Here is a 144,179-nt window from a genome sequence, read left to right as displayed (position 1 = left end):
GTGGCTCTGTCTTGCCTTGGTTTCTAGCAGAAGTTCTCCAGCTTGGATGCACATTAGAATCTCCTGGGGCACTTGTAAAAAACACCAAGGCCTGGGTCCCTTCCTCAGTGCAAGGAAAACCTCTAGGGTTGGGGCGGGGCCATTGACTCAGAGTGAAGATCCAGGACCACTAGGTTGGTGTCCACGGAGAGTAGGTATGTACACCGCTAGACGGCGCAAGAGATCACTCGGCCCCGAGGAGTCCTCGGTCAAGACAACTGTAAAGGCACCCAGCCCTCTGGCGGCTTCCCATTTACCCAGGGCCAGCACCGAGAGCATAAAGGGCGTTCTAACCTACATAATAGAACACATCGCTATTCTGTACTTTTGGTAATTAGGTAAACTACGCCAAGAGGGGCTCAGAAACCTGCCCAAAATGAGCTGGAGCATCAGCAGGGGTTCCAAATGGCAGGCGTCTTCTCCCCTCTGTCCCACAAAGAACAGTCAGTCCCTTGGGCTGGGAGCTGGGCCCGGAGCCCCGGGCAACCCGCCCGGCGGTGCTCGCTACGGCCCCGGGCTGCGTTCATCAAGCGCAACTCCAGGCGCGCGCCGCAACCGCTCAGTGCAACCAGGGACTCTCCCGCCGAACCCGCCTTCACTTGCATCTTTCTCATCGCCCTTCAGGGGCTGCTAGTTTGCTAATGCTGCCAGGAAGCTCTCCTCCCAGTTTTCTAGCTGCCGTTCTAGCGAGCAGAGAGAGAGCCTCGGTGGTAATAAGCCTTGCACAGAACACAGCACTAATTCTAATGCACAGGCAGCTCCAAACACTTACCATTTATGTAAAGCCACAAAGCCAGCGTGAGAACACCTAATTACCGCGTGAATTAGTAAAAAAACAGATGCGAGGTTTACAGAAATGTCTGCCAGTGTCTAGTAAATGGTCACAATTGATAGAGATACTCCAAAGGCCTGCTAGGGGCAGAGGCTGGCTGAGGCATAGCCCCAACCCAAAAAGTGCTGTCAACAGTTGCTGGCATCCCCAGAGTGCGCCCCCAGTTCTCTTAGGTGAAAGAGCTGGGAAATCGTCTATGAGCAGCCACTTAACAGTCTTGTACTCATGAACCGCAATTATCAACAACAAGCGCCACCCACAGACTGTGGGAATGTGTTCATGGTTAATCAATTCGATTGATCACTGTTTATTAAGTAAAAACCTGTTTTCTAAACAGTTCCTCCCTAAATGGCGTTTTTGCAGGCTGCTAGAAAACAGGAAACTAATTGGGACTCCTAATTTAAATCCAAGCATGCACATTACTAAAAGCATTAGCAGCAGGGCTGTGGGCATGATGAACCCTCAGTCCCCCAGAGTGGCCGCGCTAAAGCTCACATACTCCCGTTATAAAGACCTCCCAATCCCTGCTTTCATTTCTCCGATCAAGAGGCCACGGTGACCAGGTCAGATGAGGACATCAGGAAGGAAGCCCACTGATAATATAGATTATGAGAATATTTGAGTCGCATCGGTGCTGTTAAATTGATCGGCTCCATTCAGCACCTTGTGAACCGAGATGGGAAATCGATGGCTGGACCGGCTAGGTGCCAAGATAAGTGACCATAGCGTATTTTTGTTATCTCCTTACAGAGAGTAATGATTTCAACCACCTTGAATGCTCTAAATCTAAGCAAAATACAACAGAAAATCCAACACAGAGAAGGTCAGGGTGATTATGCGATTGTGCTGTAATCCAGAGAGGGAGGGGTCTGGCTGGTCTAGGGCTAAAATCTTCCTAAATGTGGCCACCCCCTCATGTGAGGAATTGGACCCAGGAGCAGCACAGGAGCTTCACTTTATCCACACCAGCTCTCCATCTGCTGCGAGTGCTGGAGGCTAAGCAGAACGGCAAGGAGACTGCCCTCCACCCCAGCTGAGGCTGCCAGTGTCAAGGCACTTCTAGCATGCGAGCTGAGCCCGCCCTCCCAAGAAGAGAGCTTTGCATTTCCTGTGTATCACCTGCCTCTGCTGCAAAATTCCCATCCATGCCTCAGGAAGATATTGCAGAGAGTGACAAGCTTCCACTATGCCCGTTATTTTTCGTTGTTTGATATTCAGGTCTTTTATGCCTGCCCAGCTCAGGAATTCCACTCTCCCTAAATGAGGAGACCATGAAGACCCCTCATAACTCCCATCCATCACAGAAAAAAAACACCAAAGATTAGGAGCCAGTAAAGAAATAAAGCACAAATTTTTGCATGCAATTATATATGAAATTACTGCATAGACAGATATCCAAACCCTCAGGAATCCAAATCAGAAATAACGTTAATTACTCCGAAAGGGTAGCTAACCAAAGGAAATTGAAGTCTTCTAGGGATGCTGCACAAGGATTTTAATTTTCGATTGATAAGCCATTTGTGAGTTCCGATCCCCAATATATGCAAATAACCCTATTTCCATACACTGGATGCAGAGTCAGTTTTATACGTAGCTCCAAAAACAGGAAAAAGAAACTCTGAAAATATTTGTCAATTGTTTCTGCGCAACATGCTGTGCCTGTGGTCTTTGCACGCCCACATGCAGGGTTGTGTTAAATCTGTCTCTACCTCAGTCTCGTAAAGAAATAAAGACCAAGTTATCACCATTTGATACCCGAGTGGCAGATGCTCTTTTCCATCTGGATAATTAACATCAAAAATCTGGAATGTAGGGAGATGTGTGTTCTTGGTTACAGTGCCTGGAATGCCCCTGCTTAGCTGAGAAATATTAGGGCTCAGTAGAAACATATAAGTCACAACATCCACAATTCTGCAGGAAAGAGAGAAACTTTTAATAGGAGTGGGACTGCATCAAAGCAACCCGTAATTAGGTACAAATTTGGCTCATGGTTCAGCAATTTATACAGATTAGCTATGCTGACCTTCTGGAGCCCCAGGGTGCTATTTCGCATTTGCGGTTGCAGAGTGACCTCTAGTGTTAAAAGAGAAGGGATTTTTTTTGTTTTGTTTTGCTTTTTTTTTTTTAGAATAGCATCCAACGTTAACATCTTTTATCTATCCTTACTAATGGAAGCACGGGCTGTAACACACCTTTGGGGAAAAGTCCCTGGGAACGCTCCGTAAGGTAATAAGATACAGATGTGACCTTTTTGTTGTATTAAAATCACCATTAGAGAATGTTCTAAACCTTCTGTCATGGAAATTTCCAAAGGGTTTACACAGTTCAGAGAATATCTATGTTGGGTTTTTTTTTTCTCTCTTTTTGTTATATATTGGGGTTATGTGAAATTTTATTTTTAAAAACGTATGTACCTTATGATGCTCTCTGGCCTATAGACAATTAAATAACTTATTATTCTCTCTTAAGGAGAATGGGCACAACATTGACCCCAAACAGAGCCTGAAGTTTTTGTCTTAATTCCTTGAAAATAAAAGTGATGGGAATCACAGCAGAAACTCTTTGGGGCCAGGCCCGAGTTCACAGTGACAGTTCATTCTTGGCACTGTTGGCCCTAGTTGGGACTTGGAGTGGAGTGAGCAGGAGACAGTGTTTGCTGGGCACCAGTTGAGCTGGCCAGAGCCGGTTACAAAATGCACAGGGCCCAGTGCAAAATGAAAATGTTGGGCCCATTTTCCAAAAGCAGGAAAGAAGGTGCCAGGAAAGTTACTAAAATATAAGGACTTTTCCTTTCTTCTGCTGTCTCTCTGTTGACTTGCAGTGGTATTATTTGCTATTTCATATGTGCTAAATTTGGAAAAATTAAACATAAATTGATAGCATAAATCTTACCATTCCAGTGCAATGCCACCTTACAATACTAATGGAAGCATTTAGCTCACATGCAGAATCACAGAAATTATAGAATTCGTATTTTGTAGCTTATACATAAATAGATTTGGGAGGTTTTTTAACCAGTACAGATGATTGCATTTAGAGGCACACGATGACACAATCGCCCTGCCCTTTCAACCAATCCCTTACTGGAAATGCTGCACAAAAACTAGCTTTGCTGTTTTTATTTCATTTCTAGATATGCATACATTCTACCAGCACCCTCTGCCTTTGACTTACTGAGGATTAACAAAGACCTGAAAGCCAGGCACTGTGGCTCATACCTATAATCCTAGCACTTTGGGAAGCCAAGGTAGGTGGATCACTCGAGCCCAGGAGTTGGAGACCAGCATGGGCAATATGGTGAAATCCCATCTTTACAAAATTTATCTGGGTGTGCTGGCACGCACCTGTAGTCCCAGCTACTTGGGAAGCTGAGGTGGCAGGATTGCTTGAGCCCAGGAAGCAGAGGTTGCGGTGAGCCAAGATCGTGCCACCACACTCCAGCCTTGGTGACAGACCAAGACCCTATCTCAAAAAGAAAAAAAAAAAAAGAAAAGAGAAGGGCTAGTTCCCTTTCCTCCTATGTCATAACTACTGGCATAAGTGGTTGACTAACACAAAGAAACAACAGGAATGAGAAAGAATATGATAGGCTTCCTTGGCTACTGATGTCTCTTAGAACATCATTTCCTTCTTTCCATTTTTGAGTCAAGTTCTAGTTTGAATGGAAAGCATGGCCCATCAGGCCCGTACTTAATCAGAGCTATAGCACTTGTACGCACTTTGAGTAATCTCGTTCTCACTTCGAGTCTTTCTGAACTCCCACTATCATGGGAGCACCAGAATTCTGTGCTCTGAGGCAAGGAATGGCAACACACACACCACGCATATCGCCTCTGCTCAGGGGCACGCTGTATTGTCCCATTGGACTTCATCACAAGTGTAAAGATAAAATCATGGAGTATTTAAAGATGGCAATGGCAGAGCATTCAACCATGCACAGGGCTCTTCTGTGTATGGGTCCCTGTGTGATTGCAGAGGTCAAATGCCCGTGAAGTCAGCAGGGGCTGGAGAAGCTGGCCTCCTGGCAGCCATCCCTTCAGAGGAAACTGATGCACCTGGGTGCAGTAGAAGCAGAGAGTGGGACATCCCTGCAGATGGAGGAGCTGGGGGAAGCTTCATGGTGGACATCCTGTCTAGGAGGAATAAGAATGTTACCGAGACTGTTTTTCCTAGGGCAGCCTCACACATAAAAATAAAAATCAGTCTTCAAAGTTTTTCACAGTGGATCCTCCAATACCTGTGAAGCAGAGGAAATGTAATCAACTGCATTTACACTTGAGGAATTAGAGACTTGGAGAGACGGGGCAATGAGTGGCATAATAGCACCCAGCCCTGGGTGAGTGGGGCTCTGGAATCTCGGACCTCAACACTGCTCCCTTGCTGCACTTGGCTGCTCTGGCTTCCTTGCTTTTCTCACAGGAGGCATGCTCCTGCCACAGCCTTGTTCCAGTGCTACCTTTTCAGTGAGACACACCCTCATCAAACCAATCACAACTGCAATTCCCTCACCCACCCGCACCTCCCCCCAATACACACACACACACACTTCTATGCCTCCTTTTTTGTATTTCTGGAATAACACTTGTCACCTCCTAACCTACCATATGATTTGCTTTTTACATGCATTGTGTATTGTTTGCCTCCTCCAGCTAGAATGTAGCATAAGGGAAGAGCCATTTGTCTACTAAGTTCACTCCTGGATCCGAAGTGCCTAGAACAGAGAGTCCAGCACTGAGCAGGTCCTCATTAGGAGTGTGTTGCATGAATGAGTGAATTAATGAAATGCACGTAGCACATTTCATATAAGTCCGTGCCATCTTATAGCTCTCCATCCTAGCCCCTGATACTCTTTCTTGGTCTGTCAGAATGTTCCCAACTAGAATGGAAAAGGCAGGAGTTTGGTCCTAGGGATGGCAGCCTTTCCTTCTGGAGAATTGGCTTCACCATATTCCTATTAGCAGTGGATATGGTAGCAGTGATGGTTAATTTTATGTGTCAACTTGACTGGGCTAAGAGATGCCCAGATAGTCAATAAAACCTTATTTCAGGGTGTGCCTGTGTGGGTGTTTCTGGAAGAGACTGGCATTTGAACCAGTAGACTGAGTAAAGATGATCACCTTCCCCAGGGTGGAAAGGCATCATCCAGTCCTTTGAGGACTCAAACAGAAGAAAAAGACAGAGAAAAAGGCAAATTTCCTCTCTCTCCTTGAGCCAGACCTTCCATCTTTTCATGACTTTGGACATTGGCTCTCAGACTTTCAGACTTGGACTCGGGCTTACCCCATCGGTCCCCTAGTTCTCAGGCGTCTGAGTTTGGACTGGAACCACACCACCAGCTTTCCTGGGCCTCCAGCTTACAGACAGCAGACCGTGGGACTCTCCAGCCTCCATAATCATGTAATCAGTCAATCCCTCATAGTAAATATCTTCCTATATTTCTATATCTATAGGTATAGATACAGATATATTCTATTGGTGTTTCCTGGAGAACCCTAGTACAGTAACATTCACTCTACCTGAGCCTTTCTCTGTTATACAAAAGCTATACATAATGAGAAATCGGTCTTGAAAATCAGAAAGAGCTGGAGTAAAACCTGCTACTCCCTGACAACTATGTACCTCTCTGAGATCCCCTTTTTTCTCAATTACAAAATAGGACTGCTCTATCCCAAAAGGAAGGCATGCAGATTAACTGAGACCCTGCATTCCATTTATTTTGCTACACCCACGTGGCTACACTGGCTTCCAACCTAGTTAGGGGCTCTGTTTTAAGTTAGAAGGGACAACATGCCTCACGCCATGCCAGTCTGGACCTAGCACCATCAGGTTCGCTACTGCAGCAGGAGTCATAAGCCCATGGCCCAAAGAATGCGCTATGTTGGGCTGAGACAGCGTTGTTTTGTTTTTAAATTAATCAACGGCATTTTGTAAGTGACAGGTTTTGCACAAACACGCCACTCTGCAGAATCTCCTGGAAAATCAGCCCCTCTGGTAACAGCAGCCTAGATTCCCACCCACAGGGCTCCAACCAGAGCTGTGGGGAGGCACGTCCCTCAGACAGGGTATGCCCATTTGGCTTCCCTTCTCCTCCTGTGCCCACTGAATCTGTGGGCAGCTCCTGTGGATGTTCACATCTGCCACCCCGGCTGGGTACCTCTCCAGGACAGCATTTATCGCCCCAGACTGAATCCCCCTGTCCCTCACTCAGGTGCCCCCTGTCTGCTGGCAAGCCTTCAGAGCACCCCCAACCCCTGCACCCAACTCCACCCCATCCCACAGTCGTCACTAAATCCCAGAGAGAACACTGTGGTCTACCACAGGGAGTAGAGCCACCCTATGGTCTGAAATGGCATCACAGTGGATTCCAATTGAAGGGAAGGGACAAAGAGCACAAAAACACTGGATGCCTCTGGGGTCGCTGAGGAGCTTGGGAGGGAGGGAGAAAGAAAAGGCCAGAGAGTGCTGAGGCTCCAACACCCCCAGCTTCTCTTCTCCACTTGGACCAGGCCCTGCTCATTTTCACTTGCAAGGTGTCCTATTTCCATACACTGGATACAGTCCTGATGGCCTTGCTCCCACCAAGGAGCCCTTTAGTTCTGAAGTCACAAGGCTCTGGTGGGTATGAGATCCTGTCCCCTTGTCCAGATTCCTCTCCTTCCTCTACTTTCACTTTGCTGGCTCCAAGAGGGCCCTGAGTCCTGCTTATTCCCTGGTCCCCACCCCTTTGCTGATGGCCCTTCCCTAGTACCCGGAATCTCTGCACAGGCCCGCCCTCCCTGATGGATTCCCTTGCAGCCACATTACTCCGGGCCTCTCTGCACAGGGAGGAGTGTCCTGGAGGATCCAGCAGTCCAAGAAGCCTGCTCACCTCCCCGCGCCCCGCTCTGCTGTCCCTTCCCAAGGCGCACTCTCTCATATCTCTCAGTAGAGTCTACCCCCTAGAAAACTTTTTAAATGTCTCCAGAATGATGTTTTTCCCCTCTTCCAGCCAACAACTCTGGTTCTTCCAAAAAAAATATGGAAGGTGCAGTTTACTTACACATTTTTTCAGGGAATTCTCCTGCTTCTCCCCAGGTGATCGCAGCTTCAGGTGATTCCCACCTGTGGGCTCTTGACCTCCCTCCTTCCTGTGGCAGACCTCCCATCTAGGCTGCAGATGCATCTAACTCAGACTCAGACTCACACACATACACCCAGCTGTGTGTCTGTGTGTGTGTGTGTGTGTGTGCACATGCACGCACTCGTGTGTGTTTGTGGAAAGGATTTCAGGAGGAGCCTTCTGTTCATAACCAGTTTCTCCCAGCTGTCTCTGCCATGGAACCTCCTCGCTTAAAAACATTCCCACTATGGGGAGTAAGATTTTTCAGGCACACTTTCCCATCCAGCAGGAGATGGGGTCAGGACAAGCTTCCAGCATCCTCTTCCCTGGATGGCTGGAGAGAAATGTGGGCCCACAGATGGGTGGTAACCACACTGGTTTTCCAGGTAACCACACTGGTTTTCCAGAAAGTTCTGATTTTAAGAATTTTAACCTATATTCCACCTATATTCCAGTGCTCTAAGACCCAGCAACCATATGCCCAAGCTACGAGCTCAGGAAATAGGGTCCCCTTCAACTTGAATAAGTCATTTTATCTCCCCAGTTCTCAAAGACTGAAACTGTGTAGACAACACGAAGTAACAAGATGTGTGAGCTATAAAAGTTTAAAATGCTAGCAAATTAGGGAACCTCAACTAGTTCTTTGTTTTATGTTAGGAAAATGGGAAGCAACACCTCTCTATCCTGTGAGTTTAAAATGCTGGTTAAGGCATTGCCACTGGGTCTTGCTAATCACAACAGCTGAAAACCTGCCAAAGAAGATGAAGATGAAGACAAAGAAGAAAAAGGAGGACTGGTTGTGGTGGCTCACACCTGTAATCCCAGCACTTTGGGAGGCCAAGGCGGGTGGATCCCCTGTGGTCAGGAGTTCAAGACCAGCCCAGCCAACATGGTGAAACCCCATCTCTACTAAAAATACAAAAATTAGCTGGGCATGGTGGCACATGCCTGTAGTCCCAGCTACTCGGGAGGCTGAAGCTGGAGAATCGCATGAACCTGGGAGGCGCAGGTTTCAGTGAGCTGAGATCATGCCACTGCACTCCAGTCTGGGTGACAGAGCGAGACCTCATCAGGAAAAAAAGAAGAAGAAGAAGATGAAGGAGAAGGAGAAGGAGGAGAAAAGAGGCAGGAGGAAGAGAAAAGGGGCCAGAGGAGGAAAAACTCATAAAAGAGAAGAAATACAGCCGGGCGCGGTGGCTCACGCCTGTAATTCCAGCACTTTGGGAGGCCGAGGTGTGTGGATCACGAGGTCAGGAGATCAAGACCATCCTGGCTAACACGGTGAAACCCCGTCTCTACTAAAAATACAAAAAATCAGCTGGGCGTGGTGGCAGGTGCCTATAGTCCCAGCTACTCAGGAGGCTGAGGCAGGAGAAGGGCGTGAACCCAGGAGGAGGAGCTTGCAGTGAGCGGAGAGCGTGCTGCTACACTCCAGCCTGGGCGACACAGTGAGACTCTGTCTCAAAAAAAAAAAAAAAAAAAAAAAAAAAAAAAGAGAGAGAGAGAGAGAGAGAGAAGAAATACGCCTCCAGCCAGCTTCAACTAATACCCACATATTGGCATGTGTTCATTCATTCTACACATACAGCAGAAATGTACCAAATTATACTTGTTTTGTCCCATGCATTTTCTCCTCATAGTTAGACTCTGAACATTTCCCTCAAGTACCCAAGTGACCTTTCCCGCATTGTTATTAGTGACGGCTCTGGCTTCCCGTGATTTTCTTAACCAATCCCCTTTAGATGTCCTGTCAGCTGTCTCCTGTTGATTTTCTTCCTCTCCCTCTCCAAAACAGTATTATAACACTACCATGCGCACCCTTGAATATACTTATTTAGTGGTTTGTGATTAATTTCTAAATAATAGATCCCTAGAAATTGAATTGCTAGATTGAAAGTTATTAAAAGTTTTGAAATGCTTCTTTTTTTTTATTGTTGAGGAGGTCATCTTAGTAACACACAAACTTAATATGTGGGTGATAAACACAGAACACAGGTGAACTCTACACGTGGACTGGAACGACCGCAGGGACCCTCTCTCCTTACAGACCCCAAAGTAACCAGCCAAGTGCTCTGGTAATTCGACAGCTTAGAGCCAAACCACCAGTGAGATTGTTTCCTGCACAGAATTGTACCACTAACTTAGCGATTTTAAAACCCAAACTTGGCTGGGGGGGCAGTAACTCATGCCTGTAATCCCAGCACTTTGGGAGGCCAAGGCAGGCAGATCATGAGGTCAGGAGTTCGAAACCAGCCTGACAAACATGGTGAAACCCCATCTCTATTAAAAATATTTTTTTAAAAATAGCTGGGCGTGTTGGCAGGCGCCTGTAGTCCCAGCTACTCGGGAGGCTGAGGCAGGAGAGTTGCCTGAACCAGGGAGGCAGAGGTTGCAGTGAGCTGAGATCACGCCACTGCACTCCAGCCTGGCAACTGAGCAAGACTCCATCTCAAATAAATAAATAAATAAATAAATAAACAAACAAATAAAACCCAAACTGCAGGGCCAAGTGTCTGTCTACCAATGCCATGTGAGGACCTGTGCCCCATGCTGAAATGGCCTCCCCATGCCAGGATGTAGATAGCAAATTTGATTCTGGAAAGGGGTAGAAACATTTACAATGAAGTAAAGAAGAAAAAGTGGCATCCAAGTGTACAGAGAAGTCTTTCGAAAGCCTACTTTTCACCTAGGAAACCCAAAAGAAGCCATTACAGACCCGTCACCTACAAGACTACTGGTGATCATTCTATCCCAAAATCCATTTGAAAGATTGGCAGTCACTTAGCTTCTACTGGAGTCATCAATGCCTGTGGCACTGAGTGGTTGAGGAGCTCACAGAGCCAAAAAAAGTTGACAGATGTGACATAATGAATGACCTCCCTTATCACTCCCAGGTGAGGGATGGCAACAGTACCTTATTGGCAGCGACAGGCTTGAACTCAGGTCACAGGTGAGAAAGCGGATCCAGTTGGAAGAAGAAGCAGACAAGTTATAAGACAAGTTTCACCTGTGCATGGATGGCGTATCAGTCCATTTTCATGCTGCTAATAAAGACATACTCAAGATTGGGTAATTTATGAAGAAAAAGAGGTTTAATGGACTCACAGTTCCACACAGCTGAGGGGGCCTCACAATCACAGTGGAAGGCAAAAGGCACGTCCTACATGGCAGCAGACAAGACAGAATGAGAGCCAAGTGAAAGGGGAGATCCCTTATAGAATCATCAGATCTCACGAGAATTACTACCACGAGAACATACGGGAGAAACTGCCCCCATGATTCAATTACATCCCACCAGGTTCTTCTCACAACATGTGGAAATTATGGGAGCTACAATTCAAGATGCAATTTGGGTGGGGACACAGCCACACCACATCAGATGGAGACCATCAAGTACACCTCAGTTAGTGTGTGTCTGCTCCCTCCTCCTAAAAATAACAGTAATGCTTGCCCTTCCTACCTCCTTTGATGTGTGGTCAGGAATCACTGTGAGAATGAGAAAGTGCAGTCCTTGAAGGTGAGCTCAAGGGGTTAAGCAGGTCACCTTTGGGCTGGGGCAGCCAGGAAGATGCTTCCTGGTGACCTGAAAACATCATGACATGCCCACTAGGTTCCTGCTGCCTAGAGGGGAAATCTGTTTTCAGCTCAGATGTAATCCAACCACAAAGACATTGAAAACAGCCCTCCTGCTGCAAGCAGACAGCCACAGGGTGCTCACCCTACTATTGTTTATAATACCAAACATTCAGAAACAAACTATGCTGTCCAACAGCCCTCAGATATATACAAAATGTCTATATAATGGGATACTAATGTATTTTAAAAATAAGAGAATGGCTTGAAAATATGCTCAAGAAGTCATGTTATGTGGAAAAAGCAGACGGCAGGTTCCTCAGGGTCTCCTGTGATGTGGACCAAAATGTTGATGTTTCTATTTCTGCAGCGAGATCCTCTCTCCTTTCAGCTCATCTGTGTTTTCTAAATTTCAACTGTGCTTGAATGAGTAAAGAAACTTTGGCTTCTTCTATTTGTTTTGCTTTGTGTTTAGCCTCTCTTCACCACAGTGCAGTCAAGAATTCCAGGGGCCAAAATGCTGACCGAGCAGTCGGCATGGGTCAGAGCACAGAGCTGCAGCACTAGGCAGGTTATTAATAAGTAATTAGTGGCTAGTATTTCTCAGAATACTTTGGAAGGGAGTAATGCCTCCTAGTCCACCCCACAAAAAAGACTTCAGATGTGGAACTTTGAGCAAGTTCAGTCACAGACTTAAAAAGAAACAGCCCGGCCCATGAGAGCCTGCTTCAGCCAGAACAGCATGAAAACGGTGGAAAAGAATCTGCAGAACCAGGGTAAGGGGAAAGACAGGGAGCAGCACAAACCCTGCTTCTTTGAAGGGGCTGTCAGCAGTAATCGGGGAGCAAGAAGCCTTCATTAGTACTCAATTGTATAGCACATGTGATCTGTGGTAGGTGAGCACCAAATGCACTGGAGCATTGCAGATGGGGAGAGAGATCTGCCTTATTTGGGCAGACGTGGCTTTCTAACCCAGAGTACATGAAACAGGCAAGAAGGACCCAAGAAGTTTCTCTCTCTGGATATACTACAGTTTACAAAAAACAATTCTTGTTAAATAAAGTGCAGGTTCTACATAAATGCAGTGTTCATCTTACCTATTTTCTGTTTGTGGAAAGGCTTGGATTTAGCCATTGATACTGTGTTCATTGGAATGGCAGTGTGGGAAGTGTAGGGTCAGGGACCAGTCCAGCCTGGGACTTGGACTCTGAACTGCCAGGGGCCACTCTTACAGGGTGCAGTGATATGGCAGCAACTGCTGGCTGCTTTGGAAAGGAAACAACACCTCAACTCGGCAGGCAGCCCACCCAAGGTGTTTCCTTTCAGCTCCCTCCCCACTCTCCCAGAGAAGGTCATTGGCCCTGAAAAGTGATTGCAATAAAATAAAATAAAGTTGGCACAGTGCGGTGGTTCATGCCTGTAATCCCAGCACTTTGGGAGGCTGAGGCAGGAGGATTGCTTGAGGTCAGGAGTTGGAGACCAGCCTGGGCAACATGGTGAAACCCCTTCTCTACAAAAGATTCAAAAATTAGCCAGGTGTGCTAGTGTGCAGCTGTAGTCCCAGCTACTTGGGAGGCTGAGGTGGGAGGATAGCTTGAGCCTGGGAGGTAGAGATTGCAGTGAACCACTGCTCTCCAACCTGGGCAACAGAGAGAAACCCCGTCACAAATTAATTAATTAAAGTCAAATACCATAAACAGAAGAGGAAGGAAGAGGGGGCATCATTCTGATTAAAACAGTCTTCCTGATTCGGTTACTTCCCCAAAACGGGGAGGGGGTTGCTACGGCTTAAACCTCCACAGAATCCCCCAGACCACAGGGGAAACTGATGTTGTTGAAGCCTCTGCTCAAAGATGCTATAACTGCCTTGACTCTCTTTGGAAAGGGAGAGGCATTATTCTGACTGCTTTATGAACAGGACAACCAGAGGTCCTGGTTCCTTCATTCAGTTAAGAAAGCCTGCCTGAATGAGGATACGCGTTGGAGCCCAGGTTTCTAAGACCCTAGCACCTCACTGCCCAAGAGCCACACCCAGATAAACCAAAGCTCCAGAAATAGCACCAGGTTTTCCACCTCATTCAATGAGCTTTTGATTGAGAACAGTATCTTGTTTTATTAAGTGATTTACTTTATGAGTTGCAAATACTAGGCACTTGACCCAAAGCCTCAGAGAGTCTTACAGATCCAAATCACTTTATCATTCTACTCCTTGGGTTTTGTGTGTTACAACCACCTATTAACTGATTCTGTGACCTTTAGCGGGCCACTTAACCTCCTTTTCTGAGTTTTTTTCATCCATAATAGAATCCCTCTCCATCCAATAACACAGAAGCCGTGTGGTATAAAACCCATAGACTGAGTTCATGAACTCACATGAGGAGCCTGAAAAAGAAAATGCAGATTCCATCCCCCAGAATTCCAATTCCGTGGACCTGAGCGAGGCCCGGTGAACTGTACTTTTATAATAAGCATCCCTGAAAATGAAGATGCAGGTGGTCAAACTCACACACACAAAAAAAAAACCTAGAACAAAAAAACCAACACTCGAGGCATTTTTCTCATCCAACACTCTGTCAATCAATCAATTTTTAACTACAGAAAAGAAGATGTGAAAAGAAAATGATAACAATGACCCAACTGCATCTGCATAAACTTGTGCTTTCATAGACATGATGAAAATCTAATTTGACAGTAAGTCATGAGTCTAGCAGGCAGGAGGAGTTCAATGACCACTGTGTAAATAAACGGGTTTTTTTGGTTTTGGTTTTTGTTTTTTTTTGTTTTCTGTTTTCTCAAGACAGGGTCTTGCTCTGTTACCCAGGCTGGAGTGCAATGGCACGATCTTGCCTCACTGCAGCCTCAATCTCCTGAGCTCAAGCAATCCTCCCACCTCAGCTTCCTGAGTACTAGGACTACAGGTGCATGCCATGACACTAGGATACTTTGTGTTTATTTTTTGTAGAGACAGGGTCTCTCTATGTTGTCCAGACTAGTCTCAAACTCCTGGGTTCAAGCAATCCACCAGCCTCAGCCTCCCAAATTGGTGGGATTACAGGCATGAGCCACTGTGCCCAGTCTACTTTTTTTAATACATCTTTTTTTACATTTTCACGTCCCCCTGCTGTCAAATATTAAATTACTTATTATCAGCAAAAGCAAGTTGAAAAAAAAATCACCTGGGTCTGAGCAAATTGGAACAGATTTCATACTCAATTGCTCTCAAAGAGAATCTTGACCCAACTCCAATGACCTAACCCAACGCTGCAATTTTCTAGCTCATTGGTGACAAAACTAACTGAAAGCGTACATCTAAGTACACTGCCAGCAGCAAGACCCAAGCTGAAGTTACATAGATTTTCTATTCCATGAATACTGTCTTTTTTCAGTCATTATCGGTAACATTGAGGTTAGTCACTGGGGAGACCACACAAAACAAGATTTGAAGGCTGGGAATGGGTGGGTCTTGGTGTGGGAGGGAGGGGTCTTTGTGTGCCCACATGTCTCTGGCTTCTGATCTCCTTACTGGAACCCTCAGGGGCCAAGAGGAAGGTTGGGGTGGACGAAGCCCAGCATTCTAGTCTCATCCCTGCATTACTGCTGGGTGGAAAGAGGCAAAGATCAACCAAATGAGAACAGCAAAGGCTATTTGTTCAGAGCTTGCTTCAACAAGGGAGTCAGCCATTGTCACTTGCACGTGGCAGTGACCTAAAGGCAGGCAGAGGAGTGGAAGAGCTTTATTGTTGGGATAAAAGGTAGGGGAAAGGCTTTAGATGTGCCCTGATTGGAGGCTGCTGGTGTCGGGAACAGGGCATCCTATGGGATTGGTTAGGGGTGCATGGTGGGCTGTAATTGGTACTAAGTTGGAAGTAGGGACAAAAATTAGAGAGGCTATCAGTTATTAATCAAGTCTTGGCCATTTGGGGCTGATTGTTATGGAAGCTATTGTTTGACTTCCTGGATTGTTACTAGAGATGGTAATCTGACTTCCCATAAACCTGGCTTACAGCAGGCTGGCTTCCCAGGCTGATTATTGTAGATAAGCGATTGGTTTCCTGGGCAGGTGGCTACAGGTTGTGGGTCAGTGTTTTGTTTTTATAAATGAACCATCAATTGTTCATTTGTATATCCAATCTCTGCTCTATAGAACAAACCAGTCTGTAGCAAAGACCCCTGGATAAAGTCCTGAGGCCTTAGACTGTGCACTGGAAACTGTACCTGTCACCCCAGGCAGGAACTGAGACATGGGGGATGTTAGAGTGGGAGAGAACAGGGGTCTTCTCTCCACTGCCTCCTGTGGCAGATGAGTCTCCTGGTCACTCAGCTGGGGATGGTCATGGGGAACTAGAACACCAATCCACCAACTCCCAGCTCAGTGCTCTCCCCAGATCTCAAGGTGTGCCTATGATTCTGATGAGAGATGCCTTCATTTATTAGGGGTATGTGTGGGTTGTCCTTGAGTTCACAAAAGCACTTTTATTAACCCAGAACTCCAAATTGGCCATGTTCTGAAGGACATCTGGGGAATATTGGGTTACAAACCATGAACCGCTCCAAATCCCCATTTCCTCATCTGGGAAGGTCGGATGATTCCATTTCTAAAGAGCTTTCCAGGCTATCCTACTGTAATTCTATGATCTTAATGTGTCTACTGTGAGTGTGTCAAAGGATAGTCCTCTATTAGGAACAACCAAGAAGTTGCTGATGAGTCTAAAACATTCTACTCAGAATTCTTCAATTCATCCCAGTAGCTGTCCACTCCAAAATGAGACTATAAAAAATAAATGAAATAAAAAGTAAAGGACTTCCCTAAATACCATATAAAACTTTGACTTTGTCTCCTCATATATTGGTTTCCCAAAAGGAGTAAATTTGACTTAGCATCCTGTTCCATCAGATCAGATAGTCAAGGAAAAGGAATGTGTGTATAATCCAAGTTTTAGAGGATATCTCTGATATTTTGTCCAATTCTATTTTCCAATTCCAAGACTGGGCAGCAAGAGGTATTTTTGTTTGTTTGTTTGTTTGTTTGTTAATGTATCTTACTCACAAGTTTATAATTTGCTTTCCAAAAATGTTACTTCATATGTGAACTCCATTCATCATTTTAGGTAAATTATTTGCAGGTCCCAGACCTTTATGTCTTTTTATTCTTTTTTTTTTTTTTTTTTTTTTTTTTTTTTTGACGGAATCTTGTTCTGTCGCCCAGGCTGGAGTGCAGTGGAACAGTCTTGGCTCACTGCAACCTCAACCTCCAGGTTCAAGTGATTCACTTGCTCAGCCTCCTAAGTAGCTGGGATTACAGGTGAGCACCACCAGCCCCAACTAATTTTTGTATTTTTAGTAGCGATGGGGTTTTGCCATGTTGGCCAGGCTGGTCTCAAACTCCTGACCTCAAGTGATCCTCCTGCTTTGGCTTCCCAAAGTGCTGGGATCACAGGTGTGAGCCACCACACCAGGCCTCCTCCTCTTCTTCTTCTTTTTTTTTTTTTTTTTTTTTTTTTTTGAGATGAAGTCTTGCTCTGTCCCCCTGAGTGGAGTGCAGTGGCGCAATCTCGGCTCACTGCAAGCTCCACCTCCCGGGTTCACGCCATTCTCCTGCCTTAGCCTCCCAAGTAGCTGGGACTACAGGCGTCCGTGTCCACACCCAGCTAATTTTTTGTATATTTTTTTTTAGTAGAGACGGGGTTCACCGTGTTAGCCAGGACGGTCTTGATCTCCTGACCTCACGACCATCTTGGCCTCCCAAAGGGCTGGGATTACAGGCGTGAGACTCCACGCCCAACCTGCCTCCTCTTCTTATTCTTTAGGTTCTTATTCCTTTTTCTTTCTAGTTTTTACCGCATTCCCATTTGATCCCTTCATTACCCTATCCTTTTCATTCTTTAATCTTTTCATTCTTTCATCCTTTCCAAAAAACTAATCTTTTCCCAAAGAAGATCTCTAGAATACAGTATACAAACATTAAAATGTAAAATAAGCCCTTAAAAAGAATAGGAAAAATTAAGACAAATGATAAATTTGAAAATATTTTAACATATATAACAAATAAACATTTAATGATTTTTGTATACAAACAGTTCTTACAACTCAGTAAAAACAAACATCTGCAATAAGCATGGAGTTAATTATACACAAAAATGACTACAATCTTCCAATAAATGTATGAAAAAATACCTAATCTCAATAATAATTTTAATTTATTTTATTTAATTCTATAGAATTTAATTTAATTCTAAATTAAAACAAGTTAGAATACAGCAACTATCAGACTGATGAAAATTTAATAAAATGTGATGCCTAGTATTGGTTAATTGTGTTATTCAATTTTCTATATCTTTGTACTCATTTGTCTCCTTAATCTATCAGTTTCCAAAAAGAATGTTAAAATTATTGGTTCATTTATTTTCCTTGTACTTCTGCCACATTGACTTTATATGCTTGAGACTAAATTGTTCCTTTAGATATATAGGTAGGTAGGTAGGTAGGTAGGTAGGTAGGTAGGTAGGTAGATAGATGGACGGATAGATAGATAGATGATAGATAGACTTAATTCAAGGCAAAAATGAAAGAACAAAAAGGAGTAAGACGCTATTCTGGCTTTCTTTGCTTCATATTTGCTTGGCCTTTTTCTCAATGCTCACTAAGCACTGATTGGTAATGATTATGATGATGGTGGTGGTGGTGGTAGTGGTGATGATGATGATGTGACCGCTAATATAGCGATTTAAAACAAAAAGAATTTAAAATCCTAAAAAGCATAAGACAGAAGATGGAAGAAATGTAAAAGTAATTTAAAACATTCTAAGGTATTTGTACTCTTCTGAGAAAGAAGCAATAATTGTTATGTTTAGACTTGTTAAGTAGACATAGTATAAATTGAAGGGTAGAAAAGAAATAGGAAACATAACTTCAAAACAAGTAGATGAGGAAAAAAATTTTAAATACACAGCCTCTGATAGAAAACAAAAATGTTTAAAACAAAGCACAATAAATAGATAATAAAAAAAGTAGAAATAAATCTAAACATATTCACAAAAAATGTAAATGGAGTAAACTCTCCAGTTAAAGATCAATACTTCCAGATAAGATTTTTTTTAATTCAGCTATTTGTAAAAATGAATCTACTAGGTCTACCTATGTAAATGTAAATAAAGTTCATAAACATAACTTTCAGTGAAAAAAACAAATTGAGTAAAGAACAGAGTATCACTCAATCGTGTACAATTTAAAACATATAAAGCAAAACTATAAAAACAAAAAGAGTTGCATATCATTTTTAAGATAGTGGTACTATCTGGGGAATAATGGGGGGAATGTTGATGATGAAGTTGGGGACAGATGTGAATTTTATTTGTACCTGTAAAGTAGTATTTTCCAAAAGAAAATTTTAGAGAAAACATGTAGCAAAATTTTAAAAATGAATTAAATCCAGTTGGGCATCTGTTATGTTTTGTATTTTGGTATATGTTTAAAATATTTCATGACAAAAAACTAATTCAGTAACTAAATGAAACAAATTCATATGTATAATAAATTCCAATTTTGTTGGAATTTTTTCAAATATTTCCATGTTAGGAAAATGTGTAAATATAGATAGTCCTTATATTTTTCTGTATTTTTAAAATTTCCTATCACTATGTTTTTATAAATTTTAAAAATGTTCATTTAAAAATAACGGAACATTTTCTAGACAAAAGAAAAAATAAAAGCAGATTTTCTCGGAGAAAGACTCTTTCCACAGAAAAATAACCATGAGAATCCCAATCAGTTACCCCACCCCGAGAAGACCCTTTACTCTAATGGAGCTTTAAGCTAATACCGTTTCTGGCCAGCAGGTGGCGGTGACGTAATAGTCGTTTTAAACCAAGCATTTCAAATCTAGACATTCCTAAAGTGAAACAGTCTTTATGGCGCATCTGATTTTTGTACCAAAGTTCTGTCTGGCTTATGTGTGTGTTCACCCTACATTTGTTTCTCCCCATTCACTTAGAATCTATTCCAAAGCTTTGGCTTTTCCCACTCCATTTGCAGAAACGATCCCCTAGTGATGCAAGAAAGCTACAAAGCCAGAGGCAAGAAACCCTGGAGCTCTTTTCCCCCATTCCTTTACCCAGTGAAATGTTTCATTGCCACTCTATGTAAACCTGGCCCAAAATAATGCTTTAATTCAACATTTACCAGCTTGTTTGAAAAACAAAATGTGAAACAAAATCCAAAAACTAGCCCTATCTTTCCAGCGCCCTTTGAAAAAAACTAGCTGTCTTCACCATCTAAAAGCTGCCTCTGCACAGCCTGAAGTGCTCCAATAGAGACTCATAAATAATTAAGTTTGTCTAGTGTGTGTTGAACATGGAGACATCTCTTAGCCCACACGTCTTGTGTCTCTTAACTCAGAATTGACATTAGCAAACTAACTGCAAAAAAAAAAAAAACAGTGTTACATCAAGCCAGACACCACCCACAGACCCTCGTGACTCTCTTCTCTGCTCTCTCTGAGGGCTTTCTGGCCCTGGCCATGTGAGTGACTTGCTTCCCAGGAGGTTCTCTGTCCCCTCTCCTAGTGTCCACACAGGGACCTCTTTGACTTCTCGTCTCCCTGGACTATTAGAAGCCACAGAGACCTTTCAGGTGCTGCCTCTCTACACATCAAAACTTGGGAGGCTGAGTCAGGAGAATAGCTTGAACCCAGGAGGCGGAGGTTGCAGTGAGTCAAGATCATGACATTGCACTCCAGCCTGGGCAACAGAGAGAGACTCTGTCTCAAAAAAAAAAAGAAAGAAAGAAAAAAAGGCAACTTATAGGTCCATTTAAGAAGACAAGAATACATGCCTAGATAGAAAACCCCTAAACAAAGGCTAATGCTACTTTTGGAGGCATTTATGAAGAAGGTGTTAGGCTAAAACTCTCACTGATATACTACTCCGACAACTTCAGTGCCCTTTAGAGCCAAGTAGAAGAGAAGGCATTGTCTGTCACATGATATTTGAATCATAAGCCTGTACGAACCATTATCATAAGCCTGTATGAACCAGCAGCTTTCTGTCACCATCCATTAAAGATATGATGAATGAAAATTTTGCAATCAACACTTTTTTGTTGACAGAGCACACTCTTTCTAGTGCTGTTGATTATGAAGATAAAGTTCAAGTTGCTTTTACCACCAATGGACCAAGAAGTCATTGTACCTTAGAGGTTTAGCACAGGCAACAACAGTGACAACAGTTCCATATCCCTTCTCTCACTTCCAAATCTCAATCACCTTCAATCTGTAGGTCTCCAATTTGTAAGGAATCATTTTTTAAATTTTCATTCCTTGTTTATTTTACTTCACAATGGGTTTTCTTTTTTTTGCATTTTTGTCTTTTGCTTTGTTTTGTTTGGTTTTTTGAGGCAGGGTCTCACTCTGTCACCCAGGCTGGAGTGCACTGGTGCTATCATGACTCACAGCAACCTCAACCTCCTGGGCTCAAGCGATCCTCCCGCCTCAGCCCCTCGAGTGGCTGGGGTAACAGACACATGCCACAATGCTGAGCTAATTTTCGTATTTTTTGTAGAGATGAGGTTTCATCATGTTGCCCAGGCTGGTCTCAAACTCTTGGGCTCAAGCAATCCATCCACCTTGGCCTCCAAAAGTGCTGGGATTCTAGGCGTGAGCCACCACGCCCTGCCTGTTTTTAATGTATTACTTCATTGCTCATTTAATTTAGAGTATATGTTTGATGAATTGTAGAAAATCATTTCTAGAGTTACTGTACACACAAGCGTACCCATCAATGAGTTAATTATTTTAAAATGAGGTAACATTTTAAACACTTTGTGTCATGCACACATCTTTAGTGGTTTGTCATGAACCAACCTGTTTGAGTTTTAGGGATTTGGGGGGACATCATTTGGGACTTTAGGATGAGTTAGAAACCTGTTTATTATTTTTCCACAAGTGAGATTAAGTCAGGCACAGAAAGAGAAATACTGTATGATCTCACTCACTTATAAGTGCAATCTAAAGAAGTCAAACTCACAGAAGTGTAGAGTAGAATAGAAGTTACCAGGGGCTGCGGGGTCGGAGTGATTGGGGTGATATTGGTCAAAGGATACAAAATTTCAGCTAGATATGAGGAATAATTTCAAGAAATCTATTGTACAACACAGGGACTATAGTTAGTAATAATATATTACTTCCTTGAAAATTACTAAGAAAGGGCCAGGCACGGTGGCTCACGCCTATAATCCCAGCACTTTGCAAGGCCGAGGCGAGTTGATCACGAGGTCAGGAAATTGGGACCATCCTAGCTAACACAGTGAAACCCCGTCTCTACTAAAAATACAAAAAAATTAGCCAGGCATGTTGGCGGGCACCTGTAGCCCCAGCTACTCGGGAGGTTGAGGCAGGAGAATGGCGTGAACCGGGGAGGCGGAGCTTGCAGTGAGTCAAGAGCGCGCCACTGCACTCCCACCTGGGTGACAGAGCGAGACTCCGTCTCAAAAAAAAAAAAATTACTAAGAAAGGTGATTTAAGTGTTCTTATCAAAAATAAATGATAAGTATGTGAGGTAACGCATATGTTAATTAGCTTGATTTAACCATTTCACAATGTATATGTATTTCAAAACATCACGTTGTACACCATTAATAATATGTACAATTCTATGTCAGTTTTAAAAATAAATAATAGAAAAGTTAATAATAAATACATTAAATTAAATAAAGGGACATGGGCTTCTGCTCTGTGGATATTCACCGTCTTACCTGGTATACAGAACAAATTTGCTTTGGATTATGAAGGATACTTGTATTTTTTTTCCTCTTTTTAGAGTTGAGGAAATGGAAGCACAGAGCATTTCAGTAACTTGCCCTAGAGCAAATGGAAAGGCGAGGAATTGAACTACACTCAGTCACCTCTATAGCCTAGGCTATTACCTGTGCACCACACTTGCTCTTAGGAAACACTTGTCAGGGCGGAAAAAAGTCAGAGATATAGCCCAACCCTTCAGTACTCACCAGGCTAGGAAGAATAGAGATGCATTCAGTTTAAACGTTTCAATAATTGGAAAAACAACCCAAAGTGACAAGCAAATACCTTAGATGGAATTATTTGCTTTACAACAGGCTTTTTTGCATAGAGCTCAGAAGTTTTTTTCCTAAGTAGCATACTGATTGTTAAGTAACACTATAACTTACCCATAATAAGTTAAATAACGCTATAACTTATCCATAATAACTTGATTTGTAGGTATGACTGTCACCTAAATTTCCAAGTTCTCTGTAGTAAGTACTTAAAGGATACAAAATTTCAGCTAAGTAGGAGGAAAAAGCTTAAGAAGTCTAAAGTACTAAGTACTTACTACAAAGAACTTGGAGGCCAGGCATGGCTCATGCCTATAATCCCAGCACTTTGGGAGGCTAAGGCAGGGAGATCATATGAGGTCAGGAATTCAAGACCAGCCTGGCCAGCACAGTGAAAACCCATCTCTACTAAAAATACAAAAATTAACTGGCCATAGCAGCACACGCCTGTAATCCCAGCTACTCAGGAGGCTGAGGTACGAGAATCTCTTGAACATGGAAGGTGGAGGTTACAGTGAGCTGAGATCGCATCACTGCACTCCAGCCTGGGTAACACAGTGAGACTCTGTCTCAAAAAAAAAAGAACTTGGAAATTTAGATGACAGTCATACCTACAAAAAAAGTTAAGACATATCAGGGAGTTATTAAAAAGTTCAAACTTCAGAGTATATTTTGGAGTCAACAAAGATGGATTCTAACTTTACCTTACAAATCTAAAGTACTGTTACAGTAAATTAAAATGAAAACCAGGCTTGAAGATGCCCTGAGCAGGCAAAGCCAGTTAGGCTTCATTAATGACCTTAATCTTGCTTGATTTGCAAACATAAACAAAACTTAGCATGAGCTATTTCTGTAAATGCCCATATTAGAAAACCAGAACTGAAGCTCAAACAATCAGAAGCAGCCAACAAATTTATAATTATATAACTGAGGACTTCTCAGCAGGATAGACCAAATGAGGCAAGTTTTAGCTGTAACCAATCAAATATTTCATTTCTGTTGTTTCCTCGTTCACTCTACAAAAGCCTGTCTCTTCCTTTCTTCAGCATAGGCACTGAACCACTTTTAGTTTGGAGCTGCCTGATTCATGAATCTGAAACTGACCCAGCAGTCCCATGGACATTTTTTAGATCAACATAGAATTTGATCCTTCTGATCTTACAGCTTCAAACTTACATTTGTTTTATCTGAGTTCCTTCCACAGGAAAGGAACCCCAGACCTCTCAAAGAGTATCAAAGAACTGAAACTCACCAGATCATCACATGCAATGAGATGTCAGGCCCCTCATTCTTCATGATTTCTTCCTTGCCCCTCCCTAGTTCCTGTTTTCTTACATATTGTTACATTTCTTCCCTGCTAACCCCTAGTTTTAATCAGTCAGGGAGGTGGACTTGAGACTGATCTCCCATCTCCTGGACAGCAGCACCTGATTAAAGCCTTCTTCCTTGGCAATATTCATTGTCTCGGTGATTGGCTTTCTGTGCAGTGAACAACAGGACCTCGATGAATCCCTGGTGTTTCTATAACAAATCATTGTTTGCTCAAATAAACTCTTTAAATTTTTATTGTGCCTTAGTTTATCTTTTAACAATATTCAGCATTTATAACTAAAGGACCACAGCATACATCAAGAAAAAAAATTAAAACACATCTTATGTGTCTTACTTAGTATATCATTGGAAAACAATCATGATATTTTACATTTTCTACCTGACACTAAAATGTCACTGATGTCTCTTCTCCAGGCCTGATTTATCAGGCACAGCAGGCACCGAGCCCAGGGCCCACAGTTCTTCTAAGGACCTTTGAAAATATTTTAGTTTATTTTAAAAACAAGAAGACAATAAAATCACAAACTTTTAGGTAGTGGAAAAATTTTAATATGTACTATGAATAATTCTATCTTTATACCAATATGTCTTAAAATGCATTTTTTATGGAAAAGAGAAGGGGGAGGTCCAAAAATGCCCAAAGCCCATGGAAGTCGCAATACATTTCTGCTTTTCTCCCCACGTTAGTTTCTCCATGTTCCAGGAATTTTATTATCAGTCTCAGCCTTGTTGTTCTGGGCAGGAAGAAATGAAAGAAGAAGGAAGGAAGCCACGTCTCCTGAACTCTGCCCATGTGCCCAGCACAGTGACTGCTGTTGTGTAGTCAGCATCTCATCGGGGAGGACAGGTGAGTCTCCAAGAAGACACATCCAATCAGCCGAGCTACAATTCAGTCACTGATCTTTAAAAAACTAGCCCCAAAACCTAATGTCAAGCAGTGGAAATGGCTATATTGATGGATATCTTGATTTGGATGTACATCAGGATACACCCAAATGCCAAGTGTAGTGCTCAGGGTCCCCCAACATGACTAGCCTCTGCACAGTCAAACCCTTGAATACAAGGCAGGCAGTGTGCACAGAAGAAACCCAGAGCCTTCTTGGCAATGATTTGAGTTGCATATTCTGTCTCCTCTTTTCATGAAGTCTTACTTTCTGCTTAAAGTAAAACATCCCAAGAAGCTCCCTCACTGCTTTTCCTGCCTCCTGTTACCCACCCTGATTTGAGACTCCACTTTTGCAATGTCACAGTCTGCCGACGAAACACCAAACCCCGGGTCCCCACGTGCATGTCAGCTCCACAAGAAGCTTCATCCTGACATTGACCCTCCCACCCATCGGTGCAACCACCGAGTGTGTCACCAGCAAGATCAATCCCACGCTGCTCAACACCATTAGAAACCAAGACTAATAAATCATTTGCCCGCTCTCAGTCCACAGATGGTAAGTGTGGTTCGATGCAGGTAATTATTTTAAAAAATGACTTTGGGAGCAAAAAATCAAAACATGGGAGTATGTGTCTAATAGAAAAGGCCTGCAAAGAGATTTGGGAGTTCTAATGACTCCAAAGAGCGGGTGAAAGGTCCTAGCGCCTGACAGTAGCTGGGCAGTCTGGTTGACAGAATTGATTCCTTCTCCCCTCAACACCGCCGGGCCTTGTGTCTGCTCGCCTCCAGGTCCCCCATGCCAGGCGTGGGGAGGTGGGGGCCAGAGTATTCCCTCTTGCCTTCATGTGTTTGCAGAAAACAGCCCCCACCAACCCATCAATTACCAAGACTGTCAGTCCCGGAGAAGGTGTTGTGACAGTGATGGGGTCAGGTAAAGCCTTAGGGGCTACAACGAGACACATTAAACCAGTCTTTATGTCGCCACCTCCTGTCCCCTGTTAACACCCCCCTCAAAGTACACATTTTTCTTTTCCCTTTAACTTTCACAAGGATGTTTCTGGTTTCTGCAAAAAGTAGCATAGATGGCATGTCTTTATTATTACAGCTGTCATTCATTAGAATGACCTGTGCTCCCCTAGGCTCTGAGCTCCCTCTCTGTCCCCAAGCATGAATGGACTGGCTGATGCTTCTGTCCTTCCACCATTTCATAAAGAGAACATCTCTTAAGAGACTGCAAGCATCCTCCTGCTAGAGGTGAGAGATAAAAGACCAACCCTCCTCTCAAATTCCCTCAAAACATTTTATTCATTTGCTGCAGAAGGAGAGTTTCTGGATGTCATTCAGAACTGAAAATTTCATATCAGTTACCAAAAAAAAAAAAAAAAAGGTTCTCATAACTTTGCTGGTGGAAAATGGCCTATGCCCAAGCAGAATTCAACCATAGTTCCTTGGGCCCTTGCAATCGAATGTCACCTGCATACACTGTTAACCCAGGTGATTCCACATTCTCCAGAAATGTATAAATATCGCTTGATGCCCCAAACAGCCCATGAGTAGGTTAATTCAGTCCATGAGTGAACTAAGTGTGTAAAAATAATTCAATCCATTGTCTGACAGAACTGATCCATTACTGTTCACTGATTCAACAACTGTTCACCGAGTACCCATTCTGTGTTAGGGAATGTGTGAGCCATTCAGGATACAGAAAAAAAAAGTTCCAGTTCCAACTAACTTCAAGGAAATCACAACCAAAAGTTTCACACCTATGTAGACAGCTTAGGTGATTTTTTTTAATACAGCAAGAAAAAGTGGAATTCATGTAAACAGATGAAAGGATCCCAGAAAAAAAAAAAAATAGCACTAGAAAAAAGTACGTTCTCACCCCGGGTAAAAGAAAAAAACTTCTGTAAGTTCGTGCTGCAGAATTTACCTTGAGCTGTGAAAGATATCAAGTGGTGTACTTTAGAAATCTGCTGAAGCCTACAAATTATATTAAAAGGCATGGAAGCAAAGCTAAGTGCTTTAGCTTCAGAAGAAATGCAGTCAGTGCCCTGGAACCAATTCCCAGGAGAATGCCGTGGTTCTCACAACCCAGCAAGCTAGTCAACAAGTCCAGGCAGGGACGTGAATTCACCTCCCATTCCAGACACTGATAAAATAGCACTTCCTGCTACTCTTAAATATGTTAATCCCCATTTCAAATATCTACGAGGCAAGTCTAGAGAGGGAGATGACAACTATTCTTAGAATGTACTTATTTTTCTTTAAATACAGAAAATATTCAAATCCAGCATATATAGACTTACGATCGCCACAAACTGATCAACAGTTAGTTGATTTGCCAAGCTACCTTTATGTGGCTTTTTGAGTCAACCTCATACATAGTTTGAAGAATTTGCTGTGTTTATAGGTCTAAAACAATTATTTTATAAGCTCCAGTAACAATTCCTCAAAATGCTGAAAACCAAACACACACACACACACAGACACACACACACACACACACACAGACACACACAAGCTCCAGCTCCCTAAGGTCTTTTTGCTTTGCTTCCTGGGGCCCGCATAGGCAAGAGGGCCAGGAGCTTCAACTTAATTAGCACCTTTTTATACCAAAGCCTCTCAAGGTGAGGTGCAAAATATGCAGTAATCACTTAACAGCTCAGTCAGCTGTGCCAAGCTAACACATGATAAGGAACAAAAGGAGAAAGACAGAAAGACTCCTTCATTGCAGATATGCCAAAGGAAAGCTGTGGCACGTGACCAAATAACCTTGAGTGTTCCTCACCTGTGTATTACACAAATGACCCCACAGAAAGAAAAAAATGTTATTAAAAAGCAGCAACAAAAACAAAACAGTTTCAGGCACAAACCAATGAAAACATTCTCATGAAATGGCTCTCTGGGAATTTTCTAACATTTCTTCTTGGTCACCATCTGAACCCACATGGGGGAGTACAGGCCATGAGAATACACTTGAGATTCAGCAAAAATAATTAAGAGGCTGTATAATTGACCATATTGCACATCTCACCTCTGGGGTTGGGGGTCCCCTGGTTCAAGACCCCAAGTGGGATACAAGGTCACACCCAGTGAGGGCCGTTCTCTCACCTCCCTGACCATCCAGGTGGAAATTAAAGATCCCAGGATACTTTTCAAAATAGCACAGGGGATCACCCAGCTGTCTGGACCAGCAGTCCCCAGTCTCAATAAAATCCAACTTAATGTTCCTGGCTGGGAATGAGCCCTTCTCGAACATAGAGAAAGTCTGTACTCATGGACACAATTATGAAACTGTCCTTTGAGCACTGTAATTACTTTATAATTCACAGAGGACTTGAGATACTTGGAGAGTGAAGGATGCTATGAAAAAGTCAATTCGATTGTAATTTATAATTGAATTTATCCACAGAGAAACAAGTGGTCACTAAACGAAAGTATCTTCTAGGGAACAAATTTACAGGTGTAGTTTTTACAACTACCAGTGGCTTAGCTCCAAGAAAATTCAAATTCCAAAGTGATAGCTTTCCACAAAAAACATAACTTCAGAGTTGAGTATTTGTATTAAAAAAAATTCTCACCAAGTAGTATTTTTGTGTAGCTCAATCCCCCACTAGTTTAATATATACTCAAGTTAGGGCAAATAGACCTAATGTGTAAAGAAGGTGACCCTAAACAGTTTCCATCACCTCCTCCTAGTTAATCTTTAAATAACAATAGTTAGACATTGTGTGTTTTGTATACGAATTAAGAAAGGCAAAACCTACAAACTACATTCATCTTATATTAATTGACTACAAAGAAAATACTGAGAGGTAAACTTTAAGAATGTCTTAGAGGGAAACAAATTAATATCAACATTTTATGCAGCAAAACTCATATGAACAGTCATAAATGACATTGCTAAATTTAAACACTGCACCCATAATCCACCTTTCAGCCCATGATCTGAAAGGTATTTGTAATATATGGGCAAGCAGAGTTCCAAGAGAAAAGTGTAAGCAAAGGATAAGGCAATGTGTTATTTTAAAGTATATAAAAATTATCACTATATAAAAAGTTATCCCAAAACTTACCAACTTGAAACAACATTTACTATATCATAGTTTCTCTGAGTCAAGACTTCAGCAGTGGCCTAGCTGGGACCACAATCAAGTGTCAGCAGGGCATGGGGGTCCCATCTCAAGGTTTGACTGAGTATGGATCCACTTCCAAGCTCACACACAGAGTTGTTTGCAGGATTCAGTTCCACACAGGCTGTTGGACTGAGGGCTTCAGTTCCTCCTGGACTGTTGGCCAGAGGCCTCCCTCACTTCCTTCCACATGGGCCTCTCCATAGCAGTTGCCTTCCTCAATGCAAGAAGCAAAAGAAGAAGATGGTGAATAATGGGGAAGGAAGTCAGAGCCTTTCTGTACCCTAATCCCAGAATGATATCCATCACATTTTTAGTATTCTATTTGCCAGAAATGAGTCACTTGGTTCAGTCACTTGGAGGTCAGTGGGGACCATCTCAGACAGAGGCTGCCTGCCCCAAGTAGGTGCCTGTGTAGTCAAGAATTAACTCCACCCAAAGAGCAGCAGTCTAGCCTTTGAATCTCTAAATCCTTGGAATTTCCTGAGTGATAGCAGTGCCTTTGTTATTCATGGTGGACCCCTCTTATGCTGATGAGGTGACTCATTGTGGGCCCCTGGAGAGTTTGTGCTCATAGATGACTAAGGGTGAAAGCTGGCTACCTTGAAAGCCCAGTGAGATTACAGGGTTGGGGCACTGAATCAGGTAATCAGCTGGTCAAGGATTCCATCAATCATGCCTACATAATGAAATCCCAATAAAAACTCTGGACACTGATATTTGGTGACTGCTATGATCTGAATGTCCCCCCAAAATTTATGTGTTGAAATGTAATCACCAATGTGATAGTATTAAGAGGTGGGGCCTTTTGGAGTAGATTCAGGCATAAGGGCAGAGCCCTCGTGGATGGAATTAGGATCCTTATAAAAGGGCTTGAAGGAGTGAGTTTGCTCTCTTCTGGTCTTCTGCCTTCTAAGGTCACTGAGACAGTATCACCTATGAGGAGAGGGCCCTCACCAGACACTGGCACCTTGAGCTCGGACTTCCCAGCCTCCAGAACTGTGAAAAATAAATATGTGTTCTTTATGCATAGTACATAGTCTATGATATTTTATTGGAGCAGCACAAAGTGACTAAGACAGTGACCTTCATAGGCTGACAATGCTGCACATTACCACATTTCAACAACAGGAGGGTAACACATCCCTGAGGACACTGAAGCTTTACATTTGTGACCCTCTGAGTCTCAAATCCTGTCCCATGTGTCTCTTCCTTTGGCTGGCTCTAATTTGTGTCCTTTTGCTATAATAAAACTGTAATTTTAAGTATGGTGCTTTCCTGCATTCGGTGAGTCATTCTGGCAATTTATCAAACCTGAGGGAGTCCATGGGAACCCCTAAATTTGTTGTTACCTTTTCTCATGTGAGGATGGCCCTGGGGACTCCCAAACTTGTCAGTGGTGTCAGAAGTCTTGGGGAGACTTGACAATCTTGGAAGACTGTGCCCTTAACCTTGAGTTTGGCTGACTCCAAGTTAATACCTGAAAGACTTTTGCTGTTCCATTTATTCCAAAAGGAATTAACTATTTGGTTTGTTCATTTGTTTAGATTTTAGTCTTGCTTCTCTTTTTGAAGACAATTTCCTCAAGAGATATCCTAGATAAGCAAGTGGGGATACTATTACCACTTTTTAGAGGACACCAGCCTCATCAAGTGATCATCCCCAGCCTAACAGAGCTCCTTCTAGGGCTATGGTAATCGCTGGGTTGGTGCAGGAGAGCTGGAAAGTGAACATGACAATGGCGTGCCCTTTATGAATCCCACCAAACACAATAGCAGCTAAATTATTGAAATGTTTGTCAATTTATTGCCACAGCAAATATTTTGAGATTTCTAGCTCAATGTATTCTACTGAGCATATTTTAGACAATATGAATTTTAGATCATTCCTTCATTATACTCCCTCTTTTTAATAAATGTTTACTGAGAGCATTCTATCTGCTAGGCACTGATGTAAGTGCTTCCCAGCATGACCTTATTTAATCCACAAAAACTATTCTTGAAGTAGTTGTCTGTTACTGCAGTAACTTTATTTTACAGATGAAGAAAGTAAGGAGCAAAGAGATTAAGGCCACAAGAAAAATAGAATTCTAAAGTCACATTGAAAAGCAAGTGAGCAGATATTCTACCAGTTCTTCTTAGGGTCACTTTTACTTGGAATATAAAATTGACAGGCACTAGACTCTGTTTTTTCATTACCATGGACTAATCACTGTAAATTTAATTGATTTTAAAGGCAACTGAAATTACGTGCAAAAGAAAGGAAAACTATTAATATTTCTTAGAAAAGAGATTGCAAGCTCAACAGCTTCTGGGGCCAGGCAGATAATGTGAGTGAATAAGGGAAGAAGTTGGGGGGTTGCCCAGTGAGCCCAGGAATGCCAGCCCCTCTACAGAATGCAAGAAACACAGGGACCCCATCGCTGCCTGTGGGAGTGGGGTCCAGCATTGCCTAACCACAGGCTTTTCAAAAAAAACCCAGGAATCTGAAGTTCAGGAAAAAAAAAAAAAATTCCTTATTTTTAAATGTGGGCAACAAGCTCTTGTTTTAATTTCTAAGCTAAACAAAACACACCAGTGGTTCAGAAGTTTGACCTAGAAAAAATAACTAAGAGAACAAATGTTATTTTGGCTCATTTGATTCCTGTCAAGAATCAAACCAGATTATCCTGGCTCCTGGTTGGGGCCAAAATGGCTTGACTCTATGGTGTGGACCACTTCACAAACAAGCTCTTCACCTTCTAAACTTTGCAGACACAGAGCTGACCAGCTGGAGACAGCTAAGAAAGGAACCATGACATCATGAGCTCTTGAGGTTGGGAGAAATCATAAAAAGACCTGATCCATTGAAGAAATCCCTTCCACCCACATCTCTAGCAAATAATTATCCAGATTATCCCAGAATCTTCTAGGGGATTAATCTAAGGGATTCTTGAATCTATGGGGATTAATCTGAAGATATCTCATCTCCCTTCTAATGAGCTCCAGTCATTATGAAATTCTTCCTAATACTGGCTTGAAGTGTGCCCTGCACTCATGCATCCTAGTTCTCTTCCCTGGATCCAGCTGACTGTACCAGCCTCTTTGCACCTGACAGCCTTTCCCATATTCATAAACACTCTCTACACCAAGATTTATCTTACCTTACAGCCCTTCCAAGTAGGAACTCCTCAGTACTCTAGTTACCCTCTTCTGAGCTAGCTTCATAATATAAGTCTTCCCTTTAAAACATTGCACCTAGAACTAAACATGCAGAAGGTGAGCTCAAACTGCTTCTCAAAAAAAAAAAAAATCCCACCAAACAAGGCCACGCTACAGTTTGCCAATGAGAGAACCCACAACACACTTTTTGACCAACTTAGATACAAATTAGAAGAATTAGAATGAAATAGTGAAATGTCTACTTTAAAATTCAAATTTGGTAATTTAGGAATTAAATTACATATTTATTCTGAATCACACATTCTAATAGAATAGATCAATTTAGAAGCATAGCTTTTCTGGCTGGATGTGGTGGCTCATGCCTGTTAATCCCAGCACTTTGGGAGGTGAAGGCAGGAGGATCACCTGAGATCAGGAGTTCAAGACCAGCCTGGGCACCACAAAATAAAAACATGGCTTTTCTGTTCTACACACGTCATCAAAAAAAATTATTCACTCTTCATTTGCATCATTACATCATCCCTGCCATCACTGGAGCCACCTTCAGAGTCACATAAATAAAACAGATTTCCAGAACATATCATCTTTAGCTCTAAATTGCTCAAAGTGTAGTATTTTTTAAAAGTTTCAGCCGGGCGCGGTGGCTCACGCCTGTAATCCCAGCACTTTGGGAGGCTGAGGTGGGCGGATCACGAGGTCAGGAGCTCGTGACCATTCTGGTTAACACGGTGAAACCCCGACTCTACTAAAAATACAAAAAAATTAGCCGGGCATGGTGGTGGGCGCCTGTAGTCCCAGCTACTCGGGAGGCTGAGTCAGGAGAAGGGTGTGAACCTGAAAGGCGGAGCTTGCAGTGAGCGGAGATCGAGCCACTGCACTCCAGCCTGGGCGACAGAGCGAGACTCCGTCTCAAAAAAAAAAAAAAAAAAAATTCATTTAAGTAAAACATACATATACAGAAAAAGGCACAAATCATTCGTGTTTGGCTCATTGATTTTGCTCGAAGTGAGCCAACAGAACGACTCTGGCCCTCATTACAAACCAGTGCCCCAGAAGCCCCACCCTTTTCCTCTTCAGAGGGAAACCATTATCCTGACTCCTACCACAGCAGTTTAAAGGTACCTGCTTTTGAATTTTATGTAAGAGTTATTTGTGTCTAGTTTCCTTTAGTCAATATTATGCTCATGAGAGTCATCCATACTGTTTTATATTGTAGTTACACTTGTAGTTCAAGGTTTAAGTTTACATCTGTGTGTGGTGCATTTACTATGTTGTTCCCCCAAGCCACAAGTGTCCATTTGCATAATATTAGGCAGCTGGGCTTTTCAAATTCATCTCATAGGTTTATAGATGTGTGATTTCCACAATATAACCCCCTATTTGTTGGCTTGTTGGCTTTGTCAAGTGATCTCTAAAAATCAATTAAAAACTTGTTTAAATCAACATTTTGCATTTAAAACTGTGAGGTCATACACCCAGGAATAATCACTAAATTGATGTGAAATTTCTTTGCCTCCTTTTTTTTTTAACTAATTCTGTCAAGGGGCCTCTGTAAGCTTCAAAACTGGCATTGATGGAGGTAATATGTCTTCATAATACAATATATTCTTGTTTCCTGTAATATGAGAGACTTATTAGACCTTAAATATAAGGTGGCTTTTTTTCCGATGGATAATTTTTGGAGGAAAAGCGCATCACATATTCAGGCATAAATTGTGGCTCATAGTAACCTCTTATCACTTGGGTTCCAATATTTTCTCTTATTGAGCCTATGATTAGCTAAAATACCCAGATCTTTTGCACATGAGTTCCTATAGAACTATTTATTGCCAGAGTATATTTCTATTTATACTTATACTTTTAACTAAGTATAAATTCCATATTAAGATCATCATATACCTCCATGTACATAATGCTAGGGATTTTTCAAAGCACTTTCAAATGCATTATCACAATAATTCAGTGCAATAGCCCAGGGAATGAATTGTTATGCACATTTTATACATATGAATATAATTATCACTGATGGATTTCAACATGTTTGAAGGGATAATGCTGATGTTTTATAAAAGGCTCCTTCAAATGGAAAAGAACACTATCTAGCAAAATCAAAAGTCATGATATTTGAATATTCCCCGAAAAACACAAAAAGTAAGCTAGCACACAGCAAAATATTATTGTGATAAATAAAAGAAAAGCAAATGCAAACAATAATGAGGACCATTTTAGACTTAGTTAATGAATGAGGCAGAATCCAACAGTGATAAAATTGCAGAGAAATTGTTAAATTCATTATTTGCTGGTAACACCATAAATTTGTATAATTCTTCTGGAAAAGTAAGTTGACAATATGTATATTTTAAAAACCAAAAACCAATCCATACCCATTCGCCAAATATTTCCCTGCATAAAATTTATTCTGGAGGAAATTATTTAGAAGAAAATACGTCATTTGCAGGGAGATGTTCATTGAAGCCTTATTTACAATAATAAGAAAAGCAAACAGTGTAAGTTTATTTCAATTTTTTAAATAAAGCTTTGTTCAAAGGAATGCCATCCAATCTCTCTCTCTCTCTTTCATACACACTCACACATACTATACTTTGCAAATATGGGAGAGAATATTACTGTTTCTGTATTCCTGTTACATCTTGTTCATTCCCAATATTCTCAATATTGTATTTCACACAATACTTTCTCATCTGAATTTTCTTATCTAACCATACAGTTAAATTTACATTGGCCCAGGAACAGCCTTTGTGGTGAGGAAAAGGCTAGCAGGTATAACATGATTTTCAAAACTGCAAAACCAGATGGGAACTTTGACTCTCTGAATGGAGAGGCTGTGCCTGTGTCTATGCACTTACAAATAAATTTTGTGATGAAAATACATTTGCATGAATCTCCAGATAACCTGAACAATTGTTCATCCAACAGTGCCGTCTCTAAACATTTTGGCAGATCACAAGACGCCATCCCCAGCAGGCATCTCTCTTGTAGTGTAAAATGCACAGTGGCTCCCTCAACGTCTCGCTAATAGCTGCAGGAGGAGGGGGAGGGAAGACTTCATCTAGGTCTTTAGCAAGCGTAATTCAAGCCCTTGCCTTCATTAGTCTAAATATCATTTAGACTTTTTAACATGAAATTTGATTTTCTTAATTTAGAGGGGAAAATATTCGTTTAGTTCATGTATTTCCTGAGATATGCGGGAAATGTCAGGAGGTGGAAAACCAGGTATTTAAGGGGGTTTTGCACTTTTTATACAATCTAGTGCCTTAACTTCCCCTCAAGAGAGATAGGAGAAGCAGCTCAGACCATTGAAACAGTGTGCTCAATGTCAATGTTTGCCTTTCCAAATCCACATGTTTCTAGTCACTTCGTGACATCTTTATTGGTCTTGATAGGCAAGGAATAGAACAGGAAACTGCAACCTTGCACCCATCTGACTGGTCTGTGGGCAGACCAGCCTTGGTTTCTGCTTTGTTGAGTTCCACATGGTGGCTAGAGGCCCTCCTGCCATTAACTCTCCTTACATCCGATTCTCTGTAAAATTTGTACCAGCAAGTCTGGGGCAGTTAAATATATGGCTTGGGTAATTAAGCAGGTTACAGATGAATATTATTTGGTCTGCAAACAATTCTGTAAAAGGTTCCAGAAGGTTGTCTCGAGGATTGTAGCTTATTTGTGGGGTTTTGGCAGGAAATGGCTAATTATGACACCTGCACACGTTTCTATACAATTGGAGCCTGGGGATTCTCAACCTTGTGTACACAAGTCAGACTCGCCTTCATGGTGGGGAGCCACACAGCAGAGGACTGAGATCAAGCAAAGCCTTGTTAGTAGCACTATGGAGAAAACAGCTCAGCTCGGGCTAGCAGCTTACCTCTCTGCATTTCCCCAGCAACCAATCCTAGGGATGCTGGCATCGAAATTAGCCCTTTACATGCTCCATATCCACTGCAGGTCTTCTGAAGGTGCACTAGTCCATCATGAAAACATTACTTCGAGAGCAATTTCTCTGTCCCTCTAGGTTAGGAATTCCACTGATGGCATCTGGGAACCCTCTGTAAACCTGCAAGCAGAATTGGCAATGGGTATAAGCATGGAGAGAGATCCATAGCTTTTATCTGTTTCTCAAAGATAACAGATGGTGACTGCCTGATGTCAATGCTGCAATCTCAGAGCAGTGTGGGATCAGTTGAAGGACTTTAGGAAACAGAATGTGCCAAAACCCCAGGCTGCCCAGCTGAAGCCATCTCCTCTTCTTCCTCCTGGGCGTCCAGCTGACCCTAATTTCCAGCAGCTTCTGCTGGTAGGTGAGGCCATGTGGTTGAGTCCTAACCAAAGGAATATGAAAAGGAAGATGGCACCTGTTCTGGCCAAGGCTTTTAATAGGTGACTGCCCCTCCTACAAATCCTTTCACCTTTCACCAGTTCATGTAGAGGATGACAAGGGGGTAGGAGAGAGTAAAACCATAAGTCAAAAGGAGCTTGGATTCCTGAGTCATCATATGGAAGAAAGCTTCCCACCAACCAACAACAGCTGCCTCAGACCGTGGAGCACAAAAATAAACTTCTCTTCTGTTGAAAAATTCATTGTACACATTTATACAGAGTAGGCTAGTCTACTGTAAGACAGGAAGCAGCCTGGTCGTATTTGCATTTTAGAATGGGCTTCACATTTCGAATATAGTTTTTGTGATGAAGAGAAACATCAGGCTTTCACTGTACTGCAACGCTTTTGTATTATCACTTTTCAAAGTGCCCGACACATCCTGCCATTCCCACAGTGCCCAAATCTTAGACAACAAAAAAAGCATTTTATTTATAGATCAGCTGCTGGGTCATCTCCTTCAGACTCATACACAAGGGCACAAAGTCTTCCAATATTATTTCCCTAAGTACGACATCCCATTTTTCCTTGAATATCTCTAGTTCTAGAGTCGTGACAGCTTCCTGAGTGAAATTATTCTACTGCCTGATCGACCTTCATGGTCCAGAATTTTTTTCCCCCACATCAGACTTTGGTTTCCTTTCTTCTGGCTTCACCAAGTAATTGGCCAGACTCAGGTGAATAAAATCACTCCATAGTGAAAACTGGAAACACAGAGGTAAATGACTAAAGTTAGCCTTTATTAAGTACTCCCTAGGTGTGATCTCCTTCAGTCCTCATACTAATCCTCCATTTGACAGGCTCTGAGATTTTAAATAACCCACCCATTATCACAACACAAAGGATGGAACCATGGCAGGCCTAGATCCTCATGGGCTTACAGCCCAGCCCAGCCCAGCCCAGCCCAGCCCCCTCTAATTGACTGTCTAGGACTCAGCTAATAGAAGCATTTCATCACTGATTCGTGCTCAAGTCCCTCAGTCATTTGAGGAAATAAAACCTTGAGTTCGCTGAGTATTTTTACTTTGGTGGAGTGCACTTCCCAGAGCCAAAACAATTATGTTTTAGAAAGTATTCTAATTCCCTTGAAAGAGACCCAGCAGAAATGTTTGTAGACAGGAGGTATACAGAGACAGTGGATTTGAGAAAATCACTTTCTCATTGCTCAAAATGAGCTTCCAGAACTGATTAGAAAACATTCACTCTGAAAAGGAGCTGGGGAATTTGGGAAATGTTATATTGGTGTTGATCAGGTCCCTCTGCTCATGCATTGAAGATCTGAGACTAGGGGCCTGGGTGTCTCCTGACTCTCCTCTTCATTGCCTGCCCTTGCATAAATTAGAGGAAGGGTCCCCAGCCCCTCCATCACATCCTGGTCCTCCTGTAATCTTTGTTCAGTTGTATGCAGAGGGCCTTTGCAGGGGGAGGGGAGGGATCAGACCTTTCTGAGCCAAGGCATAGGCATCCCCAGCCACACTGATCAAGGCAGAGGCATGGGGTCTGCAAGGGCAAGGCAGCCCCGAGCCGGCCGCAGCCACAACATGTCCATGCCAAGCTTATCACCAGGACTGGGTAATGAGGTCAATGTGAAAACAACTGGAAGGCACGTTCCCCAGGAAACACAAGCAAAGTGGAAATGGCCCGACCTTATGTTGCAGAATCCAAACCCATTGAGTCAATTGCTGGGAAACATGACATGACCTTTCAGATGCAGTGAACATCGCTGGGAGAGCAGGCTACCCTGCTCTTTTCCATTTGCTGCCCCCGAGGCAGCAAGTCACTGGAAATAATAGCCCCCATTCCAAATCTGTGCTTCTTTGATGAAACACACATGCACAACATCGAGCTTGACACTGGGGCAGACATGTGCTCATGTATTTGTGTGTGCATACAGACACACACATATATATATATATGTCCTATGTGTATATGCTTTTATTTATCTGTAAGTCCCTTTCAACTTAATGTTTCATGTTCTATAATAGAATATGATATCATTATAGCTTTATATTTTAAATAGAAGTCTTTGGGACCCAGTGCATATTATTGAGTGAGAAAATAACCTTTACAGCCTCATTCTCAACAGCAGACAATGACTCCCTCTTTGAAATCAATTAACAAAGCTACTTGCCCCTCCAACACTGACCCAGCCCTGAAATAGACCCAATAAATCCTGCTTTTCTGCTTTCTACTGTCCTCCTATCTTTTCTACAGCTTATTAGAATCTGAATACAGAGCATGTTCTTCATGATTAGCAATTGCAAGTTAAAGGAAGGGACACTGCTCTTTCTGCAGGAAAACTGTTAAGTCTTGCTCTTGGGATTCAAACTTCAAGCCAGGAAGTTTGGCTTGGAAGCCAGTTTGACGGATAAGCTGGAAAAACAGCTCTATGCTCTCTGATGGGAAAGCTCCTTTGATGAAATGTTAGACATTAGACTGCATGTCACCATAAGCCCCTCTGAAGACTTCACAATCATCCACAGCGCTAAACATTTTAACAGAAGAAAAATTTCTTGCTGAGAAATGGAAAATGCTTACTAAGAGTCTGAAAAATATGATCCTATTTTTTAAAAAAGAAACGGGGTGAAGGCGGGGGTCCTAATGGGTAATTCGTACAATGTTTCATCCTTGTTGCTGAGGACAAGTTGTAGCGTCATGAGTAGGCGGGCTAAACCTGGGTTAATTACATGGATATGGCATATATTGAGTTCCCAAAAGGATAATGTATGCCAAGATTGTTCTCCTCATATTCTGTGCTCTACTTAAACTTAGAATGAAAAATAGGGGAGTTGGGAGGGCTCCCGGGAGCTATGAAATATATTCCCTGTAGATTACAGAATACTTTGAGCAATCATTAGAAAATGTAATCACTACTTTATCATATAAAACTGTTTCTCACTGTTGGAGGCTGATTTTTGTAGGTTTAATATAGCTCTAGGTCATGCTTTATGGATGACTCTGCAGAAATGCTTTGTTGGAAGTTTCCATCAAGGTTAGCTTAGCCATGAGGAGGTCAGGGAGCCTGAGCAGGAGTGTGACCCACCTTCCCACAGAGCTGGAAGATCATAATTCTTGGGATCCCTGAGAAGACTGAACTTTGGAGATGTTCCCAGTCCTACAGGTCCTGCTTTCTGTAGGTAAGCCCCATGAAATTTATCACATCAGCAAGTAATTGAATAGTCATATGGAGTGAAAGTTGCCCTTGAAAATCCCTTAGGTAGCTTGTTAAGCCAAGCAACAATAATCATGATAACACCTAGCACTTAGTAAGAGCTTACTATGACCCACATTATTCTAGTGTTAAGATGTAGGTATGATGACTACTTCCATTTTATAGATGTGGGAAACTGAGGCACAGAATGAGTTAGTGACACTCACCCAAAGTCACAGAGCCACTCAGTGGTGGAGCCAGGATTTGAACACTGGAAGTCTGGCTTCGCAGCCCTTGCTTGTTAGTACATGTGGCTTGGTATACAGTACCCAGTAAGTTACTGTGCTTGCATAAAAATTGCATGTCTGATGAACTATGAAGAGTGAAGACTAATCCTGTATGTCTTCCAGTGATGCATCTTTGTCTTCCCAATGATACCCCTGAAATTGTCATTTTCCTCTTGTAGTTGAAACTGATCCAATTGTCCCATAGAGCTGATGTTTAAAGTTTCTTTGAATAAACATAGAAATCGATGCTTCCAGTCTTAAAACTTGAGAAAGTTACATTTGTCTTATCTGAGTTCCTTTTTCAGACAACCAACCATCAGGCCTCCCAGATAGTACCAAGGAGCTGAAATTCACCAGATCACTGTCAGACCATTCACCAATCATGACTGCCTTACTGCCCACCTGCTTCCTGTTGACCAACTTCTCTTCCTTACCCGTCTCTAATTCCTGTTTTCCCACACATGGTTACATTGCTTCCCTGCTATGTAAACCCCTAACTTTAGTCAGCCTGGGAGATTGATTTGAGAGTTCTCCACTGTGGCACCCAGTCAAAGCCTTCTTCCTTGGCAATACTCACTGTTTCAGTGATTGCCTTTCTGTGTAGCAAGCAACGGGACCTAGACCAAACCCTTAGTGTTTCAGTAACATAGGGATCTCATACAGTTGAACTTGAGTAAGTTAGGTGTTCATCCAATGTGATTCCACTGTGTGTGATGTGATTTTATTCAGTTGGGAATAATAGAAGTGGAGACTGCCTGGCAAGAGCTACATCCCTTTTCAAACTGAGACAGTGCATGAGTAAAACCTAAACCTGGGATCAGAGACATAAAATATTTATGCCTGCCAAGAGCAACCAAAGATACATTTAAGAACTTCTTCTGGGCGGGTGCAGTGGCTCACACCTGTAATCCCAGCACTTTGGGAGGCCAACGTAGGCAGATCATCTGAGGTCAGGAGTTCGAGACCAGCCTAGCCAACATGGTGAGAAAACTCATGTCTACTAAAACTACAAAAATTAGCCAAGTGTGGTGGCACTCACCTGTAATCCCAGCTACTCGGGAGACTGAGACAGGAGAATCACTTGAACCCAGGAGGCAGAGGTTGCAGTGAGCTGAGATTGCACCACTGCATTCCAGCCTGGGCAACAGAGTGAGACTCTGTCTCAAAAAAAAAAAAAAAGAAAAATAACTTCTTCCATCATAGACTTAAATAACTAATTAATTCTACAAAAAGGCTTGTTGGTCAATGGGAAAGATGTGCTATGATTCTGGAACATTTCTGGGAAAGAATGGGGTGGCATCGCCTCTAACAAATTCACCACACAGCAGTGCCATACCCTTTGGCCTTAAAGGCACACAGTCCTGATGTTGTTGGTCCCCATACTTTGTCTGCCAAAGGCCAACTCACCATAATTAAATTAATAGAGACTAACATATAAGCCAATGCCTATGAATTAATGGCCTTGGTTTGACTGGACTATTTCTTGGTCATAGCCAGCAGATTCCCTCCACTTAGGAGAAAATAGTAAATCAAATTACAATCAGAAAGGGGCCTGAAGAACATTAAATCAGAACCATGACATGTACTAGCTCTGAAGACTGCAGCACTGATGAAGTGCTTGAGGGACTTTTCTCCATCATGGAAAATACTTTACCAAAGAATATCACCTTAACCTCCTGCCTCCCAGTCCACAGCCTGACCACCCTGAGAATCGATTTCCTCCGTGCTGTATATATCATCCCCATCCATCACCAGAATGGAAATAACTTGCATACAAAGCTTTGATACCTACTGGGGTTGCGAATATACTTACACTACACTCAGATGTGCAGAGAAAATGTGCTTAACATACTTTCTTCCTGGGTAGCAGAAAAACATACATGTGCCAATTAAGCATTCCTCTGTGTCTTCGGTTTGAATAATCTCCTCTTGGTTTAAATAGCCAGTCTATGCAAAGTTCAGCCCTCAGGCAAGGAGCCTTTTTTGTTGTCTCCCTAGGCAAATGCTCATCCTCTTCCCTAAGATGGTGCCAGAAGGTGTGAGGGGAGCTCACTGTATCTTCCCAGGCATGGGAATGGAAGGAGGAGAGAAGGTTCTTGGATCTATGGTGTCCTCTGGATCTTCCTTGGTCTCTGCTACTGAGTGGCTGGACAGCTTTTCACCATCATATCGTGGTCTCCAGAGTGTGGCTTTTTGTCCTCAACATGAGGAACCTCCCCTCAAGAGTCCATGGTTAGAGGCAATTACCACCAGGCTCAAAGGCCCAGCCACAGGCCTACACCTTCCATCACTGGGGGACAGGGATCTTTGCATCCCACACTCCACCATATTCAAGCCAACCTCACTGATCTAGCCCCCTCCTTTCAAGACTGCTGTACTATCAATATGCATCGTGTTGGAAGGGACAGAGGACAGGCATCTTCTTAGAAGACAAGGCAGGCAAGCATTCAAGTGGTCCCATCTTTCAGGAGACCTCTCCTGTACCTATCCGATGTTTCTAAAGCACTGCTGCCACTCCCCAGGGGTCATTCTCTGACTCATCCCTTCTTCACCACATGCTTCACTAAGCTAGAAGAGCCAGGCTTGGGCTTTCCCACCTCTAGGGCAGTGAAACTCACGCCCCAGCCTTCACAAGTGAAGGAGGGCCTTCCTCACAGTATAGAAAAACTATGCGACCTGAGGCCTCCAAACTTGGTGCTAATTCCACTTAAGAATTTGAAAAAGCCGGGCCGGGCACGGTGACTCAAGCCTGTAATCCCAGCACTTTGGGAGGCCGAGACTGGTGGATCACGAGGTCAGGAGATCGAGACCATCCTGGCTAACACGGTGAAACCGTGTTAAAAACACAAAAAATACAAAAAAACTAGCCAGGCGATGTGGCGGGCGCCTGTAGTCCCAGTTACTCGGGAGGCTGAGGCAGGAGAATGGTGTGAACCCGGGAGGCGGAGCTTGCAGTGAGCTGAGATCCGGCCACTATACTCCAGCCTGGGTGACAGAGCGAGACTTCGTCTCAAAAAAAAAAAAAAAAAGAGAGAGAATTTGAAAAAGCCTTTTTCCTCCAACAATGCCAAGAGCCGCAAATCCAAATCTAATTTGAAGGGCAAGGCTGAGCAGTGACTTATTCGAATAGGGACCCACACGTCACCTGCACACCTGAGAGCCATTGTTCAGCATGTAGGAAGCACAGTATTACAGAATAAGAAATTACAAAATACAGAATAAGAAAACTGTTCCACATTCATGTTTGGTAGTGCCTGCAGCCTGGATCTTTAGAAGTCTAGCATAATTAGACTATAATGCAAGGTGAGACTATTGGTCAGGGGACGGTTTGGAGCCCTTGCCATATGCCAGGTGCTAAATGAGGTTATTTGTATCATTTCATTTAACTCATCAACAACTCTAAAAGGTAGATATTATTATTACCCATTGTATGAATGAGGTGACCAGGAGCTTGCCCAAAATCTTACCTTTTAGAAAGTGGTAGTGCTTTGTGAGCCCGGGTCTGTCTGTGTCTGACCCATGCGCTCTTGCCACCACATGAAGATGCCTTTTCATGGGATCATTCCCTCTTTCCTTGGGGTTCCCAATAACCAAACAACTAATAAAAGAATCAAGGCCGACTTCATTTGAATTTCTGACTGTTTTCCAGCCAATCTAGCAGGGAACCAATTTGAATACAACATGCCCTGGGCAAATGCTTCAGATCGGCCCAGGCAGTCACTGTCTATGCCCTGCACATCTGTCTCTACTGCTGTGCCAATGGGCTGGGGGCACCCTGCAGGGCTGACTTCCATGAGCTGGAAGGAGAAGAACTCGTGGAGTTATTTTTTTGTTATGCTTTCCTCACATGCAGTGCACAGAAGCACGATTTACAGAGGCCTGTAATTAACACATTCATTCTGAAAGAACAAATTCTACACCCTGAGAACATGGAGCTCCCATAACACATCAAGATAATCCAGGGTACACTGGAAAGCTCACCATAAGGAAGAGGAAAATGAATTGGCATTTTCAGTGATCTGAAATGGGGCTGGAGAATTCTGATTGGCCCCAGGCCAGGGAAACCCTCAGGTTGGATCAGGTGCCGTCAGAGGCCTGGTTGCAGAGATGACTGCCCAGGATACCAGGCACGATGCGGGACTCAGGGCAGCAAGGGCCAAAATATCTGCAGCAGCCAAGATGGATCCAGACTGGGCAGAGGAGCCGGGAAGAATACAGGCAGGGGCAGCAGGAGGTGGGCTTCAGAAAACCACCCTAGGATGGCCTGTGACCTGGAAGCTTAGGCAAAAGCAAATGCACTGGAGATGGGGATGGAAACATTATCTCTCCCAGTCAGCCACAGAGGAAGAGAAGCTCTCCATACCCACTCCCCCAGCCCTGTGGCTAGGATCTCTATCCCTGTCCCAGGATCCAGGGCCTGCAGAGGGAGTCTACACTTCCCACATCCAGGACAAAGAAGCCAGAGAACCGGGCCCTGCATCCTTCCAGGACAGCTTTGAGTGACAAGTCTGGGAAAATGCTCCCCATGTCATTCCTAGAACCCTTTAGCCAGCTTGCTTTTACAGAGGACCAGTCTCCACATAAGTGAAGAATAGCAGCAGCTCTGTTTTTGCTTCTTGTGACTGCTATAACGAAGTACCCCAAGCTGGGTGGCTTAAAACAACACATTTATTCTCTTCCAGTTCTGGAAGTCAGTTGTCCAGAAGGAGTCTTGTGGGCCTAAAATCAGCATACAAGCAGGGTCATGTTCCTATTTGGAGGTTCTAGGGGAGAACCTGTGTCCTTGACTTTTCCAGTGTCCAGGGGCCTTCTGGCTCCCTTGGCTTGTGGCCCCTTCCACCCTCTTCAAAGTCAGCTTCCTGACTCCCGTTTATAAAGACCTTTGTGATTACGTTGGACCCACCATATAATCCAAGATAATCTCCCCATCTCAAGATTCTTAACTTAATCACATCTGCAAGGTACCTTTTGCCATGTAAGGTAATTATATTCCCAGGTTCTGGAAATTAGGATGTGGACATCTTTGGGAGGTGTTATTCATCCTACCAGATGCTCTTACAATTTCTTTTCTATTATTTTGTTAATTTTTCTTCAATCTGCAAAGTTCCTTTTACCATGTAAGGTAATTATATTCACAGGTTCTGGGAATTAGGATGTGGACATCCTTGGGAGGCATTATTCATCCTACCAGATGCTCTTACAATTTCTTTTCTACTGTTTTGTTAATTTTTTCTTCAGTACAGCAGGTACAGTCAAGTGCCTAAATCTTCACTGAAGCTCCATCACTGTCCAGGTTTCCCTGTGGGGAGGAGCCTCTGAGACAGAGATTTGCATTCTGGTAGTTGACAGGGGCATGCTCCCAGATTAGCATCCGGCTGACTTCACAAGAGTACAACCCGTGCCACAGTACCAGGTTGTGCACATAGAAGGGCCTTCACTTCGTCTAGAGCTCTGTTGTCAACATTTTGGAATTCTTCATAATGTATGAATGGAGGCCGGCATTTTTATTTTTATTTTGCATTGAGCTCTACAAAGCAGGTAGCCAACCTTACCTATTAGGCAATAAAGCAGCAGCACACGACAGAGAGAAGAGCTGGGCTGCAATGCAGTCATGAAAAAGGTTTGACTGATCCTATAAGAGCTCCAGAACTGGTATGGCCCTGAAGAGGTGCCTTAATTGGCACGGGCTCAGGTCTTTGCCTCCAAAGACCAGTCTCTGCATGCTGGCTACTCTCGGGGAGGAACATAACCAAGGGCAATTTCTAGAGATGGACTCAGTCGAGAGGCCTGTGATGTTAACATTCCCAGCGGCGGAGGCATGAGTGCCTGGGTCCTGCAGGGGTAGACTGAGTAGCATGCACAGCATCCAGTACGAGCTCAATGAATACTAACTCACATCTCCATCTATGTAATCACTACTGAGTCCACAAATAGAATACTTTTGGCTGGGCGCAGTGGCTCACGCCTGTAATCCCAGCACTTTGGGAGGCCAAGGTGGGCAGATCATGAGATCAGGAGTTCCAGACCAGCCTGACCAACATGGTGAGACCCCATCTCTACTAAAAATACAAAAATTAGCTGGGCGTGGTGGCACGCACCTGTAGTCCCAGCTACTCAGGAGACTGAGGCAGGAGAATCACTTGAACCCGGGAGACGAAGGTTGCAGTGAGCTAAGATCGCGCCACTACACTCCAGCCTGGGTGACAGAGCAAGATGCCATCTCAAAAAAAAAAAAAAAAAAAAAAAAAAAAAAAAAAAAAAAAAAAAAAAAAAAACAGAATACTTTCAGCATCCAACAGGCTCCTTGTGCTCCATCCTAGTCCACAACTGTCCTCACAGAGATAAATACTGATACAGTTGCTATCATCATACATCAGCTATGCAGTTCTTGAACCTCACATCAATGGATTCTTTTGGATCTTGCTTGTTTTATTCATTCATCCATGCTCTGGTGTACATCAGTAATTCTTATTGTTTTGTTCTGTAATATTATATTTGTCCATTCTCCTGAGGATAGACCTTTGGAATATCTCCAGTCATGGATGGATATCAGAAAAGCAGCTGTGAACATTCTTGTACCTGTCTGTCAGTCATTTCTCTTGGGTGTAGACGTAGGAATGGGAATTGTTGCACTATAGGGTAAGGATGTGATTAGCTTTACTGGATACAGCCAACCTGTTTTCCAATTCCAAGTCCTACACACTTTTATTTTAAGTAGATTCTGGCTAGATAGAAAGGCAACTTACAAAAAACATAATTGATTAATGTAGAGGGAAAAAGCCACCATCAGTCCACATATATAACCACAATAGATGTGAGTTTAGCTGCAGTTTATAGGCTTATACAAATTTTTTTGGTTGATTAGGACAGCTGGGAAGATGGGATGGTCTACCCTAAATATTCTCTGAATAGAGCATGTATTCATCACTAGAGGTCTCGGACACTCTCCTCTTGATAGATTTCTATTGAAGGCTCAGGAAAATCCCAGGCAAGGGCAAAGGGCTGGACTTTTGTTCAAAATACCCTTAATAAACATGCTTGGATTGAACTGATTCACACAATGAGACCTGTGTTAACAAATCAGGAGGGGCCTGGGGGGACCTCTTTGCTCTCTGTAGACAACAGGATGGCTGAGAACTGGGCCTGCAACTGATAACACTCGTCTCTTCACAAGAGGCGTGGATGTGACCTAAGTTTACTCTTCTGTAAAATTGGAAAAGGAAAAGCCCCTTCACAAGATTTTTGTGAAGATTAAATGAAATATTGTTTATGAAAGGGCTTGCAAATGACAAAGTGCCACATAAGTCACAAGTTTTTATCATTAGCTATTTTCCTGTGCCACTTTTCCTAACAGAAGTTAGGTGCCAGGTGCACAACACAAGGTCCTAAGAAAAGCAGGTGGTCCCTGGACTCCAGGAGATGAAAATACAGTGCAAAAGCCATTCTCCACTCCTTGCAATGGTTTTGTTGAAAAGTTTATTCCAAATAAACTATTTAAAAGTTTTCTTGCCATGAAAATACATTCTTCCCACTGAAACAATCTTATAAATCCCATTTGGGTGCCCAGAGGAGTCACACAATACAACATACCTTTCTCCTAGCTTACAGATTCTCATTTAACATACAATAACAACAGTGTCAATTATGTATTTCTCCATCTCAAAGTTCATATTGTAAGTACAGGGTAAGAGGGGCTGGGCATGGTGGCTCACGCCTGTAATTCCAGGACTCTTGGAGGCCGAGACGGGTGGATCATTTGAGGTCAGGAGATCGAGACCAGCCCGGCCAACATGATGAAACCCTGCCTCTACTAAAAATACAAAAAACAGCTGGGCGTGGTGATGCACACCTGTAATTCCAGCTACTTGGGAGGCTGAGGCAGGAGAATCACTTGAACCCGGGAGGCAGAGGTTGCAGTGAGCCAAGATCACGCCACTGCACTCCAGCCTGGGTGACAGAGAGAGACTCCATTTTTAAAAAGAAAAAAAAAATGGATAAGAAGGAAGGGAACACTGGAGGCAGAAACGGCAGCAGACAGAAAAAAAAAGTGATAATGCAGGGGCTGACAGAACTGACAAAGATGTTCAGGAAAGCAGCCTGGAGATGTTTTGTGTGAGAACATCTGGATAACGCCCGAAGAAATTGCAATGCCCGACAACTCAGGTTCACAATAACTTTGAGTCATGAAGAAAACATGACGTCATGTTCATTTCATGAAGTGGTGGAAAATGTATCACCCATATTGAAATCTTTTCATCCAAAGCACTTTGTAAAATATTTAAAGCAAAAACAAACAAACAGAGATGATGGGTGCAGCACACCAACATGACACAAGTATACATATGTAACAAACCTGCACGTTATGCGCATGTACCCTAGAACTTAAAGTATAATAAAAAAAAAAAAAGAAAGAAAAAAAAAAACTCTGTCCTCAATCATCCCCAAGCGGAGATCTGTAAGAGGTTTAAAGGCAATATATTTACTGAATATAGGGTGACTTGAAAAGTCCACCTCATCACCTAAATACAGCAATACTAAATAAAAACAGTTCTGGGAACACAGCTCAGAGTATGTACGCCTTTAATCACATTTTCTACTATTTCCCAAAGTGATAAGGAAGAAACTGATCAGAAATTCTTCATGTGAGAAAAATACAGACAAAATGAGTCTAATCACATGCAGAGGTTCATTCATTTCCTACATTATTTACTGAGGCATAAATATATTATGCATTTTATGCTGTTATCTTAACTCTTGAAATTTAGAAAGAAAAAAACTTGAAGCTTTTCCATATAAAGGAGACAGAAAAACAGACACAGTAATAACCATAAATTCCAAAGCATGTGGATAAATGGAATGCTGATGCATTGAAATAAAAAGCTACAATAATGTAGTGTTAAAACAAATATACCCTCCTACATAATAGAAAGGGGGTCTCAAGGTTCCATTCATGTGAAAGGATCAGCAAATTTCTGCTCCATAATAATAACTGTTATTATTATTTATTAAGAACCCATCATACAGTGGATGCCTGAGGCACCATCCATAAATGAAAGAGAAAAGTTTTTTTTTTTTTTAAAGTCAGTGCTTGAAGGCCTTGTGAAATAAGAGGATTCTATATCCAATATAGGAAAGATTTGTAATGGAAGCAATGTGCTTTTCCCATGTGTTTCATTTTATGGCTCCAATCAACACCAAGGAAGCTTTTTGTCCTTCTGGCCTTAAGAAAAAGCATCCATCATGAATGCCTATAGGAACACAAGACTATAGGGGAGTTATCATCAACCCACTGGAGCTTTGAATATACATATAAGCTCCACCTTCATTTATAGCAAGCACCTATTCACAATGATAAATATTAAGAATGAATCACATACCAAAAACACAGCTCAATATTGGCTGGGCGTGGTGGCTCACACCTATAATCCACAGTTTGGGAGGCCAAGGCAGGTGGATCACTTGAGGTCAGGAGTTCAAGATCAGCCTGGCCAACATGGTGAAACACCGTGTCTACTTAAAAAATACAAAAAATTAACTGGGCATGGTAGCAGGTACCTGTAATCCCAGCTACTCAGGAGGCTGAGGCAGGAGTGAACCTGGGAGGCGGAGGTTGCAGTGAGCCGAGATCATGCCACTGCACTCCAGCCTAGATGACACAGCGAGATCCTGTCTCAAAAAATAATAATAATAGCCAGGCGCGGTGGCTCACGCCTGTAATCCCAGCACTTTGGGAGGCCGAGGCAGGCGGATCACGAGGTCAGGAGATCAAGACCACGGTGAAACCCTGTCTCTACTAAAAATACAAAAAATTAGCCGGGCGTAGTGGCGGGAGCCTGTAGTCCCAGCTACTTGGGAGGCTGAGGCAGGAGAATGGCATGAACCCGGGAAGCGGAGCCTGCAGTGAGCCGAGATCGCGCCACTGCACTCCAGCCTGGGTGACAGAGTGAGACTCCGTCTCAAAAAAAAAAAAAAAAACAAAACAAATAATAATAATAATAATAATAATAATACAAATAAAGACTCCCAGAACAATGTGTTAATATTTGAACTGGGTCTATATAACTAAAACAGGTAATCAGTTTGGTCAATTCAACTGAGTAACCAATCAAGTTAACAAATATATCAATTCTAGCTTGCTTTTTAGATAAAAAAAGATCTGGCAGTATGCAAGAAAGATGGATGGATGGTGGATGGTGGATGGTGGATGGTGGATGGATGGATGGATGGATGGGTGGTGGCTGGGTGGATGGATAGATGGTTTGATGGATAGTGGATGGATGGATGAATGGATGGATGGATGGATGGAGGGATGGACTGATGGATGGTGAATGGGTGGATGGGTGGATGGGTGGCAGGTGGGTGGATGGATATACGAATTGAGAACAACAGAGAAAGAGAGAGAAGGTGAGAGAGGAATTCTTGCTGATATGGTATGTTTCAAACCCCTCCCTAACTATAGGCTCCAGATTTTAACTATCTTCAGTAGGACTCATTTCAGCTCCAATTCTGGGGAATGTCATCTTTCTGGACTTACTTCTCCCCACGGTCAAAAGCCACTTAGGATGTTTTGTGATTATCTACTTGGCTTGAACTCTCTTAAAGGAAAATGATTTTGTTCAGTTTCGTAAATGTAGAGTGCATGAATTTTACCAACCATCTGGAAGTGAAGAGCAACATAATGTGGAAATAGTGAGATAACATAAAATTTGATTAAATGCGTGTATACTGGATGAGCTCAGACATCTCTTCAAGCAACCCATCTAAAGGATATACTGTAAGCTGGTGATGGATGGGTATTTGAGAAGCCCCAGAGTACTAAACAAAAGATGAGTACATACCTAATGCCAAAGTCCTGCTATGGAAACATGTAGAAGACATGCCATAAAATAATGTGAACATGGCTGGGCACGGTGGCTTACACCTGTAATTCCAACATTTTGGGAGGCCAAGGCAGGCAGATCACGAGGTCAAGAGATAAAGACCATCCTGGCCAATGTGGTGAAACCTCATCTCTACTAAAAATACAAAAATTAGCTGGGCATGGTGGCACATGCCTGTAGTCCCAGCTACTAAGGAGGCTGAGGCAGGACAATCGCTTGAACCCAGGAGACGGAGGTTGCAGTGAGCTGAGATGGTGCCACTGCACTCGAGCCTGGTGACAAAGCGAAATTCCATCTCTAATAATAATAATGTGAACATCACTGATTATTTCCTCTTTGTGTGGTGAACTAATTATCTCACCAAGTATTGTATCATTATTATTCTCATTTCACAAATGAGGAAACTGAGGTAAAGAGATTAGTTAACTTCCCGAAGAATACACAGGCAAATAAGAGCTGGAGCCAGGATTCAAACCTAAGCTGTCATCAGGGTCTACACATCACCTCACTAACAAAGAGGCAGTGCCACTAGAAGCTATGTAGGCAGCCTAGTGGGTAGAACAAGGGACATCAGGGGGTCCTGAGCAGTGCCCGTGGAGCACTGATGAGAAAGACTTCACAGGGGAGAGGTCTCCTGACCAACAACAATCCTGCTTCATGGATCCTGCTGAAACTCCCCTTCACCCTCCCCCACCTCTTGCCCAACCCAATCTACCCTGTGCCCCCACAAATCATTCCAGAATACCTGCATACCAAGTCACTCTCTTGTTCTGGAATCTACAATGGATCTTGGGATCTAAAATGAATATAATTCAGTCTTTATCCTGATGCTGAAGGATGCCTCCTGCATGCTCAGCTTCCTCCCAAACACCCAGCCTCATCTGCCTCTGCCACCCCTGCTGCCCCCAGACTCATTCTTCCCTACCAGAATGCCCTCTTCTCTCCCCCCGAGGCCATTAGACACTCCCAGCCCTTCCAGCTCACCTCTACCCCAACTTCCTTCTTGGTGATGTGCCCCTTTCTGACCTCTCCTGACACTGACTTTGGCATTTGAATTCCTTGGTACGTTCACTGAATACACTATGGCTGGTATTTTAGTCCATCCGGGCTGCTGTAACAAAACACCATAGACTGAATGGCTTATAAACTATGGACATCTATTTCTCACAGTTCTGGAGGCTGGAAAGTCCGAGATCAAGACATCATTAAGGCTGGGTTTTGGTGAAGTCTCTCTCCTTGGGTTGCAGACAGCTGCCTTCTCACTGTGTTCACATGGTGGAAGGAGAGAGAGGGAGATCTCTGGTGTCTCTCTTTATAACAACACTAATCCCATCATGAAGGTTCCACCCTCGTGACCTAACTGCCTCCTAAATGCCCCAACTCCAAATATCATCACTTGGGGGTGATTATTTTAACATCTGAAATGGGGCAGGGGGGCAATGGTACAGAAGCATACGGACCATAGACACTGGAAATCTTCCAATTCAGGGTCTAAAGAGGACACACTTTTTATTATTGCTGAGTAACAAACTACCCCCAAAATTTAGTAACTTAAAACCATGATAATTATTTATTCTGCTCACAAATCTGCAATTTGGCATGGATTTAGCTGGGTTGTCTCTTCTCTGCTCCATGAAGCAAGAGCTGAGGCAGCTTTGGAAAGGATGCACTTTCAGGACAGCTCATTCACATAGGCATTGTGGTAGTGCTGCATACCAGCTGGGAGCTCAGCCAGGGATGTTGGCCAGGGGCCTTATTTCCTCCACACATGAGCCTATCCATGGACTACTTGGGCTTCCTCACGGCATGGCATGCTGACTGGATTCCAAGAGCAAGCACCTCAAAAGGACGAGTTTGTAAGCTGTGTCACCACTTATGTCCCAGCCTCAGAGGTCACACAGCATCTCTCCCACTATCGTCACGAGCCCACCTACATGCAAGGGGAAGGAATATAGACCCCATCTCTTATTGGGAAGAGTGTCAAAGTTACACTGCCAGAAGAGCAAGTTACAGCCATCTTTGGAGAACACAACCAGCCACAGTTAGGCCCAGTGATCACCAAGGACACCCAAGCAATAGACTCAGCTATTGCTTCATGGAGCAACCAGAATGAATTCTTCCCAAACCAGCTGAATTTTCCAAAATTGCAGGTTTGTGAGCAAAATTAATAATTATTGTGGTTTTAAGCTACCAAATGTGGGGGTAGTTTGTTACTCAGCAATAATAACCAGCATGTCCTCCCAGTGCTCATGGATTTGGAGAGAAGAAAGATAGCTAAACTGATATAGCAAGCATGAGATAATATCTAACTATTTTTTGAGCACTTTGTATGCATTGGACATTGTGCTAAGCCCTTTTCATGTATTTTCTCACTTACAACTCACAACAACCACATGAAGTAGGCATTATTATCAGACATGTTTTGTACCCTACAAAACCGAGCTATGGAGCAGCAAATCACTTGCCTAGAGCTTCACAGCTGGTAATCAAGAGCTGGAATACACTGCGAGATAACACTGGGGACTGGCAGTACTTTGCAGGGAAAGCAACACTGATGTTGTACTTTGGAGACAGGTGTGTCCAGGAGGCAGGCGGGGGACTCCATGTGGAGGGAACAGTCTCTGCTAAGGATGGAAGTAAGAATGAGAGGTCAGGCAATGTTCCAGCAATGCAGGCGACTCCTAAGAGCTGGAGCTTCAGGTAGAGTGGGGGCAGGGGCAGGAGGAAAAGTCAGGGAGCTATAGGCATGGCCATCTCATGAAACACATCATACATCATGGAACAGAGAACGCAAAGCTAAGGCACAGACTGAGAAGGAACAGTAACCTGAGCTCTGAAGTTAAGGGAGGAAGAAGTAGATTCCCACAGGATTAACCTGGAGAAGGTTCTTAGAAGGTACAATGAGACTCAGAAAGAATAATCAACTACCCATTTTAGAGAAAAGGGAAAAACATAACCAAGGATCTCTTTCCAGAAGGAATCAGTTTACCACTCATGGGACCACACAAGACCCAGGGAAGGCCCTCCTCATCTCTTGAGAGCCCATGATAGAAAGTGGGGCAAGGACCTAACACCATGCCCTGTCACTCTGGCCCTGGTTCTCTTCATCTTGTGAACAAATTTAATGTGTGCATCTCACAATGCAGGTTAGTGTACAAAAATAGATTCAGGGCTCCCAAAGGCCATCCTATGCCTGTCTCTTGCACTTAGGGAAGACAGACAGAAAGACCCAGAAGGTAGGAATAATAAAACGTCCTGGCATCTGTAGATAATAGGAAGCAGCATTATCCACAGGGAGCTAATTTACAGTGATGAGAGTGGAGGACAGTTGTCAAGCAGGCTTTGTGCACCTTCAGGCTGGCTCAGCTTGGCCCCTGACAAGAGCAGTTGTGATTCCCACACTCCTTCTCCACCCCCACCCCATGGCATTGTGCTCCCTTCTTACCTACTGGGTCTGCATCAAAGTCCATTAGAGGAAGATTAGTTCAATGTTTAAAGCTCTTTGTTGCTAATTAAAAATCCCCTGGATATTTTAAGGTTATCCTCAGAGGGAGGCCTGGAGAATCTCTTGGCACTGAAAAAGAGGGATCCAGCATCCTGGAGTCTTTCTTAGGTGAGAAAGGAAATTTAAATCTCACCTGCTGGATTCTCTACATACAGGTGCACAGCAGATTGGTTTCTTCTTTCCATCCTCATCATTTCACAGAGCCCATTCTCTGGTCTGTTCTCCCACACTTCACTGCAGGGAAACCATGGGCACGGGCTCAGACACACTGGGACTTGGAGTCCCAGCTCTGCTCTGAAGTAGCTCTGATGTGGGCAAGATAGCTGACTTCTCTGAGCCCCAGCACCTCATCTAGGAAATGGAGCAATGACACCCACCTTAGGCAATGGTGTAAGAGTCAGGTTTTTTTTGCTGCATAACCAAGTACCACAAACATAGGAGGTTAAAACGGTGCACTCTTATTATCTCACAGCTTCCCTGTGTCAGGAGTCTGGGCACCGCCTTGTTGGTCCTCTGCACTGGGTCTCTCAAGGCTGCAGCCGTGGTGGTAGATGGGGCTGCGGTCTGATCTGAAGCTCAAGGACCGCTTCTAAGTGCACATGGCTGCTTGCAGAAGTCAGTTCATTGCAGGTGTAGGACTGAGGCCCTCTCTCCCTGCCAAATGGCCCTCTCCATAGGCAGTTCACATCACAGCAGCTTATTTTTTCCAGGGCATGAAGAGAGGCCCTCACTCCAGACTGTATAATACACTCTTACATACGCAGGACCTACAGTCATGTATCCCATCATCTTTGCTGCAGTCTGCTGGTGTATTAGCCTGCTCTCATGCTGCTAATAAAGACATACCCAAGACTGGGTAATTTATAAAGGAAAGAGGTTTCATTGACTCATATTTCCATATGTCCGGGGAGGCCTCACAACCATGGTGGAAGGCAAATGAGGAGCAAAGCCCTTTCTTACATGGTGGCAGACAAGAGACAGCATGTGCAGATCTCATGAGACGTATTCACTATCATGAGAAGACCATGGGAAAGACCCGCCCCTATGATTCAATTACCTCCCATCAGGTCCCTCCCACAACACATGGGAATTATGGAATCTACAATTCAAGATGAGATTTGGGTGGGGACACAGCCAAATCATATCAATTGGTTAGAAGCAAATCTCAGGTCCTGCCCACACTCAAGGGGAGGGGATTACACAAAGGTACAGATACCAGGAGGAAAGAATTATTGGGGCCATCTTAATGCCTTTCTGCCCAGTGCCCAACATGGCACCCGGAACCTACTGTGTAGCCAAGAGTAAGTTTTATTGCTATATATGTGATGGTTAACTTCATGTGTCAACTTGGCCAGGTTCTGGTGCCCAGTCACTTGGTCAAACACTAGTTGCTGTGAAGGTACTTTTTAGATGTGATTAGTATCTACAATCAGTAAATTTTGGGTAAAGCAGAATGCCATCCATGGTGCGGTTTGGTCTCCCCAGATCAACTGAAGGCCTCAAGAGTAAAGACAGATTTCCAGAGGAAGAACAAATTCTCAAGACCGCGACATGGAAAGCATGCCTAAGTTTCCAACCTGCTGCCCTGCAGAATTCAGACTCAAGACTGTTGTAAGATCAGTATTTACCTGAATTTATAGCATGCTACAGATTTTGTACTTGTCAGACCCCAAAATAATGAGTCAATTCCTTAAAAAAATAAAATGTCATTGTTTTCTTCTCACTGCTGTTATTGCTTTATACAAATAAATATATCAATTTATATCATAAATATCAATGACAGAAGGTATTCAGTCATTTCAGAATAGATATGTGTATTAAGTATGTACACATTATATATGAGACACCTGTGTATATACATATAAATTCTATATATGATATATGCACATTATATACATATAAACTTGTAACATTAAGCATCTACTATGTGCCAGGCAGTGTGTTAGGAGCTAGAAGGTGGAATACAGTGATATAATAGATGCGTATTACATAAAGATCACACAAATAAAAGTAAAGTTGCATTTGCGATAAGTGCAATGAAGGAAGGGTTTGATGTGATAGAGAATGCAACCAGGGCACCACCTCAGGGGTCGGATAGGGAGGAGAGAGGGAAATCAGGGAGCATCCTTCTAAATGAAATCAGGAGCATGAGTCATTTCTCTGGTATTAATTACTAGGCAATTGCCAGTTAACTACTAGTCAACTGCCACGTGATCAGGCTTCCTATCAGCCCAAGAAAATAGAAGAACGAATTCCCTGAAAAGCCAAAGGGAAGAAAGAGCCAATGAAGAACTCAGATGAGAGACAGGATCCTAAAGTTGAAGTGGCTCTTTAAGGTCATCTATTCTATCCCTCCAGTGGCTGCTCCCATCCTTTCTACTTCTGGCAAAGTGACCTAAGGCTGTGTTTGAGCCCAATCCAACTTGGACATGTTTCACTCTTGGAAAGCTCTTTCTTAATTGAGCTGAGCTCTGTTTTCCTGTAACATCCATTCCACTCATCTGTCCTGGTGCAAACATTTGGGGCTACACCAAGTCTGTGTCTCCTTTGCAAACAGTCTCTGGCATGTAGTAAAGACTCAAAAAGAAGGTGTTGAATTAATGAGTGAGGGAAGGAAGCACTAAATCAATTCAGAATAAGATCAAAGGAAGGTTCTCTGGATGAAATTCTTTTTAACATACAAATTAAACTAATAAAAGCAATAGGGGAAATTCTCTAAATATTTTTTCATCTAAATTGATTTTGGAGTTTACTTGCCTGAAGGCAAGGAGATAAACCAACCCTTCAAAGTCTTGTAAGCCTCAGAATTCTAGTCCTTTGAATTATAAAACCATTTTCTCAATCACTCACACATTTTTTCAGCACATCTCATAAGGACGATAATGCTAGACCTACACCAAAGGTCAGTAGAATAAATATTCACAGAATAGACTCTGTGAGTGAAGAGATCCAAAGTCAGGAAACCGTTAAATTATTTAACCTGCCCTGTGTCTACTATAAATCAGGTTTCCAAATGAATCATTCCCTCTTTGGTTATTTTGCTTGAATAACAAACATTGCTAAGTAGAAATAATATTTATAAGTGAACTATGATTTCAAATTCATATATATATGTAACTCTTTCCCTCTTTCCACCAACAACTTTGACTAAAAGAGTCATTGCTATAGGTACTGTGAGCTAGCCAGTGGCAAATGTGCCACATTTTCAGCATAATAAAGCGGGGAGAAAACAAGAGATGGGAAGAGATGGACATGGAGTGAGAGAGAGAATTCAAGTGAAAAATTAATTTTTGAAGCACAATTAGAAGTTAACTGATGCCTCTTGAAGGTAATTAGCATCTCATTTGGAGCACTGAGAAAATGGTTAGATGCCAGAGCTCCCTGTCTGAGGTCCAGCCAGGGAAACAGAAACCACACCGGTTACATCTAACAGAGAGAATTTGATATAGGGAATTGGTTAAACAGAAAGTATGCAGAATAAACATGCGGGTTTCTCAGAAGACCAGATGAGGAACCCACAAATGCAAGGTTGTCTAGAGTCATCCAAAAATGATTACTGCCCAATAGTACCATTTGAAGGGTCCTGAGGCCCCCAGGGAAGCCCAGAGACTGAAGGGAGTCAAAAGCAGCTGGATTGCAGGGAGAGATCCCAGATGGGAACTAAAAAGGGTTAGCTCAATCCAGAGGACACCAACCTGAGACAGTTTCAACCTTTCTAGTCTCATTAAACTGCCTTGTCACACTCTTGACATGGTGGTATTGAAGGCAGCAGCCAAGCACTAGGAGCAGATGCAGCAAGGAGAGGTAAGACAAGCCAATCAACCAGCCACATCACCCAGCTGCAGACTGGTGGCAGATATGAAGGAAGATGGGAGAGGAAGAAGGTTGAAGTGACATTATTATTAGACTGAGTAAACTTCTCACTATCTAAGATGCACCAGCTCAAGATTCATCCAGGAACAAAAAATGACAAAATGAACCCAGAAAGGGAGATGAACTGGAAATACTTATAATTCATAAAGCTGCTCTATAAGTTCCCTCTTCTAAATCCAGCTCATTCAATAATTTAGATATTTAATATTACTCATTCAGTTCAATAGATAATGTTATAAAAATAAAAAATAAAAAAGCACAGCGGAAGCTTAGTAACAAGCGCCAACATCAGGGCCTATGATGGAGAGTCATAGGGAATGGTGGGGATAGTGACAAACTGGCAACCAGATATCTGTGTTATCTGTGGAGTTTGGCTGCATCTACATAGAATAGCATCATGCTGTCTGGGGGCCAGATGCTTACGTGGATTATTTTGGGACTACATGGAAGGCCACAGAACACATTCCTACCCTTCTAAAGATGTAACTTTCACCTAGCTCCAAGGTATTGTTACCACACAGGCTTTATGGATCCTGTATTAGTCCATTTTCATACTGCTATGAAGAAAAACCCAAGACTGGGTAATTTATAAAGAAAAAGAGTTTGATGGACTCACAGTTCCACATGGCTGGGGAGGTCTCATATTTATGGCAGAAGGTGAAGGAAGAACAAAGGCATGTCTTACATGGCAGCTGGGTAAAGGGCATGTGCAGGTGAACTGACCTTTATAAAACCATTAGATCTCAGGAGGCTTATTCACTATCCTGAGAACAGCATGGAAAAACCCACTCCCATGATTCAATTATCTCCCACCGGGTCCCTCCCACAACACATGGGTATTATGGGAGCTACAATTCAAGATGAGATTTGAGTGGGGACACAGCCAAACCATATCAGACCCAGTGCTGTGAGGTCTGCTGACTCTTCAAGAAAAACTGAAATTCCAGCTGATTATGTAAACTCTCCTGATCCCCCAACATTGCCAACTAATTCTAAATATCTTTAGGACATTGTGTAAGCCTCTAGTTTATGGGCCAAGCAAAACATATCTGCACAGAAGTGTGGTCCAGGAGTTGTTGATGAGACAACAGACCTAAATCTACCTCATGTTTTGGTCATTGCAGAGGCCAAAGCATCCTGGATTCAGGTTCTGGCTCTGAATTTCTTGATTTCTTTAGCTTCTACTTCCTCTTCCATGAAATGGGAATAGTGAGCCTTATCTTTCATGTTTGCTTTGAAAATTGAATGAGATGATGCCTGTTGTGTGTCTAGCATGGTGCTTGACATAGGATATTAACTCACAGAAGTTATCGCTCAGCTCCTCTTGAAGGGACCAGGGCTCTGAAGCAGAGGCACATGATTAAAACTGAAGAAATGTTATAGCACAGGTGTCTTCATGTAAATGCTGCCTACTCCAAGGGTCCCAGCCTGTAAATCAGAGGGCTCTCTGGGAGCTCAGATTCACCAAGTTCAGATGCAGCAGGAGCCACTTAGGCCCTGTCCTGCCTTGGCCCTCAGCTCCCATGTTCCACCTTCCCAATTTTCCAGCATGTTGAAGAGCTAGAGGCTGGGCAGCAGGACAATTTGTCCCAAGACACACATGGGAGTCTAATATGACTTCACTCTCCCTTGGAGCCAGTCACTTACGTAAGCTTTTTCAGGACCTCACTCCTGCTCTCTCACAGAACTCCCTCTAGTTTTCTGTGCCTGAAAGTTCTTGAGGATAACAGGGACTTTTCACAGGGAGGGGTACATAAGGGAGGTGACAGAGTGAATTTAATTCAACTCCACTGCAAAATGATCTTCTGCCGGTAGAATTACTTTTCTTCCTTTTAAATTTACCCTATTTGAGTTTTTAATTATCAAAAGATGGTAGATGAAGTAAATGTTTGTCTCCCTTCTTCCTATGCCCCACTTGTATTATAGCAAAGGAAAGAACTGTGCAGTCCACAATGTGAGAGAATGGTGGCAAAGACATCAGTGGGCAGGAGAATTTGACATATTTTAGGAAACAGAAGGCAGATGTAGCAGTGGTAACTAATTTGGCAAACTGGAGAAAGCAATAGCACAAAGAGTCTGCAAAGAGGCATCTGAACAGGAAGAGAGTCCAATTGCACTGCCCCCCTCAAAATATCCAGGAAGCTGGAGTCAGAGGAATGCAATTGAAGATAGCAGTTAAAAGTAACACACAGAAATGCCTACTGCCACCCTCTCCCCAGTTCCAATCCCACACAGAAGGCCAGCAGTGGGTGTGCACCCCCATGCAGGAAAATGGAAGGCCTCATCCTGGAGAAACTGAAAGAGAATAGTGCAGGAGTCAGAGACATCCAACACCTGAACTCAAGATGGGGACATGTAATTGAAGGACCAAATATGGAGTGATCTTGACTCTTACCTCCAGTCTCACACCCTAGATACCAAATGCCAGCAGCCAAGAATCCATTCCTCCAGGAGAGAGATTAGAGCATTCACCTGGAGAAGTGGAACAAACCAAAGAAAAGACCACCATATGGCCAAGCGCAGTGGCTCACACTCATGACAGCACTTTGGGAGGCCAAGGAGGGCAGATCACGAGATCAAGAAATCCAGACCATCTTGGTCACCATGGTGAAACCCCATCTCTACTAAAAATACAAAAATTCACCAGGCGTGGTGGCGTGCGCCTGTAATCCCAGCTACTCAGGAGGCTGAGACAGGAGAATCACTTGAACCCGGGACACAGAGGTTGTGGTGAGCCGAGATCGCACCACTGCACTTCAGCCTGGTGACAGAGCAAGACTCCATCTCAAAAAAGGGAAGGAAAAGGGGAAGGAGAAGGCAAAGGGGAAGGGGAAGGGGAAGGGGAAGGGGAAGGGGAAGGGGAAGGGGAAGGGGAAGGAAAGGAAAGGAAAGGAAAGGAAAGGAAAGGAAAGGAAAGGAAAGGAAAGGAAAGGAAAGGAAAGGAAAGGAAAGGAAAGGAAAGGAAAGGAAAGGAAAGGAAAGGAAAGGAAAGGAAAGGAAAAAGACCACCATAGTCTGGCATTTGGAAACCACCCAAATAAAGGTCAGGCCCCCCATGAAATCACCCAACATTAAGGAAGTACCATGAGACATGGGAGCAAGTCATCCAATATGAAAATAGAAAGAAAATAAACAAATGAGAGTGGAAATGAACCCAGAAGAAAGAGATCACACAGTGAACAGGGAACAAATAAAAAAAACTCTACTTTTACTATTCCTCTACACGTGCTTTGTTTCGCAAAACAAACACACAATGCTGTTTTATAGAAGAGTGCTCACAGAAATTTAAAAATCTAATAGTCTAATTGCAAAGATAAAAGAAAAAAACTTGTAGATAATTTGTAGAGTATTGAGAAAATGTCCCAAGAAATAAATAGGACAAAATGACATAAAGTTGAAACGTGTAATAAAAAGAATAAAAAATATCAAAGGTCATTCTATAGAGTCCAAAATCCAACAAATAGAACAGAGAATTAAGGAGAGGAAATTTTAAAAACAATACAAGAAAATTTCCTCACAACTGAAAAATATGGCTCTCCAAAAAGTGCCTACTAAGATGGGAAGACACATGTGCACACACATATACTACATCATCATGAAATTATAGAACTTGAAAACTGAAGAGAATATCCTAAAAGCTTCCAGAGATAAAAAGAATAGTCGAAAGCAATAGATCAGAAACCAGAAATACATCAAGTTTCTCAGTACAAGGTCTTAGAAGACGACAGGGTTTACAAAATTCTGAAGGAAAGTAATTTTCAAGTTAGAAGGGTATACCCATTTGGAATATTCTTCACATGTAAGGAGAGAATGAAGGCCTTTTTAGGCATACAGAGACATGGAGAATTTACTTTCAAAGCATTCTTTCTTAGGATACTGTTAAAGACATGCCTGGCAGAATTGAAGAGTAAATCAAAAAATGAGGTAGATATGATGCAGAAAACAAAATCTAACACAAGAGGCCTAGTCCCCCGGCTTCCACCTGTATCTGTTCTCCACAGAAAAGCCAGAAAGATCCTTTGAAAATATATGTCCATTCTGCAAAATCCTCCTTTCCTGCCTCGTCTCACAAAGAATGCAGACCAACATCCCTCCAGTAGTCTACAATGTCCTGCATGCATGACCTCCTTGCACCTCTGACTCATCTCCTACTGCTTTCTCTTGCACTCGCTCAGCTCCAGCCATGCTGCCTCCTTTTCTATTTGAACCTTCCAAATGTATCCCTACTTTAATGCCTTTGCACTCTTCAATTTTGCTGGACCACAACTCATGGTAATTTCCTAAGAAACAGTCATTGTACTTGAATACTCTGTGTCCATGCACAGAAGGTCTTTGTTTTATCCTTATATTTCAGTGGTAGTTTGACTAGGTGTAAAATTCTAAACTAAAAAGATTTTCCTCAGTTCGTTCTGCCTAGGAGCCTTTTTCCCCAGATATCCCTGTGATTGTTTTCTTCACTGCCTTTAGTCTCTGTTCCAATGCACTTTATCAAGGAGGACTCCACTGATCATCCTACAAAACAGTGACCCCTTCTCTACTTCCATCACTCCTTATCATCTTTACTCTATTTTTCTCCCTAGCTCTCATCACCAATTGATATGTTACTATTTATTCAGTTAGTTTATTTTATGGCACCAGCCTCTGGAATGTGAAAACCATGAAGGCAGGGATTTTTGCTTTGTTTACTGCTGTATCACACCCATAATAATGCCTGGTTTGCAAACAGAAGGGAGAAGAAAAGGGAGGGAGAGGGGAGAGACGGAGGAAGGGATAGAGAGAGGAAGGGAGGGAGGAATTTGAGTAACCAGCAGCATTAGAGAGCAACCATTCATGTTAAAACAGGAAGAGTGATAACTCTGGAATGGGGGGGTCCATGGAAAAAAATGAGAACTCTATAGCATAAGTCATTTAATGGAATATTTAGAAAAAAAATAAGAAGAGATAGTAAATTATTTGAGAAAAAAAAAAGCAGGAAGAAAACATAGGAGAAATTCTAGATGACCTTGGGTATAATTATGACTTTTTAGACACAACATCAAAGACACTATCCATGAAATAATTGATAAGCTGGACTTAATTCAAATTAAAAACTTTCACTCTGTAAAAGGCACTGTCAAGAAAATAAAAAGACAAGCCTCCCAAGACTGGGAGACAATATTTGCAAAGGGCATATTTTATAAAAACTGTTACCCAGAATATATTTTTTAAACTCTTAAAACTCAACGATAAGAAAACTAGCAACTCAATTTTAAAATAGGCAAAAGACTTAAACAGGCACTTCACCAAATAAGACAGCGAGATGGCAAATAAGCATAGGGAACAATTCTCAACATCTTGTGTCATTAAGAAATTGCAAATTAAAACAATGAGATACTACTACGCGCCTATCAGAAAGGCCAAAATCCAAAACACTGATAACACCAAATGCCAAAATCCAAAACACTGATAACACCAAATGCTGGTGAGGATATGGAGCAACAGAAACTATCATCATTCATTGGTGGTGGGAATGCAAAATGGTACAGCTACTTTGGAAAAGAGTTTGGCAGTTTCTTAAAAATTAAACAGACTGGGGGCCAGGCGCAGTGGCTCATGCCTGTAATCCCAGCACTTTGGGAGGCCAAGGCGGGCGGATCACCAGGTCAGGAGATGGAGACCATCCTGGCTAACATGGTGAAACCCTGTCTCTACTAAAGATACAAAAAATTAGCCGGGCGTGATGGCGGGCGCCTGTAGTCCCAGCTACTCGGGAGGCTGAGGCATGAGAATGGCATGAACGCGGGAGGTGGAGCTTGCATTGAGCCGAGATCGCGCAGCTGCACTCTGGCCTGTGCGACAGAGCGAGACAACGTCTCAAAAAAAAAAAAAAAAAAAATTAAATAGACTCTTACCAACAATAGCGCTCCTTGGCATTTACCCAAAATAATTGAAAATTTATGTGGACACAAAAACCTGCACATAAATGTTTATAGCAATATTATTAATAATTGCCAAAACTTGGAAGCAACCGTGAGGTCCTTCACTAGATGTATGGATAAACTGGTACATTCAGACAATGATATGTTATTCAGCTCTTAAAAGAAACAAGCTATCAAGTCATTGAAAGACATAAAGTCAACTTAAATGCATATTGCTAAGTGAAAGAAGACAACATGAAAAGGCTACATACGGTATAATTTCAACTATACGACCATTCTGGAAAAGGCAAAACTACGAAAACAGTAAAAAGACAGTTGGTGCCAGGGATTAGTTGGTGGAAGGGATGAATAGACAAGGTACAGAGGATGTTAGAGGGCCATGAAACAATACTATGTAATACTGCAATAGTATCCAGTATACCCTTGTTCAAACCCATAAAATGAACCTTAATGTAAACGACAGACTCTAGAGTGACAATGATGTGTCAGGGTAGGTTCACTAACTGTAACAAAGGGGTCGCCCTGGTGGGAGATGCTGATAATGAAGGAGGCTGTGCATGAGTGGAGATGGGAGCGTATGGCAAATCTCTGTACCTTCTGCTCGAATTTACTGTGACCCTAAAACTGCTCTAAAAGAGTCTGTTAAAATAAATAGATAAATAAATAAATAAATAGCCAGGCGTGGTGGCTCATGCCTGTAATCCTAGCACTTTGGGAGGCCGAGGTGGGCGGATTGCCTGAGCTAAAGAGTTCAAGACCAGCCAACCCCGTCTCTACTAAAATACAAAAAATTAGTGGGGCATGGTGGTGTGTACCTGTAGTCCCAGCTACTCAGGAGGCTGAGGCAGGAAAACTGCTTGAACTGGGAGGCAGAGGTCACAGTGAGCCAAGATCACGCCACTGAACTCCACCCTGGGTGACAGAGTAAGACTCCACCTCCAAAAAAATAATAATAATAATAATTGCTGTATGAAACTCTTTTAATGACTTCATAGCTCATCTGAAAAATAGAGCACCTTCTATTCAATAACTCTTGAGCCAAAGGAGGAAAACATTGAAACTGAAACTGAAAAAATAACAATACAATTACAGCTAAAGCAGTACCGTCAGAAAAATCATAGCCTTTAATGCTAATGCGAATAAATAACAAAGATTGAAAGTAATGGTTTAAGAATTCAACTCAAAAAACTAGAAAGAAAAAAATAAAAATAACTAAATCACAGGAATGAATTAAAATTAAGAACAGAAATAAATGATTTAGGAAACAGAAAGTGTTAAAAATAAACCTGAGAGCTGTTTTTTTAGAAAAAAAGTAATTTTAAAAAATTATAGCTCGCTAGCCAAGAAAAGAAGAAAAAGTACACATACTGACAAAAAAATTTTGAATGGGAAAATGACAGACACAGAGGAAATTTAAAGAATCACGAGACAAGTTTGGTCAACAGTAGGTAGATAAGCTTGTAATTTGGATAAAATAAATTATTTTCTAGGGAAACATGTTACATAAACTCATTAACATCAAAGGAAAAAATCTAATAAGACAAATTTCTATTTAAAAGATGGGTAAAATTGTCAAAAAGAGACATACACGACAGGGCGCAGTGGCTCATGCCTGTAATCCCAGCACTTTGGGAGGCCGAGGCGGGCAGATCACCTGAGGTCAGGAGTTCGAGATCAGCCTGGCCAACATGGTGAAACCCTGTCTCTACTAAAAATACAAAAAATAGCTGGGCATGGTGGCAGGCACCTGTAATCCCAGCTAATTCGGGAGGCTGAGGCAGGAGAATCCCTCGAACCCAAGAGGCAGAGGTTGCAGTGAGCTGAGATCACGCCATTGCACTCCAGCCTGGGCAACAAGATCAAGACTCCATCTCAAAAAAAAAAAGAGAGCGACATACACATATACACACAACCAGTTTCCCAGGTAAATTCAACCAAAAGTTTAAGAAAATACAAAACTTCTAAGTAAATATGAGCAAGTAGAATCCAGCATTATATAAAAAAATACAATATGACTAAGTTTTCATATCAGTACTGCAAAGATAACATAATAATTGAATATGCATTAAAATATCTATTATTACTGTATTTATAAAAATCATAATCATCTCCTTAAATGCTGCAAATATTTTGATATAATATTCAACATCAATTTTAGAATTTTTTAATTAAAAAATTGGTTTCTTCTTAAATGTGATCTCATGTTGCTGTGGGCTGAATGTTGGTGTCACCCCAAAAAGTCACATGTTGGAACCTAATACCCTAAGTGATAATTTTCAGAGGTGAGGCCCTTGGGAAGTGATTAAGTCATGAGGGTTCCACTCTCATGAATGGGATTAATTCTCTTAAAAAAGAGGCTTCAGAAAATTCTCTTGCTTCTTCTGTCGTGTGAGGACACAGCAACAAGCCAACATCTACAAAGCTCTTCCCAGACATCAAATCTGTTGGTGCCTTGATCTTGGACTTCCCAACCTCCAATACTGTGAGCAATAAATTTATCTTGTTTATAAATTACCCAGTGTAAAGTATTTTGTTATCACAGTACAAATGGACTAACACATACAAAAGTATGCAGTTTACTCTCAAACAACATAGAGATTAAGGGCACAAACCCTCCATGCAGTCGAAAATCCACCCATAACTTTTGACTCCCTGATAATTTAACTACTAATAGCCTACTGTTGACTGGAAGCCTTATAAATAACACAAACAGGGGAGGCATGGTGACTCACGCCGGGTCCCAGCAGTTTGGGAGGCCGAGGCAGGCAGATCACTTGAGGCCAGGAGTTCTAGACTAGCCTGGTCAACATAGTGAAATCCCCATCTCTACTAAAAATACAAAAAATTAGCCAGGCGTGGTGGCACACCCCTGTAATCCCAGCTACTTGGGCGGCTGAAGCACAAGAATCACTTGAACTAGGGAGGTGGAGATTGCGGTGAGCCAAGATCAGGCCACTGTACTCCAGCCTGGACAACAGAGTGAGACTCTGTCTCTAAATACATAAATAAATAATATAAACAGTTGATTAACACATGTTTTCTATGTTATATTGTTAGAGTAGGTAGTTAGGCAGACACGAGAAAGCAAAAAAGGGCTCCCCCAGGAATGTCAGGTGACCATCAGATGACGGTTCGGCAGTTGTAAAACTGCCTTTCTGAAAATGTATAGAAAGGCAGTCTCCCAATAGATGGAAAACACCCAAAGCTGGTGATCCACAGCCTCCTGATAAGATCTCAGGAGTTGGGTGAGCAGGCTCAAGCATGCACAGGAAGAAGCAAAATGGCAGATGTAAGAGCTTCCTTTAGAGGCATTTGACCCACAAAGGAAAATCACCTCCAGAGAGCACGTGCACAAGCTTAGTAAATGTATTACGCATGGGGTCACTCTCCCGAGTGCTGACCAACACTGCGCATGTGGTAGCTGAGCAACAGCCCTCCCCAAGGGAAGGATTAAAGGAGGAGAAAATAAAACCCCAGAACCGTGCCAATGTATAAAATCCCAGGTCAAGGGCTGAACGGGTCACTTGGATAGCTCAAGTTTCCTGCTTGGCCCCCTTCCAAGTGTACTTTGCTTTCTTTTGCTCTGGCTCTAAAACTTTTCAATAAACTCTCACTCTTGCTCTAGAACTTGCCTCAGTCTCTCCCCCACCTTAAACCTACTTCTGCCTCTTGGCTGATTTATTTTCTCTGAGGAGGCAAGGATTGAGTTTGCTGCCAACCCATATGAATTTGCCGCTGGTAACAATATGCATTATATACTGTATTCTTGCAATAAAGTAAGCCAGAGAAAAGAAAAAATGTTATTAAGAAAATCATAAGAAATTGTATTTATGTACTATTAAGTGGAAGACGATCATCGTAAAGGCCTTTATCCTCACCATCTTCATGTTGAGTAGGCTGAGGAGAAGGAGGAAGAGGATAGTTTGATCTCAGGGGTGCAGAGGCAGAAGAGATGGAACAGTTGGAAGGGGAGGTAGGAGAGACAAGCATACTTAGTGTAATTTTTATTGAAAAATATCCACCCATGAAATATTTTTCAACTTTATTGAAAAATATAACTGGCCCATGCTGTTCGAGTGCATGTTGGTCAAGGGTCAACAGATACACAGGTAGATAGACACATCTATGTAGCTATCTAGATATATACATGCACACACATACAAACATATATGCCTCATGGTAAATGCTAGAGGCTTTCCTACTAGTATCAGGAATAAGACAAGGATGTTCCCTGTGCTGGTCATCTCCCTCTTTGTGTCTCTCAGTCCACTGTTTACTTCTCCGTCTGCTCTTGCCCAAGAAGCAAGTTCACCTATGTCATCGACAGGATACTTTATGTCAGACTGCTCATGGGGTTCAACCAATGGAGAGTACTGGCGGATCAGAGGGAGGGAGAGAGTGGGACTAAGTATCATTTTCCTGTTTTCTCACTGTCTTTGCAGGTTGACTGTGATCCTCAACTAAAAACCATTGGTCCTGTCTGACGGCCCCCTTCACACAGCTCTCTCTGGCTCCAAGCTCCAAAGCTTCTCTCTCCCTGTACCCATCAGGCTTAGAGGAAGTAAGGGTTTCCCGCGGTCGCTACACAGAGTTCTGCACCACAATGTCTCCCCACACCTTGCTCGCTTTGGAAACAGCCCATTCATTAAATTTTTCTCAAATCATCCAATTTAGATATCAAATTACTCACTTGTTCCAATATCAGAACTTTGACTTCCTCTCCACTACAATTTAACTATCTGATGCAATTAGATGTAAGGAAGAAATTAAAGTACATAAATGATAAAGAAGAGAGTAAAAGTATCATTATAATCAGGCAATATTATTTCATATCTAAAGAAATTAGAAAAAATCAACTAAAACATTATTATAAACAATATAAAAATTAAGTTGTATGATTACAAAATCAATTTACAAGATTATTAGATTATATACAAATTAGGAAATACAATGGAAGAAAATAACAGAGAAGATTGAATATATGAGAATAAAAATATTAAAAATGTATAAGATTCACCTAAATAAAACCTTACAATGCTACAGAAGGACATACTTGAATAAATTAAAAGGCATACTCCATTTTGTTGAGATAGGAAGACTCAGTTTTTTGTTTTTTTTTTTTTTGAGACAGATTCTCACTCTGTCACCCAGGCTGGAGTGCAATGGTGTGATCTCGGCTCACTGCAACTTCCACCTCCTGGATTCAAGCGATTTTTCTGCCTCAGCCTCCCAAGTCGCTGGGACTACAGGCATGCGCCACCACGCTTGGCTAATTTTTGTATTTTTAGTAAAGACGGGGTTTCACCATATTGTCCGGGCTGGTCTCAAACTCCTGACCTTGTGATCCACCTGCCTCAACCTCCTAAAGTGTTGGGATTACAGGCATGAGTCATCATGCCCAGCCAGGAAGACTCAATATTTAAAGGGTGTCATTTTTTTCCTACATTAATACATAAACTCAGTGTGGTCTCAATGAAACATCAATTAAAAATATAGAACACAATCTGATTCTAAAGTTCATGTGGAAATGCGCAGAAAGGCAGAAAAAATTTTGAAACAAAAAGTTGAGGAGATATTTGTCCTACTAGACATTAAAGTATTTAATAAAACTAAAGTGAAAATATTGTGGTAATGGCACATGAATAATTAGATCAGAGCAACGAGATAGAAAGCACAGATATAGACCAAAATTTTAAAATGGCATTAAATGTCACTAGGGGAAATTCAGTAAATCAGTGGTGTTGGCAACTGAGTAGTTATTTAGAGAAAAAATTGTTAGGTCTCTATCTTAATCCTTAGAACAAATGAAATTAATTCCAAATAGATGAAAAATTTTTAATATAAAAACAAAACCAAAATTATGCCAGAAGAAACATGAAGACTTGTCTTTTTTTAAGTTCTTGAAGTGAGGCAGGCCAGGAGCCACACTGCTATCTCAGTTAGAAATTGCATTCTAGGTATATAGAGACTTCATAACAACAAGATAGGCCATTGATGCAGATGGTTCATGATATCAGAGGTGACAAATGTAAGGTCTCTGAAATTATTCTGATACTTAATTCACAAACCAAGCATAGCTGCTGGAGCTCCAGTCACCCTGTCACCTTTTCTGCTTCCTAGACAACTGGAAACAGAAAAGCAAAACGAGCTTTCACAGAAGGCCCATTTGGTATTCCCTTTTCTTCTCATCCATCAGCCTTAATCTGCAAAGAAGCTAGAACATTAACCAGGGTTCTTAATAAGGAAAGAGAGTAGAATAAATATTGGGTAGATAATTGGAAGCCTCTGCCCAAATTGCAACATTTTTAAATTATTAAAAAATAATAATAATAATAATAATAATAATTTTAGGCTTACAAAAAAAGTACAAAACAAGAGCAGAGAGTTTTTACATGCCCCCATCCCCCTCCTCAGCTTCCATTAATGCTGACATCTTACATAATCATACTACAATTATCAGAACCAGGAAATTTGTGCTGGCATAATACTAAAGACCGTATTCAAATTTCACCAACTTTTCTGCCAATGTCCTTTTTTCCGTTCCAGGATTCTATCCAGGAAACTATGTTGCATTTAGTTATTTCTCCTGCAGCTCCTGTATCTGTAACAATTCCTCAATCTTTCATGACCTTCGCACTTTTGAAAGCATTGACAAGTTATTTTGTCAAATGTTCCTCCATTCGAATTTATCTGATGTCATTTCATAATTAGACTAAGGCTATACAACTGCCAGATTTGATTAGATAAAAAAAATGAAAATGTCTGCATGAAAGAAACACTATAAACAGAGTTAAAAGATAAACCCCAAACTGAATAAAATAATCTGCAAGTCATATTCCAACAAAAAGCCAATTTCCCTCATACATAGTTTCTACAATAAATAGAATGTACAATTCATAGAAAAATTGGCAAAACATGACTAATAAATAGTTCACATAAAAGGAGTTATATTGACTCTTAAATATACAAAAAATATACTAAAACTCATTCATAGTAAAAGAACTACAAAATAAAACTATAATCACATCTCACTGTACTATTTTATCGGATTGGCAAAGAGTAAGTCAAGTCACTTACCAAACAAGAAATCATTTCATGCTTGCAAAACACTTGAGAAACAAATTACGTTGATGAAAATGTGAACTGGTATACTCCCTTTGAAGAACAACTTCACAATATCATTCAAATGTAAAATGCTTGTATTGTCTGACCCAGAAATTCCACATACAGGAAATTTTCTTTTAAATAGACCACACACACGCATATGAAATGACATGTGTATACAGTATGCATTCCAGACCTGATAATAACCTGAATTTCCATCAATAGACCAGTAGTTAAATAAATTTTGGTCCATTTATGCAATAGAATACTATACAGCCATTATAAAGAACAAGGCATGCTTATATGTGTTAATGTAGAATACTATCTACCATGTATTGTTTTTAAGAAAAAACGAAGAATGGATAATGTGTATCATATGCTATTTCAAGGGGAAAAGGAAAATATATACATATGTGTTTGCATGTGCATAAAATTTCTCTAGAAGGATACATAAGAAATGTGGGTTTCTCTGTGGAGGAATCTGCCTGCTGGGAGAGAACAATGGTAAACAAACTTATTTTTCAGTGGAAATGCACAAAATTACCTATGTTATAAAAGAAAAGCAATCGTAGCAAAATATTTGACTGTCCAGGAAACCATGTTCCTAGAGTCGTAATGATATGAATGCTTTTTTATTGATTTAACTAACAATTGTAAGACAGTGTCATCTTACGGGGGAGACAAGGGAGGGGAGGGTCAGGTGAGACAGTGCCAAGGAAATAAATGCTCCCCTGTTACCCCAGGAAGACCTGGGCAATGCCCAAAATAGAAAAATCAGGAAAGTGCAGTGTGAACATATTATTTAGAAGTGTGGGAAAAAAAAGACAACTGAAATATTTAAAAAGTGATTGCCTGTGGGATGATGGCCAAGCCAGTGGTGGATTTGGCGGCTGGGCCTCCGTTTTCATTACAAATCTTTTTTATACACTCAGATTTTTAAAACGTGCAAGTTTTACTTTGATAACATTGCAGTGCACAGATAATTGGTTATAGAAAGTGCACAAAACTGTAAAATTGTAAAGGAAACTATTACTAACTGACATGCACACAAGCCTTCCATTTGTTCTCACCCCTAGGATAACCACATTGTCATCCCGACACCTTTGCATGCATTTCTCTATATCTACACAAATATAAATGCATATGTGAACATGAGTCATTATATGTCACATAGATGTATCTAGCTGTGTACATATGTGTGTATACAATACAAATATATAAGTATATGTAAACACATAAGTATCTTATATATAATATATACATATATGTGTATTGTGGGGATTTTTTTGTTTTTTCTTTCTTGGTTTTTTTTTGGCTGCTGCACAGGCAGAGCAGGGCTATCTCATAGACAGAGTGGCCCAGAGAAGCCTCACACACCTGTAATCCCAGATACTAGGGAAGGTGAGGCAGGAGGATCACTTGAGCCACGAGGCCAGCTCAGGCAACAAAATGAGACAAGAAAGAAAGAGAGAAAGAGAGAGAGAGAAAGTGAAAGAGAGAGGGAGGGAGCGAGGGAGAGAGGGAGGAAGGAAGGGAGAGGAAGAAAGAGACAGAGAGGAGGGAGGGAAGGAAGGAAGAAAGGAAAGGGAGAAAGGGAGAGAGAAAATTCATTAACCTGGCTCTCCTCTCTCAAGTTATCAAGTCCCCTCCGTAGTCAGAGTGTTCTGGCCTCTTACTGGCTGTGTGTAGAGTGTGCACAGGTCGGGTTGTTGGGGTCCTTCCAGCATTTGCTGAGGCCAGTGATGCGATTGAGCCTTACCCCTGTAGCAGCCATGGAGTGCCCTGCTCAGAGCTCCCTTCCTGAGACAATCTTGGGTGAGGAGTGCAATCGGCTGACATTCTTTGGCTGCAGCACCTTTAGGACTTGCTGGAGTGTTTGAGCCAAGGCCATAGTCTCCTCAGCAGCTGCCAGACAGTGATGGAGCCCAGTGCAGTACTAGGCATGACCACCTTTGTCCCTTAGGGACACTGTGGGCAGCCTTTGTCCTGAAGCTCCACTGGGGAAGGCTAACTTCCCAGAGCTGCATGGCAAGCCTTCTTTACACCTTTTCTTGCACAGACAGCAGACCCACCTCATGGTCTGCAACTTTCTCTGCCTAGTCTTATTCCTTCTCCTTTTTATCTTTCACATGCATTTGCCTCCAGAATAGTCTGCGCTTCTGTATCTCACCAGCTGCTTCCCAAAGGACCTAAACTGACTCATTTCTCAGCCAAGGAATGCCAAAGGAGCCTCATTGCTCTTAGGTTTATTCCACTCAACCAGTAAGTCAGCTCCCAACCATGCAGTACACAAATATTCCTGTGCCTCCTCATGGGGACCCTCCAGTTCTCTGGGGTCAGCAATATGGGCAGCCTCCCTTGGAGCAGACAGTGCAGAGGCCTGGAAGTTCTCAAGGGGTACAATTAGAGGAAGCTCTGGGCTGCTGGGAGAGGCAGGGCTTCTGTGCATGAGTCCCTCGTGTTCACCCTGTGTCCTGGAAAATGCTAGCCTCCGCCTCTTCCTTTGAGAGCTTGGGGGAACTTGCTGCCTCACTGGCCTTGGTTGTTGAATTACTCCAAAGAGGAAGAGGGTCTTGGAGATGTGCATGCAAGCTGCCGTATTCCCAGAATACCCTAGTAGTGATACAGGAAGAAAGCAAGGGATGGAGGGGTGTCCAGGTACAGGCCAATGAGGAGGGAGAATGGTAGGGGTCACCCAGCAAAGATGTGACCCACTCTCATCTCAGCATTGCCTCCTGGACAGATCTCTGGTTGCCCTGAATTCATCTAAACAGTACAGCATAGATTTTGGCCTAACAAGATTAATCTCACTGACTAATTACTTTCATTGTGTGGGTGTACACACACTACCAAACTGTCACAAGAAAATCAAAATTACACAGGATTTTCAGACTGGGATCCACTCTCCCAGAAGTTCTGAATCCTTCAAGTCAGTTTCTGTCACTAAGTCTTTTCAGATAATGTAGGAGAAAAAAAGTGACAAGGAATTTAAAAAATCAAAGAAGCAGTAGCCCAACAAAAGCATTATGTTCTTCCTACTCAGTATCGATCATATGTCATTAACTGTTGGATTGTTTTCCACCTTTTCACTTCAAAATTATTCCAGGAAGAAATGAATATTTTTCAGCAGGTGACCAAGATCGTCAAATGTACTTCTGAACTCTTCTAATGAAAGACAATTACTTTATGTTGCCTTAGGCTCTTTCCAGCCAACAGAATGTCAATGTCAAATTCTCCAATTAAAAGGGACATTTTTGAAAAAGACTGATGAAACTTAAAAGAATAAAGTTGGTTTAACAACCATGCCTGCAATCAGAACTTCCTATGGGCTAGCATAACATCTACTGCTGTGTAGTAAAAAAACACACAAAGTCTGGAGGCATGGGTTCAAGTCCCAAATCTGACCCATAAGTTGTACTACCTAGGCAAATCGTCTACCCCACTGGGCCTCAGTTTCCTCATGTTTCAGATGATGGATTTTCAAAACGTTTAGCAGTGAACTTCTTTTCCAACAAATCTTGCCCTATTAAAAGAAGGTAGAGGCCAGGCGCAGTGGCTCACACCTGTAATCCTAGCACTTTGGGAGGCTGAGGCAGAAGAATCACTTGAGGTCAGGAGTTAAGACCAGCCTGGCCACCATGGTGAAACCCTCTCTCTACTAAAAATATGAAAATTAGCCTGGTGTGATGGCGCATGCCCATAGTCCCAACTACTCAGGAGGCTGAGGCAGGAGAATCGCTTAAACCCGGGAGGCAGAGGTTGCAGTGAGTCGAGATCACGCCACTGCACTCCAGCCCGGGTGACAGAGTGAGACTCTCTCTCAAAAAAAAAAAAAAAAAAAAAAAAAAACGAAAAAACAGGATAGAGTCCCTACCTTGTAAAAGCACCTGAGCACCTGTTATGGGCTGAATTACATTCTCTCCAAGAAAGACATGTTGGCATGCTAACTCCCAGTATCTCGAAATGTGACCTTATTTGGAAACCAAGTCTTTATAAGAGTAATCAAGTAAAATGAGGTCATTAGGGTGGGCTCTAATCCAATACGACCAGTATCCTTTTAAAAGGGGGAAATCTGGACACAGAGACGTGCAGTAAGGGAAGACAATGTGAAGAGACACAGAGAGAAGATGGCCAACTACAACCTGAGGCTACCAGAAGCCCAGAGGAAGGTCTGGAACAGATCTCAATCCTACCCACACCCATACACACACACACACACACACACACACACACACACCCTGATCTCCCAGTGCCTTCAGAGGAAATATAGCCCTGCCAACACCTTGATTTCAAACTTCTGGCATCCAGAATTGTGAGATAATACATTTCTGTGGTCCTCAGCTACCCAGTTTGTAGTACTTTGTTATAGAAGTCCTAGAAAGCTAATGTAGCCTGAATGCCCAGTTAAAATCCTCCACTGTCTGTAGAGTCCCACAGAGCACAACCCAAAGCCCCCTGAATTAAATGATGGCCAAGAGCCCCACTGCCTCTTCTAGTCCATGAGAGCTGGTGGTCTTACAGGACCCTGGGGCCCTAAAACTTCTGAGTGCTCATCAAGAGGACATTCCTGCATGTGACATTTGAAGGCGAAGTGTGTGCATGTGTTCCATGCCTTTAAAAATTACTAAATTGGCCAGGCGCAGTGACTCACGTCTATAATCCCAACACTTTGGGAGGCTGAGGCAGGTGGATCACCTGATGTCAGGAGTTTGAGACCAGCCTGGCCAACAGACTGACAAAACCCTGTCTCTACTAAAAATACAAAATTAGTCAGACATGGTGGTGGGTGCCTGTAATCCCAGCTACTCAGGAGACTGAGGTGGGAGAATCTCTTGAACCCAGAAGGTGGAGGTTGCGGTGAGCAGAGATTGCAGGACTGCACTCCAGCCTGGGGGACAGAGTGAGACTTCATCTCAAAAATAAATACATAAAAATAAAATAAATTAAATAAATAAATAAATAAATAAATAAAAATTAATTAAATTAAAATAAATAAAAATTACTAAATTGCATATGGTTTAACTGCTACACTCTTAATGGTAGAATTTTATTGACTGAATGTGTGATGCCCTAATCCTGATTTTTTTTAAAAAAGAACCTACCTCTTTGGGTCTGTTTTAAAAATAGATAGATGACAGAGAGACACATGGAGAGGGATATTAAGATTACATTTGTAATTTCATAGTTACGTGAGCCATGTCTAAAAGTGCTTGAAGATCAGCCAGGTGCAGTAGCTCACAAATGTAATCCCAGCACTTCGGGAGGCCAAGATGGGCGGATCACTTGAAGTCAAGAGTTTGAGACCAGCCTAGCCAAAATGGCAAAACACCGTCTGTACTAAAAATACAAAAATTAGCTGAGTGTGGTAGTGCATGCCTGTAATCCCAACTACTTGGGAGGTTGAGGCAGGAGAATCACTTGACCCTGGGAGATGGAGGTTGCTGTGAGCTGAGATCGTGCCACTGCACTCCAGCCTGGGAGACAGAGTGACACTCCATCTCAAAAAATAAAAGTGCTTGAAGGTACAATCATTTGCCAGAAAGAAATCTACCCATTAGACAGCAGCAGAAACACACAAAAGTCAGTCCTTTGCTTGTCCCATTGTCACCCAGAAGTCAAGACTTCAAGAACAGCCTAGCCAACATGGCAAAATCCCGTCTCTACTAAAAATACAAAAATTAGCTGAGTGGTGGTGCATGCCTGTAATCCCAATTACTTGGGAGGCTGAGGCAGGCGAATCCCTTGAACCAGGGAGACAGAGGTTGCAGTGAGCTGAGATCATGCCACTGCACTCCAGCCTGGGAGACAGAGTGAGACTCCATCTCAAAAATAAAAGTGCTTGAAGGTACAATCCATTGCCAGAAAGAAATCTTACCATTGGACAACAGCAGAAACACACAAAAGTCAGTCCTTTGCTTGTCCCATTGTCACCCAGAGAAGTGTCTATAAGGCCCCTTGTGCTGCTCTCACCCCACCCCTACTCCTCCTGGAAGAACCCCCCTGCTCCCAGTCCACCAGATTGGAGGACTCCTAAGGGCTCCTTTAGCTGCAGAGTCTAGGTTCTTCCAAATGAAACACAAGACAGACCAGCGATCAGTTCTCCTATCAACCTGGGCTGCCTCTTACAGTATAGCTTAGACAGACCAGCATCAGCAGCTTCTTTTTCATGCTTATAAAAAAAACAAAAACAAAAACAAAAACAAAAAAACACTTAGAAGATGCAAGACAGAGAAAAGAAACAAAAAGGGTTGAGGGTGGGACAGAAGTGGAAAAAATCCCATTCTGCCATCTATTTTATCCATGTTCTATCCATATGGATGTACATTCAGATAAATATTCTGTATTTACACTTAGGTCGTACCAAGACAGGACATAAAATCGTAATGGGGGAGAAAAGTTGCTGACTTTAAAACGCAATGAGAGACGGCAAGAAAGAGACTGTTTCCAATGATGATACCTCAAAGTTAGTTAGAGTCCAAGGCATACACAGTGACACTAAATTTGAGCCATTGGATACCATTACAGAGATGTTGTCATTGTTGCCACATACCCTTTCTGGAAGAGGTCAATAGGTTCTCCTGGCCAGGCATGGTGGCTCATGCCTATCATCCCAGCACTTTGGGAGGCTGAGATGAGAGGATTGCTTGAGGCCAGGAGTTCAGGACCAGCTTGGGCAACATACCAAGACCCCCGTTGCTACAAAAAAAAAACTTTTTAATTGTCTGACAGGGTTGCACACACCTGTAGTTCTAGCTAATCGGGAGGCTGAGGCAGGAGGATGGACCAAGCCCAGGAGTTTGAGATTGCGGTGAGCTAGAATCGTGCCACTGCATTAAACAACAGAGTGAGTCTGGCCAATAGAGCAAGACTCTGTCTCTATGAAAAGAAGAGAGGGAGAGAGAGAGAGAGAGAAAGTTTCTCCTATGAAATTATGAAATGGAGCCTTGGGTGCCACGCATCCTTGGCTTGGACAGAAAGAGTCACCAAGGGAGCGAATAGAAAGCACAATTGCTGCCCTATCTCCAAGTCTCTGTGTGTTGCACTCTTTGCATTCATTGTTTCATTTAATCCCACAGCAGAAGCACTATTTATCCTCATTTATGATCAGGAAGGAAACTAAAGCCCATATGGTTTAGCAAATTTCCCACGTTGCATGACCAGAAAGACTCTCCGGTTTCTAGAACCTTGGGTTGTCAACATAGGAGAAGTTGTTCTCACTTTTCCCATAGGAAGCAGGACACCTTCCCAGTAGACACCTTCCCAGTAGCCTTTATATTCCTCAAATCCATGCCTTGGATCCTTTCTCAGACCTACAGCCGCTGTCCTCCAGGTGCCCACTCTCCTCTCTAGAGATGGTTGAGAAGCCACGTGGCATGAGGACCTGAAGGAACCCACTCAGTCACTTCCTTCCTGGGAGATGCTGAGGAATTGTTCTCACCCCTTCCAAGACTTGCTCTCCTCCAATGCAGGGTGGGGGTAAATATTGCTCACCTTTTGGTGTGTTATGTGCATGCAATGGGTTAGCAAACTAAGGGCACAAAAAATGGAGGCTTGTGAACAACAGCAAAGATGATAACAACCTTGCATGATTTTTATTTACTTGGTGGGGATCTTCACCTAAGTAGAAGATCTTCAGTTCCACAGGTCCTACACAGAGGTAGGACCTCTCCCAGAAAGAGGAGGTCTACAAAATTCTCTGTGCTCGTTTTCAGTTCCTCCGGGTATGCACTGAAACCCTGCCTACGAGTAGCATCATCAGTGGAAACAACAGTCCGTCCTATTTAGTCAGTTGCCAAATTCAAAGATGTCAACTGAAAGACTTTTTTAGAGCTTTCTGAACCTAGCTTTGTATTGGCATCCTGTCTAGTATCTTCCCTGTGAAACAAAATAAAAATCCCATTGGCATATATTTTAAAATTCAAATGAGTTAGAATCTTATTTTAACCATTAGGAGAAATTATTTGCAGCTCCTTAGAGATGCCCTGTAGTGTAAAGCTAGAAAAAAAAAAAAAAAAAAAAAAGTCATTCTCAACTGTTCTCCTCTATCTCATCTTTCTCAAGAGAGTGTGTGTATGTGGGTGCATTTGTCAGCCTATGGAGCAGGACGTTGTCAGTGCAGAGAGATAAAAAGACAAAAAAGAAATTAAACTTTTCCACTGGGGAAATGTTTATTGGACACATACTGTTAGCCAAGGATGGGGAATAGTAAACACTGGTGTATGTCTCTGCTGACTCACAGTCTGGCAACAGAAGTGGACCAGAAAGTTTTTAAAGACAAATAGTGTGGCACATACTAAGACCCAGGGAAGCCCTTGGGCCTATTGAAAGCCAAAGGAACCACACTTACACCCAAAAATGGAGATAGGAAGCTGCTTCCTATCTTTTCTCAGCGGTGGTAGAGCTCATAGTTTTGTATTTGGCAAGCTTATTCCTGCTTTGGGTATGAGGTCAGTCTAATTACTTGAGAAGTCATTTCGAACCTTTAATTTTTCCACAGGCTTCATCAGAAAACTAGACCAGAGAGATAATCTTTCTTCTTGCTCATAAAGCATTTCTCACACAGGGCAGTCTCCAACACATCCTCACTGTCATGTGTGTTGGTTCTGGGTAATCCAGATGGTGTGTAACTAACTTGATGTGTGACTATCCCCCGGCTAATTCACAAAAGCTTTGACCAACTGACTAGCAAGTTGAGCCTTCTCTGGTGTTGCTCCAGGTCCATGTGCAGCATGAAATGCAGCCCCAGTGTGCCTGGCTCCAGGGCACACAGCGCTGGGATGTCCTTGGGAGAACAGCTTGACCTTGAACCAGAGACTGGAGTTTGGAGGCTATGCACGAAGATTTCTGTGCTGAAGCACTGGGTTTTTCATCACCTACATCCAGTGAACTCAGCTGTGTGTCCTGGTCAGTAGTTAGCATGCCTCTCAGTGTATCCTGATTGGTGACTGCCTTTCTCAGCAACATATACCCTGGCCCCTAAAGTAAATGTGCACTCTATGACACCTAACTTTTTGTTAAACCACTTCAAATACACCCTTTAATTCAAATAAAAATCTCTTCAGTCTCAAAACAGTCTTGATACTGTAACAACACTAAAATAGAAATTTAATTGTATTTATATAAGAGACATTATGATTTTTCCATATTTTTAAAAAACCTTAAATGTGAACTATAACATACCATGTCAGGCAGGTGTCATTTGGCTTTGTCAGCAAACATCTTCTGATTGTGCTTGCAAATGGGTCTAGTGAAAAGGTATTTATCTGGTCAATAGCTGCATTCCAATATTAGGGGTCATGTTGATTTGCTCCAAAATAAAATTCCACATCTGGAATAGCAGCAACAATCAAAGTCACCACTTGATTAAGCAGTAAAGGGCCCACCTTCATTCCCCAGGATCCAACCACCATCAGCACAGCTCCAACAGGTGAGTTAATGGGATCAAAGTATGTGGTGAGTATCAACCACATCTATCCATATTCGATGGTGGAACTTAACATCCATTCAGAGTCAGGATTGTGGTTAAGCTTTTGGTTTATTATCCTGATAGGGAAGGATGTTCCAGGGACTTCCTATCAGAAAGAACTAAAGAATTCTGCCCATTGCCAAGTATGTACATCATAAATTTTGTATTCTGGAAATGGAGAGATAACCACAGCATGAGTCCACAGACCTACAGGGACCACTATGATTTGAGCTTGGCTTAATTCTCCATTTATTACCTAAGCACTCTAAGCCCTCACTTTGATGGGCAGAACCCAGTGGTGTTTTGGATCCCCAGAAATTAACATCAATTCAGAGTCAGAAAATCCTGAAGGGTCTCAATATTTCCTTTTCCTCTGTGTAACATCACTCTTGTAAGTGATTCCGTGTTCCTTTTTCAGCTTGGAAGAAGATTCACAATCTGCACTTGTGACAGTGCAGCTGCCCTCGAGGGGATTCAATCAAGGGTTTTCCAATCTGAGAACTGGTTACGCCCAGGATTGGGGTGAGAGGCTGTGACTATTCCCTATGGCACCTCTGGCCACCCACACCTGGTGAGGTTTCTGCCACCAAATAGATAAAGCAACACTTATCAGGCTGCCTATCTACTCCATTCTTTTTTTTTTTTTTTTTTTTTTTTTTTTTTTTTTTTTTTTTTTTGAGACGCAGTCTCGCTCTTCCGCCCAGGCTGGAGTGCTGTGGCCGGATCTCAGCTCACTGCAAGCTCCGCCTCCCGGGTTCACGCCATTCTCCTGCCTCAGCCTCCCGAGTAGGTGGGACTACAGGCGCCCGCCACCTCGACCGGCTAATTTTTTTGTATTTTTTAGTAGAGACGGGGTTTCACCGTGTTAGCCAGGATGGTCTCGATCTCCTGACCTCGTGATCCGCCCGTCTCAGCCTCCCAAAGTGCTGGGATTACAGTCTACTCCATTCTTAAGGACACCATGATAGCCAGTCATCCACTGCCAAAGATCCCTGGGGCTGGCAGCAGTCTGCTGGCCCCTCATTCCCACTGAGCATTCTGCATGGCCCACCTATCTTGAGTGTTAAATGCTGCCACTCTATCTCTGCTACCTGGGGATCCCATCATCCCTGCTGCAGTCAGAATCCAAATGAGTAGCAGCATCTTCCATGATGGTACAATGGCCCCCTCACCACTGTGCTTCTCAGATTCTTAACAAAGGGAAGACACTCTGGGTCCTCTTGAGGGGGGTAGCAGGGTTGGGAGGTAAAGGTTTAATGTAAAAAAATCCATTTCAGGCTGGGCGCGGTGGCTCATGCCTGTAATCCCAGCACTTTGGGAGGCCGAGGCAGGCGGATCACGAGGTCAGGAGATCGAAACAATCCTAGCTATCACGGTGAAACCCCGTCTCCACTAAAAATACAAAAAATTAGCCTGGCGTGGTGGTGGGTGCCTGTAGTTCCAGCTACTCAGGAGGCTGAGGCAGGAGAAGCGCGTGAACCCGGGAGGCAGAGCTTGCAGTGAGCTGAGATCATGCCACTACCCTCCAGCCTGGGAGACAGGGAGACTCTGTCTCAAAAAAAAAAATCCATTTCATGCTGGGCGCAGTGGCTCGCGCCTGTAATCCCAACATTTTGGGAGGCCGAGGTGGGCAGATCACCTGAAGTTGGGAGTTCAAGACCAGCCTGACATCAACATGGAGAAACCCCATCTCTACTAAAAACACAAAATTAGCCGGGTGTGATGGTGCATGCCTGTAATCCTAGCTACCCAGGGGGCTAAGGCAGGAGAATAGCTTGAACCCGAAAGGCAGAGGTTGCGGTGAGCCAAGATCGCACCATTGGACAACAAGAGTGAAATTCTGTCTTAAAAAAGAAAATTTCAACATTCCTGTCTCCCTAAACCTTTGGATCCCTTCCCCTACATTATGGCAAGGAAGTTCTGGCATCTCATCCTCGTTAAGGGTGGATCCCCATTGAGTGCAATCTTTGGTCATCCAAACCAAATAAACCATTAAACCTAATTTCAGTCACACATTAAATCCAAGGTCTCTGGTAAGTACAACCACATACAGGGATTTGGTCCTACCCAGTGTAATATCCTGTCTTCTTTGTCTAACACCCTTATAACACATTACTACTCATATCCCTCAAGTTTCTTGTAACATAAATTGGTCAGATCTCACGATTCTTTTGAAACATAAGCCATTTCCTCTGGTATCCTGCTTTGTACTTGTTCTTTAGACCTTGTTGAGCAACGAAAGGTGGCTGGTTCAGTCTTGAAAAGGATGGGCCCACCTTTCAAGGCAACTTCCCTCCATGACATTATTACAATTTCTTCCAGCAATAAAAGCCTGGTCTCCTCAGACACCAATGGCAAGCTGTTTCCACCGGTAAGGAAGGAGGATCAAAGGGACTCAGTCCTCCAAAATTATCAGCTTCATCTGAATGCATCCAAATATCTCTATATCGGTTCTCAGGGTCCCATTCCTTCCCAAAGAATCCTCTAAATTTCATGTAGAGGCTTGCCATAGCTTTAAATTCACTTAGATTGCAATTCTTCATCCTGCACAATTAAGTAGTTTGTCTAGTTTTCAGCAAGGTCGGCCCTGGAGCTATAAAGAAAAAAGAAAGATTTAGAGGGTTCTCTCTGGTTCTTTGGTGGAGACTTGAACTGAGAGTTTAATGGCCTGAGTGTGTCCTTTCCTTTCTCTATGTACTCCAGTGCACTGAGGAAGAGCCACCCGCCCTACAGTCCTGGTGGTCATCATGATCCTTTCACAGTCAAGCACGGCAGCCACCTGCTCCTCAGGCATTTGCTTCAGGAAGCATTTGTTCACACGCCACTGCAGGTGACACACTAATTACTCACGATGCCACTGCCTGCCATGACAAGGAGCTCAGCTCCGTATTCAAATCCAAAGATCGAATCTTGCCCCAAATCCCGTCTTTGAGGACCTGGGTTCACTCCTGGAACCATTTTCTGTATTATAAGTGTTCACTCAAGAGACCAATTATTTTAATAAAAAAATGTAAATAAAGAAGTGTTAACTAAATTATTGAGAATGAAATAGATCATGGTAGACATGGATTTCCCACAGAGGTAATACCTAGAACATCTCCCAAAGGAGATTCCTCAGCAGTTCCTCCAATGCTTGGTAATAAAATGAAAATGACAGCAGCAACAGTAAAAGGGCCCAGTGCCATTTATAACCTTAGGTAATAATAAGTTGTAAGTGTTTTCTATAGAAAGTGGCTACCTGAAGGAAGCAGCTACTACTCCCAGAGCTGCAGGGACAAAGGAAGGAGGGTGGGAATATTAACGTTTAGAAGCTTGAAGAAAGGATCCTGCAAAGATGGAACTGAGACCTTTGAGAAAAGGCTCCACTGGGACTGGGTGCCTTGCTGGCTGGTGCTGAGCCCTCTGAGAAGATACATCAAGGCTGTCTCAAGTAGCATAAGAAGCTGGACTAGGTGTGGTGGCTCATGCCTGTAATCCCAGCACTTTGGGAGGCCAAGGCTGGTGGATCACCTGAGCTCAGGGGTTTGAGACCAGCCTGGCCAACATGGTGAAACTCTATCTCTACTAAAAACACAAAAATAGCTGGGCACGGTGGCAGGCACCTGTAATCCCAGCTACTCAGGAGGCTGAGGCAGGAGAATTGCATGAACCCAGGACATGGAGGTCGCAGTGAGCCGAGATAGTGCCGTTGCACTCCACCCTGGGTGACAAGAGTGAAACTCCATTTCAAAAAATAAAAATAAAAAGCTACAAATTGGACTCACCAGCTACTACTGGAATTGACTGGACCTGCCAGGGTGAAGGAGCGTGGCTGCAGAGACATTGACAAGAGCAGAAAGACAAGGGAAATAACGAATCCCTTCTCCCTCCTCTAGCCTGCCAGCCTCTCTCCAGAGGCCCCTACTGTCAGTGCATTACAGAGCCATGTGGCAAAGGAGAATGTGTTTTCCAGAGTCCCAGCCCCAGCATCAAGAAAGGCACATAAAAATGTGGGTTTAAAGCTCAAAGTCAAGAGGTTAATAACCAGCAGATCCACACAGAGAGAAAGGCACCAAGTCTCAATGTATACAAGTTAGGTACTGCCAGCTCCAGGAAGCTCCTACACACTCTTCCCATGTACAGCCCTCACCCAACTCCATGAAGGCAATCAGGATCCTAACTTTCGAGATGCCACCTCTGTGCCTTTCTTTATACTTTTACCACCTAGGTATGCATCCCTAAGCACTATCGTTTATTTTTACTAGTTTTTAAACCCACAACGTGGCCCAGATGCAGTGGCTCATGCCATCAATTCCAGTGCTCTGGAAGACCAAGGTGGGAAGATCTCTTGAAGCCAGGAGAGACCAGCCTGGGCAGCATAGTGAGACCCATCTCTACAAAATAAAAATTAAAAAATTAAAAAGGGGCCGGGCACGGTGGTTCACGCCTGTAATCCCAGCACTTTGGGAGGCCGAGGCAGGTGGATCACCTGAGGTGAGGAGTCTGAGAGTGGCCTGGCAAACGTGGCAAAACCTGTCTCTACTACAAATACAAAAAAAAATTAGCTGAGCATGGTGGCGCATGCCTGTAGTCCCAGCTACCCAGGAGGCTGAGGCAGGAGAATCACTTGGACCTGGGAGGCAGAGGTTGCAGTGAGCTGAGGTCATGCCACTGCACTCCAGCATGGGCGATAGAGCGAGACTCCATCTCAAAAAAAAAAAAAAAAAATTTAAAAACTCTACTATATATATTCTTTTGTGCCGGGGTTCTTTTATTCAACATATAATATTGTGTAGCTGTAGCTTGTCTATTTTCACTGCTTTATAGTATTCCATGTATGAGTATATCATCATTTATTATCCATCACAGTTGAAGGACATCTTCCAAACAACTGTTGCTTTTAAGGCACAAAAATACCCATTAGCATTGGAAGAGATAACCCAGATAGTTTTTCTTAAACTTTCTGTTTTCAGGGTCCCTTTACATATTTAAAGTTTATTGAGGATCCCAAAGCAATTGTATTATGCTGGTTTTATCTATCAACATTTACTTTATTAGAAATGAAAACTGAAAAATTTTAAAATACTTAATAGAGCCTTTTAAAATAACAATAAAAACCCATTACATGTTATACAAATATTTTATTAAAACAACTATACTTCTCCAAAAGAGAAAATCTTAATGAGAAGAGAGGCATTATTTTACATTTTTCAAATCTCTTTTAACATCTGGCATCATAGAAAACAGCTATACTATTGGGTATGCTTCTGCATCCAATCTGTCACAATATGTTGTTGGATTGAATTAGGCAAAGAAAATCCAGCTTCACACAAATATGTCATTGGAAATGGGAGGATCTTGCAGACCTTCTTAAAGAAATTTCGGGATCCTTGGGTGTCCTTGGGCCATCCTTTATGAACTGCTGACTTAGATGAAGGTCTAGAAAATCAAATGCAATTTCTAAACAACGTTCCATGGAGGAAAGCCAAGTGGGTTTCTACAGTTCTTGTGTTTAAAATGCTGTGATTAATGTGTCTCTTCTCCCTTTGCAAGACTCTTACCTTATCCCCTGCAAAAAGAAAATGAATAGTAAACTCATACAAATCAATTGGTCGGGGGGGTGGGAATAAGGTACACCATCCCCCAACCCCGTTGACCAGTGGAACCCAGTTTAAACTCAACCAAGTGCATTTTGCACAATTGCTACAGGAATCACCAATACCTTTGTAGTAAGAAAATAAAAGTTCTTTTCTAGAGAAGAAGTAAATGGAGGAAGAGGAGAGGTAGAACATTCAGAAGCTTTTCCCACTTTTCTGACTTGACAACGGGAACCCCAGAGACCAAGATGGTGAGTGGGGAGGGAAGAGCTGGATGAGGAAAGAATGATGGAGCAGCCAAGACACCCAGAGCTCTGGTCATGGGCAAGACACACATATGACACATGTCAGAACTTGACTTCTGTTCCAAAAGGAAGAGAAAGGTATTTTTCTGAGTTCGTATTTCTTCATCCATGGGACTGAAATGCAAACCTCAAGAGTCCAGGAGAGAAAAACAACCATGCAGGTAGAACACCTCAAGACCCTTCCACTGAGACCGCGGTTGTGCCTCTCCTTTATGCAGTCCTCTGTGCCTCCATGTTCCTGCTTGAGTGAGTAGAGTAATAATCCTCCATCTCCCAAAGCTGTCCACTAACTCAGATAAAGAAACCATTTGCAAAGTAGAACTGCATCAGAGCACAAAAGGTGGGTCATCACTAATGAACAGGAGCCTGGTTTGACAGCCTGGGCTGTCTGCCAAACTCATTTGTTTCCAGACTTTCCATTTGCCAGCTGAAGTTGTTGAGAATTAATAGGCCCCCAAAATATTTCCTTGGATACATGATGCAAGAGCTGCCAACTCTGGGCACTTCCAATGATGTTAGAAAAAGCAAAGTTAAAATGTAATGAAACAGAAGAGCCAAGGTACCGTAAAGCACACTCCAAATAGAAGCCATTCCAAAAGGAACATTCTGATAATTTGCTGCATTCACCGAGAGGAACACTTATTCTAAATTCATATTCCGATCTCAAGAGTCAGCAAGCTACCGCTGAGAGCAGGAGAAGGGAAGCCTTCTTCTACTACCATAGTTAATAAATAAGCATTCAATTGTATGGGACTGTTCAATTTAAATGATCCGGGTAGGGTATACTAACTTTTCTTGGGAGAGATATTAGAAAGTAAATTTTAACTGAAACAGAGAATAGAAGGTAAAGTAAAATGGAAGGAGAATCCTGGAATCCTCATAAAATGTTAATTTTTTAATAAACGTAAGAAGACTCTTTTTAAAAATAAACTGATTGGCTTCTAGTTTTGGGCTTGGCATGTAAGGAGTTAACAACAAGTGAAAAGCCGAACAAACTGGGAAATCAACAGTTCTTGCTAGATCTTTCGGAGAACTGCAGTCACAGGGCAAACCGATGCACCAAAAATCAGAGATAAACAGGCAGAGGCAGAAAATCACAACTTTCTGAAAGTGAAACCAACAAGCAGAATTCTGGTCTTTTTAACAAGGCCTGCTCTGAAGAGAAACACTTTTACCAGAGCTTAACCTGCTGGCATATTATCAACCTAATTTACCTGGAGGAAGGAAGTTACCCAGCCCCAGATTCCTCTACCCAACCTGTTCTGCAAAACAAAAACAAAAAAAAAACTGAGATGCACTGGTGAAGTTCACAGTCCAGAGCACAGGCTCACTGAAAGACTGAGACCTAATCACAGGACAATGGAATGCTTCTCCCACCCCACACCTTACCACCACACAGCTAAAGGTCTATTTACCAGAGTTCCTTTCTACCAGTACATCATTTCCAGATTTCAACAAAAAATTTACAAGATACACTAACAGGCAACCAACACACTTTGAAGAGACTGAACAAGCACCAAAAGTAGACTCAGCTATGGCAGGGATGTTGGAATTATCAGACCAGGAACTTTCTTAAAACTTAATATGTTGGGGCCTTAATGGAAAAAGTAGACAACATGCAAGCAAGAATAGATGGATAATGTAAGAAAAGAAGTTGAGATTCTTCTGAGAGAGAATCAAAAAGAAATGCTGGAGATCACTTTAACATGAATAACAAATGCTTTTGACAGACTCAATGTCATACTTTATACAGCTGAAAAAAGAGTATCTGAGCATAAGTATATAATGATAGAAACTTCCACAATGGAAAAGCAAAGAGAAAACATATACTGGAAAAAAATCAGAGCAAAGTAATCAAGAGCTGTGGGACAGCTATGAAACATATAACATACATGGGAATATCAGGAGGAGAAGAAAGAGAGAAAGGAATAGAAATAATATTTGAAGTAATGATAACTGATATTTCCCAAATTAAAGTGAGACACTGAACCACAGATCCAAGAACCTCAGAGAATACTAAGCTGAATAAATGCAAAAAAAGAAAAAAACTACACGTAGGTATATTATAGTCAAATTGCAGGAAATCAAAGATAAAGAAAAAATGTTGAAAGAATCCAGAGAAGAAAAAAAACCTTAAAAAAAAGCAAAGCAAAGATAAGAATTACATCTGACTTCTCTTCAGAAACCATGCAAGCACAAAGAGAGTGGAGTGTAATATTTAGTGTTGACAGATTAAGAAAAAAAAACCTATCTAAAGTTCTATAACCTGCAAAGTTATCCTTCAAAAGTGAAAGAGAAATAAAGATTTTCTCAGAGAAACAAAAATTAAGGGAACTTGTTACCAGTAGATCTACCTTGCAAGAAATATTAAAAGAAATTCTTCAGAGAGAAGGAAAATAATAGAGATCAGAAACCCAGATCTACATAAAGAAAGGAAGCACATCGGAGAATAAATAAGTGAAAGTAAAATTAAAATGTTTTGTTTTTCTTATCCTTAATTGATCAAACAGATAACACTTTGTTTAAAATAATAATAACAATCATGTATTCAATTATGCATGTATATATATATGTATATATGCTTATGTATAATTCAAATAAGTGATAGTAATGATACAAGGGATGGAAGAGAGGAATTCAAACTATTTTGTTATTACAAGGTTACAGGGCACTTGCATTACCTGTGAAGTAGTACAGTGTTGTTTGAAAGTGGACTTGAATTAGTTGTAAAATATATTGAAAATTCTATGGAAACCACTAAAAGAAGGGAAGAAAGTATAACTGATAGCTAAGAAAGGAGAAAATCATATAAAATGCTCAGTTAAACCACACAAAGCAGAAAACACAATCTGCCAAAACTCAAACAAGAAGAAACAATCTGGATAGGCCTATATCTATTACTATCACTGAAACAGTAATTAACAACCTTCCAAAATAGAAAGCACCGGGTCCAGATGGGTTCACTGGTGAATTCTACCAAACATTTAGGGAAGAAATTATACCAATTCTCAATATTCTCTTCTAGAAGATAAGAAGAGAAGGAATACTTCCTAAATCATTATGAGGCTGCCATTACCCCAATACCAACAAGACAAAGACATTACAAGAAAACATGCAAGAATTCTCAACAAAATATTTTCAAATCGAATCCAACGAAGTATGTAAAGAACTATGTACCACAATCAAGTGGGACTTATCCCAAGTATGCGAGGGTGGGTTAACATTCAAAAATCAATTAATGTAATACAATTACATCAACAGAATAAAGAAGGAAATCAAATAATTGTGTAAACAGATGCAAAAAAAGCATTTGACAAAATCCAACATCCATCTATGATTTTTTAAAAATCTCTCAGCAAACTAGAAATAAAGAGGAGCTTCTTCAACTTGATGAACAATTTCTACCAAAAAAAAAGAAGAAACAAAATACAGCTAACATAATTCTTAAGGTGAGAAACTTAAGTTTTCCCAGAAGTTATGAATGAGGTAGGATGTGCTCCTTCGCCACTGCTTTTTAACAATATACTGGAAGTCTTAGACAATACAATAAGACAAGAAAATGGGCTGGGGGAAAGCTATACAGATTGGGAAGAAATAAATAAAACTTAAAGCTGTCTTTATTTGCAGATGACATGATCATCTATGTAGGAAATCTGAAAGAACTGACAAAAAAATCCTTTGCAACTAATAAGCAATTTTAGCAAGGTTGCAGGATACGAGGCTAATGCATAAAATCAATTGCTTTCCTACATACCAACAATGACCAAGTGGAATGTGAAATTAAAAACACATTACCACTTACATTAGCATACAAAAATGAAATACTTAAGTATAAATATAGCAAAATATGTACAAGATCTACATGAGGAAAACTACAAAACTTAAAAATCTCTGATGAAAGTCATCAAAGAAGTAAACAAATAGAGAGATATTCCATATTCATGGATAGGAAGGTCTGATACTGTCAATACGTCGGTTTTTCCCAGCTTTATAAACTTAATACAAACCCAATAATAGTCCCAGAAATTTATTTTGTGCATATTGACAAACTGATTTTAAAGTCTCTTTGTAGGGGCAACAGAACAGCCAACTCAACACTGAAGAAAAACAAAGTCAGAGGACTGTTACTACATGACTTCAAGACTTAATATAAAGCAACAGTAATTAAGACCATGTGCTACTGTTGAAAAAATACACCAATGGAATAGAATATAAAGCCCAGAAATAGACCACATAAAATAGCCAACTCAAGTTTGCTTGAAAATTAAGAAAAAGCAATTACATGGAGCAAAGATTGTGTTTTCCAATTGTGCTGGAACGACTAGACTCCCATAGGCACACACACAAAAAATTTACACAGACTTTCCACCCTTCACAAAAATTAACTCAAATTCAAAACTATAAAACTCCTAGAAGATAACATAGGAGAAAATAAGGGTTGGGCAGTAGGGAGGCGTGGATAAATAGGCAGAACGCAGACAATTGTAGGCACTGAGACTATTCTGTAAGGTACTATAATGGTGGATGCACATCATAATACATTTGTCCAGAAGCATAGATTATACAACATCAAGAGAGAACCCTAATGTACATGATGAATGCTGGGGGGTAATGATGTGTCAATGTAGCTTCATCAGTTGCAATCAGTCATAATGTACCACTCTGGTGTGAGATGTTAGTAGTGGCAGAGGTTGGGGAGGGTGAAGCAGGGGTTATGTGGAAAGTCTCTGTACCTTCCACCTAATGTTGCTTTGAATCTAAAACTTCTCTAACAATAAAATCATATTAGTTTATTTAAAAGATAGATTTTCTTGCAAATCACTGGCTGCATTTCCTTTCAGATTATGTGTTTTCTCAGAGCACACATACTTATCAAACCACTATCAAGCAACTTAGACTCTGGACTTGCCCCCCCCGGCTGAAATTATGAACACAAGTCTGTACAGTTAATAAATATCATATCCCCTGTTGAGAGAGCTCACTGAGGTCCCAGCACAGAACTCAGCACTTTTATACAGGTTATGACGTATGTTCCCACTACAATCCAGAGAGAGAGAGAGAAGTGTTTTTACCGCCACGTGGAACATGAAGAAACTGAATTTCAGAAATGAAGTAACTTGCTCTCCAATACATATAGTCTTAAACACACTACTATTGGAGATCAAAACAAAACGATATGAAACTAATCTCTGAGTGTGTGTGTGTGTGTATGTGTGTGTGTGTGTGTGTTGGGAGGTAAGACAGAAGGTGATGAGTGTCTAGAGCTGTCTCAATAACATGAGAATAATTTCTTACAAGTTAGATTTAGGAAGTGGCTGCAAGAGATTCAGTTTTGTGTTCAGAGAAAACCCCATGGAGGAATTTAGACACCACTGGGGAAAAACTCTAAGAGACTAAAGACAGAGAGCACCAATAACTGGGGGGCAGTGGCTATTTGTATGCCTTTGTGGCTGCATCCTGAAAAGCATAACCATGTCAACAATCTTCAAAGAGATATCATTACAGAAATTTCAAGTTGGAACAGATCATCTTCACCAAAACCTTACACCGATCTCAGAATATCCAGAACATGGTTTCTCCCCACTAAGCAGTCATAACCTTTACAAGATCCAAGACAAACATTTGTGTGTCAGCAACCCAAGAAGCCTGTGTTTGTCAGGATTACTCACACTAGCTGCTGTATCAAAAAAAAAAAAAAAAAAAAAAAAACACACACACACACACATTTCTCACTGGCATAATAGACGAATGGAAGCTGGGCAGCTCTCTTACAAGCATGTGTTATACCCCTTGTATCTTGTGGCTCAGCCACTGAGTCCTCTTAATATCTCCTAGATCCTTCACATTCAAAGAGTCTGCATCACACAAGACATTTTAGGGGCCAGGATGGAAAGTAGCAAAAATCACTTCTTCCCACATCATTAGTTCAACATCATTAGACAAACTCATTGTACCAACCAATTCAAGTGAGGCCTTGGGAAAAGCAGTTTAGCTGTGTACCCAGGAAGGAGTGGAACCCCAGATGTATGCATGCAAGCAATTCGATGAACAGTCTCTGTGATTCCTGGGGCTCCACCAAAGGAGGGAATGCTTGGAAAGGAGGAGGAGCCAGCGTGGAAGTAGTAAGGAAAGAGGAAAAAGATTCCACTAAATTCAGCCCAGCTCTGACATGGAATGATTTTGTGGTCTTGGCCTAGATATGGAAACTCTTAAAGACTCAGTTTCCTTTATGTGACATGAAGTTAAAAATAACTAGCCCATGGGTTGTTACAAGGACTGATGGAAGCAATGCATGGAGGTGTGGGCTTTAAATGATTCAAGACCAGACGGGATGCTGGACCCTTCCTCCAAGGAAGGACTTTGGCGATATGACCCAGCAAGTGTGAGCGAGCTGAGGACCTCTGCTGGTAGGGGAGGTGTTTTTCAAAGGTACCCAGCCTCAAATCTATTCCCTGCTCAAATCCAGAAGGGCCTGCTCAGCACACTGTCCCCATCGCCCAGCTCCGTAGCCTAGAGTGCTGAGCAGAGCAAGCACACCACAAAGGAGGATAGCCTCTGGTCCAATTTTGCCTGGATCCAAACAGTCACATCCTAAGGACAAGGAGACCCGATGAGGTGGAACTCCAGTCCTTGCTGTCTAGACCTTTGGATATTTGCAGGAAGAGGGACTGCACATATTTTTTTTTTTCTATTAATCTTAAAGGCATTGATACCAGGATACCGCGTGTTCAACTCAGAATCAATCTGGAGCACACAGAATGGACTGGGACGCTGGAGGCAGACATGTGATAAGCTGAGGGTGACTGAGGAGTCCCAGAGGGGACCAAAATCCACCTCCCTCAGCCACACATCATGGAAGGTGTCAACCCCTCCATCCTTCCCATGCCAGGGCATGTGCCACAGATGGCCCAGCCCATTCTCTCAGGGGCCAGAAGAAAAACAAGCGGCTTCTTCCTCCTGGGAGACCAGGGAAGCCTCACACGAAGCCCTCCCGTGTGGCATCCCACTTCTTTTGGCTCGCTGCCTGAAATCAGAGAAAGGATTTGATTCTAAATCTAAACTTTATGGTTTGAAGCTTGATCAGTTAAAATACTTGACAGCCAACCCTTCTCCTTTGCATCTGCCCAAGGAAATCATGAAAGAGCCAGGTTCCCTCCAGCTGCTGATTGCACCATCCTTAGGACAGAAACTTTATCCCCATGGTTACAAAATGGCAGCCCAACCCCAGGCTCTGCATTGTTGTTCCAGGCAGAGAAAAGAAGGAGAGAGAAGGGCAAAAGGAAAATGGAAAAAAGCACATGCTGGCTGACCCTGTCCATTTTCATCAGAAAAAATCAACAACTTTCCATGAAGACTCACCCAGCAGACTTTCACTTAAATGTCTTTGGCTGAAACCATGTCACACAGCCATGCTCACCAGCCAGACAGCATGGGAAATAACATTCTTTGATCTCTATGTTGTCCTGCTGAAAAAAGTATTTGTCAATAAAGAAAAGTGAGGAATAGCCATTAGGTAGTCAGCCAACAGTATTGCCCAAAAGCCAACAAAACTTCACTTGGGAGAAAAATTTAAACCTAGAGTTGGGACTAAAGTGGCTACAATGCCCTGTTTAAGTGACCCCTTTTGACAGTTCATTTCCACCACACACCCAAATGCCTGGAACAAGACCAGAGACAGAGCATCAACTTCAATCACTCAAATAACTCAAAATGTGTACATTTCCACATAATTACTGATTTCCTCAACAGATTCAATGTCTAAGTTTATCTTCACTTTAATCCAATTTCATGCCTGGAGCAGAGGGATTCCAGCAGAAGGTCTTTCTTAACCTTCTGATATCATTAATTATTGCTACATTGGGAGTTACTGCACAGAACAAGCAGGTTTTTAAATAGAAATCATTTGTCTCTCAGCAGGGAGACTCAACGGCTTTATTTCCGAACATTCAAACTGCTGCACTTGAGTAATCGGGTTTCATGGTGATCTCCCCATGCTCACCTCCAAGCAGAATAAATCCTTCCTCTTCGGTTCCCAGATCAGCCCAATTTGCCACCTGTAGCAGGAGGCGTCCATTTCCTCCTTTAATTGTTGAATAGGTTTTTCTAGAAGGAAAGGCCAGCCTCTCCCTGAGCTCTGGGCATTTGGTCATGCTTCCTGGTGATTTTCTGCTAAAGGAAATCCCCTAACTCATTAAAAAATAATAATAATAGATTAATTGACCAGTTCAGTAACAAGTCGCTCCAGGACCCAATAAACTTTGCAAAGAGTACATTCCAATTACAACTGGGCTCAGCGGGAGCCCAGTGGGTAAGCCAGCATAATCTTTCTCCAGCACACAGGAATTTTTATGTTTTCTTCCCCATTCATGTCACTCTTCTGCTTCAGTGCGGGCGTGGGGTCCATCTGCGGCCCCTATCCTGTCAATTTCTTGCCACTAAGACTCTAGTGACTCTTGTGACCCAGGGTTCCAGTGAATGACTTTGTGAAACCAACATGGTCTCATAAAGGGTTACCGCAGGCTCAGGTTTGCAGAAGCCTTGCAATGGGGCATTCGGGCCAAGTAGAGACAAACATCTGGGAAGCTGTGAGTGTCTTGGCGGGTAGTACAGCTGCAGCTTGCCCTCCACAGGGTGAGAAGGTCAGCAGGAAGCAGGGACTTTGGTAACTAGCCTGATTGCAAAAGCAGGCAGAGGAATTGTGGCCAAGTCTTAGATAATGAGCCTGCTGAGAGGCAGAGGATGCTTCTTGATGGGGCTACTCCCTCCAGAACAAGCTACACCATCATTTGGAAACCTTGACACCATAAAAACATTCCCCCTGAAAGGGCACCAGAGTGTAAGAGACTTCATGCAAGGTCAAAGGCCAAAGCAACTCGACAAATGTTTATTAGGCACCTGTCATGTGAGATGGTGGATATGTTAATGTGTTTAATCATTTATATATATAATGACATCATGTTGTCAACACTTAATTATGCAATACAATTCATTTTTTAAAATAATAAAGAAGGGCAAGAGAGAAAGATGGAAGGGAGGAAAGAAGGAAGGAAAGAAGGAAGGATGGAAGGGAGGGAGGGAAGAAAGAGAAAGAAGGAAAGAAGGAAGGAAGGAAGGGAGGGAAGAAGTGGGGGAGGGAGGGAAGAGAGAAGGAAGGAAGGAAGGAAAGAAGGAAGGAAGGAAGGAAGGAAGGGAGGGAGGGAGGGAGGGAGGGAGGGAGGGAGGGAGGGAGGGAGGGAGGGAGGGGAGAAAAAGAAAGAGAGAAAGAAAAAGAAACGAACTCTTATGTGTCAACTCTGACCCAGAACTCATGGGCTGCAAAAATCTAAGCCAAGGGCCAGGCATGGTGGCTCATGCCTGTAATCCCAGCACTTTGGGAGGCTGAGCCAGGCAAATCACCTGAGGTCAGGAGTTCAAGACCAGTGTGGCCAACACGGCAAAACCCCCTCTCTAGTAAAAATACAAAAATTAGCCAGGCATGGTGGTGAGCACCTGTAATCCCAGCTACTTGGGAGGCTGAGGCAGGAGAATCGCTTGAACCCAGGAAGCAGAGGTTGCAGTGAGCCGAGATCAGGCCACTGCACTCCAGCCTGGGCAACAGAATGAGACTCTGTCTCAAAATAGGAAAAAATAAATAAATAAAAAAACTAAGCCAAGGTCCTTTGCCTTTCTCAATCCCTCTGAAATGCCTCTGCAAATAAAATATTATCTAGAAATTAAAAGTACAGCTATAACATTCTAAACTCAGCCTCTCTTTACTTGGCCCTTTGCCCCTCATCTTTTTTTCTCATTTCAACTTCCCCTTGCCAGTCTCACTTTTTTATGTAGGCTAAAAGAAGAGCCAGCCCCAGCAATGAAGGAAGGGCATGGCTTGTTTCTCACATAAGAAAAGACAAAGCAAACATCCTAGTCCCAGGCGGGGCAACCCTGTGCCCAATCAGTCTATGCACAGACTTGGCGGTGGGGCGCTCCTGCTTCTAGAAACCAACAGCTTTGAGACTTTCAGTGACCCCTAGCTCTACGTCTCCACCCCGTTCCTTGCTGTAGATCACAAGCTTCTCAAGGGCATGAATCAGGTCTCATGGACCTCGATAGTCATAGTGACTACCAGAAGCTACTAGGTACTGAATCGGGGTTTCTAAACCTCACACTGTTGACATCTGGGGCCAGATAATTCTGTCCCATAGGGGCTGTCTGGGGCACTGTAGTACGTTCAGTAGCATCGCTGGCCTCAACCCAACAGATGCCAATAGCACCTCCAATCTCGTTGTGACAACCAAAACTATCTCCCGACATTTTGTCTGGTTGGAAAGCCACCGAACAAAATAAATGTTTGTTAAATGAAATACACAGATGGCCATTGCCCTGTCCAAGCATTTAGTTGCACTGATATTGCCTTTGAATTCTACCTTCCAGTATTATTTCTCAGACATGTTTAACCTCACAATCTTTGTACAAGTGAGACCTCAAGGTTCAGGGGTACAATGACGGGGAGGGTGATCTACCTCTTCTGGGCAGGATCACAGTGTATTAAACAAGCTCTTGGGCAGAGTTAGTGAAATTTCCCCAGTGTCAATGCTATGACTGGCTATGAGCTGCTTATCACAGACGGGTTCAGTAGTCATCAAAGTGCCTCACGACCCTGCTGGAAATCCCTCAGGTCAGTCTACAGTGCCTAGCTCAACTTCCAAGTTTTTTCATGATCTCAACTCCAAGGTCACAGCATGCCCCAGGCGTGCTGTATCCTTTCTCTTCTGCCCTCTCCTCTTCTGGCTCATGGCTGCTCCTTCTGCCTGGACAGCCTTGGCCCCTTCCTTGCCTCCCTGCAGGACGTTATCTGAGGGTTCCACTCTGGGCTCCGAATTCACCATCCTCCTCAAGCAGAATGAATAATTCTCTCCCTCAAACCCCATCTGCCCCATCCCTGCAAATGCCAGGAGGGAGGACATTGCTCTGCCCCAACACTGAGCCAGGAACCCAACAGGTACTCCTTGGGTGTTTAAGAAGGACTTCACTCATGGGTTAAAACCTGAAGCATTATCGCTGTGCCTTCATCCATCCCGTGTTGTGCTAGGTGGTCAACTCCCTCCACACTTGGGCAGTAACACAAAATTAACTCAGGAGCTATACTTACGAAAACAGTTTTGTTTGACATCATTTGGGAAAAGAAAACAAACTTGTTGATGAAATCCGATTTGGGGATTTTTCTACTGATTATCTGAGCACTGTGAGTACATCATCAGAATTCTTGTTTCTTGGAACCTTACAGTAGCATTCTAAGCATGCCACAAATATTCAAAAATTACACACTGCAGTGGGAGGTGTTTTAAAAAAAACATTAGTAAAATTGGATCCACTGCACCAAGTGTTAGCGATGGTTTAAAATATTAATGCATGTTGGATGCCAAGTTATTTTGAAGGCTCAACCAGATTTCTATTTGGCAGGAACAATTTTGCATAGACAATTAGATACACGTGCAAATATTTAATTATAAGTTAATGCCTATACCACTGAAATACAGAGGTTCATCTACTAACCACCTGGTTGGCAGAGCCAATTAAGGATTTGCCCATATTACAAATAAATCCTCCCCACCTTTCAGCATTTTGGAAATACAAACAATTGGGGAAATTTTAGGGGGAGGGCAAGAAGGGATGAAAGATACTTGTGAATTCTAAATTCTCAATGGAGCCTGAAGTACTGGAAATATGCCAGCTGTATGTACTTATCTATATATCACATTTGATGTCTCCTAAGAGATCATGAATTGCTAAGTTGGCTAAACACACTCAAACTCATTTTTCAGTTTGAGTGGATTTTTAACAATTGCACATTTCATATAAGACATGAACATTTTTTCAAAAAATTATCATATCAAAGATCAAGTTTCATCATATATGCTAAGTGGTAAGTGCTAATGTATGCGTAAATACATACATACATGTAGATGCACACACTGAAAATATATCTATGGAAATATGTAAAGAAGCCAGAATTTTCTCATCTTTGACTTTGTCATTTGTCTGGAAGAACCAAATGACAGGAAATTCATCATAGCATACAGGGGTTAGAGCTGGACTTGGAATCCAGAAGTAGGATCAAGCCTGACTATTTTGTTACTAGTTTGTCACCCTCAACAAGTTAACTCCCCTGAGCTTCAGTTTCCTCAGTGGCAAAGTAGAGAAAACAATATCTGTCTTACAAAGTTGTAGTGAGAATTGAAGTAGAAGAGCCAAATGCCCACTTTCTTTTTTACAAAAGAGAGAAAGCCAGCTCTCCAATCTGCCCTTGGCAAGGCTTCTGGTTTGCTGAGAGGCTCTGTTTACAGTGCAGGGAGCTTTCTCCTATTTTCCTAGGGCACACTACTGGAGTGGTCTTTAAAAGTCATTCATGTCTCCTGAGACATTTCTGAATTAATATAACATTTTATTCCAAATTAGACTGACAATGGATGAATGCTTTGACCCCACATGATATACAGGCAGACTGGACTCAGTAACATAAACTACTGTAGTGTTAAGTTGTAGGCATTCCAGCAATTCCAAGAACCAACATTTTTCAAGAAAGGTAGAGCATATTTTAGCAGTGATGCCCAGATTTCATACTTCTTGCTTTTAAATATACCCATCCCCCCAAATTCCCTGTGCCAAGTCCATCCAAAGAATTTCCAGATACATATATTCTTTCTCACGAAGCCCAACATAGCAAACTTCTGCGTTTTGTCTTTTATTTAAATGCTGGGCCGGGTGTGGTGGCTCACGCCTGTAATCCCAGCACTCTGGTAGGCCAAGGTGGGTGGATAATTCTGATGACTCAGGATCATTGCTCCCCATTGTGTCCTGGATTCCCCAGATGTCCAGTGCCTCACGAGAACAAAGCGCTAAGCCCTTCCCTCTGAACAAATAAAATGCCAAACACAACGTTCCAGCCTCCTGCCTTGCTGCCATTACAGACAATGGATCTTTTTTCTGGTGAACAAAAATTTTCTTTGGAATTTTCTCCTAATGTAGTAATGAGTGGTCCTTGATAATTCAGGAAACCATGAAAGACCTTCTGGTGATATCCTCACCTGGTACCTCATAATATGACAACACTTTTGGTAGCTGAGCTGATGCAGCAAACCAATTACTAACTTCTCTTTAATGTGTGCAATTCTTTAACTTTTTATTGTGAAATAATTAGGTACTCACGGAAAATTGCAAAAATACTGAGTCTGTGCACTCACCTATAAAACAGAACGATTATTAACAGTGGCTTCATCTAGAAAAGTAGCACAATATTAAAACCAGGGAATTGACTTCGGTACAATACTAATAATTAGATGACAGACCTTATTCAATTTTCACCAGTTTTTACATAATTTCAGTGTTTGTGTTTGCATGTGTGTGTGTGTGTGTGTGTGTGTGCATGTCTAAGCAATTTGACTCCATGAATAAATTCCTATAACCACCACCACCATTAGGACACAGAACATTCCATTACTACACAGGAATTCCCTAATGCAACTCTTGATAGTCGCACCCCAATACCAAGTTTTAAAATTGATTATGGCTCATAGCAGCATTATTCACAATAGACAAAGGTAAAAGCAAACCAGATGTCCATTGGCAGATGAATGGATAAGCAAAATGTGGTGTGTGCATACAGTGAAATATTAATCCTTAAAAAGGAAGGACATTCGAACACCTGCTATAACATGGAGGTACCTTGAGTAGTTATATTCATAGAAACAGAAAGTAGAATGGTAGTTGCCAGGGGCTGAGGGGGCAGAAAATGAGGAGTTCTTAATGGATATAGAGTTTCAATTTTGCAAGATTAAAACATGTGGGAGATGGCTGTTGTTGGTGATGGTTGCACAACAATGTGAATATACTTAATGCTACTGAACTGTATATTTACAAATGATTGAAATAGTAAATTTTGTGTTATTTTACCACAACTAAAAATAAAAGGTAATTCTATTGTGATCATATGGCCTGCAGACTCTCCCAGTGAACTTTGGTGCCGTAATGAAGAGGAGAAAGTATAGCATGTGGTTAAACACACAGCCCCTGGAATCAGGAAGACCTGGGTTCAAATCCCAACCTGGAATGCTTACTACCTGTGTGGCTTCAACCAGGCACTTAACCATTCTGTGCCTCCACTTCCCCCTCTGAAAATGGAAATAATTATAGAACATACCTCCTAGGGCTTTTATGAAGATTAAATAAGGTGATGCTTTTAAAAGGTGCTTGGCCTGTGTTTTCCACTCAGTGAATGAAAGACCTTGGCTATAAAGGCCACTGCCCTCTTCCTGGGTATCCCGAGACTTCCTTGCCAGATCGGACCTGCAGGGGTAGGGTGGGAGTTCTGAAAGGGATTGAGATAAGGTTCCCAGGTCAACCTCTTCCCACTGGATGACCTGTGAACCCCAACTCACCCCAAGGGTGCTCCAACTATTCACCCACCCCACTGCAGTTTTATCCTATTTGTACTGATTTTAAGTCAAAATAATATTGTGGGGCTTTTTTTTTTGTTTCAGTCCTAAGTCCCACTTGCCCTGCATTGGTAGCTTTAAAAATGTGAGAGGTCAAAGAAAATATAGGCCAATGAAAATAACATTGCAGCAAGAAATTAATTGCACAGCCTGTTTAATATGACAGGGGATTCCCTAAAATCCTATTATACCGTTCCCTGCTTGCCTCCATCGTGCGCTCTGATTCTGTGCACAAAGGCCAGGGCAGGCTCCCCGGTGCATTGCTGCATTAATTTGACATTTCTGGCTCCAATTAACCTTACATTTCAGCTATTTTCTAAAGATTGTTCTTTTAATTTGTGATAAGGTTATTTTTTTTTTCTATTGGTGTTTCACTGCCTTGTGCACAAAGGGCTATTGTAGGAAATCCAGCCCAGTGTCTCCATGTTTCAAAGTAACACATTGTCTTTTATACTTTGCCTATTCGTTAGCAGAAGACTTGGGTAAGAGACAGTTTCCTGTGATGTTAGTATGGGGTAGGTTACAATTCCAAGAGAGCTGGGTGGAGTTGCCCTACCTTGGCACAGTGGGTGTTGTGAGCTAGTAGCCTTAGTAGCCTATACTCCAAGGCAAGAGCAAGGAAATGAAAGTGTAGAAAGGACATGGGATTCTGACTCAGTAGATCTGGATTCAAACCCACCTGCATCTCTTGTCAGCTGTACTAATGTGGGCAGCTTGGCTGATACATGGAGTCTCAGTGCTCTCATCTGCCAAATGGGGCAAGGTCACCTCCCTCCATGGAGTGTTAAATAAGAGATCAGCAGAAAAGAGCTCTTCTCAGAAGAGATTTTCAGGAACCTGTTCCCTGTTTGCCTCTCCTATTGTCACACCCTGTTCTAAAGCAGCAGCCAGCAAACAACAGCCCTCAGGCCAAATGAGCCCACTGCCTAGTTTTGTAAACAAAGTTTTATTGGAACACAGCCATGATCATTCATTTATTGTCTCCAGCTGCTCTCAGACTACAAGGGCAAAGTTGAGAAGTTGTGACAGAGACATGATGGCCCTCAAAAATGTAAAACTTGGCCCTATATAGGTAAAATTTGCCAACTTCTGTTCTACAGGAAGGAAGGGAAATAGGGAGGCCATGGGTCTTGGTACCATGGTGCTCCCTCTTTACTCCTGTGGTCTAGCTTTGGTGGTGGTTGAGTCCTAGAAGATTTGAGGACTAAGGAAGGTGCCTGTGAGTCTCTGCCATCTCTGCTGTACCTCAGCCTCAAAACAGGGCTTCAGTTGATACTGTGGATAATGCCTCCCACTCAACTGGGGACACTAGTATATACAATTCTTTGTTTCAATAATTTATTTTCTGAACTATCCTAACTCTTAAAAATTATCTTCCAAGTGGAAGCCCATTGTGGGACTGGCTTTGACTTCTGCAAGTACAGAATTTATTTTCTATAAGATATGTTGAGGCTAGGGCCCTTTCTCCAACTCCCCTCTATATAAACTGCTACCTTTTAGCATAAAGGGAAAGGTGCTGTGCTATTAGGACACTTAGGGGGAAACAGACATGAACCAGACATGAGTCCTTTTCTCCTTCATGCCTACACTCTAGTTGGAAATACACACATAAAATAAACTTGCGGGACAAAATACCACACGGGCGCCAAATGAGTCTCACTACTCAATGTGGGGTCCAGGGACCAGCAGCATCAAGGGGACCCAGGGGCTGGCTAGAAGTGGAGAATCGCAGGCTCACACAGACCTGCTAAATGAGAATCTTCATTTTAACAAGAAGCCCAGGAGACTGATGAGCAGGTATATCAGGTGCTTCCTCTGGGAGCAGGTGGACAGCTGGAGCCAAAAGTGCAGGAGATTTGTAAAGGGGAGAGGGAACAGGAGCAGGAAGGGAGCCTTCAGCTCAGGATGCAGATCTGAGATGCAGGAAAGAGAGGGGAAGGAAGGATAATTGGAAAGGAAGAACCTCACATTGGGGTACAGCTCTGAGAAAGTCACCATCGGCCCAGCGAAGGTTCAAACAAATTTGAGTATGCTGGAATCATTTCAGTGAAGGGACCTGCCCATCTTCACCACTGTGCGGCCTTTCTTCCTTTAGGCCTGATTCCATCAACTGTCCCTTCTATTCTTGTGCTTTATAAGCCTCAAAACTTATTTGTATAAATACTTGTTTTTTAATTCATATAAACCCATTTTTATTAATTGAATTTGAATAATTCTTTCTCAGAAGATCAGCCTTGTCATTGAACACTTAGACAACTTTTCTACCAAACGAACATTTTAATGAAGCTGTCTTTCGGCTGAAATATCCAGGATCATTTCAAAGTGCTTCCTGCAATGACTGAGAGACACCGGCATCCTGTCAATGCCGTATGTTCCTAAGTTAGTTAAGAAAAACTTTGCCGGCATTCGATACCCACAAAAAGGATAAGAAAGATGTTTTTCTCACACTTCAGGCATCAGATGCTCGGTTTTAAAATACCCTGCCTGGTGTGAACTTAGCTTTCAACATCAGATGCAGCTTTTCCAAGTTTGAAACCAAGTGGCTGAGAAATAAAGATGTTGGGTGGGAAAATGCACGTGTGCACAGCATCATGTTGTGAAATTGACATACGTGTGGGCAAGTGCAACTGTTCACATCCAAATAAGCAGCTGGACAGCCCTCGGTGATTCTGAGCCCCTACCCCCTAGTGGGTGTGAATGCACAGAAGCACACACACACACATACGTGCACACATGCACACACACACACACACGCACACATACATGCACACACATTACATCAGTTACTAGACACGCCAACTGAAGCACTGTGTGTCTTTTACATTCATGCCTGGTTCCATCCATATGTGTTTTAGACATCTGCATCAAGCAAAGAATGCTGTGGGAACACCCAGTGAAACAAAGTTGCTCTTCTTCCTCCTTTAAAAAGAAATAGCCCAGTACACTTTGGAAATCACTGCGATTTTGTAACATTTTGATTTGTTACATTTAAACAATCAATCAAAAGTATTAGCTGACCTTCTGCAAGACCTGTGCCTTGTTGGCGGCCTGGAGCAGCATTGGTGGGGATACGTGTGTCCCTGCCCCCATGCTCACTCCACCTTTCCAAGTTTAGCCTTTGTGATGATTCCTGTCCTTGTGGCTGTTCTGATTTTGCCGCATGCTAAACCTCAAAGAAGGCAGGTGGGCAATGCAGCAGAAAGAAAGCCGGTTTCCTGTTTTAAAATCCGACACCAGTTCTAGCTCTGTCCCTGGCTCCCTCTGTGTCCTGAGTGAGCCTCAACATCTTCATCTGGAAAATGGGTCCATGCCACTGAAGCAGAGTCGTTGTCTGGGGTAAATAGCCGAGATTCATTGTCTCATGGTCGTGGAAAACTAGGACGCGGACACACCAGAGTGAGGTTAAGAGCGGAAGTTTAACAGGTAAAAGAAAGAGACTAAAGAAGGCCCAGAGAAGCAGGCTGCCGGTTCCAAGGTGAAATGCGACAAGTTTTATAGATGAGCTTGAGGAGGCGGTGTCTGATTTACATAGGGCACGAAAGATTGGTTGGACCAGGTATGTCATTTGCATAAGGTGTGAAAAACTGGTTAGGACTAGGTGTGCCATTTGCACAGTGCATGAAAAAGCTGGTCACCCCACCCTAATATTTTATTATGTAGATGGTTTCTCTACCTAGCTGGCATCTTGCTGCCTGCTTCTTTACTGTACAGGTGGTGACAAAGAAAAGGAAAGATAAGAGTCTCCAATGTTGAACATACCTGGCCCCCAGGAAGCCCTTTTCTATTGGCACAGCTGCCAGCATTCACCCACACAAGCTTCCAGCTTTTCTGATCTATGTTTGCAGCTCCAATTTCTAGGCTGCTCTTTGTTAGAAAAGAAATGATTCGGGGGCTGCTTTCTGTTAAAAGGGAAACCTTGCTGATGACTCTTTCAGCCTCACTATCTACCTAAATAGTTTCTTTCTATCTCCTCTATCCCCATCTCCTTGAGTGGCTCAATTAGGGATTTAAGGAGTGTAGGTGAGAGCTTTATCAACCATGCAGAGGCATGCAAACCAAGGTATCCATCCTTATAGCAGCTGTTACAGAGTATATGGCTATCACCAAGAACAGGGCAGACCTGGGCCTGGCCGGACTTCAGAAAGCTTGGAGGAATGGTTTGAATGTTGGTCCCCTCCAAAAGTCGTGTTGAAATTTAATCCCCAGTGTGGCAGGATTGAGTGGTGGGGCCTTTAAGCAGCGATTGGGTCATGAGAGCTCTGCCCTATTGAATGAATTAATCCATTAATGGGTCAATAAAGTAATAGATTGATGAATTATCATGGGAGTGGGAACTATCATAAGGAAAGGAAGAGAAACCTGAACTAGCACACCAACCTCCTCACCATGTGACGCCCTGTGCCACCTCAGGACTCTGCAGAGGGTCCCCACCAGCAAGAAGGCTTTCACCATGAGGTCCCTCCACCTTGGACTTCTCAGCCTCCACAAATGTAAAACATAAATTCCTTCTCCTTAAAAATCACCCAGTTCAGGGATTCTATTATAAGTGATAGAAAAATGGACTAAGACACACAGGAAGGCAAATGCTTCTCTGTATATTTCTTAGACTCCCCCTTCTAGGTGCTTCTTCTGAAGGAAAAGCGGTTTCACCTTCAATAAAATGTGACAAGACATTTTCAGCTTCAGTACTACCTTCCAACCCAACCAGGCTCCTGCAAAGCTCAGTCTTTGAAGAAGTCAGACTCCATTTTGTTGTTTCTAAGCCTGATCAAATTCATCATTTTAAAATATACAGTAATATTAATAGCTACAGTTATGGAGTGCTCACTATAATGCTGCAAAGCATTGAATGCTTTATGTTCTTTAACCCTCATAACAATCCCTGTTTTGTAGATGAGAAAAATCAAGGTACATGAGGTGAAATAACTTGCTATAGGATGCAGAACTATTATAATAAGGGGCGATGCTAAGATTCCAATCAAGCACTGTGTCGCCTCACTTCACATGCCGGAGCGACTCAGCTCTCCTGCCTTTCAAGGGCTTCTCTGGAACAATCCCTCCCAGATACTGCAACTTTACATATTTTAAACCCATTGAAGTAATTCAGAGAGCCCTTGAAGCAATCAGCAGGGCAATGAAGGTAGAACCAAAGAAAGAAAAGGCTATGATTATGTTGGTATCTCATTTCCAGGAAGACCACTCTCCTGATTCCCAGTTGATCCTGTTGTCCCAAGTTAATTATTAACATTATAGCTTTGCCTTTTACTCTCAGATGCAGCCAGGCTGGGACCATAAACTACATGGTCATCCCAGGCTTAAAACTTTTGCAGGAATATATAGACATTAAGCTGAGTTTTTGAAAAGGAATTCCCAGAAACAACCCTTGTGGAAATTGACTGCTGTTTCTCTACAAAAAAACTCTTGGCAGATTTTATCTCATGCTTTAATATTCCTGGGTGCCAAGTCCTTAAGCCTCCCCTGAATTATAAATTGGGGTATTTCTCTATTAGTTCAAATATCCAGCATACAGAATTCAAAACCACTCCTACAAATCCAGGGGTCCTGGGAAGAGGAGAATCATTCCAAATTTATTTATTTATTTATTTATTTTTTTTTTTTTTTTTTTTTTTTTTTTTTTTTTTTTTTTTTTTTGAGACGGAGTCTCGCTCTGTCACCCGGGCTGGAGTGCTGTGGCTGGATCTCAGCTCACTGCAAGCTCCGCCTCCCGGGTTCACGCCATTCTCCTGCCTCAGCCTCCCGGGTAGCTGGGACTACAGGCGCTGCCACCTCGCCCGGCTAGTTTTTTGTAGTTTTTAGTAGAGACGGGGTTTCACCGTGTTAGCCAGGATGGTCTTGATCTCCTGACCTCGTGATCCGCCCGTCTCGGCCTCCCAAAGTGCTGGGATTACAGGCTTGAGCCACCGCGCCCAGCCCAAAATTTTGTTCTAAAAACTTGTCACTTCCTATTTTAAAGTAAGAGTTTGTGTGTATCATTCTGTTTTGTTTCATTTCTAAGTTATGTTCTGACTTCAGTTTACCTATTTCTTTCTAATTCAGTCCATGAGTACAGCTACTAAATAAAGGAGACAATTATTTAAATCTCCTAATTGCATAGTTCATTTTAACTATGTTGACACTAAAATTGATTCATGTGTATATTTAATTGACTTAATAAAAAATTCCATTGTATAGAGTTATTTCCAGTTACCTCTGTATACTATAGCTAGTTGATAAGGAAAGTTGAACATAAAAGTGACCATAATAGTAATTCCTTAAAACTTACCTATTTAAATGCGGTATTTGGGTTAGTAATAATTAAGCCATATTGACTTATCGGTGTGATGAAGATTTCTCTCCATGTTTAAGAGTATATTTATGCGGGAAGCCCTGCTGGTTAGCTCCTGCAGGACCACCCCTATTGGACCGCTGGCCAAGGGGTACCCAGGTACCAAGGGGTACCTGCTTTGAGGTACCCAGGAGACAGTAAAGAACCTTTTGGGTGTGAACCTCATAATGCAAACAGCTGGAGGTCCCAAAGACTAGAATTCTCCCCAAGGACATATGGGTTTGCTTCCTGAGAAGAGGAAGCCAACCAATGCCCACCCACTCCTGGTGATTAGCTCAGGACACATGGAAACGGGGCAGGACTTCCTCCACTGGAATGTCCCCTTGTCCAAGCTGGGGAAATGGCAGGCAGACAAAAGTGTTGTGAGAGAGTTCCAATTTAATCAACCTGAAATAAGTCATCTATTTTCCTGGAACAAGGATTTTTCTAAGCTGCCTTTTACATAATGAAATTACCCATATTTCAAATTCTTTTCTCAGAGCCCCAGAGCTGGAACATTCGTTTCCTGTAAAATGGGGACCTCTAACCCCTTCCCCGTTGCAGCATATCCCAGGTTGGGGCTACTGATTATCTCCTTTTTATTTGAGCGCGCTTCACTCGAAGGACAAAGCATACAGGCCTTCAGCACTTGACCCTGCTGAAAATATTTAACATCTGAATTAAACCGACAGGCTTTGCCAGAAGTGCTCTTCGTATTTTATGTCTGAGGCTATTTTCCCCCAGCATTTAATCACTAAAACATAAGTAGATAAAGACAACTCCAATGAATTGTGTTCCCTGAACTAAATGCCATCAAGGAAATTCTTTATTTTCCCTTTTTCACAGTAAGTGTTATAAAGTGTTCTATACCCTTTGTTTCCCCCGCTGGATTCAATTATTCTGGAAACAAACATTATTGTTCACAATGAAGATCCAAGGGCTATTAGCGTGATCCAACAGCTGTACTGGGGGTGAACCCAGAAGCAATGAGGCAGAGATGAAGGTGGAGGCGAGGAAGCAGGCTTTGATGGAAGATCAGAGACAATAAAATTATACAGCCATCTTTGTTTACTGCCCTTTCGGGATTAATGCCAAAAGGCCCATTCCACAACAATTGACTGCAAAAAGGAATAATGGGGCTTACTGGACGTTTCCAGAAGGCATGTCTAGACCAACTTTTTCCCAGTGAATCGGTCAACAATATTTATCAAGTACCTCTGTCATATAAAGCATGCTGCATGGTGCTGCCAGCATATAGAGAAAAAGGCAAACACAATGCCTTTCCTAAAAATGATCTGTATTCTTCTCACTGGTGAGCCCAGTATCTATTTTATGCAAAGTAATGAGCTGGACACCAGAGGCCATAAGGAAAAATAAAGTCTCGCCCTAGGCTACAGGAGGCATGTTCTAGAATGCCCGTCCCACTCCCATCCAGCCTGTGGCTTTGGTGGCTGTTTGGTCTGGGTGGTCTTGTGGCCCTGGCCACAGCTGTGGCCACAGCTGAACTCAATAGAGCAAAACATACATCCTAGGTATCCCATTAACCGTTCTAGGGTCTGGCAGAAACTAGTGGTGGTCTCTCTTGAAAAGCTGGGCCACAAGACACAGAGAAAGTAGATGTGGTCAACACAGCAGCTCTAACACCATGTGGACTCAGCTTGCAAAAGAGGCCAGCCAACAGGAGGAGATGGAAGCAGAGATGAGTAAGGTCCTAAGCCCCGTGTGTGGACAGGGCTGCTGATGACCTCAGGGCTCCTGAGAAATAGGGAGGACCTTGCGTCCTTCCCTCGAGGTTTCAGTTTGCACAGTTCTCCCTCAAAGTGGGGCTCTGAAGGGACACTTGGAGGAGCCCAGCAAGGGCCCTTGAGTTGGGGCACAGTGGGCTGTGTCTGGCCCATGCCTGAGGATCTAAAGAAAGAATCTCCTGGAGCTGAGGCAGAAGGTCAGGGACCCAAGAGAGGAATCCACAGGTTAGAGCTTGTCTTGCGGATATTTTAAAAGAGGTCTGTGTGAAGTGAGTATCACCCTCTTCCTGAGGGCCTTTGCCTCTGAAGGACCCGCAGGCACATTCGTGTGATGAAGAGGCAGCTCTGGCGATTGGCCAGGTGCAGGGAGCTAACAGTACCTCATGGTAGTGTGAGTCAAGGCTGGGGACTGCACTGTGCCCTCCAGAATTCATATGTTGAGACCTTAATCCCCAATGTAATGGTATTTGGAGATGGCCTTTGGTAGATAATTAGGTTTAGATGACATCCTCAGGGTGGAGCCCTTATGATAGGACTAATGCCCCTATAAGAAGAAACACTAGGGAGCTGGCTCTGTCTCATTTCTCCATGTGAGCACACAGTGAGAAGGTGGCCAACTGTAACCCAGAGAGAGAGCCCTCCCTACGAGCCAGAACCTAGCCATCCTGGCATCTCCATCTGGGACTGCCCAGCCTCCAGAGCTACAAGAAATCAATGTCTGTGATTTTAACCACCCACGCTGTGGTGTTCTTTAAGGCAGCCTGAGCCACCTAAGACATTAAGTGAAGCTATTCTTACCTACTTTCCCTGTTTCTCTCCCCCAAGCTCTAACCTTGAGAGAGGCAGAAGCCAGAACTTGAAACCTGTGGGAAGAGAAGCAAGCAAATAAGCTGAGCCCATGCCCTCGCCTGGGCCACATGGCTGGCTCTAGTTGGGGAGGAGAGATGCTCTGACTTTCATCAGAGTCGGAGTGCTCAGTATTACACTGGAGCGGGCATCTCCATGCCTGCTGAAGACTGTTTGCTGCAGAAGCTGTAGGACCTCCTATAACCTCAGAAGGACCTTCAGGTCATGGAGCCCAGGCACCATGGGAAAGTCCACACTCAGAAGGAACAGTGGGGAGAAAATCAAGTCGCATTTTGATCACATTCCCATGTCATGCTTGTGCACAAAACCAATGTGAAGAAACTGGGAAAGTCGCCATGGGAGGTGGCCCTTGACAGAGGTCCTGGGGGTGAACAGAGCCAGGGTAGGGGAAGGGAGGGAGCCAGAGAAGGGAACTGGCATAGTAATTTGTGACCAAATGGAAAATGGTTTAAGCAGGGAAATGGCACAAAGTGAGCCATGTTCAAGGATCTCTTTGAAAAGAATGAGAGGGTCAAATTGGAAGTAAGCAGCTTTACAAATTCTTTAGCCAAGAAATGATTAAGGCCCAAGGAACAGAAATACAAAGGAAGGGAGTAGCCACTGCTGAAGCATGCAAAGATGGACTCAGCCTCACCTGGTGATGGGTCGCCTACCTGCAGCAGGTGACAGAGCATCAGCCATGAGCTTTCCAAACTTCAAGATACAGAGTGAGACACTATTGAGCTGGAGAGTGGGAAGATGTGGGGAAAAGAGCTGTATCAGTCAGGGTTCTCCAGAGAAACAGAACCAACTGGATGCATGTGTGTGGAAAGAGATTTCTCATGAGGAACTGGCTCTCGTGACTCTGGAGGCTGGTCAGTTCACAACTGCAGAGTGAACGGTGGGCTGGCAGACAGAGGCCAGCAACCAGTGGTGCAGCCTGCTGGGGAATTCCCTCTTGCTGAGGGAGGCTGGTGGTTTTGGTCTAGTCAGGCCTTCAACTGATTGGATGAGGCCCACCCACATTGTGGTGGACTACCTGTTTTACCCAGAGCTCACCAATCTAAATGTTCATCTCCCCAAAAACACCCTCCAGTTGACACATAAAATTCACCACCACAAAGATCATCACAACACCCATCTGACTCAGCTGCCCATGGGCACAGTGAGAGTGGACAGCTCCCCTCAGTGCAGAAGCATCAAAGGTCTCAGCCACCCACGACTGGGCACACATTTCCTGGAAGAACCATGTGAGGAACTTGTGCAGATCCCACCAGAAGCAGCATCCAGAACCTCTGAGGGCCAACCTGTAGCACCCAATCACATCCTTTAGGTGGAGACTTCAGAAACTTTCCGGCCGCATCCAGGAGCCAACCATGGGCTTCATTATCAGCTTAAGAGGGAAGATTCTGGCATTCACTCACACAGTCAACATGGCTCAGGAGGGAGAATGTGGAAGATCGCTGAGATGTGCAGATGATAGGGCCCTTCCTGAGGAAGGAACAATGACTTAACTAGCAAATATGAAATTTATTTCAGGACTCTCAGTTATCTGAATTCCTCCAGCCAGTCTGCCAAGTTCACTCACTGGGTGATCTAAGTGGATGATAACACCTGTCTTATGTCTGCTTGATGTTTTACAAGGGGCAAAATGTGTTCACGTGCCTCCTCTTATGAAATCCTTAAAACCCTTTCTCAAAGTCCTAATTTAGAAATTAGGAAATGAGATTAGGTGGTTAATCAATAAGAGTGAGTGAGGACTTTAGCCTGCAGCCTCTGGCTCCAGGTCTGGCATCCTTTCCAGACAGCAGAATCTCTCCTGAAGCTGATGAGTGCTCGAACTATGAGATGCCCAAGGCCACCACAGCAAGGACTGCTGCTCATCACCGTACAGCAACCCCCAAGAGAGAAATCAACCAGAAAGGGATGGTGCAATCAGTCAAGGGAAAAGGGGCTGGGATTTTGAAGTGAAGGACATTCTGAACCTCTTCCCAGCAGGTGAGCAGAAAGCACACAAAATGACTAAAGCAAATGCCTCATTCCTCATGTCACTGCAGCCCTGCTTTGCAGGGGAAATGTCTAGAGGAAGCAGACCAGAGTGTTTTGACCAAGGTGAGCTCCCCAGAGAGAGCTGGGAGGATACACATGTACTAATAAGACTTGCCGTGATAAACAGAACACTGAGAAGACCCCCAAGCTTCCCTCTCCCTGGTATACACACACTTTCCCCCAGGTATTCAGTCCGGCACTAATCCAGATGCTGCCATAAAGGGATTTTTACAGACGTAATGAAGGTCTCAAATCAGTTGATCTTAAGAATAGGTGGTTATTCTGAGTGAGTCTGACCTAATCAGCTGAACCCTTAGAAGGGACAGGGCTCTTCCTAGCAAAAGAGACTCAAAGCATGAGAGGGGTTCCATGCAAGGGAGGTTCTCAGTGACTGGCTTTGATGATGGAGGGACCATCATCACAGGTCAAGGAACATGGGTGACCTCTAGGAGCTGAGAGCACCCCCAGCTGAAAACCAGCAAAGTACACAGAGACTGAGCATGGAGGTGGATTTTTCCCCAGGTGCAGTGGCCTGGCCACCTCCTCAAGCACAGAATTCAGTCATGTTGTATCCAGACTTCTGACTTACAGAACCATGAGCTAGTAAGTGGGTCGCCCCAAGCACCTAAGTACGTGGTCATTTCTTACACAGCAATAGAAAATGAGCACAGTTGCACATACTTACTCAGTGCTCCCTCTTTGCCAGGCAGCTATAAGTTTAGTTAATTCAATTAATCCTCACAACACTATGAGGTGCACACACTTATCATCCCACTTTTACCAATGAGGAAATCAGGGCACCAGAGACTAAGCCAGTTCTTATATATTAATACTTTTTCTAACCTGAAATTCTGGAAGGTTGCCGGCCTCCCCACAGGGCCCTGGTTTGCTTTCTCAACCTTCATCTTTGTATCTGTAACTAGTCTGAGGGGTGCCCGCATCCCAACCCTGCTATCAGGACTCCAGGCTGACCTTCTAGGCTAACGGAGAGGCAGGGAATGAAGGGTGCTGTATTAGTTTACTAGGGCAGTATATTAGTCAGAGTTCTCTAGAGGCACAGAACTAATAGGATAGATGCATATATGAGAGGGAGTTTATTAAGGAGGATTGACAGTTCAGCCTTCAGTCTGTGGCCAAAGGCCTGAGAGGCCCTGGCAAACCACTGGTGTAAGTCCAAGAGTCCAACAAGTGAAGAACTTGGAGTCCAATGTTCAAAGGCATGAAGCATCCAGCGCTGGAGAAAGATGAAGGCCAGAAGACTCAGCAAGTCCACTCTCATTCAGCTTCCTTCTGCCTGCTTTATCCTAGCTGCGCTGGCAGCTGATTAGATAGTCCCACCCAGATTGAGGGTGGGCCTGCCTCTCTCAGTCCACTGACTCAAATGGTAATCTCCTTGGGCAATACTCTCACAGACACACCCAGGAACAACACCTTGCATCTTTCAATCCGATCAGGTTGACACCCAATATTAACCATCACAGGCAGCCTCAACAAAGTACCATAGACTGGGTGGCTTAAATGACAGAAGTTTATTTCCTCATATTTTTGGAGGGTAGAAGTCCAAAACCAAGGCATCAGCAGGGTTGGTTCTCCCGGAGACGGAAGAACTTCTTTGTCTTGCAGACGGCCACCATCTCCCCATGTCTCCATATGATCTCCCTCTGCACATGTGTGTGTGTCCAAATTTCCTCTTCTTATTAGCATACCAGACACATCAGATGACTTCATTTAACCCTAATCACATTTTTAAGGGTCATGTCTCCAAATACAGTCACATTCTGAGATACTGGAGATTAGCATTTCAACATACGAGTTTTAGGGGCACACCATTCAGCCCAAAAAAGGCACCAAGTTCAAACTCAGAGACTTGAACAAACTTGTCAGAGCCCAAGTGAAAAGCCACCTCAGAGCTCCTCCCAGCCATTCATCAACTAATAGCCAGCAAAGCCAAAGGTTCCCAAATTCCATCACCACTACCTCCCCCAACCTCTTCCCTAACCTGTGCTCCAGACCCTCAGCACTGGGCCATCATTTCCTGCCCTGCACTTCAAGACACATGGCCCCACAGAGCCCAGGTATCACGCCAGGTAGCGCACTGTAATCAGCTGGTCTCACTAGAGTTTCAAAGGAGAGCAATATTTAGCAGTTCAAGCAGGGCCAAAGGCTGACATTAAGCAAATTTCAAGGGTTATTTGAAGTTAATTGAGTTTAATCATATAATGATTTTATAATTAGTCATAGTGTTCTTGTTTCTACGAGGATGGACCTGAGCTCTAAAAAAAAGGGCTGAATCAAGCAGGGAAGGGCCCAGGCAGCAGTGATGGGAAGCAGGTAGGGCCACAGTGGAAGATGTGCTGTGTGGATGAACACACAGAAATGCACAAGTGTGCCGGGTCCCAAACCGCACCAGCATGAGCTGGGATCCCGGGCTCGCACTCCATCTGCTGGTGCTTCCTGCTTTTTCGAATTCCTTACTTGAGGGTATGTCTCATCTGTGTTGAGATGGAGGCTTGTTGCAAGGAGGTGGCACCATAAAATGTCCAAGGTGACCAGGCTCATTGTGAACTCTACGAACGCTGCTTTGGATCCAGCCATGAGATCTGCAGGGCTGTTGACCTAATGGACCAGTAGCTTTGAACTTCTGGGCAATGATGAAGGATTTCTGTTTGCCAGGCTTCAATCCCTGTAGGTCTTTGAGGTCGGTGCCATGAGGACCCCATGGGCCTCTCACCCAAGCAAACTCTGGGCTGTAGGTTTTGCTTCCAATGCCACAACAGTTAGCCCTTGGGGCCTCATTGCATCCCTGAATAATGGAATTGGGAATCACTCACGGGAAGTCCTACAAACGCGTTGTAAGATGGGCTTCTCAGAAAGATCCCAACTGCCCAGGGATGGGGGGAGCCAGACTGACCAGGGTGACAACATCCAGTGCATCACCATACGTGTGGTTCCCCAAAAATCAGGTAATCTTTTCTCTTAAATTAATAATCACAAAGTGGGAGAGCAGTAGGAAGAAAACTACCGTTTATCACAAAAGGCCTATTGTTCAGACACTGTGTTCTCCCATTTCTTTCCCACAGCCACCTTTGGGGACCACAGATAAAAAGAGGCTCACAGAAGCAAAGTCACCTGCCTAAGGCCACACACTCATTTCCAGGCCATCCAACTCCAGCCTCAGTGGCAGTGCACCATCCCATGCTGGCCAGTGCAAATAAAAAAGGCAAGGTGGGGAACCTGGGTAGGTTCCGGCAGAAACACCCCATCACTGCACAGACACCTGCGACACTATCAACCTAAGACATCCACTCACTGTCCGCCTCAGGGAAGTCTAAGGGTTACATCAGAGACACACTCATACTTTTCTTTGCCTCCCAAGCCCCTTCCCACAGAAGGATCAAGGTAACCACACGAATATAATTCCAGGGAAATTAATCAATGAGACAGCGGTATAGAAAATGCTGTGTGTAGACTCCAACCTCTTATTTAATTATTTGATGATGGAAATACTAAAGATGCACCATGCAACCCAAATGCCTGTCGACGGATGACTGGATGGATCATACATACATACAAGGGGATTATTATTCAGCCTTAAAAATAAAGGAGATTATACTATGCAGCCATAAAAAAGAATGAGATCATGTCCTCTGCAGGGACATGGATGAAGCTAGAAGCCATCATTCTCAGCAAACTAACACAGGAACAGAAAACCAAACACCACATGTTCTCAGTTTTCAGTTTCAGTTTTGCAAAGCAATAAGAGTGCTGGAGATGGATGGTGCTGGTGGTGGCTGCACAACCATGTGAATGCACTTAATACCCTGAACTGTACACTTAAAATGGTAAGATGGTAGATCGTATGTTATACATAGTTTACCGCACATAGCCTTGGGCTAAAAAAAGGCATTGTGTACATCAGAGTTGCACTGTTCCCAGAGCTCCTGGACACCCCCTCAAGGCCAGCCACCCTGAATAGAATCCCTGTTTCTGGAACAAGAAAGGTGAGGCTGCAGATCCCGAGGCCAACCTGTCTGAGCCCCTTCCTCATCCTATGGAAGTTTGTCCTGAATGGAGACTGAGCCCTTGACTCAGGCTTTACCGGGACAGCTTATCCTGTACAAGGTCAGTTCACCATCGGCTACTGGTGCCTCTGGGGCTTCTGGCCAGGCACTTCCTCCCCTGCCCCAGGCTGCTGTTGCTGATGCTAACTTTTCTCCTTCTTTTCCTAGGCACCCACAAGTCTGATGAAAACTGGGACATGCTAGAGCCACATTCTAGGTGTTGTAAATGGTGCTGTAACTATACATATGCAGAACGCGGTGCACAATGATGCAGGCTATCTCTCTTACTCTCTCATATATATACACACACACACACACATTCACACTCACACACAAAAAAATACTACACCGTTCCCAAGAGCCCACACCTACAACGTTGAGGCTGAGGGGTATCTGTTGCTCACCCATCCCCAGCTCCAGGCTGCAATTAGTGCACTCAGTACCTGTTTAGTAAGGGACCCAGCATAACAGTGGGTAAGACACAGCTCTGTCCTCAAGGATCCCAACGTCTCCAGAAAAACCCAGCATTTAAGTTGAGATAGCAATACAAAGACATGGGGCAAGGGTGGGGGAAGCCCCCAGTCCTCCTGAGCACAGAGAGGGGCTCCAACCTGGGCCTTGGGAAGGGGCAGGAAGATTGATAAGGTAGCCACTGCCTGGAGTCTTGAAAGACAAGGAAATTGAGGTAGGCACACAGGAGGGAGTGGCCCGAGACGCAGCAACAGCTCATTCGGAGACAGGCCGGTGAGAAACACCATCTCTCCTGCCAGACTCTCCCCTGCCTTCCTGAGTCTCGCTCGTGAGCTGAGGGACTTGCTCACTAAAGTCCTGACTTCCATGTCTTCATCCATAGAGGGAGGCAGATAATCTCTCTCCTGCAAGGGGAATTGCTAGGAGTCCCGGAAGCTGTGTGTGGGGTTATGAGGCCGCTTCCCTACAAGGGGATCTTCTACTGCCTTCTCCCACCCCCAACACTCCCAGCCACCTGTGCTCTTCATTTCTGAGCAGACGGGGATGCCCTTACTGCTTCTCCAAATCTCCAGGCTTCTGTTGTTTCCCCTTCAGCCCTCCTTGTCTCCAGTCGCCAGACACATGCGCACTCACACGTACAGCTCGCATGCACACAAGAACACTGCACACATGAGTGCACACACAAACGTGTACGCAAGTATGTGCACGTACACACACCTACACGTGCACTCTCATACAGTTAATCCCTAACTGGATTACATGGACAGAATCCTGTCATCTTCTTGCTGCTCCCACCACTGCTGAGTCCTCCATGCAGGAGCCCAAAGACTTTAGCTTTAAAAAAAATTACTGAGAACACTCGCCCTATCCCAAGAGATTTTACTTTTTTGGTGGACCTGGGGCTGGAAGTCTAAGGTTTTGACTGATGACTTTGAGGTGGGTGAACAGGCGCAACTCGATCACTCCTTCCTTCTCCTCCTACCCCAGGTGCATTTTCTCTTGCCCTGTGCTTCCAGGTGTGGAGCTATTCCAGACACCTGAAGGTGCCAGAGGTTGCTGTCTCACTATCTACATTTTGCTGGCTTCTATAGAAGAAACCATTTTAAAGCACCATTGAGAGTAACATCCATCAGTCGTGTGTTCATGACAAATCATTAAAGCATGTCACCCAAGTGGAACAGTTATTGTCAATCAATTTTGACTATCTAGCAGTCTGCCCACCCAGGTTTATGGCATCCAACATCCACACTCTTTCCCTACCAGACACTGACCACCAAGAACCCCCAGCAAGATATGTGATGAACACTACTGGCTTTACTGTGGGCAACACAAGCCGTTTCTTCTCAGACATTCTGTGATTCTGACTCCCTTCCCACACCCGATGGCCCAACTTGTGTATTTTATAATGTCCACCAGCTCGGCCTGGTCACACTTCAGGATGGCAGCTTATGCCCATGGTATCCACCACTGCCTAGTTTGGATGTTTTCAACTACAAGCAACAGATGACCTGGATTCAGACTTGTTTTAAAATATGGACGTTGATTATTTCCTGTTATAAACAGGACACCCAGGTAGGATGTAGATCTGCCAACTCAACAGAGCCTTCAGGGATTGCACTCTGCCCTCCATGGTCTTAACGTCATCTTCACCCTGGTCCCCTGGAGATCCACCAATGGCTCCATCAGCAGTCTTCCATCAAGCAGGTGGACTGTGTCATCCAGGTGGGCTGGAAGGTAGACCACTCATATCCTGCAGGAGTGAGAACCCCTCCCACCTGAGTGGCCTCCAGCACTTTTCCGATCGGGCCAAGGAAGGTCCAGTGTTCACCCCTCGACTCAGCTGTCACCTGGGGTCGACCACACTTCCTGCTTCCCATGGCTGTACCAGGGAGGAACAGGGGAATTAACAAAATCTGAGTCCCTTAGAAAGAAGGAAGGGAAACTGGTTACTGGGTAGGTGGCTGCAACAGCCACGGCATTTCATATGACATGGACTCATCAACACAGGCCTCAGACTCGGCCCCCTTGGCAGACACACAATAACAAGCTGGCGCATGGACTGGGCACAGTGGCTCACACCTGTAATCCCAGCACTTTGGGAGGCCAAGGCAGGTGGATCACCTGAGGTCAGGAGTTCGAGACCAGCTTGACAAACATGGTGAAACCCTGTCTCTACCAAAAATACAAAAATTAGCTGGGCATGGTGGTGGGCACCTGTAATCCCAACTACTCGGGAGGCTGAGGCAGGATAATTGCTTGAACTCGGGAGGTTGCAGTGAGCCAAGATGGTGCCATTGCACTCCAGCCTGGGTGACAGAGTGAGACTCAGTCTCAAAAAAAAAAAAAAAAACTGGTGCATCCCCTGAGCAGGGGACCCCCCCACAGAAAGAAAGGGGATCATCTAGAGCTTCACAAGCAGATCAGGCAAAGCCAGCCTTCCTATCACAAAATGATTCATTAGTCATGGATTTTCAGGATTTTTTGAAAGTGCTTTGCTCCAAGCACCTGATTAAACATTAATGAAAGGTCAAGGTTGTGGTGGGAGAGACCTCTGTCTCTATTCCTCAAGAATTCTCCTGCTCAACGCCATTGCCTCCTCACTTCCCTGCCTCCCCGTCTGCCCCACTGTCCGAACGCTGAGAGACGGCGCCAACAACCTGCCTCTGCTTCCTTTGGAACGGGGCATTTCCAAAGCCTTGGTTTGTAGGAACAGTTTTAGGATTCGGGTCATTTGTGGCCCTAGGTTTGACAGTTTTTCTTCTTTGCAAAGCACTTACAGACCAGAAAAAAATGGATGGTCAACACAATGGGATTTCTGCATTCAAGGCCACCTTTCCTGTAGGTTAGTATTATTGATCACTCACACCTCAAGGCCTGACAGGTAATCAATAGACCCTCTGACCCAGATATGTGACTTGGCCTGTGGGGGCTTTAAAAACAAGAAGTGAACATGGCAACTCTGGTTCACGCTTTTCATACACGAGAATTACATTTTTTTTCCCCAGAGCTGCAAAGTCGTTTCCGCTCAAATTACCCCAGCCATCTTAGGAGCACATAATCAGAGGGTTCTTTTCATTTGTTCCTGCCAGATAGTTCTGCAACCAACTTCAAGCCATTAAGAGCAAGTGACAGGCCAAACTTTGGGGGGAAAAATCTATTTGTGCCCCCAAATAGCTAGGATTCCATATCACCATTCCTTGGAAGGGGCCATTAACCTTCTAGATGTGGGAAGTAATGACACCACAGTGGGGGCAGGAGAAGAGGAAGGGGAAGAGGGTGGAAGATAGAAGCCATGGACACTGTGACCCTCATAAACAGAAGGATCATGGCTGGGGATAATAACATTGACCCTCAGGCTGTGAATTTAGCGGAATGAGGGTCAGGGGGAGCGTGGAAAACTCTCAAAGAAAAATAGAAGACAAAAAACTCTAAAACTATCATCTCCTTCAGGAAGCCAGCCCTGACACAGCTTTATATCCTATCTAGACCAGAAGCCACCTCCTCAGTGGGCTCATACTTCCCTGAACATATCTATAACATTGTGTGTGTGTGTATACATATGTATATGTATGTGTACATACATGTATGTATATGTGAATACATGTAGGTACTTACAGCCCTGGAGGAACAGCTCTGGGTGTACACATATGTATAGTGTACATATATATACATACGTACACACACACACACACACACAGAGCTATTCTTGCAAGGCTGTGAGTCCACTGAGGTTGAAGGCAGAAATCCTAACCAGTCCTTGTCTAAATCCCAATCCCAAATAAAACCCAGCACCTGATAGACTCTCATCAAAGCCTAACGAATGCATGGATGAGTTAATGAATGAGCAAATGAGTGAATGAATTTATGAAAGAGTGAATGCATGAATTAGTGTGTGGATGAATACATGAATGAATTTATGAATGAATGAATAAAAATGTGGCATCCAACCAAACACAGAATATCAACGGGCTAATACCGTCAAGGATAACATCCATAACATCCCTAAGGACAGAGGCACCTTTCATCCCTCTTCTAGAAATTTACAAAGGAGAGTTGGCTAAGTGCAATAAAAAAGAACATAGACTTTTACATCCAGAGTTGGGACCAAACCCGGGCTCCACTACCAAAGAGAGGTTAGGCAATCTATTTAAATAGGTTTGCCCTGTTTGTCCCTCAGTGTTATCATCTGAGACATGGGAATAAGATACAGCCTCGCTTAGAGTTACAGTAATAATACAGTAATACAGTAATACTCAGTGACTGGCACATAGTCGGCACCCCATCAATTGTTATTATCGATATTAACCATGGAGTGGCCTGGCCAAAGCTGGGGCATCTGTTTTTAAGCCAGGAAGGGTTAACCTCACAAAGTATGCCAAGGTCATTCTCAGATATTAGACCACTTGGCACTAGGTTGAGTTGCCAAAGATATTAGTCCACAACATCCTCTTTCCAACCTTGAAAAGAATAATAAATTCTAATGGGCCATTAGTCAAAATTCCCTCAAGAATTGTGAATTGACAAAGCAACAAAGGCACACTGCCTTTGTGCAAGCCAAGTTATGGTAAATATTAAGTTGCCAAAAATGCCAAATGCTATAGATCAGTCAGCATAGGCTGTGCTGCAGTAACAAACAACTCCAAAATCTCAGTGGGCTAAAAATCATGATACAGGTCAGCAAGGGGACTCTGCTCAGAGATCCAGGCTTACTGAACATTTACCATCTCAAATGGTGCTGATCAGCAGTGCCAGGAGGAAACAGAGATCTGGAAGGTCTCATAATTATAATTAAATGTCCAGTCTGTGGATGACATGATCTATGCACAATCATTGGTGTGAGCTAATCAACTGACACCATCCAATCAAGACAGGACCAGGATGGGCAACCCCAGCATGTGGCCAGAATGGGAACAAAGGAAAATATTTCACAAATAACACTAAGGGCACCACACTCCACAAGAAAAGGAAACATCCAGTAAGCTCCATTCATGCTGGACAGTGATGCCCACAAGAATGACTCCCAGGCAAAGGAATCAAACCCTTCCCAAGACGCAACAACTCTGAGTAGAAGGGGAAGGTCATTGCAGAAGACAGCTTTGTTTTGCATTTAGCAAAGTGTGAGGGAGCTCTCAGAATTCCCCTACTGATCTCTTTAAAAGTCAACTGTATTCATATTAACTGGGCATCCACATTGTATCACAATACCGCCTGTGTTAGGCAAGAACAGGGTGGAACCATTCAGAAATGTGGATTCTTGCACAGAAGTGAGAAAGTGCTTCTTTCCCTAATTTGGAAGTGAGTTTAAAAATGCACAAAAAAGCAGAAATTCCTCTGGGCATATTACTCTGCCAGATATGCTGTGAGTTATTAGTAGCAGCTCTGACAGGCTTACAGGGGACTCAGCAAAGAGCCTCATTTTCCAGGTCAAGATCATTAGGGAGTTTAAGTAGCACCTTGGTTGCAGAATCCATATGTACCCCGTCCTCTGAGGCCTACGTAGAATTAACTGAGGAGCCCCATTCTTTGCCAGGTGGAAGGCTGAGTGCTCCCCTAGATGTCTTCAGGCTCTTGAGGCTTACATTCATGTGGGCTCCTCTTGCTCAGCTTTCTTTCCCACTGGCTCTTCATCTCACCTGCCAAAGGGAAATGAGCAAAGGGAAAAAGCAGACACCACCCGGTGTGTCTGTAACAACCTGGGGTGCAGTGCTGCAAGAACAAGATGTGGGAGTCTTGAGAGGACCATCAGCTGGGGGACCTGTCAGAGGGTCTTGGGTTCCACAGGAGGAAGCTGGACTTTATCTAGTCATTGGTGCAAGGCCAGGAAAGGATTTTAAGCAAAGAGTGAATGTGGTCAGATTCACACTTTAGATGGGTCACAGGGCAACTCCAGAAATTGGTGAGGAAGCAGGCAAAGGTGGAGAGAGAACCCAGAGGGGAAGCTTTTGCAGGACTCCTGGTGAGAAACCAAGGGTCTGACCCTGAGTTGGAAAGACAGAGAGAGAGGTGGGGAACTATTTGTGAACTAATTAAGAAAGTAAAGCCAGCAGGGCTTGGTGATTAAAAATGAGTGTAAGGGAGAGGCAGGAGTTCAGAGGGCAGTGGGAATTGATGGAGCCACAGGATGTGGAGCACAGGATGTGTTCAGAAGACAGCGAGCTTCCAGGTAAACTAGAAGGTAGGCTGCCCTTTGGGGAGTAGGAGAAGATATGACCAGAAATGTCAATCACCTTAAAAGTTAGGGGTGGCAGTGGAGAGTGGTGGCTACAAGCCTGTAATTCCAGTACTTTGGGAGGCCGAGAAGGGTGGGTCACCTGAGCTCAGGAGTTGGAGATGAGCCTAGTTAACATGGTGAAACCCCTTCTCTATTAAAAACACAAAAAATTGCCCAGGTACGGTGGCTCATGCCTGTGATCTCAGCACTTTGGGAAGCTGAGGCAGGCAGATCACGAGGTCAGGAGATTAGGACCAACCTGGCTAACACACTGAAACCTCGTCTCTACTAAAAATACAAAAAAATTAGCCAGGCATGGTGGCATGCACCTGTAGTCTCAGCTACTCAGGAGGTTGAGGCAGGCAAATCGCTTGAACCCAGGAGGCAGAGGTTGCTGTGAGCCGAGATTGCACCACTGCACTCCAGCCTGGGCAACAGAGTGAGACTCCGTCTCAAAAAAAAAAAAAAAAAAAAAAAAACTAGCCAGGCATGGTGGTGGGCGCCTGGTTTCCCACCTACTCAGGAGACAGGCAGGAGAATCGCTTGAACCCGGGAGGTGGAAGATGCCACGAGCTGAGATCATGCCAGTGCACTCCAGCCTGGGAGGCAGTGTGAAACTCCATCAAAAGAAAGAAAGAGAGAAGAGAGAGAGAGAAAGAGAGAGAGGAAGAGAGAGAGGAAGAAAGGAAGGAAGGAAGGAAGGAAGGAAGGAAGGAAGGAAGGAAGGAAGGAAGGAAGGAAGGAAGGAAGGAAGGAAGGAAGGAAGGGAGGGAGGGAGGGAGGGAGGGAGGGAGGGAGGGAAAGGAGGGAGGGAGGGAAGGGAATGGAGGGAGTGAAGGAGGGAAAGTTAAGGGTCGCAGAGGGTGGGAGGAGCACTTTGTGCTAAGTTCTTTAAACACGGGACAGTCTGTGAGGGTTTTTAAGGAAAGATATAGCAGGACTGGGTTACTTTTCCAGCAGTCTGTCTGTCTAGACTGGGTAAACCAACCATGGAAGAGCTTGTGGACTAAATTCCCTGAAAACACAGAGAGCAGTGTTTTCATAAGGGATGAGATCATTTTAAAGTATGTCTACAAATTCTTCAACACCACTGCCTTCTAAAGGTGGAACCTAATTCCCCTCCTCTAAACTAAAATGTGGGCCAGCTTCTAACAGAATATGAGGGAGACATGGTGTCTGGCATCCAAGACTAGATTTTAAACGGCATGGCATTGTCCTCCTTGCTTCCTCTCATGGATCACCTGCTCTGGGGGAAGCCAGCTGCCATGTCATAAGGACACTGAAGCAGCACTGTGGAGAAACTCATGTGATGAGAGACTGACACCTCCTATCAAAAACTAGGGAGGAACTGAGGCCTCTTACCAACAGCCATATGAGTACACCATCTGGGAAGTGGATCCTTAAGTCCCAGTCAAGCCTTCGATGACTGCAGCCCCAGCTGACATCTTGGCTAAAACCTCATGAGACACCATGAACCAGAACCACCTGGCTAAGATGTTTCCAAATTCCTGACCCTCAGCAACTATGTGATATAGTAAATATTTGTTGTTTTTAGCCAACACATGTTGGGCTAATTTTTACTCAGCAATAAGTAACTACTACAATGGAATTCCTGGGAAATGGTTGAAAGGTGAATGATAAAATAGAAGGGAGGAAGGATACAGGTTAAGCAGCCCTTGCCAAAGTTTAGGAAAGACACATGAGGAACTGAACAAAGGTGATGGGGATGGAAAGGAGAAAAACAGCAATGTGGGATGAAAGATGGAAACTCTAGGGATCTTGGCAACTAGTTGACCATGAGATGATATGCAGGAAAGAAAGATTATTCCAAGGTTGGGAGCCTGAGTGACCAAAAGGGACCTTTGGGAATGGAAATTATGTGGATCTGTCATTGCTATCATAAACAGCATCACTGTCACCATTGTTAGTATTTAGAACAGTTTTCCTCTTAAAGAATATGTTCTCAAAAATAGCATGATCTCACTTAAGGGGGTTTCCAATCTCTTGTCATTTCAACTATTGAAGTGGCCAAAGCATGTTTTGTAACAAAAATTTTCCATTTGGCTGTTTTGTTTTCTAAAAATGCTTGTAATTACCCCCTGAGTATTTGAGGAACTTGAAGCAGGTGTGGCCTTTTTCAACAGTCAAATGAGCCAGAGAAAATCCTTTCCAGCAGTTTCTTGTAGCACTTTAAACAAGTGTGTGTTGACCAAGGAGCTAGCTGGCATGCACGCAGGCAGACAGCTGCCTCACCGGAATTCCCAGTGAGACGCAATGGCAAGGGCCGCATCGATTGACCCATCAACACACTTCGGAGTTGAGCAGAGAGAAGGAAACTCAGCTGGACGTGGGGAGACACAAGTGGCGGGTGCTGACGGCCTCTTCTGTAATGGATTCTTGAGCCAGATGGTTCCTTCTGCTGGATGTCAGGGCAGCAGATGCATGTGCCTTCACCAAGCGTCAGATGCAACCAAACACTTGGCAAAAGCTGAAGCTGGCTCCCCTGGATCAGACACAAAGAAAACCATTAGGACCTTCTTCTTTGCCTCCTCTTTAAAAGGCCACAGAAACATTAAGGGAATTCGAGGTTTACTCCAAAGTAGAAAACCTCCAGTTGCAGGCCTGCCACCAAAGGAACTCATTATCCTACAATGCATTTATGTAAAGGTAAAGGAAAAGCAGAAAGAGATTAGCAAGGGAGGTCATTTTATTCTTTATCTTATTTACAGATACCTGATTGATGGAACCAATGCAGAGAATCCAGGACAAGCGCCCCATGATACTAAGACAGTTGGGTGTGGTGGCTCACACCAGTAATCCTAGCACTTTGGGAGGCCAAGTTAGAAGGATACCTTTAGGCCAACAGTCTGAGACCAGCCTGAGCAACACAGCAAGAACCTATCTCTACAACAACTATTAACTAAAAAATTAGCCAAGTGCAGTAGAATGTGACTATAGTCCCAGCTACTCAGAGGCTGAAGCAGGAAGATCACTTGAGCCCAGGAGTTGGAGGTTGCACTGAGCTATGATTGTACCACTGGTACTCCATCCTGGATGACAGAGTGAGACTCTGTCTTAAAAAAAAAAAAAAAAAAAAAAAAAAAAAAAAAAAAAAAAAAAAAAAAAGTTCTTCTCCTGGCTGGGGTTTTATTTGGGGACCTGTGGTTCATTACCTTCTCAACAGGTAAGTACTAACCACCTACTGCAAATTCCACTGCCCCAGACTCTGATCAGGAGAAGACTCCTGAGTAGCCCCATCCGGGCACTCTGGCCACACTATGCAAACTGTGTTGACCAGGCTGATGGGTTGGCTGTTTTCCCCCCTGGACCTGTGGTTCTCAGCCAGGGAGACTGTGACACCCCGTGGGACACTGGGGAATGTCTGGAGACATTAGTTCATTGCCAAATACTGGAGCAGAGGGAGGAGCTATTGGCATCCACTAGGTAGCATCCAGAGATGCAACTGCACACCATATAATGCCCAGGACAGCCGCTGGCAGCAGAATTCCCCAGCCCAGAGCACTAAATAATACTGAGGCTGAAGAACCTTGGTCTAGATTATAAACTCCACACAGGCCAGCACTGGGGCTTTTGTGCCCAGTGCCTAAGACACAGTGACTGATTCACAGTAGGTATGGAATGGAAGGGAAAAGGGAAAGAAGGAACCAAGAGGAGGAGGAGGAAGTCACATAGCACATTCTCAGAGAAACTTAAAGCCTGGATGGGCCGGGCACGGTGGCTCACGCCTGTAATCCCAGCACTTTGGGAGGGCGAGGCAGGCGGATCACAAGGTCAGGAGATCGAGACCATCTTGGCTAACACGGTGAAAATGCACCTACTAAAATGCAAAACTGTAGCCAAGTGTGGTGGCGGACGCCTGTAGTCCCAGCTACTCGGGAGGCTGAGGCAGGAGAACCGCGTGAACCCGGGAGGGGGAGATTACAGCAAGCCAAGATCACGCCACTGCACTCCAGCCTGGGCGACAGAGCAAGATTCCATTTCAAAAAAAAAAAAAAAAAGGGAAAACAAAAGGCTGCATGAAGGGTCACTGTAATTTTGGCTTGACCAATATGCTGTAGTCTCTCTGTCAAAGTGTTTCACCAACCTTCCAGAGTTTTCCAGTTCAAGCCCAGTTGTTGATATCAAGTCAGATGCTCTTCCCAGAACTCAGACAACATCAGTCCTCATCAGTAGTCCTCAATTCTTCAGTTTCAGAGAGCCACAAAAGAGGTGGTCTTTTTCCCTTCTCCACCCCAAGTGTGCACCCACTGTGGCCCATGAGTGGCCTTGCACAACATTGACCTTCACCATCACCCTTGGAGCTCACAACAGTTTTGACCGCCCCATAGCCTACACAAGTGCACACACACACAAACACACACACAGGAAGTAATGTGCAGGGCCACTTGACTCTACTGCTCCCTGCTGGAGCTGGTCACCTGAGATGGCCTCATTTTCAGTTGCAAACAAAACCTGGTGAGCTCAGAGCCCTTACATTCCAGAGTGGTCTGTATGATGTTTTGCTTCCCCTTCGGACTTGCCGTCGGAGAGAAGGTAAACTCCACTGAGACAAGCTGTCATGCAAAGCCAGCTCACCACCCTCTTCCCAAAGGGATCGGTCCTCTTCTTGGGCCTCCCCAACTCACCCCAGGCAGGCATCTCCTGATGACTGCCCTGGCTGACCTATTGAGCAAGAAACAGATTGAAGAGAGGCTTTTGACAAGGCCTCTGCAGGAACTGCTCTGCCTGCCAAGCTTCATGGAATGCTGGAAGTATCCCCATTTGAATGAAGAATCCAGCCATTCTGTGCTCACCCAGGAAGTTTATATTAGTGTCAGTGAAGCATGCATTCTAGAAGACCCTACACAAAGCCACAGCCTTAGAGACCCAGGGAGCAGCCTCCTGGGGGGCTGTCCAAAGTTAGAGCGTACTCCTTGCAGGGGATGGAAGTACCCATATCAGCCATGTCTCCTCATTCCTTTTATTTCTGTATGCTGATGCTATCACATTTGTGGCTTTGCTGACCCTGAAGGGACTGCCCCTCCAGGGATAGTTAAACTCTAAGACAGTCAACAAATTGCCCCCTACCCCCAGGTATGTTTTTCAAATGCAAACAAACAAATCTCAATCTCACAACTCCCTCCAGCATCCTCCTTTATTGGGTTCCCACCCTCCTGGGCCACCATCCATCCACCCTAATCACCCCAGGCCCAAGTGCCAGACAACTAGGGACAGCCTGGATGCCCCAGAACCTGGAAATTCTTCAAATTCACCAATCCTGAGACAGCTTGCCCTGCCTCTCTGCTCCACCCCAGGGAAAGCACAATAAAGGCCTCTGACCCATGTTCCCCAAACCAATCACCCTGACCAACCAGGCACTTCCTCTTGTGAACGTGCCTCCTGTTTGCAGGAAACTGTAATTAGGATAAGGTGTTTCTTGGTGACAATTATTCCCATATCTGAGCTTCTTACTATACGTCATCAAAACAAATCTAGAGCACACAGATACTTGTGCCCACGTGGCCTGGGGCATGGTGACACAGCCTCCCCATCTCAATACTGGGGGAGCACAGAGGCAGTCAGGAGGCAGGAGGAGGCAGTGCACTCCACTGTGGAAGCTCTGACTCTAAGCAGACCCGATGCCTGTTCCATATATCACCCCCTCTGTCATCACCACAAACTGTGAACACCGAAGAGGCACAGAAGCGGTTAAAACCCCTTGTTCATCAGAGGCAGAGTCAAGATTTGAACCCAAGACTTGAACGGTGAACAGTGGTTCTCTTTCCACCTCCTCTGGCTGCTTTCTCAATGGAGACTTTAAAGCATCAACAAGGATATGTCTTTTTTCTTTTCTGGGACTAGTGAGAGTCATGCAGAAAAGGATGTCTACAAGGGTGTCACCGCTGCTATCAGTCCCAGGGACCATGCACCCCTGTGGTCCAGTTCTCCACCATCCTCCCCAGGGACACCCAGTTATTAGGTCATCTTCAGTAGCCAATGGCCAGTAATAGCTTCTGGTGTCCCCTCTTCTTGGGACATCAGCATTTTAGCAGCACTCCAAGTGCAGAGAGGTGGCCCAGAGGGCAAGGGAGCCTGCCAACTGTTTCCCTGGCACTCCCGCTGTGGTACGGCACACTGGAGTGTTTTCAAAAACGATGCAGCGAAACCACCACGGAGGTAAAAGGTCGATTGTTCCCAGCCACAGCTGCTCTGTGGGGACGACTTTATAGCACAGCTCGGGCAGTACCGACAGGGAAAATGGCATTTGGGAAGCGTGGGAACTGCCAGCATCACTCATGCCTAAAGCCGGCCTTCCTGCTCGAAGCCAGGAGGCTTATTAAGGTCTTTCAACCACAGCTGAGAATAAATGAGTTTTTTTCAGAGCCCACATTGAAAGAGAGCCATCTCCTGACGTTCCAGCATTTGCACAGATCCCATGGTAGCAAAGAGAAATGAAAATATTAATAGCTTGTGCTATGAGAAGGCACTTGAAGAAGGTTCTGATTTTAAATCTGCTTTCACATGGGGTACCTTGAGAAGAAATAAAATCGTCTGCTCTGTGTTCCCACATAATTACAGAGACTCATCGGACACACACAAAATAAAGAAGGTTCTTTTTTTAAAGGCAGAAGTACTATATGCTTCAAAAATGCCAATCTCATAAAAGACAAAAGAAATGCTGTGGAAATGGTCCAGATCAAGGTATCTAAAGAGACATGACAGCTAGATGTAGTATCTGCCCCTAAACCGGATCCTGTACTATGGAGGAGGGGGGATGCTATAAAGGTCATTATTAAACCAAGAGGCAAAATTAGAATACAGACAGTAGATAAGATGAAAGTATTGCATCAATGCAAATTGGTGTCAGTGACTGCACTATGATGATATAAGAGGTTATCTCCATTCTTAGGAAATACCCACTGGAGTGCTGAAGCGCAAAGGGCCATGTTCCATAAAATTCACCCTCCAATGGCTCCAAAAAAAAAATGACCCACAAGCGAGTTGAAATAAAAAGTACACAGGAGTGCCTTGTACTATCTACATTTTTGCATCTCTTGTCAATTTAAAATTAATTCCACAAAAAAGGCTCTGCTCTTTTTTTTTTTTTTTTTTTTTTTTTTTTGAGACAGTCTCACTCTGTCACCCAGGCTGGAGTGCAGTGGTGTGATCTCAGATCTCGGCTCACTGCAACCTCTGCCTCCTGGGTGCAAGTGATTCTCCTGCCTCAGCCCCCCGAGTAGCTGGGACTACAGGTGTGTGCCACTACACTCACCTAATTTTTGTGTTTTTAGTAGAGACTGGGTTTCTGCATGGTGCCCAGGCTGGTCTCGAACACCTGGCCTCAAGTGATCTGCCCACCTCAGCCTCCCAAGTGTTGGGATTACATCCATAAGCCACTGTGCCCGGTCAAGTAGTCTGCTTGTAAATCTTATCTTTGAGTAACTGCAAGCAGAGGGAGAGAATGTTCCACCACTACAGCATAAGCTGGCAGCAAAGTGTGACCAGCAGGGGTGGGGACCAGCTTGGGGCCCAGGCGAGGGCTGACACCAATTTTCTCAAGTCCCACTGGATTCCAGGGGCTGCCCCAGGCCCTATCACAGTGGGGAGCAAAACTGACAGTCTCAGGAGGCTTATAGCCTGAAGAAGGAGGAGGAGGAAAGGGAAGAGGATAAGGAGGAGAGGGGAGGAGAAGGGGAAAGGAGGAGGAGGAGAATGGGGAAAAGGAGGAGGGGAACAGGGAGGAGGAGGGGGAAGCAGAGAGACAGGCCAAAAATCACACCAGTAGATGGGTCATAGCAAACTGTTAAAAGCTATAAGGGAGAAGTTCAAAAAGATCTAAAACACTCAAACACTGGCCTTAGCAACATGGTGATATCCCATCTCTCAAAAAAAAAAAAAAAAGTAATTAATTAGCTGAATGTGGTGTCACCCATCTGTGGTCCCAGCTACTAGAGAGACTGAGGCAGGAGGCTTGCTTGAGCCCAGGAATTCAAAGTTATAGCGGACTTTGATTGCACCACTGTACTCCAGCGTGGGCAGCAGAGTGAGACCCCATCTCTTAAATTTAAAAAAAACATTTAAGACAGTAAATTGGGGGGGCTGATATAACTTGGCTGTTTTTCTCTCCAAATCTCATGCTGAAGTGTAAACCCCAATGTCGCAGGTGGGGCCTGTCGGGGGTGTTTGGGCCATGGGGGCCGTCCCTCGGGAATGGCTTGCTTGGTGCTGTCCCCACCACAGTGGGTGAGTCTTTGAGACCTGGTTGTTTAACAGGGTGTGGCACTCCCCCTCTCTCTTGCTCCTGCTCTTTGCCTGTGATGCTGACTTCCCACCCCACCCCCTGCCTTCCGCCATGATTGGAAGCTTCCTGAAGCCCCCGCCAGAGGCAGGCGCTGGTACCATGCGCTACAGCCTACAGAACTGTGAGCCAATTAAACTTATTTTGCTTGTAAATTATCCAGCTGCAGGTATTTCTTTATAACAATACACGAACACCCTAACACAGGGTTCTATGAGAAAGTAAAACCAGAAACCTGAATTAGAGTGTGTTTCTGGAACACTAAAGCAAAAGCTGAGGGAGGCTTGAGGAGCGGGGCGTTTGAGGGGTGGTCTTGAGGGGCTCGTTGAAGCATTTGCCTGAAAACACGCAGCAAGAAAGGGGCGAGGGCAGCTCCCAGGCATCCCGGATTGAGCAATTAGGTGAGCGGAGTGCCAGTCACTGAGAGGAGACCCTGCCGGGAGCCTCACTCAGCTCCAGGGGTGCTGTCTACACAGCAATTTCCTGCACTTGTATTTCATGTTCATCCACCTCCCTCTCTCCATCTGGTCCCTATGGACAGGTCGGCTCTGGCTGGCCGCTTGTCCTGGTCCAGAGGTTTCCCACTGCCCTCACCTAGTCTTCTGTGCTGTGGCTGTGGTGCCTTTCTCTTCCTCAGAAGATGCCTGATTCCAACGCTGCAGCCCTCAGCGATGACTGTCAGCAGTCTCAGGGGTAGGGCATAGGAGACTGCGCACTTTCTCTTAAACCTTCCAGGTGGATTCAAAGCTCTGTCCTTTGGGAGCCCCCAGTGTCTGTAAAGCTGCGTTGAGGGAGGAGGTGGGGCCTCTGGTGGAACAGTCGCGAACCCTGGGTCCCCTCCTTGCCCCTGGAGCCAATAAGGAGAGACACATCCCAAGAAGGCCCCAGACTGGGGCAGACCCCTCAGTCGGGACACCACAGCTCCTAGGACCTCTACTGCAGACCTTAGGGCCTCTGGCTTGGAGGCAAGGAGGCCTGGAATCAAAGGCCTGGTTTGGAATCCTGCCTCCGCCTCCCTGTGCCTCCACTTCCCCACCTGTGTACTGGGACGCCACAGTCCCTCCCTCGTAGGGGTGCAATGAGACAGAGTTCAGTGCGTTTGTTCTCATTGCCGCCCCATGTTTATTACTATCACCATTACGGCCTCATCCTCCAAGGAAACTGCTGCTGGAAAGGCCAAGGTTGCTGCGTGTGTTCCCGCAGCTCCCTGCAGCGAGTGTCTCCTCAGTCCTGGCCCGACCCTGCCGTCCCTCTTCTGCTCCCAAAGCACCCACGGACCACTCAATCGCGTGCCCAGCCCTGTAGTCCTCAAGCCCAGCAGATCGCTCCTTCTCTCTCGGGGCCTTCTGCGGACCCCTTGCCAATCTGTGGCGTTTTTCCTTTTCCTCCCTGTCATGGCTGAATTGATGCTCAGACACAAAAGAATGCGGGATGCAATCAGATTAGAGGCTTCCCGTGAGAAGAAAATGGCCTGTCGCCACTTTTATGAGCGCTCAGCAAGGGAGGGCCTTGATATTAGGGTCGGTGACGGGAACTCTGCCACCCCAAAGGGCTTGGTCTTGGGTGGGGGCAGCATGCGGGGCGTGGAGAGGGAGACCTGTAAAGTCCTAAAGGCTCTCCAGCCACAATCCCACAGTTAGCGTTCCCTCTAGGCCAAGCCTCCTGGTTGCATATCATTTCCTGGACATCTTAGTGAGACCGGCCTCAGCTCACAGTGGCACGTCGTTATTACACTTCGGGGACTCCGGTGGGACCCTGGGAAGCCAGGAGCCAGGCTACGGCGCGCCCCGCGGAGCCGATAGGAAAGTGCAACAGCGCCATCTAGTGGCCACGCTGGGAGGCTGCGGAGAACGCGCGCCGCCACCCAGGATCCACCGTCCGCAGGAAAACGTGATCCCTGCGATGCGTGGTCACAGCGCAGCAGCGTGGCCTTTGGAGCATCTTAAATAACATGTTAGCTATCAGTGCCACCTCAGTAAGAGAAGTAAAGGCCAAAACGCTTAAAGGATTTTGACCTATTCGGCGTGGGTGTTGTGGAGAGCCCTAAAAGGGGACTCTGTAGCGGGATTCTCGGCTCTCCTGGGCTAGTGGGACCCCCGTGCGCCGCCAATGGGGTCTTAGGACCTGTCTGCCTGGGCTAGAGCCGGCCCAGGAACCTGTTTGCTGGGAGTGCGGGTCAGCAAAACTGTCACAGAAAATCCTCCAAAGGAAGGGAAAACCTGTGTTCTCAGGGAAGGTACCCTACAGAACGCAGGTACCCACTCCTGAGCATGCATCGACGTCCCCCAGAGGGCTTGAGGTTGTGGTTCGCAGGTCTGAGGTGAGAGCTAAGGATGTGCATTTCTAGCAAGTCCTCTGTTGATGGTGATGTTGCTGGTCTGGGGAGCACCTTGAGACCCACTCTTAAGCCTCATAGCTATTTAAGCTGGGCTGCTTCTTCCTGAACATTTGAAAAATTTCCCGTGATCTACACTTACCTTGCTCCACCCACGCTGGCAGAGTTCCAGAGCCTGAGTCTGGGACTTTTCAGGAAAAGCCAGAGAGGCGTTTGGGGTGGGGGGTGGGGGCGGCATGGGAAAGGGGATACGATGGAGCTGAACATGGGGCTCTCTCCCACCCGCTACGCTCTCGCAGCCCAGATCCACCAGGAGTTAGTCATAACCAGCCCCAGGCCTGCAAAGGCTGTTGGTCCCAAATGCAGCATCCAGACAGTCAGTGAGGGCAGGATGCTTACACTCTGGAGGCTTACATTCTGTGGAGGACAGGTCTGGGGTCATCTGAGCAACATAAATGCTCATGGATTTCCACCACCTTTACAGAAAGATTTGTACTGGGGACATTTTATGCTAGAGATTTATCAACAGAAATGAAAAGATTCTGTTCTGATACAACCACCATGATTTCATGAGATAGTCCTTTCTTCAGCCTGCAGCCTGTGGATCTCTGGCTGACACTTAGGCATTCAATCAATCGGAGGTTAGCAGTGCTCTTTAGTGTGGTCCTGTTACATTCCAGCCAGTCAGACAGCAAGCGTATTCAGCCAATCAGAAGTAAGCATTGCTCTGAGCTCCATCCCCATCACATTCAGCCTAAAGAGACAACAAATGCATTCAGCCAATCGGAAGTGATCACTACTCTGAGCCCTCACCCACTGGGATCCACAATATTGTTGTAACTGTTCTATTAATTCATAAATGGTCTCCATTGATGTGGCCGTTAATATGCACTGCAGATCAGCTGAAAAGTGATGTGTCTGCACTAGGAACTCACTGTTTATCACAAATGTATGCCCATGACAAAAACGTATCCAAGCAGGCTGGGCACAGTGGCTCACACCTGTAACCTCAACACTTTGGGTGGCTGAGACTGGAGGATCACCTGAGGTCAGGAGTTCAAGACCAACCTGGCCAACATGGTGAACTCTCATCTCTACTAAAAATTCAAAAATTTAGCCGGGCATGGTGGTGCGTGCCTATAATTCCAGCTACTCAGGAGGCTGAGGCAGGAGAATCGCTTGAACCCAGGAGGCAGAGGTTGCAATGAGCTGCGATTGCACCCATGCACTCCAGCCTGGGAAACACAGTGAGATTCCACCTCAAAAAAAAAAAAAGAAAGAAAGAAAGAAAGTATACAAGCAAGAAAAGAAAGTTAACACTCCCAGAGTTGATTTATCCATTAAGTACATAGGCATCTCGCCCAAGGCCCAAGGAAATATTTTAATTTATTTTTTTAGAAAAGTAAGTAAATACAATCTGTCTTGGAGTATATTTATCTTTATACCAACACAGTACCAAAATATGTTTTTCAATATTTTTATGGAGGAAGGGGCCTAAGAAGGCAAAAGTCCGTAAGGCCCAGGAAAGTCATGCTTCAAGCAAATAGGAAGAATTGGATCATTCTGAAGGCCTGTATAGCTCTAACTATCTGCGGTTCCACATAACCATTCTCTTTTCCCTCCATTATCACAAAAGATAGTTGACTGGGGAGAAGGAACATGTCAGTCTGGACTGTTGGTTTCAGGGGCAGAAAACCAACTTAGGCAAATTAACTTAGGCAAAAGAGGAAGACTTTTAACTCTTGTCATTGAAAACTCTAGGAGTAGTTCTGGCTTCAGGCAGAGCTGGGTTCAGAGACTCAGTAAACCCCAGGTTCCCAGGTCTCCCCATCTCTCAGCTCCCATTCCACTTTCTGGCCCTGCCCTGTAGCCACAAGATGGCAGCAGCTTTTTCACACTCACTTCTACTCTTTTCAGGCATCTGAGGCTCATTCTGTCTGGACCAGCTCAAGCCAACTTGCCACCCTGAGTGACTCAGGAGAATCCTATGCTCTGACTGGCTTAGGCCTGGGTCACCTGCCTTATTCTAACCACCAGGTAAGAGGCAGAGAGAGGGATTTCAGGCAAAACTCGGGCTATTCTGGAAGCAGAGAAAAAGAATGCAGGAGGCAGATGACACCTGCTGGATGGACTGCCCTCTGATCTGCACCGTGGAACAGCTGCTCCACCTTACAGCTGAGATATCTCCACCTCCATCAGCTTATTGCACCACCCAGCAACACCGGGACCAGGATATTATCATCCCCTTTTCACAGATGAGGAGACTGAGGATCAGAGAATTAAACTTCTCATCCAAGATCACCTGCCATGAACACAAAGCCATATCAAGATTCCAAATGTGTTCTGCCACTTAACCAGTCTCCCGGTTCTGTGTTTTCTCTTTGTTGTACAGGATGTGAGGAGAGAGGATTATCACAAACCTGAGAGAGGAGGAGGAGGAGAAAACACAGGAAGGATGAAAAATCCCCGACGAAGTTTTACCAAGGTGCCTCCCCACCACCCCGCCCCATGTGCTGTTCGGTTCATTGCTCTCCATTTAGGAGCCTTCTTCCCAGACTTTTTAGTTGTTTACCAAACATATTCATTTCCATGTCATCTTCACGATTTTGCCACTTGTGTTTTTGTTTACTTATTTTCTTAAGTCAGTTCATTATTATACTTGCAAACATGTATGTAAATATCAACTTCATAGGGCAACTGTCAATCAAAAGGAGTGCCACTTGCCTCAAATAAAAATTAACTTCAGGATCAACAGAGAACTAATAAACTTAATAACAGCCATCCACATATCCCTCAAAATCATCTCCCATCCAAAGTAGAGTCCTCAGACTAACTTTGGGGAATCAGAGCTACCTGGTCACACCGGAACACCAGCAATCACTGTGCTCTTTACTCTGACACGTGCATTCTGCCAGGCATGCCTGCACCTCCCTTATGCTCTGATATGCAGGGGAAGGAAGGCAGAGGTCCCTAGGATCAGGAGGCATGGGCGACCCACTCCAAATGTACCCAGCATACTGCTGGATCACAGCCCAGTCCGCATCCCCCCACCACAATGCCACTAGTTCTTCTATTATCAAAATAGTTCCACTATCAAATTAGGGTATCAGAAATCCTGCCCTAACAAAAAATATTTCTCCTACCCTCCTTGGTTTTATTCCTTTGGGTAAGACCTCTTCATTTTGGAGATTTTTTTTTTTTTTTTTTTTTTTTTTTTTTTTTTTTTTTTGGAGACAGAGTCTCGCTCTGTCGCCCAGGCTGGAGTGCAGTGGCCGGATCTCAGCTCACTGCAAGCTCCGCCTCCCAGGTTTATGCCATTCTCCTGCCTCAGTCTCCCGAGTAGCTGGGACTACAGGCACCCGCCACCTCGCCCGGCTAGTTGTTTTTTTTTTTTTTTTTTAGTAGAGATGGGGTTTCACCGTGTTAGCCGGGATGGTCTCAATCTCCTGACCTCGTGATCCGCCCGTCTCGGCCTCCCAAAGTGCTGGGATTACAGGCTTGAGCCACCGTGCCCAGCCTTTTTTTTTTTTTTTTTTTTTGAGACAGTCTTGCTCTTTTGCCCATGCTAGAGTGCAGCGGTGCGATCTTGGCTCACTGCAACCTTCGCCCCCCCGGGTTCAAGCAATTCTGGTGCCTCAGTCTCCCAAATAGCTGGGACTACAGGTGTGTGTCACCACACCTGGCTAATTTTTTTTGTATTTTAGTAGAGACAGGGTTTCACCATGTTGCCCAGGGTGGTCTCAAACTCCTCAGCTCAGGCAATCCACCTGTCCCGGCCTCCCAAAGTGCTAGGATTACAGGCGTGAGCCACTGTATCCAGCCTAGATTGTTCTTTATAACAGCATGAAACGGGAAGGACCCTAAACATTCAAGAAGAGGAAAGCAGTGGTGTCCACCATGGTGCAGCTATGTGACGAGATCTTATGCAGGATTAAAGTATAACGGGCCAGGTGGGTGACTCACGCCTCTAATCCAGCACTTACGGATGCTAAGGTGGGAAGATCACTTGAACCCAGGAATTCAAGACTGTCTCTATTTAAGAAAAAAAAAAAGTATGATGGTTAAAACATTGGGGTAAAATAACTCAGGTAGTTCTCACATTTTTTAAAAAGCAGGAATTAAACTGCATGTGTGGTATAATTTCTAGTATCGAATAAAATGCTGCACTTTTAAAGCAAATTCTAGCTGTATATACACCAACAATAGCATTGTTAGTGGTGTACTCCTTGGGCAGTGTGTGGAAATATAGCAAGATATGACTAATTAAAGGCAAGAGTCCCTGTTCCCTCTCAGGGCCTCCCAGCTGCCTGGGACACCCAGCTCTGCCACTGCATGCCCTACAAACTGTCACCTGGACTTCAGGCTAGGATGCTAACCCAGGTGTGTGCTGAGCCCATGCACCTCAGGGTTTCTTCATGCAGGACACCACAACAGCAGGAATGCCACCAGATGTGGCAGAGTCCAAGTTCTCCTGGGGATTCTTTCTATCTCTTCAGACTTTCAGCTGACACTCACACAGCACTGATTGCATCAATGCTGAGGACACTGTGAGCCCTGACCCTGACTTCAGGGAGCTTACAATCAATCTAGCATAAATATCCACAAGTGAACCCTACCTGCCCCTCCTCAGAAGTCCCCTCCTCTATTCATCTCACTGGCTGCACCTGCATCTCATCCTTGGGAGCCAAGGGCTGTAGAAGGACAATTTTCTGCCATACCCACGAGTCTGTACCAGTCCTCAGCATAGCACCTGGCCCATGGAAGCCACCAGTGTGCATGGGAAGGATGACTGCATGAACCAGTGTTTTGTTTTGTTTTTGTTTGTTTGTTTGTTGAGACAGGGTCTCGCTCTGTTGCCCAGGCTGGAGTACTAAGGTGGAATCACAGCTGACTGCAGCCTCAAACTGGTGGCCTCAAGCAATCCTCCTACCTTAGCCCCCCGAGTAGCTGGGGTTACAGGTATGTGCCACCACAGTCAGCTAACGTTTTCATTTTTTGTAGAGATGGTATCTCACTATGTTGCCCAGGCTGGTATTGAACTCCTGAGCTCAAGCAGTCCTCCCACCTCAGCCTCCCAAAGTGCATGAACCAGTTTTAAAACAGTAATTAGAACTTCTGTAAGCTGAGAGCATGCTATCCTTAAGTCGGTAGTCCCCAGAGGCACGGGGCACCCTGTGGCCAGGAGGATCTTGGGCACCTCTGTTACCAGTCCAGCTTGGTTTAACTAGGGGGAGGGCTCCTTGGACCAGAAGGGCATCTTCTATCCCTCCCACCCCAATTCAAGTACCAGGTCTGGTTCCCCCAGCTCCCCACTATCTCAGTTCAACCTCCCTGGGGGCAGGTGGAGGCACCCGGCCCCAGCATGCTCTGTTGGCTGTTCCACTTCCTTGTTCCCTCTCTTCCCTCCTCTCACCCTTAGTTCCATTCTCCTCATTGTTGCAAGCCAGGGTCACCATGAACTTGGCATCCCTGGGACGCTGCAAATTTACCTTCATCTTCCCAGCGAATCCTGCCAGGGAGACACTGTCCCCATTTTATAAGCAAAGCACACTGGCCCCAGAGTATTTTGGCAGCTGCTGCTGCTGAAGGAAGCCAAATAACACATCAAAAAACTACAGATGAAAATGGGGCCAAATTGATGACACAGAACAGAAGGGAGTCCAGATCACAGCTGGATCCAGGGGTGCCTCTAGGCCCATGGCCCCAGTGTTTTCTATAGGATGCCCAAGGGCCAGAGAGGCTAAGAGGGAGGAAGGGGGCGGCCCCCACTGCACCCCCCAGCTTTCATGCCCGGGTGGGGAATCCCAAGGTATAGGTGAGTCTCAAGGCCCCCCACTTTCAACCTGTGGTGAAGGGAGGCAGGGTGCATTGTAGTGGGTTTAGTTGAATTTTTTATGTATGTATTTATTTATTTGCAAGTCTATGGGGTTAATGAAGTAATTCGGGAAATCTGGGGTCTGCACTCCTGGGCTCACAATGAAAGCTAAACTTTTTTTTTTTTTGTAATCCCAGCACTTTGGGAGGCTGAGGTGGGTGGATCACATGAGGTCGGGAGTTCAAGACCGGCCTGGCCAACATGGTGAAACCCCCTCTCTGCTAAAAATACAGAAATTAGCTGGGCGTGGTGGTGGACGCCTGTAGTCCCAGCTACTCAGGAGGCTAAAGCAGGAGAATCGCTTGAACCCGGGAGGCAGAGGTTGCAGTGAGCTGAGATCACAACTGCACTCCAGCCTGGGAGACAGCTAGACAAGAAGAAAGAAGAAAGAAGAAGAAGAGGAGGAGGAGGAGGAGGAGGAGGAGGAGGAAAGAGGAAGAGGAAGGAAGAGGAAGAGAGACACGCGAGCCCCTTTTAAGAATAAATCTTTTTAAAAATAAATCTCAGCTGTGTTATCTGTCTTGTCACATCACTGAAATGTGGGGATGAGGAGAACATAGTTCCACATTGACAGAGATGAGCTGTTTACATCGAGGCAGACGAGCAGGCAGGAGTGGGCAGTCTGTGCGGCTCTCTGTTTCTTTCACCTGCTAAGCGCAGAGTTTCTAGCTGCAACTAAAGACCCACCCAGGCCGAGTGCCCTTGGATTCTGTGGGAGGGCGGCCCCGTGTCCACCGCCTGGGGACACCGACTTGGGGCTGCGGACCTTGGAGCGCGCCCGGCGGGCTTTGGTTTGGGCAAGGCTGCCATCGTGTGGCCGCCATGGGTATTTCCCTCGGAAAGCGGCCGGGCAGCGAGCGGGCAGCGAGCAGGCGCCGGCGCGTCTTGGTTTTACAGGGTTCCACGCTCTCCGCAAGTCTGTCCTGAGATCGCCGTTTTCTCCCACCAGCCAGAATGAGGCTCACTGCTGCAACCCGGGTCTCAGTCTTCTCCAGGGCACCTCCTAGGCCGTGCCCCGACCCTTGACTGCAGTAGGTGGTGGTTTCTCCTCTAAAGGAAGAACTTGCCTGTCAGGGCAGTCCACAGTCCAAAATGTGACGAATACCGGAGCTCAGGCCTGGTATCAATCTTAGCATAGCATTTCAGGCTGAATAACTTTTATGGGAGCTTTCCCGCCTCTACCCACTAGATGCCAGTACCACCCCTCACCCAACTGTGACAACCCAAAATATCTCCAGACATGGCCAAATGTCCAGGGTTAGGAGGCAAAGCTACCCACCTGAGAACCTAGGAGGGGGTGTACTCATTTCCCATTGCAACTGTAAGAAATTATCACAAATTTAGTGGCCTAAAACTACCAGGATTTCTTACCACACAGTTCTGGAAGTCAGAAGTCTAAAACAGGTCTTGCTGGGCTAAGGTCAAGCTGGTTCCTTCTGGAGGCTCCAGGGAAGCATCTGTTTCCTCGTCCTTTCCACACAGGCGGCCTGCATTCTTTGGCTCATGGCCCCTTCCTTCATCTTCAAAACCATCAGTGGCTGACTGTGTCTTCCTCATGCTGCAACGCTCTGACGGTCCTCCTGCAGTCACATCTCTCTGTGCGTCCCTCATTTAAACGACCCTTGTAATCACACAGGGCCCACCCAGAGGATCCAGGATAATCTCCCCCTCTCATAATTTTTTTTTTTTTTTTTTTTTTTTTTTTTTTTTTTTTTTTTTTGAGACAGAGTCTCACTCTGTCCCCCAGGCTGGAGTGCAGTGGCCGCATCTCAGCTCACTGCAAGCTCTACCTCCCGAGTTTACGCCATTCTCCTGCCTCAGCCTCCTGAGTAGCTGGGACTACAGGTGCCCACCACCTCACCTGGCTAGTTTTTTGCATTTTTTAGTAAAGACAGGGTTTCATCGTGTTAGCCAGGATGGTCTTGATCTCCTGACCTCATGATCTGCCTCCCAAAGTGCTGGGATTATAGGCTTGAGCCACCGCACCCGGTCTCCCTCTCACAATCTTTAGCTTAGTCGCATCTGAGAAGTCCCTTTTGCCAGGTAAGGTAACTGATATGGTTTGGATGTGTCCCCACCTATATCTCATCTTAAATTGTAGCTCCCATAATTCCCTTGTGTGGTGAGAGGGTCCCAGTGGGAGATAATTGAATCATGGGGCACTTTCCCCCATACTGTTCTTGTGATAGTTAATAGGTCTCAAGAGATCTGGTGGTTTTATAAGGGGAAACCCCTTTCACTTGCTTCTCATTTCTCTCTTGTCTGCTGCAGTGTAAGACGTGCCTTTCACCTTCCACTGTAATTGTGAGGATTCCCCAGCCACTTGGAACTGTGAGTCCATTAAACCTCTTTTTCTTTATAAATTACCCAGTCCCAGGTATGTCTTTATCAGCAGCATGAAAATGGACTAATACAGTAACACACTCACAGGTTCCCAGGATTCCCATGTGAGCATCTTTGGGGGCCGCCACAAGAAGATACAAGTGTAAGCCTTGACCAGGCTAGAGAGACAGTACAGATGAGTGACACAGGCCAGTGAGTGGTGGGGATATGTCCTCCAGGAAAGGGATGGCAGCTTCCAGGCCCTAAAACATCTCACCTGCTGACTAATTTGAACCCTCAAGCTGCCAGTTTACAGACCCTGACTCATTCTCTTCCTTTCACCAACAAGAACCTGAGGTACCCAGAAGGAAAGTGATCATCCCAGCCCCCTCTGGAGGAAGGAGCCAGGCTGAAGCCAGACCCCAAGCTCTTCCCAGTTCTGGGACACAAGTCTATGTTACCGACTCTCAAAGGGAAACATTTCTGCCATGGAGTTTCAAGCTGTGCATGAGGCCAGGGAGGAAGTCGTGGTCCCCGCACCATCTACACTCCACACCCCCGACCAGAGGTTGGAGACCGGCTGTGAGAATCAGCCCAGGGCCCTGCCTGAGGGGCTGGATGTGAGGGCAACGTGGGCACCATGACTCTCTGGGGACTGGCAGGATGACCTCAGGGGTCTCTCCCTCACTTGGAGGGTGAGACCTGTGTTTGGCTCTGCATTGAGTATGAGGATACGGAGTGCCAGGGAGGGAAACAGAAACGAAATGCCCAGTTATTGGCTTGGAAGTCTAAAAAGCCACGCTCACTTGGGCAGTGGTGGGAAGGGCATCGTAGAAGCTCTCAAACAGATTTAGGGGTTCCAGAGTAGAAGAGAGGTGTGTTCCAATTCCAGCTTGGAGTTCTCAGAGAATGAGTGGCCCCAACCCCAGGGCTTAGAAGAGGACTGCATGAGGGTGCAGGGTCAGCCCCACAACAAAGCCAGGAGTCCCCAGTGGGGACAGACAAATGATGCTTTCCCATGTGACCAGGGACAGAGGCGACGCAGGTTGAGAGCGAGAACTTGCCAGCCACAAACATCACTTCCTGGACAGGGATTTGGGGTAGAAGCGTCAACAGACGCCAGCAAGACCACACACCAGGTGTCCAGGGAGCCTGAGACCAGAGACCATGACAGGACAATCGTGCATATTAGCTGGCGCCAGGGTGGGCCAAGAGCAGATGGCATCTCCTCACCAAGGCCCCTGCCCTTGGAGCTGACCGCAGGAAGAAAGAGGTACCAAAGAAAATCCTACTTGGAGTGAGGTTAGTTGGAAGGTATCTAAATCCACTCGACTACTTTTTCTGCCATCAGCCAGAATGGGTGCTCCAGATACAGAGAAAACTCAGTTCTAGGAAAATCAAGTCCTAATTTTGCACACTTGAGTGTGAACTGTGTAAAGTCAAAATTAAGTATGACAATAGCAGGTGCATGTAATAATGGAGCCTTTTACAGATGGAAGGGTGCTGTCCTGGGTGACATCCATGGTGACCTCATAGGGACATGCTGGGGCTGGTGTTTCATGCCCATGGATAGCCAGGACCTGTGGGGCTCAGAGCTGTGCAGTGATCACTCAACAAGACCTGTCCAAATGTGCAGGCCGAGTCTTCAAAACACTCTGTGTCCCCTCCCAAGCCGGCTTCATCAGAGAGATGGTGGAATGGAGCTCTCTCCCAGCATCCACTTCCCGATCCATCACCAAGGGTCCCCATGCGCCCAGGACCATCTGAAACACAAGGGTGGGAAGCCAGCAGGGCTAGGCACACACAGAATCCAGGCTTTGCAGGGGAGGGAACGAAGGCCTCCAGTCAGCTTGGCCTTCCCACAGCACAGGCACCAAGGCCAAAGCTGTTGGGCCTCCAGAAACCACCTCTGCAGCCCAGGCTCTGGTCCACAGCAAAAGTGGTGGGATAAAAGTCAGAGCGTGTATTGTGAAATCTGATTTATTCTGCTCAAATTATGTCTACAGCATTCAGGAAGGGAGCAGGGGAGGGTTTTTTTAGGAAATTACCAAAAATCTCTGATGAGGAGAGATCAAGAGAGGAAAGCAGAGCTCCCGAGTTCAGTGTCTGACGTCAAACCAGGGCCCATCGCCAACCCTTGCTGCCACAGCGTCAGTCACCTACAGCCCAGGAAGGTTGGGGGTGGAGAGGGGTCGGCAGGGACTAAAGGAACCTTCCCAGGAGATCTCCTCTGGCAACTCCTTTCTGCTCCCAGAAGCATCTCAGGGAGGAAATAAAAGCTTCCGGAAAGTATGAGGAAATGGTTCTCAAACTTTTCAAACCATCGGCTATGATTTTATAGAACTTTATTTTCTAATACTAAATTAGTAACTTTTTTTCATTTTCAAAATATAGCACTGTGGTATTAGATGTCTTTTTCTAACCCACATCCACCTACTCCCACCTCACACCCCAAAACATCCTCAAGTACCACTCATGTGGCAGGGGTTTGGGGTAGGAGCAGCCACTAGAAACGCAAAGGAGCGGATGGGAAACTGTGCTGACGGCACAGCTCAACCAGAAAGGCACATGCATGGCCAGCAGTGGGAC

At 44.0% G+C, this 144,179-nt stretch overlaps 1 long non-coding RNA gene across 2 annotated transcripts; it reads right to left on the bottom strand.

Moving 5' to 3' along the window:
- Positions 1–28,208: 28,208 nt before the first annotated feature.
- On the bottom strand, positions 28,209–131,843 carry LOC115897748. Of its 2 annotated transcripts, none has more exons than XR_004057542.1 (3): positions 131,653–131,843; positions 32,101–32,200; positions 28,209–29,171 (listed from the first exon to the last, which is right to left on the bottom strand). It is a non-coding gene; the product is annotated as an uncharacterized LOC115897748 (long non-coding RNA). The 2 variants fall into 2 exon arrangements; XR_004057543.1 differs by lacking the exon at positions 131,653–131,843 and adding an exon at positions 36,003–36,222.
- Positions 131,844–144,179: the final 12,336 nt, after the last annotated feature.

This window comes from Rhinopithecus roxellana, chromosome 5 (genome assembly GCF_007565055.1).
Source record: "Rhinopithecus roxellana isolate Shanxi Qingling chromosome 5, ASM756505v1, whole genome shotgun sequence".
Lineage (NCBI taxonomy): Eukaryota > Metazoa > Chordata > Mammalia > Primates > Cercopithecidae > Rhinopithecus > Rhinopithecus roxellana.
Note: the sequence above shows the minus strand (reverse complement) of the source record. Positions and strands in the feature narration are given on the sequence as shown.